At 42.3% G+C, this 144,179-nt stretch overlaps 5 protein-coding genes and 1 long non-coding RNA gene across 12 annotated transcripts; 4 read left to right on the plus strand and 2 right to left on the minus strand.

Moving 5' to 3' along the window:
* The first annotated feature begins 1,527 nt into the window (after positions 1-1,527).
* LOC135526454 (protein transport protein Sec24B-like) lies at positions 1,528-37,653 on the plus strand. Of its 4 annotated transcripts, XM_064954841.1 has the most exons (24): positions 1,528-1,974; positions 2,681-3,352; positions 3,492-3,650; positions 14,371-14,493; positions 16,359-16,442; positions 17,683-17,810; positions 18,344-18,528; positions 18,809-18,911; positions 19,476-19,602; positions 19,708-19,817; positions 19,930-20,042; positions 23,610-23,728; positions 24,032-24,087; positions 24,318-24,524; positions 26,932-27,055; positions 27,193-27,351; positions 29,156-29,329; positions 29,566-29,676; positions 29,809-29,984; positions 32,490-32,627; positions 35,211-35,315; positions 35,608-35,700; positions 36,152-36,255; positions 36,740-37,653. In XM_064954841.1, the coding sequence occupies exons 1-24, from the start codon at positions 1,881-1,883 to the stop codon at positions 36,852-36,854; spliced, it is 3,579 nt and encodes a 1,192-aa protein (XP_064810913.1). In that variant the 5' UTR covers positions 1,528-1,880; the 3' UTR covers positions 36,855-37,653. The 4 variants fall into 4 exon arrangements, with proteins under 4 accessions (XP_064810913.1, XP_064810914.1, XP_064810915.1 ...); XM_064954842.1 differs by lacking the exon at positions 14,371-14,493; XM_064954843.1 differs by lacking the exons at positions 14,371-14,493; positions 16,359-16,442.
* Positions 37,654-48,036: 10,383 nt separating this feature from the next.
* LOC135527072 (uncharacterized) lies at positions 48,037-56,982 on the plus strand. 2 transcript variants are annotated; one of them, XR_010453400.1, is made up of 3 exons: positions 48,037-48,107; positions 55,337-55,479; positions 56,893-56,970. It is a non-coding gene; the product is annotated as an uncharacterized LOC135527072 (long non-coding RNA). The 2 variants fall into 2 exon arrangements; XR_010453401.1 differs by lacking the exons at positions 48,037-48,107; positions 55,337-55,479 and adding exons at positions 54,630-54,981; positions 55,236-55,289 and having other exon boundaries at positions 56,893-56,982.
* Positions 56,983-68,732: 11,750 nt separating this feature from the next.
* On the minus strand, positions 68,733-74,023 carry LOC135526456 (ADP-ribosylation factor-like protein 9). Its single transcript, XM_064954845.1, has 4 exons — positions 73,584-74,023; positions 70,874-71,042; positions 70,449-70,624; positions 68,733-70,130 (listed from the first exon to the last, which is right to left on the minus strand). Exons 1-4 carry the CDS (start codon positions 73,803-73,805, stop codon positions 69,951-69,953), a joined length of 747 nt encoding a protein of 248 aa, XP_064810917.1. The 5' UTR covers positions 73,806-74,023; the 3' UTR covers positions 68,733-69,950.
* Positions 74,024-74,716: 693 nt separating this feature from the next.
* LOC135526457 (signal recognition particle subunit SRP72-like) lies at positions 74,717-81,826 on the minus strand. The gene is made up of 19 exons (XM_064954848.1): positions 81,545-81,826; positions 80,463-80,583; positions 80,190-80,313; positions 79,905-80,048; positions 79,659-79,770; positions 79,496-79,527; positions 79,250-79,374; positions 79,085-79,142; positions 78,814-78,945; positions 78,147-78,275; positions 77,956-78,028; positions 77,472-77,536; positions 77,272-77,367; positions 77,037-77,140; positions 76,837-76,914; positions 76,440-76,577; positions 76,302-76,339; positions 75,984-76,143; positions 74,717-75,801 (listed from the first exon to the last, which is right to left on the minus strand). Exons 1-19 carry the CDS (start codon positions 81,642-81,644, stop codon positions 75,609-75,611), a joined length of 2,022 nt encoding a protein of 673 aa, XP_064810920.1. The 5' UTR covers positions 81,645-81,826; the 3' UTR covers positions 74,717-75,608.
* Positions 81,827-81,871: 45 nt separating this feature from the next.
* LOC135526458 (leptin receptor overlapping transcript-like 1) lies at positions 81,872-85,914 on the plus strand. The gene is made up of 4 exons (XM_064954849.1): positions 81,872-81,995; positions 82,839-82,914; positions 83,064-83,250; positions 83,604-85,914. Exons 1-4 carry the CDS (start codon positions 81,980-81,982, stop codon positions 83,718-83,720), a joined length of 396 nt encoding a protein of 131 aa, XP_064810921.1. The 5' UTR covers positions 81,872-81,979; the 3' UTR covers positions 83,721-85,914.
* Positions 85,915-86,441: 527 nt separating this feature from the next.
* On the plus strand, positions 86,442-91,291 carry LOC135526459 (hyaluronan mediated motility receptor). 3 transcript variants are annotated; one of them, XM_064954851.1, is made up of 7 exons: positions 86,442-87,107; positions 87,517-87,671; positions 88,421-88,614; positions 89,385-89,585; positions 89,681-89,833; positions 90,055-90,157; positions 90,582-90,936. In XM_064954851.1, the coding sequence occupies exons 1-7, from the start codon at positions 87,011-87,013 to the stop codon at positions 90,627-90,629; spliced, it is 951 nt and encodes a 316-aa protein (XP_064810923.1). In that variant the 5' UTR covers positions 86,442-87,010; the 3' UTR covers positions 90,630-90,936. The 3 variants fall into 3 exon arrangements, with proteins under 3 accessions (XP_064810923.1, XP_064810922.1, XP_064810924.1); XM_064954850.1 differs by having other exon boundaries at positions 86,445-87,107; positions 87,514-87,671; XM_064954852.1 differs by lacking the exon at positions 90,582-90,936 and adding an exon at positions 90,943-91,291 and having other exon boundaries at positions 86,449-87,107; positions 87,514-87,671.
* Positions 91,292-144,179: the final 52,888 nt, after the last annotated feature.

Genomic DNA, 144,179 nt, shown 5'->3' on the forward strand with positions numbered 1-144,179 from the left:
ACCATTTCACTCGCACTAGCAGAGCTGGTTAGACTGTTTCATGTTATCTAGAGCGTTGGTGACTAACTGTGCTGCTGGCAACAATTTAATATTTTTTTTTTGCCAACATTTATTGACACCCGTCATATTCAACGGGTGTTGCGCGTTCGTAAATTCATGTTATTCTGCGCTCTGGTACTCTGACGAGAGCGCTCTGAAATAGGAGTAGATAGCCAGAGTGAATTTACGAAAGCACCCTATATCTCTTGCACATCAGCCTACTAACAAGCTGGCGCCGTTATGCCAGCTGTAGCTCGTCACATAGAACATCAGCTTCACACAGGGTGCGTTTGTAAATTTCCTCTGGCTATCTATTCTGATTTCAGTGTTCAAGAGCACATAATAACTGATGAATTGTTGCACGCACAACACCTGTTGAATATGACTGTGTCAGTAAATGTTGGCAAAAATTGTTGCCAGCAGCACAGTTACAGTCACTCACGCTCTATATAACCTGGGAGTGTGGTGCCAGGAAAATAACCTCTCACTCAATGTCAACAAAACAAAGGAGATGATCGTGGACTTCAGGAAACAGCAGAGGGAGCACCCCCCTATCCACACCGATGGGACTGCAGTGGAGAAGGTAGAAAGCTTCAAGTTCCTCTGCATACACATCACTGACAAGCTCAAATGGTCCACCCACACAGACTGTGTGGTGAAGAAGATGCAACACTGCCTCTTCAACCCCGGGAGGCTGAAGAAATGTGGCTTGGCACCTAAAACCCTCACAAACTTTTACAGATGCTCAAATGAGAGCATCCTGTCAGGCTGTATCACCGCCTGGTACGGTAACTGCACCACCCACAATCACAGGTTTCTCCAGAGGGTGGTGTGGTCTTCCCAACAGATCACCGGTGGCAAACTACCTGTCCTCCAGGACACCTACAGCACTCGATGTCACAGGAAGGCCAAAAAGATAATCAAGGACAACACCCACCTGAGCCACTGCCTGTTCACCCCGCTATCATCCAGAAGGTGAGGTCAGCAGCAAAGCTGGGACAGAGAGACTGAGAAAAAAATCAAGGCCATCCTACTTTTAAATAGCCATCACTAGCACATTACAGGCTGATGTCCTATATACATAGAAATGGAAATCACTGGCCACTTTAATAATGGAACACTAGCCACTTTAATAATGTTTACATATTTTGCATTACTTATCTCATATGCATATACTGTATTCTCTCCTATTCTACTGTATCTTAAGTCTATGCCGCTCTGACATTGCTCATCTAAATATGTATATGTTCTTACTTCCATTACTTTATATTTGTGTGTATTGATGTGAAATTGTTAGATATTACGTGTTAGATATTACTGCACGGTTAGAGCTAGAAACACAAGCATTTCGCTACACGTGTATGTGACAAATAAAACTTTGATTAGAAAACAGTTTAACCAACTCTTCTTGGGCGATTAAAATGCTCAGTGAGGTGTTCTCTCATTTGTGTCAGTAAGTAGCCAGCAAGCTAGACAACTTTAGCCAGTTAGCGTGGGTGCTTGATTGCCGTTGTGAGGTCAGAACTCTCGGATCAATCCCAATTCTCCGCAGAGCGTCCAGTGTGCTCTGAAAATACGAACAGACATTTTAACAGCGCACTGAATTTACGCACTCTGACACACTGGAGACAATTTACGAACACGCCCGAAATTGCCTCAATTGGGATGAACCTCATCATAGCTAGACAACAAGCCGAGCAGGAGGTAGCTAAGGCAGGGGGTTCACAAAAACACCAGACGAACACCTAGCTAATGGGAATAGTACTGCTCTTGGTGACAGCCTTTCATGTGTCTTTGTCACCCTGTGCATTTTTGTTGATAAAGGACAGTGGGACCAAGAGATGTCTGCGCCGGGTTATACGAGCCTGAAAACCTCTCTCGGTCACAGCTTGAATTCAACGCCGAATGGTGGAGCAGCACCCCCCTATCAGAATGGTAAAACAGGCCGTGGAGATTAAACTAGCCAGTGGTTGAAATAACTAGCTAACTAATGTGGCTGTGTGAAAGCCTGTTGCTTGGATATTTGTTGCGTTTGGTAATTAGCTTAGCTAGCTAACGTTAGTTGCGTAAATTATGACGTTATTACTAAAACCGACAATTCCGTTTTAATAGAGAAATCGAGAATTTCTACCTAGCTAACGTTAGCTAGTATAAATTCAAGTTTGCCACACTAGCCAGCTATCTTAAACAACCAAGTTTATTTGTGGTACAATTTGTTATGTTCACCAATTGATTTGGTATTCTTTGTTTATTTCACTAATGCAGCCAGGGTAACCCCCAACATTCTCCATTGTGGGAGGAATCTTTGGCTAGTTAGCTACTGTAGCTAGATGGCTTACTTGGGCATTTTAAATCTGTCACTAGCTAGTAACGTTAGGGCGTCATCATTACACCGGCTGGCCAGTCAGATCTAAAGTATTTTACTCTAGGGTTGCTGTTTTGATGACTTTGACATGTTTGATCATTTTTATAGAATATTTATTATGTAACGTTAGCTAGTAATATATATGTAGGTAATACTTTTGATAATAGTTGATCACACTATTTATGATAATCATATATCCTCCTTGTCAATTTTCGGCATCAATGTTTAATTTACCCCAAACCCCTTTCTTCTAACATCAACTCTTATTCTCTTCAGGTCCAGGGGGGCAGACTTACCCATCCACATATCCTTTGACGGGGTACTATGGAGCCGGGCCTCAACAGCAGGGCAACCCAACCATTCCAGGCCAGTGTGCCGCTGCCCCCCAAAAAGCTCAAATCACAAACAATGATCACAGTGCTTACTGCCACCAGCAGCCGCTGCAGCCCACTGCTGCACCTACTGTAGCCCCCTCTGCATACGGAGCAACCCAAGGTTCCCACCCTCCCTCTCTGCCCTATGGCACCCCCACCACTCTTCCCACCTCCGCTGCCCTTCCAAACCCCCAACATGCACCTTCATTCCAACAACCAGCCCCATACGCACAGCCTGGGGCCTACTATGGACAGCAGCAGTACCCTACCTCCCAAACGCAACACCACTCCCAGCAGCCAAACTTGGTTTTGGCACCCCCCACCAGCCCAGGTGCTCCCCTGTATCCCATTGTCTCGTACCCCTCTGTTCCGGGAAGCAGCCAGTACGGTACATTGCGTTCCTCCCAGGCTCCCACCGGCCCAGCAGCTGTTCCCAACCTGATGGGCGCTCCCCTCCACCAGTACGCCCCAGGAAATGACACCAGTCACCCAGCATCTACTGCAGCGGTTCCCCCTGGGTATAGCATGGCTCCACCCGGCCAACCAGCCACAGTCAACGGCCAGGGTAATGCAGGTACAGTCAACTCCTTGGCACTGTTGAGAATGTCCGTACAGAATATGTTTTGAGACACTTGTCAATCCACTTTTCTTGTCAATTTGTGTATTTGATATATTTGCCTCTGCCTTAATTGGTTTCTTCTCCCCGGTCCAAGCCCCAGTCCTCCAGCACTATGACCAAAGTCACCATGCACCCATGACACATGACCACTACAGAGGAGGAGTCACACAAAACACTGGGGGTGCTGACAGGGACATGCCACCTTTAGGAATCCCATCCACTTCAGTTAATTCCTCCCCAGGGCATCAGCAAGGTAAATGGAGAGGCTTTTAACATATTGAATTAGCCTGGATCTCTCTATAGTATCTGTATAGGTTATCTGCATTGACGTCATCAATGGCAGGCCCATGTCGGCCATTTTAATGCAAGTTTTATAGGATCCTGCATCGTTACATTTGTGTGGTTCTCCGTCCTCACCTTGATTTAAATGATTGATGAAGGCATCTTTTCATCTTCATACTCTTTTCCTAGTCTAAATAAGTGAATTGAAGAGGGGCATTTCCATCGGAAATAACCAATGAGCTCCAACTTAAGTTAATAGGTACATAAAAATTGGGTATCAAATGAAAGTTAAGAGTATGTTTTGCAGAAGTGATGGCATAGATTTGTTTTTTAAAACGATTTTCAATCTTAATTGGGCACAAGCAAAGGCTTTGATTTCTGGATAAAAATATGTAAAAGGTATCAGAAATGCATCAAAACACACTAATGTTGATGTAAACACCCCTGCTAACTAATATCAGCAATTATATTTAGTTCTGGAGAAATTGTTTACCATCTGTAAGTTTAAGAAATATTACCTTGGGCCATGTAATCCCATTACCAGAAATCCACAAATGTTAAGATAATTTCAATTTTGTCCCCCATGAGGAGGGAGGATAATAAAAGTTCACAGAAGTAACAAGTAATGATAGACCTACCAATTAGTTATAGTGATTTTAGCCATTGTTTATGCATTATTAAGTGATTAAAACTTGTAGTTCTGTTACGAAATTGGTAACGATGATACCATAGAAAGCAGTAACGGAATTACTGCAATTGAATTGGCTACAATGGGAAATCATAATATTCACAAACCACAGTTGGGTCACCTGCTACTGGCCTCCCTTCCACTGCCATATTGTTATGTTCAGCTCATAACTGTTTTCTGTCTTTGTTGTCTGGTGTTCAAAGCAAGAGTGTTAAAATGGTCTGAGTCTGGACAACCCCTCCCTCTATCTCTTGCTCTCCAGTTAATGTCACCTCTCTCAGCTCTTACTGACGCCTAGCCATGAGAACACTCTTTTTCCATTTACTTTAACCAGCATCCTCACACACTGAGCATCGACCGACACTGGACGTCCATGGACGTTGAAAAGTAGTAGCAATTTGGTCAGTCCACCCCGGCTTTGATGTTAACGTCCATGGACGGACCGTACTGGACCAAATCTGAACCTATCATAGACGTACAGTATCAGTCAAAAGGACACACCAACTCATTCAAGGGTTTTTATTTTTTACTAATTGTAGAATAGTAGTGAAGACATCAAAACTATGAATCATGTAGTTAAAAAAAAAAGTGTTAAACAAATCAAAATATATTTTATATTTGAGATTCTTCAAAGTAGCCAGCTGTGCACACGCTTGGCATTCTCTCAACCAGCTTCATGATGAATGCTTTTTGAAGGGGTTCCCAAATGCTGAGCACTTGTTGGCTGCTTTTCCTTCACTTTGCGGTCCAAGTAGAGCTATATTGGTCACGAAATTTCGTCAGCCGGTGATTGTTAAGCAAATAACTGTCAGTCTCATTGTAGTAGACCGTTAATTAACATAAACACATTTAGCATTTCCTGGCTTCCACGCACAGCCTACAAACCATTTTAAAAAGTTGAATAAATCAATGTGATATAGCCTACACCTTCACAATATATCCATGATTTATTTTAGAATTTAATAGCATACCATCAGTTGTCCATATGTGGATATGCTAAATGGCTGTGGGCTACACTAGTTAGCAGACAAGATTTGCTTATAATTCCGTGACATTATTTTATAGCATGAAGAATACAATTGAACAAAGCTGAATAAAATATAAATATATTCTCCAAACGATTTGAGGGAGTGCCCACATTCTATTCTGTGTTGAGGTTAACAAAGAAATAGGTATTCCTATATGCTTAATTTAGTTATTAACTTTAGTTGTTCTGCAAACGTTGGGCTGTATGTTTTTGATTTTTAATACATTGTAAGGCTGTACTGTGAAAAAAGTTACTTGAAAGGCATGAGCTCCAATTTGTGTTTTTTTTGCACAGGCTGTACACGCTCCAATAGTCTCTCATTCACAATTTGACAAGCACTTGATAATGCCTCGGATTTCATGGCGGCATCCCCTTTGTGTCCGTAATTCACCCTAAACAATCCATGCCTTTTGCAGGCCGGAGTGCTACGTTGTGCCCTTGTCCCTGAGTGTGCTGCGCAATCCGAAGCGCCTCTCACTCACATGGCTCTCCGTCACTTGATCAGGTCTTTCTCACAGGCTACAAGTGAAGACAGACACATCGCACGTCCTTATCCAATTCCGAGGTGCTTATTGAAGATATTGGAAGAACTGTCCACATTTACTTTTCGTCCACCAACAACATGAGTAGGCCTAACGAACAGTAAAAGCACTAGCCTATGTCAATCTACTATCCCCCATAGTACAAAGTTAACCTATTCTGTGCGAGAGAGAAATATTCCAAACATAGTCTGGGACAGTTGTGGGATGTGATAGATCCCAAACTAATACATCCACTAGCATCCCCAAACTTTTTTTAATGCATTATGGCTAACGCAACAGATCAGAACGTTTAGCTTAAAATGTTTATAAACTATTTGGCTATTTCTCCACATTATAAGCACAGAAATGTGCACATAGTAGTAGGCTATAAATGCAAATGTTCCAATAATGGAATACAACGTTATCAAAAGTGACCGCAAATGCAATTTATTATAAAGGTGCATTTTTATGGTGGAAGTGATCTTCCCCAAACTTGAAAGTCAACGCGCTGATTATATATGCCAGTTAAGCTCAACATCCCTTGTAAAGTGGATTAATGTGTTTAACTTGAAGTTATTTGGCCACTTTGTTGTGATCCAAACCTTATTAAAACACATAGGCCTATGGGCTAGGCTACATGAGATGTGCGACTATGATTAGAAAAAGTAGCAAAAAAAAAGTTTTCTTTTCTTATGACGGGCATCATTCACAACTGATAAGTGACAGGCTATTATTGACAGGCTATTATTGTCAGACTATTCTTGATTTTAATATTGTCTTTACATTTACTAAATAATGTGTGAAATTTGTTTTGATTTAGATTGGACCATTATCATGCACCTGTGTCAATTATGCATGTGGGCAGTGGGAAAAATACATTTAATCTACAGTGCCTTGCGAAAGTATTCGGCCCCCTTGAACTTTGCGACCTTTTGCCACATTTCAGGCTTCAAACATAAAGATATAACACTGTATTTTTTTTGTGAAGAATCAACAACAAGTGGGACACAATCATGAAGTGGAACGACATTTATTGGATATTTCAAACTCTTTTAACAAATCAAAAACTGAAAAATTGGGCGTGCAAAATTATTCACCCCCTTTACGTTCAGTGCAGCAAACTCTCTCCAGAAGTTCATTGAGGATCTCTGAATGATCCAATGTTGACCTAAATGACTAATGATGATAAATACAATCCACCTGTGTGTAATCAAGTCTCCGTATAAATGCACCTGCACTGTGATAGTCTCAGAGGTCTGTTAAAAGCGCAGAGAGCATCATGAAGAACAAGGAACACACCAGGCAGGTCCGAGATACTGTTGTGAAGAAGTTTAAAGCCGGATTTGGATACAAAAAGATTTCCCAAGCTTTAAACATCCCAAGGAGCACTTTGCAAGCGATAATATTGAAATGGAAGGAGTATCAGACCACTGCAAATCTACCAAGACCTGGCCGTCCCTCTAAACTTTCAGCTCATACAAGGAGAAGACTGATCAGAGATGCAGCCAAGAGGCCCATGATCACTCTGGATGAACTGCAGAGATCTACAGCTGAGGTGGGAGACTCTGTCCATAGGACAACAATCAGTCGTATATTGCACAAATCTGGCCTTTATGGAAGAGTGGCAAGAAGAAAGCCATTTCTTAAAGATATCCATAAAAAGTGTCGTTTAAAGTTTGCCACAAGCCACCTGGGAGACACACCAAACATGTGGAAGAAGGTGCTCTGGTCAGATGAAACCAAAATTGAACTTTTTGGCAACAATGCAAAACGTTATGTTTGGCGTAAAAGCAACACAGCTCATCACCCTGACCACATCATCCCCACTGTCAAACATGGTGGTGGCAGCATCATGGTTTGGGCCTGCTTTTCTTCAGCAGGGACAAGGAAGATGGTTAAAATTGATGGGAAGATGGATGGAGCCAAATACAGGACCATTCTGGAAGAAAACCTGATGGAGTCTGCAAAAGACCTGAGACTGGGATGGAGATTTGTCTTCCAACAAGACAATGATCCAAAACATAAAGCAAAATCTACAATGGAATGGTTCAAAAATAAACATATCCAGGTGTTAGAATGGCCAAGTCAAAGTCCAGACCTGAATCCAATCGAGAATCTGTGGAAAGAACTGAAAACTGCTGTTCACAAATGCTCTCCATCCAACCTCACTGAGCTCGAGCTGTTTTGCAAGGAGGAATGGGAAAAAAATTCAGTCTCTCGATGTGCAAAACTGATAGACATACCCCAAGCGACTTACAGCTGTAATCGCAGCAAAAGGTGGCGCTACAAAGTATTAATTTAAGGGGGCTGAATAATTTTGCACGTCCAATTTTTCAGTTTTTGATTTGTTAAAAAAGTTTGAAATATCCAATAAATGTCGTTCCACTTCATGATTGTGTCCCAATTGTTGTTGATTCTTCACAAAAAAATACAGTTTTATATATTTTTGTTTGAAGCCTGAAATGTGGCAAAAGGTCACAAAGTTCAAGGGGGCCGAATACTTTCGCAAGGCACTTTATGCACTTAAATGGAAAAAATGGAAGACACTTTTCCCCGTGGTTTATTTTCATGCCAACCAGATTGGCTATACTGCTGTTGTAAATATAAGCAATGTGCCTAATATTAGGAAAGTTGATAATTTAACATAGTAGGTCTAGCCTATAGAACGCTGATGGATCCTCGTCTTTTTATTAGCGGTCATCACTCCGTTTTCTCCCGCAATTGCATAGCCTATATAAATGTTGCGCTACATGAGCTCTCATGAAGTGTTTGATTATATTTGCATTGACTTCAGAGTGATTAGTGACAATAGAGTGCTGAGTACCAGACAGTTAGAAAGTTTGGTAGGCTACTATTGACCATCAGCAGCATCAGAGCTTGGAAAAGCCTAATTAGCGACTAAACAGTCATGTGGAATTTGACTGCTTTATGACTCGTGACTAGAGGTGGAACGATTTAATCGGAAGGGCCGATTTCAAGTTTTCACAACAACCGATTAGGCCATTTAAAAAAAAATATATATATATATATATTTTATTTTTTACAGACCTTTATTTAACTAGGCAGGTCAGTTAAGAACACATTCTTATTTTCAATGATGGCCTAGGAATGGTGGGTTAACTGCCTCGTTCAGGGCCAGAACGACAGATTTTCACCTTGTCAGCTCGGGGGATCCAATCGTGCAACCTTAGTTAACTTGTCCAACGCTATAACCATCTGCCTCTCTTTGCACTCCACAAGGAGACTGCCTGTTACGTGAATGCAGTAAGCAAAGTTAAGTTGCTAGCTAGCATTAAACTGTTTTTTATAAGATAAATCAATCAATCATAATCACTAGTTAACTACACGTGGTTGATGATATTACTAGTTTATCTAGCGTGTCCTGCGTTGCATATAATCTGACTGAGCATAGCAAGTATCTGACTGAGCGGTGGTAGGCAGTAGCAGGCTCGTAAGCATTCATTCAAACAGCACTTTTGTGCGTTTTGCCAGCAGCTCTTCGTTGTACTTCAAGCATTGCGCTGTTTATGACTTCAAGCCGATCAACTCCCGAGATGAGGCTGGTGTAAATGATGTGAAATGGCTAGCTAGTTAGCGTAGTGCGCATTAATGGCGTTTCAAACGTCACTCGCTCTGAGACTTGGAGTGGTTGTTCCCCTTGCTCTGCATGGGTAACGCTGCTTCGAGGGTGGCTGTCGTTGTGTTCCTGGTTCGAGCCCAGGGAGGAGCGAGGAGAGGGACAGAAGCTATACTGTTACACTGGCAATACTAAAGTGCCTATAAGAACATTCAATAGTCAAAGGTTAATGAAATACAAATGGTATAGAGGGAAATAGTCCTATAATTCCTATAATAACTATAACCTAAAACTTCTTACCTGGGAATATTGAAGACTCATGTTAAAAGGAACCACCAGCTTTCATATGTTCTCATCTTCTGAGCAAGGAACTTAAACGTTAGCTTTCTTACATGGTACATATTGCACTTTTACTTTCTTCTCCAAAACTTTGTTTTTGCATTATTTAAACCAAATTGAACATGTTTCATTATTTATTTGAGGCTAAATTGATTTTATTGATGTATTATATTAAGTTAAAATAAGTGTTCATTCAGTATTGTTGTAATTGTCATTATTACAAATACATTTTTAAAAATCCTCCGATTAATCGGTATCGGCTTTTTTTTGGTACTCCAATAATCGGTACCGGCATTAAAAAATCATAATGGGTCGACCTCTACTCGTGACCGCCGATGTGGCGGTGATATGGTGACCGCAACAGTCCTAGGTCCAACTCATCCCAAACTGTCTGTTGGGTCAAATCAAAAACAATTTTATTGGTCACATACACATGGTTGGCAGATGTTAATGCGAGTGTTGCGAAGTGCTTGTGCTTCTAGTTCTGACCGTGCAGCAATATCTAACAAGTAATCTAACAATTCCACAACAACTACCCAATACACACAAGTGTAAAGGAATGAATAAGAATATGTACATATCTAATATTTGGATGAGCGATGGCTGAATGGCATAAGCAACATGTAGTAGATAGTATAGAGTACAGTATATACATATGAGATGAGTAATGTAGGGTATGTAAACATTATATAAAGTGGCATTGTTTGAAGTGACTATTGATACATTTATTACATCCAAATTTTAATTATTAAAGTGGGTAGAGATTTGAGTCTGTATGTTGGCAGCAGCCACTCAATGTTAGTGATGGCTGTTTAACAGTCTGATGGCCTTGAAATAGAAGCTATTTTTCAGTCTCTCGGTCCCAGCTTTGATGCACCTGTACTGATCTCGCCTTTCGGATGATAGCGGGGTGAACAGGCAGTGGCTCGGGTGGTTGTTGTCCTTGATGATCTCTTTGGCCTTCCTGTGACATTGGGTGGTGTAGGTGTCCTGGAGGGCAGGTAGTTTGCCCCCGATGATGTGTTGTGCAGACCTCACTGCCTTCTGGAGAGCCTTACGGTTGTGGGCAGAGAACTTGCCGTACCAGGCGGTGATAGAGCTCTCGATTGTGCATCTGTTAAAGTTTGAGTGTTTTTGGTGACAAGCCAAATTTCTTCAGCCTCCTGAGGTTGAAGAGGTGCTGTTGCGCCTTCTTCACCACGCTGTCTGTGTGGGTGGACCATTTCAGTTTGTCTGTGATGTGTACGCCGAGGAACTTAACTTACTACCCTCTCCACTACTGTTCCGTCGATGTGGATAGGGGGGTGTTCACTCTGCTGTTTCCTGAAGTCCACGATCATCTCCTTTGTTTTGTTGACTTTGAGTGTGAGGTTATTTTCCTGACACCACCCTCTGAGGACCCTCACCTCCTCCCTGTAGGCCGTCTTGTCGTTGTTGGTAATCAAGCCTAACACTGTAGTGTCGTCTGCAAACTTGATGATTGAGTTGGAGGCATGCATGACCACGCAGTCATGGGTGAACAGGGAGTACAGGAGAAGGCTGAGAATGCACCCTTGTGGGGCCCCAGTGTTGAGTATCAGCGGGGTGGAGATGTTGTTTCCTACCCTCTCCACCTGGGGGCAGCCCGTCAGAAAGTCCAGGACCCAGTTGCACAGGGCGGGGTTGAGACCCAGGGTCTCGAGCTTAATGGCTTGTTTGGAGGTTACTGTGGTGGTAAATTCTGAGCTTTAATCGATGAACAGCATTCTTACATAGGTATTCCTCTTGTCCAGATGGATTAGGGCAGTGTGATTGCGTTTGCTTCGTCTGTGGACCTATTGGGGCGGTAAGTAAATTGGGAGTGAGTCTAGGGTGCCAGGTAGGGTGGAGGTGATATGGTCCTTGACTCGTCTCTCAAAGCACTTTGTGATGACGGAAGTGATTGCTACGGGGCGGTAGTCATTTAGCTCAGTTACCTTAGCTTTCTTGGGAACAGGAACAATGGTGGCCCTCTTGAAGCATGTGGGAACATGCAGACTGGGATAGGGATTGATTGAATATGTCCATAAACACACCAGTCATCTGGTCTGCACATGCTCTGAGGACGTGGCTAGAGATGCTGTCTGGCCCGGCAGTCTTGCGAGGGTTAACATGTTTAAATGTTTTACTCACGTTGGCTGCGGTGAAGGAGAGCCCGCAGGTTTTGGTAGCGGGCCGTGTCAGTGGCACTGTATTGTCCACAAAGCAAGTTGAGGTCGGGTGATTGTGGAGGCCAGGTCATCTGATGCAGTACCATCACTCTCCTTCAGCCCTGGAGTTGTTTTGGGTCATTGTCCTGTTGAAAAACAAATGATAGTCCCACTAAGCGCAAACCAGATGGAGTGGCATATCGCTGCAGAATGCTGCTGTAGCCATGCTGGTTAAGTGTGCCTTGAATTCTAAATAAATCACAGTGTCAGCAGCAAAGCACCATCACACGTCCTCCATGCTTCACGGTGGGAACCACACATGCAAAGGTCATCCGTTCACCAACTCTGCATCTCACAAAGACACAGCGGTTGGAACCAAAAATCTCAAATTTGGACTCATCAGATCAAAGGACAGATATTCACCGGTCTAATGACCATTGCTCGTGTTTCTTGGCCCAAGCAAGTCTCTTCTTATCGGTGTCCTTTAGTAGTGGTTTCTTTGCAGCAATTCGACCATGAAGGCCTGAGTCATGCAGTCTCCGCTGAACACTTGATGTTGAGATGTGTCTGTTACTTGAACTCCGTGAAGCATTTATCTGTTCTTCAATTTCTGAGGCTGTTAACTAATAATTAACTTATCCTCTTCAGCAGAGGTAATTCTGGGACTTCCTTTCCTGTGGTGGTCCTCATGAGAGCTAGTTTCATCATAGCGCTTGATGGTTTTTGCGACTGGACTTGAAGAAGCATTCAAAGTTCTTGAAATGTTCCATATTGACAGAACTTCATGTCTTAAATTAATGATGGACTGTTTCTCTTTGCTTATTTGAGCTGTTCTTGCCATAATATGGACTTTGTCTTTTACCAAATATGGCTATCTTCTGTATTCCAACCCTACCTTGTCACAACACAACTGATTGGCTCAAACGCATTAAGATGGAAAGAAATTCCACAAATTAACTTTAACAAGGCACACCTGTTAATTGAAATGCATTCCAGGTGACTACCTCATGAAGCTGGTTGAGAGAATGCCAGTAATGTTCAAAGCTGTCATCAAGGCAAAGGGTGGCTACTTTGAAGAATATAAAATATATTTTCATTTGTTTAACACTTTTGGTTACTACATGATTCCATATGTGTTATTTCATCAGTATTATTCTACAATGTAGTCAGTAGTAAAAAAATAAATAAAAAGCCTTGAATCAGTAGGTGTGTCCAAACTTTTGACAGGTACTGTATGTTTCACAAGTTTGGATAGTGCAATACATACAGTAGAGTACAGTATATCGTACTGTAATCTGCTGTGCTTTATTGTGCTGCTCAGTGCTGAAACCTGAGGAGAATGACATTCATATCCATAATTATTGTATTTGTTTTTGTATTGTACAGATCAGGTACACATGATGAAATTTTGTTACCGTAATTCCGTTACTGGGCGTAAATCTTCAGTTACTATAGTTTAATACCACCCCATTCTTTCTGCAGACGTGTTTGGATCTTAATTTGGAGTAAATATTTGTCCGAGTTTTTAGAAAACATAGTCGCATTAAAACCTGAGGGAGATTTTACAGTTATTCTGCACAGTTCTTCCACTAAACTAGTTTTGGTAAAATGTTCAGTGGAAATTGTTAAAAGTTGTCTTTGTGTATAGTTTGTTCAACTTTGAAATAAATGTATAGTGAACGTGCCTACACTGGTATTGTGTGCTCAAGCCAACAGCTGGCAGATAGTGTTGGTATAGCCTACATGATGAGATTATTCTGGACAAAAGAGCCATTTGTCAAATGGCAGCCAAGCATCGATCATTATGTCACCAGAATAAGACCCTCGATATTTATTGGAAAGGAACATCAAGCCTGTCACGGTTCACTTTCACCACCCTGTGAAGTTCATAATTTGTTTAATCTGTATCCTATTCAACTGCATGTTTTCCAGAGTTGTGTTGTCCTCCCACTACCACATGTCATCGCGTGACTCCAAGTTTAAATCTGATATGATGGTTGTATCAATATTTGTTTATAAGCGTTTCCATCACCATTTCTCGCATTATTACTTTTACTGACACAAAAAGATATTGTCTTGTCTTGTCGACTTTTGGAAAGTTTACTGCCAAATTTGCTGTTTCCATCAGGCCTGTCGTGACACTTTTTTAAACTTGTACTTTACTCGCATAAAAAGCTTGTATGAAAACCTGGTTTGTGTGGTAGAAGCTAGTGAGTAGGGATGTTTTTGCAGGAGAATCGCAACCATCCTCAACAACGTGCCCACCACACAGACTTCCTGGACTCAGTCCTTTGGCTCTGTCCTCTCCCCCTCCTCCCCTCCACATAGTTGATGGTTGTTCTGTTTTGTACCCTCTCCCACCTCCCCACAGGCATGCACTACGGATATTTAGCCAATAGTGGCGCTAGCTCTGCCAACGCCGCCGCCAACGTTGCCCCCTCGTCATCCAGCTCCGATGAGGATGATGATGAGGAGGAGGAGGATGAGGAAGCAGGTCTGCTTATAGCTTTTATTCCCAACCCAACTCCAATAACCATCAACTAACCTTACCCTCACATCAACCCATGCAGCACTTACTTTCCTTTCAACCCCAGGCACTTTGCATTCATACTCATGTCTCAAAGCCACCTCCGCCCATCTCTAGCAGCTTTTCTGCCCCCCTCTACTGCCCACCTGACGGCCTCCACGCATTCAACAGCTATGCCACATCTTCTCCCAGCATTATCACTGTGTTCCCAATAGATATTGGATGTTAGTGATGAGAGCTCATTGTAACTGAAACCACAGTGAAGCATGTCAGTAAGAAAGGTGAAGCTGATCAATTAACCTCTTCTTGATCAAGATCAGCCTTGATTAAGCTTAATTCGATTCATCAGTGAAATCATGTGAGTAGGGTGTAGTGTTTGAGAGCAAATGTTGTTTTAGGATCGGTTTAGTCTTCTTGACATGCAGGCTACGCACTCGTTCTTGTGCTGTCCAATCATGTCCTCTCAGCTCTCGCCCACTAACCATTTAGGAACGATTGCATTTCAATTACAGGCACTGATCCAACTGGTTTCTGAATTAAGAAGCACATTTTTCTTCCCGTTGCAATTTCAGAATTTCATCCTTCTGAAAAACAATTGATTTTGTATGATTGGTTTTGCATTTAGATAAGGGGAAAAAACACACTTTTCTGTAGCTCCCTTTCTGGGCCAGTTACTAGCCAACACTTTGTTTGGAACCTCTAATCTTAGCACCTAATGTTATTATACTACATTTCCCATTTTGGTTATCAGCATGCACTGTACATGCGGTGTTTCAACAAGAAGGTGTTGATGAGTGTCCTAGGGGTGCTGGTGGGTCCAACCTTGGGTTTTGTGTAATTGGCTAGAGGTTAACAGCTTTTTAAATATAGCAGGTCCCTTGTTGCTGTGGGCCAGCAGGCACTGGTCTCCGCCGGGAGAAGGGTAGAGGCCTAGGCATGTCAGCACTAGCTCTCGCTAGCACCTCCTGCTAAAGGTGTGCTCCTCCTCCCCATCTTACACTCCAAACGCTCTCTATCATTCCATCATTTTCATTGTCATTTTCAAGTTGCAGATGTTTGTCCTATTTGATCAGGTCCCTTATCATTCTGTCTCTTTCTGTTGCTTGGCCAACATGTTTTGTTTATGCCTACCCTTTTGCTGTTTTGTGTTATGACATGAATTCATACGAGAACAAGGGCATGGCAATCATATCATCCTTGTGTCCCCAGCCAGCCAGTTTCACTAATATCCAGATCACTTAATCCAGTGGGGTGGCAGTCAGATTTAGCTGCCTGAGATAATTGGAGCTCATCCAATGAGCTCTTGGCCTGTGCAGGCAGTGCTATCTTGGTTCACTGTCACAGCCTTCCATTTGGCCCAATTTGATTAATCAACTCCGATGTGCGTGTGGCTGAGACTTAAAAGCACCATCTCATAGTGCCCCATAGCCCCTCTACCCAATTACTCAAGAGATGGAAGGAAGGCTGTATGTGCACGGCCTAGGGAGATGATGATGATAACTGCTGTCTGTTTCTCTATAAGTAAATAGCTTGGCTTGTGCGCGCCGGAATGGCTCATAGGAGCCGGAGATACCCGTGACAGGAGGCTAGTCTATCTCCTTAATGCTGAGTGCCATGCAAAGACTCATTGAGTTCCATTTTTACCGTTTTTGGTATGACTAGGCCGGAGATCCAACTCCCAATCTCAGTGCGGACACTCTACCCATTTCAGCAGCTTTCATATTTTATTTTTCTCCCGCCAGCATGTTCAAGGCCCTGCAGAGTTGTACTAAACCGTTGAAAGACAACAGCTCCTCACAACTCTTTCGTTCTTCACCTCCCTCCTTTCTCAGGCGGGGATAGTTCCTCAACCACCACTGGCAGTGCGTCCCCGGTGCCCAACAGCTACGACTCCCTGGAAGGCGGCAGCTACCCAGGTACATACTTTACTCAGCTCTTAACATCCAACGCTACATGTACTCTGCATTGTGGAGGCATTTGAAAAATTTGACCCAACCCATCTTGAGGCCAGATCCGTCATCCAATTTAACATTTCTTCTGCCACATTGTGGCGAAATCTGCACGGAGCCTTCACCGTGCACTGCCACTTTAAGAGCACATGAGCAGTAAGGACGGAGGAGATAAAGAGAGCTCATTCAGCTCTTTGGGGAGGGGCTCTTGGCTGGCGCGACAGGTTGATTGTGTGTGCTGTGCTGCAGAATCTTTGTTTGTTTTCAGCGTTTGTAGTTTATAAAGTATTTAACTCAATCATCGGTGTGATCGCTTTAGATCGTGGTTGTTTTTGTTTGGGACCACGCCCGTTATGGATCGCATGGATTAGTAGCAACATTGTTGCGAAGCTTTACCATACAAACCAACAAACCATCGGACAGTCAGACCGTACACCGGCAGGCCTGAAGACCACAGCTAAGATTTCTCTTTTTCTCTCTCTTCCTCTTCCCTCTCGTTCCAGTGCTTTACCCTGCAACAGACTCTATTTTTCAAATGCACTTCCCATTGAAGTTCATTAGAGCTGGACTATTATTGCCCTGCCAGAAGTATTTTGATGGACATTTTAGTTAAAAGGGAGGTTGCTTGCAGGTTGTGTATTGTTATGTGAACTGTATTGAGGTGAGGTGTACTAATGACATGTGGCCGAGAAGACTGTGGACATTTTTAAGGCCTTTGTTGTGTCGATGAACACCCCCCACATTCATACCCTCTGCACTCATCCACTAGAAAATAATACAGATTATTGCAAGTCCTCTGTTGATGACTGGGTTCGTTCTTGTATGAAGATGCTGTTTAATTGCTCTGCCATTATTAGTATTAGTATTATTGTATGAAGTATTATTGTTGGGGTTACCCCTGTGCTGTGATGTGGGTTTTATATGGTGTGTATTCTCTTTTCTCTCCACTGGCTATCTGGTAAACAGGCTACACTCTAGGCAGTCTCTTCTGCTGATGTGTGTGGGTCTGGTAGTGGTACTCTCTCTATTCTACTCTTTTCCTTTCGGCATGGTTAATACCTGCCTGGCGCCCGAACAAAATCTTTCTTTACCCCTCTCTAATAAATACCGCTACAACATATCTCCACTCAACCACAGCCCCAAATGCGCTCAGCGGGCAGCTATCCATTGGTACATGCAACTTTAATCTTTCTCTCTTTATTTCCAGAGTTCTCCAATCCACCGTCTGCTGACATGCCCAATCAGCCAGTCTATCAGCAGAGGCCGGTCTCCAGGACAGACTCCTCCCCTTCACATGGCGGGTACAACCAAACTGGCTATCAGCATTTGCCACAGGTAAGATGTTCTGGTGCAACCCACCTGGTTGTGTATGACTAAAATGATCAAAATACTATATATTCCTCATTCTAATATGGTCCCTCATGAAATACATGAAAAGGAGTTAGCCTACTAAGTCAATACCAGTGGTGTAAATTACTTAAGTAAAAATGCTTTAAAGTACTACTTAAGGGGTGTTTTGGGCTATCTGTACTTTACTATTTATATTTTTCTTCACTGTTTAAAAATATATTATTTACAAATGTAATCTTAAGAAATTTGTGCCGTCTGGTTTTATATTTAAAACCAAATATTTTTAAACTTACTCAAGTAGTATTTTACTGGGTCACTTTTACTTGAGAAATTTTCTAGTCAGGTGTCTACTTTTCTTTAAGTATGACAATTGAATACTTTTTACCCCCACTGGTCAATACATTTCTCATCCGTTCCTTTCTATCATGTTCATCTCTGTTCCACACCGGACCCTTGTGGTAATGATCTACCTGTCTCATTTTACTGTGTGACTAACTGCATCCCATTTGTCCGCACAGCCCTTCCCTAACATGTCCCAGCTGTCTGCGGCCCTCGGGGGACTGAGCGGTGTACCAGAGCTGGAGGTGGAGGCGCTGCGGCCGGTCAACCTGCTGCAGGAGAGGAACCTGCTGCCCCACCAGCCCCTGGATGCCCCAGAACCCAACCTCAGCGCTGACCTAAAAAAGGCCAACTGCAGCCCGGAGTAAGAGGGAGGGAGAGTTTGTGGGTTTGAGAATATGCTGGTATCTAAGCACAAAACTCACTGACAATATGCAGCATAAAATGAAACACTTTGAATGACAGGTCTCCTAAGCTTATTGATAGGATCAAGCAAAACACATATTGGAAACATTGTTGATTTCAAACGTACTTCTCTATCTCCACACTGCATTGTTCATCCATAGTCTCCGCTAACTCAATGAAATATATTAGCTCATGTCTAGCAAGGCAGTGCTAAACCTTCTTCTCTCTGGCCTCCACAGCACGTTCAGGTGTACCCTGACCAACATCCCCCAGACCCAGGCCCTGCTGAATAAAGCCCGGCTTCCCCTAGGCCTGCTCCTGCACCCCTTCAGAGACCTCGCAGTAAGACATCGAACCCGAACACAACCAGGGCCCTGCCCACAAACATCCCCTGGCTCCTAACTCCTGGTGTAGATCTGAGAGGATTGGATAGGTGTAAGGAACTGACATTTCAGGGAGCTATGAACTCGAAAGGGCAATTTGCTACAGAATAAATGTAGTGGAATTGAGTGAATATCCTAGAAAACTTGTCAGTGGCTATTTATATTGACTGGTTTTCAGTGTTGATCTATACTATGCCCCCTAAATAAAACTGTCATTCTGTCATAGATAGTTAAACTGAGAGCAGAAACAGAATAGTAGGAAGCAATGCAGGTTGAGATGGAGGATGAGGAGGTGCAAAAATACATTGTTTTAGGGTCAGTGCAAAGTGGTAAAAGTATAAAAAGCCAGTCGGTGTTGACATAAGGTGTTTACAGAAAGGATTCCACTCTTACAAGATGCATATTGCAGGTGCAGGTTAGATCAAATATGGAGTTTAGACCAAATTTTCAGAAATAACTTTGTAACAAACCACAGATTATTTATTTATTTAATCTTCTTCACATAATCTCTCTCTATCCATAGCAACTCCCAGTGATCACGTCCAACACCATAGTGAGATGTCGCTCCTGTCGCACCTACATTAACCCCTTCGTCTCCTTCTTGGACCAGAGGAGATGGAAATGCAATCTCTGTTACAGGGTCAACGATGGTACGGATCCCTCTATTCAATAGGTGTACAAGGGCAGCACTGTCCAAATGCTGATGTTCAATAACATCTGCTAAATCACCTGAATGTAAATATTCTCCTCCTCAGTTCCTGATGAGTTTATGTATAACCCAGTGACCCGCTCATATGGAGAGCCCCACAAGAGGCCAGAGGTACAGAACTCCACTGTGGAGTTCATAGCCTCTTCAGATTACATGGTTAGTATTCATCCATCCAGAAGCAGTTTGCCCTCAGGTCTCCATCAGAGACACGTCAGACTGCAGATGTGAACTGGTTGAATGTTTTGAGTAAAGCATGTGTTCTCCCCAGCTGCGTCCCCCTCAGCCTGCAGTGTACCTGTTTGTGCTGGATGTGTCTCACAACGCGGTGGAGGGAGGCTACCTGAACGTCTACTGTCACACCCTACTGGAAAACCTGGACAAGTGAGTCGCTTTGCCATAGAGTCCATACATAGTATTTGGCAACCTTTTAGTTCTCAATGTAAGACTCTCTTTTTGTAGTTTAGGCTCCATTTCAAAGAGGGTGGGAAAAAATAAAATGAGAAATGTAAAACATGCCTGCTTGCATTGGCCTGCTTGCAAGTGCGTAAGAACTGGAGGAATATTGAAATTAATCTCTCTGGTGCATTCTGTTTTAGCAGTTAAGTCCATCAGCATGCATACATATAAATATAAATACACCTCTGCTGTTTTTAACCAGAGTCTCAGCGATCACTGCCTCATTGTCTGCGTGCGTAATGGGTCTGCGGTCAAACGACCACCCCTCATCACTGTCAAACGCTCCCTTAAACACTTCAGCGAGCAGGCCTTTCTAATCGACCTGGCCCGGGTATCCTGGAATGATATTGACCTCATCCCGTCAGTAGAGGATGCCTGGTTGCTCTTCAAAAGTGTTTTCCTAACCATCTTAATAAGCATGCCCCATTCCCAAAAAATGTACACAGTCAGTTAGGAAAGCTACGGCTAGCTTTTTCAAACAGAAATTTGCTTCCTGTAGCACGAATTCCAAAAGGTTTTGGGACACTGTAAAGTCCATGGAGAATAAGAGCTCCTCCTCCCAGCTGCCCACTGCACTGAGGATAAGAAACACTGTCACCACCAATAATCTACGATAATTTCAATAAGCATTTTTCTATGGCTGGCCATGCTTTCCACCTGGCTACCCCTACCCCGGCCAACATCACAGCACCCCCTAGAGACTTATATCTCCCTCTCTCATTTTAAGCATCAGCTGTCAGAGCACCTTACCAATCACTGTACCTGTACACAGCCAATCTGCAAATAGCACACCCAACTACCTCATCCCCATATTATTACTTAACCTGTTGCTCTTTTGCACCCCAGTATCTCTACTTGCACATCATCATCTGCACATCTGTCACTCCAGTGTTAATGCTAAATGGTAATTATTTTGCCTATTTATTGCCTACCTCCCTACTCTTCAACATTTGCACACACTATACAATAATTTTTCTATTTTTTTTTCTATTGTGTTATTGACTGTACGTTTATTTGTTTGTTACTCTGTTATTGTTTTTGTCACACTGCTTTGCATTATCTTGACCAGGTCGTAGATGTAAATGAGAACTTGTTCTCAACTGGCCTACCTGGTTAGATAAAGGTGAAATAAAAATAAAATAAGATATGGGGAGCAATAGGATTTTGGCAACCCTGAGGCAAAATCTGCAACAGTTCCACAAGGAGTAGCCGTTTGAAGTTGATACGCTTCAACTATGAAGTAAAGAAAGATGTATACATACATACAGTTGAAGTCGGAAGTTTACATACACTTAGGTTGGAGTCATTAAAACTTGTTTTTCAACCACTCCACACATTTCTTGTTGACAAACTATAGTTTTGGCAAGTTGGTTAGGACATCTACTTTGCATGACACAAGTCATTTTTACAACAATTATTTAGAGACAGATTATTTCACTTAGAATTAATACAACTTACACTTTAGTTGACTGTGCCTTTTTAAACAGCTTGGAAAATTCCAGAGAATTATGTCATGGCTTCTGATTGGCTAATTCACATCATTTGAGTCAATTGGAGGGGTACCTGTGGATGTATTTCAAGGCCTACCTTCAAACTCTGTGCCTCTGCTTGACATCATGGGAAAATCAAAAGAAATCAGCCAAGACCTCAGAAAAAAGAATTGTAGAACTTCACAAGTCTGGTTCATCCTTGGGAGCAATTTTCAAACTCCTGAAGGTACCACGTTCATCTGTACAAACAATAGTACGCAAGTATAAACCGCACGGGCCCACGCAGCTGTCATACCGCTCAGGAAGGAGACGCATTCTGTCTCCTGGAGATGAACGTACTTTGGTGCGAAAAGTGCAAATCAATCCCAGAACAACAGCAAAGGACCCTGTGAAGATGCTGGAGGAGATGGGTACGAAAGTATCTACAGTAAAACGAGTCCGATATCGACAACCTGAAAGGCAGCTCAGCAAGGAAGAAGCCACTGCTCCAAAACCGCCATAAAAAAGCCAGACTATGGTTTGCAACTGCACATGGGGACAAAGATTGTACTTTTTGGAGAAATGTCCTCTTGTCTGATGAAACAAAAATAGAAATGTTTGGCCATAATGACCATAGTTCTGTTTGGAGGAAAAAGGGGGAGGCTTCCAAGCTGAAGAACACCATCCCAACCATGAAGCACGGGGTGGCAGCATCATGTTGTGGTGGTGCTTTGCTGCAGCAGGGACTGGTGCACTTCATCAAAATAGATAGCATCATGAGGTAGGAAAATGATGTGGATATATTGAAGCAACATCTCAAGACTGTCAGGAAGTTAAAGCTTGGTCGCAAATGGGTCTTCCAAATGGACAGTGACCCCAAGCAACCTTCCAAAGTTGTGGCAAATTGTCAAGGTATTGGAGTGGCCATCACAAAGCCCTGACCTCAATTCTATAGAATTGTTTTGGGCAGAACTGAAAAGGCATGTGTGAGCAAGGAGGCCTACAAACCTGACACAGTTAGTTACACCAGCTCTGTCAGGAGGAATGGGCCAAAATTCACCCAACTTATTGTGGGAAGCTTGTGCAAGGCTACCCAAAACATTTGAACAAAGTTAAACAATTTAAAGGCAATGCTACTGAATACTAATTGAGTATACAGTGGGGCAAAAAAGTGTGTGTGAACCTTGTGAAGACTTACAGAAAATGTTTGACCTCTGTCATTGCCAACAAAGGGTATATAACAAAGTATTGAGAAACTTTTGTTATTGACCAAATACTTATTTTCCACCATAATTTGCAAATGAATTCATAAAAAATCCTACAATGTGATTTTCTGGATTTTTTTTTTCTTCTCATTTTGTCTCATAGTTGAAGTGTACCTATGATGAAAATTACAGGCCTCATCTTTTTAAGTGGGAGAACTTGCACAATTTGTGGCTGACTAAATACTGTTTTGCCCCACTGTATGTAAACTTCTGACCCATTGGGAATGTGATGAAAGAAATAAAAACTGAAATAAATAATTCTCTCTTATTCTGACATTTCACATTCTTGAAATAAAGTGGCGATCTTAACTGACCTAAGACGGGGCATTTTTACTTTGATTATATGTCAGGAATTGTGAAAAACTGAGTTTAAATCTATTTGGCTAAGGTGTATGTAAACTTCCGACTTCATCTGTATATCTAGTTTTTCTCGCCAGGAAAAGAGACATGGAATACTTGAACAGGACTGTTATTCCAGATTTTCCCAGGAAATTCAATTATTCTTTGTCGTAACCAAACAAAACTAGCTCTGACAACTGTTCCCTGCTGGTTTCAATGTCTGGAAGATGTCACGTCAACTCCATAATGCCAAATCCATAATCCCACTTTTTGACGTGGAAATGAGTTCACCAGAATTCCAGTACACACACACACACTGGCATTGTCAAAGCTGCGAGAGATTCTGCAATTTCCATTGTCCAGTACTGTTATACGCTGGAGGCTAGGGTGACTCTCTGGGGGTTCTGTCTGTGTTTCAGGATGCCTGGGGACACGCGCACCCGAGTTGGCTTCATCACCTTCAACAGCACCATCCACTTCTACAACCTCCACGAGAGCCTCTCACAGCCCCAGATGTTGGTGGTCTCTGACATCGACGGTGTGTGTTCTTTCAGTCAGCTCCCCTTATCTATCTTCAGGTCCACTCCCTAGAAATGTCAGTCGGTTTGTGCTCTAGCCAACATGTTGTTATCTTGCTAAACAACTCTTGGCAAGGCAACAGTGTAGTGTTGATGACTGCAGACTGACTGCATCCCCCCTCCCTCAAACTGACCTGTCACTTATTTACTGATGGTTGAAATAATGACTTTTTTTTGTTGGTTTTCTCCAAGTTCAATATCTAAGGAAATTGAATTGGAGCTGTGATACATTAAATGATTCCGTCTTGGTTCTGTTTTTGTAGACATCTTCATTCCAACCCACGACAGTCTCCTGGTGAACCTGAAGGAAAGCAGAGCGGTAAAGGTTTTTATTTGAATGAGAATGTGTGCAACTATTTGTGTTTACCGGTGTCATCACAGGCTGGTTTTCTTGACTGGCGTGTGAAGGAGAGTCTTGGTGTGTTTTTGACCATGCATGGTTGCTTTAGTGTGATAGTATTTTTTGATTGTGTGTGCCTTTTTTAGTGATTTTGACTGCTCTCTTTCCCTCCCTCTCTCCTTTCTCCCTCTCCTCCCCCCCTCTCCCAGCTGGTGAGGGTACTGTTGACCTCCCTACACAGCATGTTTAGCCAGACCAGGGAGACCCACAGTGCCCTGGGCCCGGCGCTGCAGGCTGCCTACAAACTCATGTCCCCCACGGGGGGCCGCGTCTCCGTGTTCCAGACCCAGCTACCCACGCTGGGCCCAGGCCTGTTGCAGTCCCGGGAAGACCCCAACCAGAGGTCCAGTACCAAGGTATGAGTGCTGAGTCACACAGGCATGACACACACAAACATAGTACCAGTCAAAAGTTTGGACACCTACTCATTCAAGGGTTTTTCTTTATTTATACTATTTTCTATGTTGTAGAATAATAGTGAAGACATCAAAACTATGAAATAACACGTATGGAATCATGTAGTAACCAAAAAAGTATTCAAATCAAAATACATTTGAGATTCTTCAAAGTAGCCACGCTTGGCAATTCTCTTAGCCAGCTTCACCTGGAATGCTTTTCCAACAGCCTTGAAGTATTTCCCACATATGCTGAGCACTTGTTGGCTGCTTTTCCTTCACTCTGATCCAACTCATCCCAGACCATCTCAATTGGGTTGATGTCGGGTGATTGTGGAGGCCGGGTCATCTGATGCAGCACTCATCACTCTCATTCTTGGTCAAATAGCCTTTACATAGCCTGTAGGTGTGTTGGGTCATTGTCCTGTTGGAAAACGAATGATAGTTCCACTAAGTGCAAACCAGATGGGATGGTGTATCGCTGCAGAATGCTGTGGTAGCCATGCTGGTTAAGTATGCCTTGAATTCTAAATAAATCACTGACGGTGGGTTTTCCTTTCCTGTGGTGGTCCTCATGAGCCAGTTTCTTATTAGCACTTGATGGTTTTCTTGACTTTTTCCGGATTGACTGACCATCATGTCTTAAAGTAATGATGTACTGTCGTTTCTCTTAGCCCTATTTGGTAAAAGACCAAGGCCAAATTATGTGAAGGACGCTCAAATACTAGAAACGACGAAGATATGAAGATCAGTCAATCCCGAGAATTTTGCGCAACAATGAAACTGGCTGTCACGAGGACTGCCACAGGAAAGGAAGACCTCTTCCTCAGAGGATACATTCATTAGAGTTATCAGCCTCAGATTGCAGCCAAAACAATTCTTCACTGAGTTCAAGTAAGACACATCTCAACATCAACTGTAAAGAGGAGACTGCGTCAATAAGGCCTCCATGGTCGAATTGCTGCAAAGAAACCACTACTAAAGAACACCAATAAGAGGAATAGACTTGCTTGGGCCAAGAAACATGAGCAAATTACAATAAAATAGTGGAAATCTGTCCTTTGGTCTGATGAGTCCAAATTGAAGATTTTTGGTTCCAACCGCCGTGTCTTTGTGAGACGCGGTGTAGGTGAACAGATGATCTCTGCATGTGTGGTTCCCACCGTGAAACATGGAGGAGGTGGTGTGGGTGTGCTTTGCTAGTGACACTGTTGGTGATTATTTAGAATTCAAGTAACATTTAACCAGCATGGCTACCACAGCATTCTGCAGCGATACGCCATCCCATCTGGTTTGTTTTTCATATGTGTTATTCATTGTCGTCATTATTCCACAATGTAGAAAATAGTCAAAATAAAGAAAAACCCTTGAATCAGTAGGTGTGTCCAAACTTTTGACTGGTAGTATACACACACAAAATCAAATTAAATTAAATTTTATTGGTCACATACACATGGTTAGCAGATGTTAATGCGAGTGTAGCGAAGTGCTTGTACTTCTAGTTCTGACCGTGTAGCAATATCTAACAAGTAATCTAACAATTCCACAACAACTACCTAATACACACAAATCTAAAGGGAGGGCATAGGAATATGTACATATAAATATATGGATGACCGAGCAGCATAGGCAAGATGCAATAGATGGTATAAAATACAGTATATACATTTGAGATGAGTAATATAAGATTTGTAAACATTATTAAAGTGACTAGTGTTCCATTTATTAAAGTGACCAATGAATCAAGTCTGTATGTAGGCTGCATCCTCTCTATGTTAGTGGTGGCTGTTTAACAGTCTGATGGCCTTGAGATAGAAGCTGCTTTTCAGTCTCTCGGTCCCAGCTTTGATGCACCTGTACTGACCTCACCTTCTGGATGATAGCGGGTGAACAGGCAGTGGCTCAGGTGGTTGTTGTCCTTGATGATCTTTTTGGCCATCCTGTGACATCGGGTGCTGTAGGTGTCCTGGAGGGCAGGTTGGTTGCCCCCGGTGATGCCTCTGGAGAGACTTGCGGTTGAGGGAGGTGCAGTTGCCTTACCAGGTGATGATTCTCAGCCCGACAGGATGCTCTCAATTATGCATCTGTAAAAGTTTGAGGGTTTTTGGTGACAAGCCAAATTTCTTTAGCCTCCTGAGGTTGAGGAGGCGCTATTGCGCCGCCTTCACCATGCTGTCTGTGTGGGTGGACCATTTCAGTTTGTCTGTGATGTGTATGCCGAGGAAATTGAAGCTTTCTACATTTTCCACTGCTGTCCCATCGATGTGGATAGGTGGGTGCGCCCTCTGCTGTTACAGCCTGAGTATGGTTCTGTGACGTAAGGTTCCAGTTGTCTAAGAAGTCTATTGTGCATGTTATGTTGTGACAGGGTGTCCAACACCTGGGCCCAGCCACAGACTTCTACAAGAAGCTGGCCCTGGACTGTTCTGGCCAACAGATAGGAGTGGACCTGTTCCTCCTCAGCTCCCAGTACTCTGACCTGGCCTCACTAGGTAAGACGTGACCGCCCATTCTTTAGCTGAAAAAACCCCAGACAAAATCTTATGATAAAATAGAATATAGCAGTCTTTAGGGTAAACATTGAACATCAGGCTGACCACAGCATCCTCTGTCCCTCTCCTCGGTCCAGCCTGTATGTCTAAGTTCTCAGCGGGCAGTATCTTCTACTACCCCTCGTTGCACCACGTTCACAACCCGGCCCAGCTGGACAAGTTCCAGAAGGATCTGGAGCGCTACCTCACCAGGAAGATCGGCTTCGAGGCCGTTATGAGGATACGCTGCACCAAAGGTAGGTCTCAAAGATGTAGACAAGTATGTCGTTGTTACGATTTTGCAACCGTAAACTACTTCTAGATTTTTTGTTGTTGTGTGTCTTGTCTTTTAGCGGTTTTATTTCCTTTCTGAAAGTTACTGTTGTCACTCGCCAAAATGAACAGTACCATAATTCCTGGACTATTAAGCGCACCTGAATATAAACCGCACCCACTGAATTATTAAAAAATATGTATTTTGTACATAAATAAGCCGCACATGTCTATAAGCCGCAGGTGCCTAACGGTACATTGAAACAAATTAACTTTTACACAGCCTTTAAACGAAACACGGCTTGTAACAAAAATTAAAACAGTAGCCTACCAAGAAAGTCATTGGTCACTATCTTCATCCTCCTGTGCACTGAAATCACTGAAGTCATCTCCTTCGGTGTCGGAGTTGAATAGCCTCAGAATTGCTTCATCCGATGTTGGATCGTTTTCATTGTCGCTCTCGTCGCTTTCATCCGGAGGCAAATTCCCCGGATTTCTCCCCACTTGTCATTCAAGCCTCCCACTGAACACGGAGCGCCACCTTAAATGCACGATTTACACTGATGTCGAGTGGCTGCAAATACTTTGTTGTGCCCCCAGGAATCACAGCTGGAATTGAGTTTGTCCTCTTGATGGCTTCTTTCACAGAATCTTATGTGGGCCCTCATGCTGTCCAACACAAGCAATGCCTTGTTCTTGTGAAAGAATCCTCCCAGTCGCTTGCCGTAACACTGCGTATGCCATTCATGCATTAGGCCTTCCGTCATCCATCCTTTCTTGTTGACTTTCATAACAATTCCGCTCAGGAATTTTTCTTTTGGCATCGTCATGCGTTTAAAAATCAACATTGGTGGAAGCTTTTCTCCCGATGCCGTGCAGCTCAGAACACAGGTGAAGTGTGTTTTTTTACATGCCCAGTTGTTTTCAGCGTGATTCGCCTATCCTGTTGACAGTCCGAGTGAGAGGCAGGTCAAACGTCAGGAACCTCATCCATATTTATGATGTCGTGTGGGCCGATGGAATGCTCCTCTGTCTTTACATCAGTGAATTTGCGGAAGTTTTAAACTTTTTCCTAGTAGTCGGGAGGGAGCTGCTGACACAGACTCGTCCGTACCCTGATGGACAGGCCTTTACGTCTCATAAATTTTAGACACCACGATGGTCCACCTCTAAAATCCTCAAACTTCATTGCGGTGGCGATTGTTTTGGCTTTCAGTCGGATCTGCACAGTTGAAACACCTTGGCCGTCTGCTCTCTGTGTGTTGACCCAGTCTTCAAGCTCATTTTCTAGTTCGTTCCATCTGCTTTTCTTCCCTCTGAAAGCTTTTGTTGTCTTTTTGCACTGAGTCAGTTCCTTACGCTGCTGTTTCCAACGTCTTATCATCGACTCATTAAGACCAAGCTCCCGTGCAGCAGCTCTATTTCCTTTTCCAACAGCCAGATCCATCGCCTTCAACTTGAAAGCTGCATCATATGCATTTCTCCGTGTCTTTGCCATGATGAGGGTGACAAAATGACTCGTAATCAGAATGATGGGAAGTTTGAACGCTCTCGATTTGCATCACATTATGTGATGGTGCTCAGTTTTTTGGCAGCATGAATCTTGTGAAAGCTGGAAAAATCCATAAATTAGCCGCGTCATTGTATAAACCGCGAGGTTCGAAGCGTGGGAAAAAAGTAGCGGCTTATAGGCTGGAAATTACGGTAATACATTTATTGACCATTTCCATATCTATTTAGTGGTTATCATTAGTAAGTATGTCGGTCTCCTCTCTCCTTGGTTGACAGGCTTGTCCATCCACACGTTCCACGGGAACTTCTTTGTGCGCTCGACGGACCTGCTGTCCCTGGCCAACATCAACCCAGACTCGGGCTTCGCCGTGCAGATGTCTATAGAGGAGAGCCTGGCCGACACCTCACTGGCCTGCTTCCAGTCTGCGCTGCTGTACACCTCCAGCAAAGGTACACACATTTGCGCACACACAGTTTAATCTCTTCAACCTTCTCACATTTTAATTAATTGTGGAAATAGTTTGTCAAATATTTGAAATGCTCGTAGAGAAGTCATTCCACTTTTTTACTTTTACCCAAAAAATATTTATTTTTTTCTAGACTGTTATTTTAGTATCATCTAACAAAGACTAATGAGTCTACGCCCTTCTCTAATTCTTTCTGTGACCCTCTCTACGTCCTCTTAGGGAAGAGGCGGATCAGGGTCCATACTCTGTGTCTGCCAGTGGTGAGCCAGCTTAGTGATGTATATGCCGGGGCTGACGTTCAGGCCATCACCTGCCTCCTAGCCAACATGGGTGGGTGTGTGTGTGTGTGTGTGTGTGTGTGTGTGTGTATATATATATCTATATCTCTCTCTCTCACACTCACTCACACACACACACGCTGTATTTGTTCATGGGACCTGATTTTTCAATTTCTATGAACAGCCATTGACCGGTCGATATCGTCAAGCCTGTCAGATGCCCGGGATGCCCTGGTGAATGCGGTGGTGGACTCTCTGAGTGCATACAAGAACACTGTATCTAATATCCATCAGTCTGGTCTTATCGCCCCTGCAGCCCTGTGTCTCTTCCCCCTCTACGTGCTGGCACTACTCAAACAGGTCAGTCTGTGCGCTACACACACAAACACAGTCTGCAGACAGGACTGCACACATAAAAACATCTCGGGTGTGTGTACATATGCCCCAACACACACATACATCTAAGGTCGTCCCGGGGACAATAAAAAAATAGTCTGGATGATAGATCCAAAATTCATACAAACCCCCAAAAAATGATTTAACCAATGAGGCTGATGCAACAGATCTGAACGTTTAGCTTAACATGTTGGTAAACTATTGTTTATTCGCATAACAGGGCTCCACTGACTTTTTCAGTTGGTGGCACCAGCCCATTAAAATCAAATCAAATTTTATTTGTCACATACACATGGTTAGCAGATGTTAATGCGAGTGTAGCGAAATGCTTTGGTCACATCCTAAAATAATTTATTCAATAAATAAGTTATAAAAAAAACAAGTTATTACATTTTAAACAAGTTTATGGTTAAATATTTTTTTAAATTGCGGACTGCCTCTGCTCAGATTGCAAGGTGGGTGATGTGCAACAGGCACTGGCCTTTCTCTTTTGATCTGAACGAACCGTGTCGACAGTCAAGCCTTGAGCCATTAATGTTAATTATCCTACATTGTATTTGTCAAACATGACCGGCGTTTTAGCCTATATTTACAGTGCATTCGGAAAGTATTCAGACCCCTTCCCTTTTTCCACATTTTGTTACGTCAGACTTATTCTAAAATGGATTTAAAAAAATAATAATCACCTTATCAGTCTACACACAATATCCCATATTGACAAAGCAAAAAACAGGTTTGGAGAAATTTTGGCAAATGTATTAAAAATAAAAAACAGATACCTTATGTACATAAGTATTCAGACCCTTTGCTATGAGACAACATTGCGCTCAGGTGCATCCTGTTTCCTTTGATTATCCTTGATGTTTCTACAACTTGATTAGTCAGTCTGTGGTAAATTCAATTGATTGGACATGATGTGGAAAGGCACACACCTGTCTATATAAAGTCAAACAGTTGACAGAGCATGTCATTGCAAAAACTAAGCCATGAGGTCGAAGGAATTGTCCGTAGAGCTCAGAGACAGAATGGTGTCGAGGCACAGTTCTGGGGAATGGTAACCAAATATGTCTGCAGTGTTGAAGGTCCCCAAGAACACAGAGGCCTCCATCATTCTTATATGAAAGAAGTTTGGAACAACCAAGACTCTTCCTATAGCTGGCCAAACTGCGTGATCGGGGGAGAAGGGTCTTGGTCAGGGAGGTGACCAACAATACGATTACTCTGGAGATGGGAGAACCTTCCAGAAAGACAACCATCTTTGCAGCACTCCCCCAATCCGGCCTTTATGGTAAAGTGGGCAGACGGAAGCCACTCCTCAGTAGAAGGCACATGACAGCCCTCTTGGAGTTTGCCAAAAGGCACTGAAAGACTCAGATCATGAAACAAGATTCTCTGGTCTGATGACACCAGGTTTGAACTCTTAGGCCTGAATGCCAAGCATCACTTCTGGAGGAAACCTGACACCTTCCCTACGGTGAAGCATGGTGCTGGCAGCGGCATGCTGTGGAGATTTTTTTCAATGGCAGGGACGGGAGGACTAGTCAGGATCGAGGGAAAGATGAACGGAGCAAAGTACAGAGAGATCCTTGATGAATACCTGCTCCAGAGTGCTCAGACTGGGACGAAGGTTCACATTCTAACAGGACAATGATTCTAAGCACACAGCCAAGACAACGCAGGAGTGGCTTCGGGACAAGTCTCTGAATGTCCTTGAGTGGCCCAGCCAGAGCCCGGACTTGAACCTGATCGAACATCCTCTGGAGAGACATGACAATAGCTGTGCAGCAACGCTCCCCATCCAACCTGACAGCTTGAGAGGAAATGCAGAGAAGAATAGGTAAAACACCCCAAATACAGGTGTGCCAAGCTTGTTGCGTCATACCCAAGAAGACTTGAGGCTGTAATCGCTGCCAAAGGGGCTTCAACAAAGTATTGAGTAAAGGGTCTGAATACTTATGATTTAATATTTCCGTTTTTTTTATTTGTAATACATTTGCAAAAATGTCTAAACCTGTTTTTTGCTTTCTCATTATTGTGTTTAAATTGAAGGTGGGAAAAACTATTTAATACATTTTAGGATAAGGCTGTCACAAATTTTCCAGGGAAAACAGTCCAGTTGACTTTATTATGTAAATGTATGCAAAATAGATTTGAATATTATTCAAATGTTGTTTTTTAGAGGCAAATATTTGAATGCGAATTTGTGACTGAGTTGATCTATTTCAGTAGTCCACATATTAGCCTTTCAAATCACTGTGAATGACCTAGGTCCTAGAGTAGAGCCATGTTGGAATATTACTTTACTTTGTATAACTTTGTATATATTTTTTTTACAAGTGGGCCTATTTTCGTTTGTATGTACTGTTTATCTCAGTCACTAGTTAAGTTAGAAGGAAGCTGTCAATGCCACCCCTTCTCATGAGTCTGTGTTCCCTCTTCTCCTATTTCCTCTTCCTCTCCACCGAACAGAAAGCACTGCGCATGGGGACCAGCACCAAGCTTGACGAGCGTGTCTTCGCCATGTGTGAGTTCAAGAGTCAGCCGCTACAACAGATCATGCGTGCGGTCCACCCCGACCTCTACCGCCTGGACACCATGTCAGACCAGGTGAGAGATCACACAACACTCTGATTTTAACAACTGATCCAAAATCAGCTCTCCACTGACCCCTAGTGTTATGATCTACACAGGTGGGAAATAACTTTTTGGTTCACCTTTAGATGAGGTAAAACCTACCAGCCACTCAGATTTTTTTTTTCCCAGCCAAAATACTTACTCATTCAAGGGTTTTTCTTTTGTTTTTACTATTGTCTACATTGTAGAATAATAGTGAAGACATCAAAACTATGAAATAACACATGGAATCATGTAGTAACCAAAAATTTGTTCCAGCAAATCAAAATATATATATTGTTTGAGATTCTTCAAAGTAGCCACCCTTTGCCTTGATGACAGCTGCACACTCTTGGCATTCTCTCAACCAGCTTCATGAGGTAGTCACCTGGAATGCATTTCAATTAACAGGTGTGCCTTGTTAAAAGTTAATTTGTGGAAATTCTTTCCTCAATGCGTTTCAGCAAGTCAGTTGTGTTGTGACAGGGTAGGGGGGTATACAGAAGATAGCCCTATTTGGTAAAATGCCAAGTCCATATTAAAGCAAGAACAGCTCAAATAAGTATAGAGAAACTACAGTCTTATCATTACTTTAAGACATGAAGGTCCATCAATACGGAACATTTCAAGAACTTTAAAAGTTCATTTGCAGTCGCAAAAACCATCAAGCGCTATGATGCAACTGGCTGTCATGAGGATCGCCGCAGGGAAGGAAAGCCCAGAGTTACCTCTGCTGCAGAGGATAAGATTATTAGCTACCAGCCTCAGAAATTGCAGCCCAAATAAATGCTTCAGAGTTAAAGTAACAGACACATCTCAGGACTGTGTGAATCAGGCCTTCATGGTCGAATTGCTGCAAAGAAACCACTACTAAAGGACACCAATAAGAAGAGACTTGCTTGGGCCAAGAATCACGAGCAATGGACATTAGACCTGCAGCGATATGCCATCCCATCTGATTTTGGCTTAGTCCCACTATCATTTGTTTTTCAACAGGACAATGACCTAACACACCTCTAGGCTGTGTAAGGGCTATTTTACCAAGAAGGAGAGTGATGGAGTGCTGAATCAGATGACCTGTCCTCTACAATCCCCCCGACCTCAACCAAATTGAGATGGTTTGGGATGAGTCTGACTGCGGAGTAAAGGAAAATCAGCCAACAAATGCTCAGCATATGTAGGAACTCCAAGACTGTTGGAAAAGCATTCCAGGTGAAGCTGGTTGAGAGAATGCCAAGAGGGTGCAAAGCTGTCAAGGCAAAGGGTTGCTATTTGAATCTGTTTTGTTTAACAGATTTGTTTAACACTCTTTTGGTTACTACATGATTCCATATGTGTTATTTCATAGTTTTGATGTCTTCACTATAATTCTACAATATAGTAAAACTAATGAAAAACCCTTGAATGAGTAGGTGTTCTAAAACTTTTGACCGGAAGTGTATTTTTCGCCATTATTACACCAAAAATCACAAATAATGGATGTGCGTTCTTTGTTATGTTTCTAAAATAGGGAATGTATTACTAGTTAGAAGTAATGTGGTAGGGATGTTGTAATAATTTAGATACAATTGTATGAACAGTTCCACAACTGAACATCAACACAGTGCCTACCCTGCCACAAAATGCTGTGATACGGCTAATTTATTATTCAAGTTCAGGCCTCTACGCTGATATTTTTACAAAGAGCACATAAGTTGAAATTTAGGAGCACACTGAGCACAATTGACCTACACACTGAAGCAGGCCGCCAAGCCGAAACATCTGTGTACTCTATACCTGCTGCAGTGAAAATAATGAAGAAAACATTTGAAGTAAGCCTTATGCGACACCTTTTGGGGTGCGGACCAATCACACTTTTGCTTATCTAAATTTACAGGTTTTACGAGCAACCAAACTTCTGGTTCCCTTTTTTGAAAGGTGTTTTAATGATAAGAAATTACTAAGTTCATTAATTTACATTTTTTGGGGAGCGCTTCATGCTCAAACAAGCACTATGTACCCGCAAATATTTGAGTCATTAGATGCACTTTTTTTCAGTTACCTCTAAAGGGTGGGCCGTTAACATGATAAGGGGACACTCCATGTCTGTCAGAGAGGAGAGTCTCTGCTCTCCGCTTGCAGCAGACAGTTGCAGAAAACGCAAACTAATATCGAAAAGCAATCTAGCATCTGAATAAAACTATGTAACTAGCCAAGAAGCACAAGGACAAAGTCACACTTCAGTAGCCTTTCGGGTCAATTCGACCAACTTCTACATTTGAGTTTTGGATTGAAAGCATACTTTTCTCAAATGTTCTGTGGCCAACGTGGCTGGTGAAATAGTCATTCTTACCTGCCAATGCCAAAATCGACCTGAGGGTGGCAGGTGTTCATTTCCCATCCTGCATATAGCAAATGAGTGAAAACAGTTCTTGGTTCAGTTCTTAGACACAGTGATTCTATAATGGTGGACTGATACTCATTTGTTATGTATTTGCAGCCTTAGACTGGTTCACAGCTGGAAACATTGGTTTTGTTTACCTGGGATGGTGACAAGTATACTAATTATGGATACTGCATTACCCTTTCTGTCCACAGGGGGCTCTCCACCTGAACGACTGCATAGTGCCCCAGCCTCATTTGCTGCACCTCACGGCTGAGAAGCTGACCAGAGAAGGAGCGTTCCTCATGGACTGTGGCAGCGTGAGTCTTGCTGTGCTCTCACTCATATGACCAAAGTCCCTGTAAAACGTACCTGTCTCTGTTTGAAGACTTTAGCAATGCACTCCTCCATCCGTTATGCCATGATAATAACAGATCTGACGAGGTTGCATAGGTGAAGGCAGTACTGGTTGTAACTCCACTTTCACGTATCCAGTCACGTATAGATCAGTGATTACGTCAGAGAAGGGACTGGAGGAAAGAATCTTGTGTTTGTGACGAAAGATCCTGTTCTGATATGCACTACATTGGCTGCCTTTGTTCTCTTCTCCAGGTCTTTTACTTGTGGATTGGGAAATGCTGTAATGATGTGTTCATTCGGGACGTGTTGGGATGCCCAAACCATGCTTCTATACCCCCTAGCATGGTTAGTGAGGCACAGACCTTCATTAGACACAATGTGACATACCTACCGCTGTGTGTAACTAAAGTGTTTTATCTCCAGCTGGTGCTTCACAACAAGTGAGTACTGTACTCAGTTAGTTCAGCTCGGGAGTCATTAACTATTCAATCATTTGTTTATGTTTGGTTCTACTTTTTGATGAATGGCCGTGGCTACCTCCAAATAATGTGTCATACCACACAACGGGGGTGTTGCAACAACCACCACGTACGAACCTCACTTTCCAAACCACACATACCTATTTCACTAAACCACACACACACACACACACACACACATGAGACGTGAAGATCTGGCATTGAAACCAACCACTAGGTCTCTGGAGTCTGTACGCACACAGTCTTTGAGGGTGCAGCAGTAGTAAAAACAATGGTGTGGCTCTTTTTTCACCCTGCTTCTCTTTTATGAATACCAGGCCCAAATTCCTGAGCTGGAAACCCCTCTGTCTGAACGACTGCGTGCACTCCTCGCCTGGCTACAGGACTCGAGACCCTTCAGCTCAACTCTTCACGTCGTGAAGTAAGTCAAGTGCCCCTGGTCTAATTAATTGGTGTGTGCGTTGCAAATGAAGTACCTTGGTCCATGTCATGTAGCAAACCATCAGTTTTTTCATGTGGTAAAAAAGGTACTGTATGTTCAATGTGAACGTGCAGCCACTGCGAGGGTCAGTGATGGACGGCTAGGATGGAGGGCCCCCTATAGTGAGCTTTGTTTTAGTTCATTCTAACGTCATGCCGGTGTGTTGTTGCACTATGACAGGCTGCTGTGAGGATCTGTTTCCTACCAATGTCTAAGGACCATAGGACATTTCTTCACACCAAAAGGAAGTCTTATGAACTCGAAGAGGCCGTTTTTGAGAATTGTTTTATTCCCGAAAGAAAATCTTACAAATTCAAAGAAGCTTTTAGAGCATCAAAGGAATTTCAATAGACTGTACATTTATTCAGACTATGCTCTCATTCCTATTTCACATGCTCATCCATTTCATTACTTCTCCCTATAGGGACGATGCTACAGCGAAGACCAGCTTTTTCCAGCACTTGGTAGAGGACCGGTCGGAGTCGGCCCTCTCCTACTACGAGTTCCTGCTCCACATTCAGCAACAGATGTCCAAGTAGGACACATTGAGCAGAAGGTCCCTTGAATGTGGCACATGACAAACTGAAAGCTCCCTCAGACTGACTGTAGTGAGGTAGTAGGACCACCGATGGACAACGCCCCAACCCCACCGAACCCCTAGCTCTCTGGTCAACTGCGGCCTATGACTGTGGGAGGGGGAGGTTGGTGGAATGACCAAAGTGAAGATGACTTCCGGAGTTGAAGTGAAGGAATTGGCGTTTTAGACTCACAGAGCAAGTTGTGCACTCTGAACAAGCTGCTGCTTCAACCAGCTCGATGGCTTGAACCATTTCTCCTATCGTCTCTCAGCCGCTTTCGTAGCTCCACGTGGCATCTCTCTCCAAGAGAAAGCAAAGGAGAGGCTGCTACTTCATCTGATTAAGTTGACTCTTCTCTGACACTCCCCCGCACGTTTTGGTATCATAGTTTATCATACATCTTCCCCATCCTTGTTCCATTTTCTCTTATTTTCAAACACATTGACATACGAGTAGAGCATCCCCTCTCCTTGTTTTCAATGTGTGGTTTGGAGCCGCATCTTTCACCATTGTGTTTGCTGCTGCTAGTCAGGTGATTGGCTACCCTCTGCTTAACAGGATGCTAGTCAAGTGTTTGAAGATCCTGCCCCCACCCCCTGCTGTTCAAACCCTGTGTTGTCTAGATTAAACTGAAACTCCTGAACTTCCCCCTTCTTGTTTTTTGAGCCGCTACCAGAAGTTGCTGTCCACTTTGTAACTATTGAAAATAATATTTTATGTGTGATAATTTATGATGAGCTTATTAAATAAAATGAAACAGTATTTGACTTGATGATTATTTTTTCCTCTTATAACAGTGGGATATTTATATGTTTTGCAGATGTTGTCTGTTCTGGTATTGCACTACAGGATTTCTCAAACTCGGTCCTAGGTACCCCAGGGGGTGCTTGTTTAGTTTTTTTTTCCCCTAGCACCACACAGCCGATTCATATAATCAACTAAACAAGCTTTGATCATTTGAATCCGCTGTAGTTTTAGGGCAAAAACCAAAACGTGCACCAATTGGGGTCCCCGGGACCGAGTTTGGGGAAACGTTGGACTAAAGGATGTTTATCTGCTAAAATATATTTAATTCATGGTGTGTGTGGAGAATATTAATAGTTGTATCATGTGACCAAAACGTTTTTGCTTTGGTTGAGGGGACACGACTATGGTCAAGTGATTGGCAGGAACTTTGCATTTCTTTTCATCTTGGCTAAACACATCTATGTTTTCTACTGATTTCTTTAAGATGCCTATCACAGAGAACTGAAAGGCATATCAAAGTTATGTTTTATAAAGGAAATGGAAGGACTGTTTCCTAAATGAAAAGGATAGGAATACAAGATCTTTTACATACTCAATGAACCACTTCGCTAATGACTATAATCATCTGCACTGTATACTTAAAAAAGCATTTAGTATAGCTGGGAACTTGCTAACATGTCTCAATGTCAATCGTATAAAACTCGAGGAATCATTTAGCTTCATCCCTGAAAAGGAAACTGAATTAACATCCATCACTTTCTGTTCTCTGTAATTAGACCAATGTTTTGGAAGACATTCTGCCATTTTACTCACCATATCTCCTCTAGTAAACACATTTTCTAAGATTTGGTTGACTAACTTGAAAAGGGGGCATACCTCACATGTACTCGTTTAAAAATATTCTGTAGATATATGGATAATAAATTAACCGTCCTGACTCCCTGCTCCATTTGCAAACATCTGTGGTTCCCACATGGTGAACTTGTTATTTACAAGGGAAATTGCTTTGAACCTCAAATATTTCATCCAATCATGCTTTTAATGTCCGCCAAGAAGGACTATGTCAAGTAGGGAATATGTTGTAGACTACTCAGAGATTTATTTACTCTTTCTACTTTTGGGTTAGATACATACTTTGATACAGTCTGGACTAGCAAGCCATAACAGTGCAAGGTATACTGTTTCTTTATCCCCATCCAACTGGAAATAAACGTGTTTTCTTTTAACTTTTGAGACGAGCCACAAATCATTTCACATAGAACCTACTTGTTACTTTTCACACAATGGAAATATGGCCAAAAGTAATTAGATCATTGACTCAGTACACAGATGTTTCTTCCCTGCAGTGTTACACACACACACACACACACATGCAGGCCTTGAAACAGCAATTCAAGTCGAAGGGTATTTCCTTTACTTTTAAACTCTACCCTGACTGTACGCAGTGAGGTGTTGCAGCACAACTCATGTGCCCCTCACCAACAAACAACATGATATTCAAACACCCATTTTATTGGCCAGCCCCCACGCACACTTCAACATCCCCTTTCAATTACCAGCACCCCCCCCCCTTTGTGTGTGTGTGATATCTTCATGGGGCATGATGTCAGTTTCCCATTCAGCCTTGCAACATGACTTAGTTTTCCCATCTTGAAAACCAGAAAAAGGGTTTATAATTTTCTATACCTGTTGTGTATACTGCTGCAAATGTACATCTTATTTGAGACAAGTTTAAAGATTTTCTCCCCTCCACTCTTCAACTGAACTTATTACACACACACAGGCCTCTCGTCTCATGTGGTAGGACTATCTTCTAGTGATATGCTGTTTGTAGTTTTTGGGTGTAGTCTTCAACAAAAGGTATTTTCTGTGCTTGTCTTGTAAGCGTACAATGGAGTTTTGTTTGACAGGATGCACTGCAGATAGTAGCGGTTAGTCAAAATAAAGATTTTTTTCTTTGTAATCCAGTGAAAAAGTGTGGTTGAACAGTGGAAAATATCCAGAAGTCTCCTTTTTATCCCTATGGTAAAATAAACCTTTCCTCTTCTGCAGCTAAAAGTATCTAACGAGCCATATTTATTTTAACATTTAGCGTATTATGAAAAAAACATTTTTTTAACGATAGTAATAGTTTCATGGTAGGAAACATTCTGCCTCCACATCTGCATGTTAGCTATACACAAACAAACAGTGGTGTAAAGTACTTAAGTAAAAATGATTTAAAGTACTAGTTAAGTCGTTTTTGTTGGGGTATCTGTACTCACTATTTATATATTTGCCAACTTTTTTACTTTTACTTCACTACATTCGTAAAGAAAAAAATGTCATTTTTACTCCATACATTTTCCCTGACGTCCAAAAGTACTTGTTAAATTTTGACAGGAAAATGGTCCAATTCACACACTCATCCCTACTGCCTCTGATCCGGCGAATTCACTGACCACAAATGCTTTTTTGTAAATGATGTCTGAGTGTTGGAGTGTGCCCCTGGCTATCTGTCAAACCGTCTGGTTTGCTTAATATAAGGAATTTAAAATGATTTACATTACTGTTCAAAAGATTGGGGTCACTTAGACATTTTTTTGTTTTTGAAAGAAAAGCACATTTTTGTCCATTAAAATAACATCAAATTGATCAGAAATACAGTGTAGACATTGTTAATGTTGTGAATGACTACTGTAGCTGGAAACAGCTGATTTTTATGGAATGTCTACATAGGGGTACAGAGGCCCATTATCAACAATCATCACTCTTGTGTTCCAATTGCACGTTGTTTGCTAATCCAAGTTTATAATTTTAAAAGGCTAATTGATTGTTATAAAACCCTTTTGCAATTGTTAGCACAGCTGAAAACTGTTGTTCTGATTAAAGAAGCAATAAAACTTTTTTAGACTAGTTGAGTAACTGAGCAACAGGACAAGTACATTAGAAGGACTAGTTTGAGAAACAGACGCCTCACAAGTCCTCAAATGGCAGCTTCATTAAATCGTACCCGCAAAACACCAGTCTCAACGTCAACAGTGAAGAGGCGACTCTGGGATGCTGGCCTTCTAGGCAGAGTTGCAATGAAAAGTCATATCTGACTGGCCAATAAAAAGAAAATATTAAGATGGGCAAAAAAACACAGACACTGGACAGAGGAACTCTGTTTTGCGGGTTTGATTTAATGAAGCTGCCATTTGAGGACTTGTGAGGCGTCTGTTTCTCAAACTAGACCTTCTAATTTACTTGTCCTCTTGCTCAGTTGTGCACCGGAGCCTCCCACTACTCTTTATATTCTGGTTAGAGCCAGTTTGCGCTGTTCTGTGAAGGGAGTAGTACACAGCGTTGTACGAGATATTCAGTTTAGCTAACACATGCCGTTGGAACACAGGAGTAATGGTTGCTGATAATGGGCCTCTGTACACCAATGTAGATATTCCATACAAAATCTGCCGTTTCCAGCTACAATAGTCATTTACAACATTACCAATGTCTACACTGTATTTCTGATCAATTTGATGTTATTTTAATTGACGGAAAATGTGCCTGCCTTTGAAAAACAACAATTTTCTATGATGGCATCTTTACTTTTACTCAAGTATGGCAATTGAGTTATTTTTCCACCGCTGCAAACAAACTTCTTTACAACACTCTTTTAATTCAGAAATGTATCTTTGCAACACTCAATGTTTGCATTGCCGTGAACAAAGGAAATGGTGTTCTCTTATAGAGGTCATCAGACGCACATTTTGCAAGTCATATCTGCTCCATCTCTATGGTTTTATGGGCAGAATTAACAGCAGTGTTTGTTCAGCTTTCCAATAGCTTAACAGAACACACAAACGAACTAGCTAACAACTAGCCCCTCCCTCAAACTCTCCAACTGTCAGAGAGAGAAAGAGAGAGTCTGCTGCGAGTTTATTTTGATGAGCATTCCTTCTTGAACAGGCCTGACTTATGAACTTGAATCATATGCAGAATGACTTGTGAGAGACTCCCATAGAGACATGGGGCCCCACAGTTTATGAAGTCTGTTGCTTACTCAGTCAATACAATATTTCCCTCACAAAAGGCAGCTTGGGTAAATCAAATTGGGTTTAATTGTTGGAATAGATAGCCTATCAAGAATATTTGAATTTCAAAGCCATTTCATTGTGCTAAAACACCACATTGTTTCTTTGTTTTGGAAATACAGCAAAGGAATGATAGTGGTTCCATCTGTGTGACTGTAGCTATTGTTGGACTTGGCCAGCAAAGTTAGTAATAGTAAAAGACTCAACTCGGTCCCTTCCCGTAGCCTATAGTGGCCCCCAGCTTGATGTCACAATTAATAAATCTGCCCAATTACGTAAGACATCCTGACTTCACACTGTATATATATATATATATATATATATATATATATTTTAAAAAGCTACTCTACCCTTTTCCACATCCTCTTCATTGGCCAGCGTACTGAGCTCACAGGAAGTTGCTTCCTGCCATTTGCACAAAGTCTTGGCTTCCCTCCTTGCCGATTTATTAGAGCCTTCTTTAGTGCTTCCTCTATGAGGGAGCTGAGTGTGACACCGCCGAGAGCCGGCCAAACGGGCAAGCTCCGATGCTTTTCTCTCTGTCCCCAACCCAACACTAATCCATAACCCAGCAGCTTCATTTCCTCCTCCAGGTACAGGCGAATTTGATTCTTAATTTCCAGATGTTTCTGTAGGGGGACGGCAGGAGGGGAGTTGGAGGGGAGGACCAGACTGTCATGTAACGCCCATGTGATATGGTCCGGCCTCTTTAAATAACTGACCTGTGCAGGAGCTCCTTTCACGGCGACTCCGAGGCTGTTATAGGTGCTCTCTAATGGAAACAAGACGTTTGGATCCTGTGGAAATCAGCGAGTTAAAGCCAGGGGGAGACAAGCAGGAATCTGTTTTTTTCAACCTCCCAGAGGACTTAGAGATTTAGTAGTGGTATGGCCTACTACATATCAGTTCATATATAGATTTATTTTGCATACTGTACAACCACATTTCCTTTTCTGGAAATGGATTTGGGTGTTTGTTTTAGGTTTCCTTTTATTCTATTAAAAACACGGGGGGGGGATACTTAGGTGACTCAAGAGACCTGTCAAAACCATTGGGCTGTCATAACAGTAGAATAATGCAAACCATCTCTGGAGTGAATTGTGACAGGCCTACTATAACTGTCATAAAACTGTTATGAGAATAAATCATTGGATCATGCACTCATTAACAGGAACTCTTGGAACAGGAACTCAGCTGGTAGTAATTGTCTTGGAATGTAATGACACAAGCATTGTTTTTCTAACCACAGCATATTGCGTACATCATGTCAGAGTCGAACCGTATAGCGTGTTCCAAACATGGTGACTTAGTTGTGTCTTGTGACATCACCCTCTCATTCATTCACTAGTAAATACCCATATCCTCTATATATACAAAGTATGTGGACACCCCTTCAAATTTGTGGATTCGGCTATTTCAGCCACACCCTTTCCTGACAAGTGTATAAAATCGAGCGCACAGGCATACAATCTCCATAGACAAACATTGGCAGTAGAATGGCCTCACTGAAGAGCTCAGTGCCAACTTTCCAACAAGTCAGTTTGTAAAATTACTGCCCTGCTAGAGCTGACCTGGTCAACTTTAACTGCTGTTATTCTGATGTGGAAACGTCTAAGAGCAACAACGTCTCAGCCGCAAAGTGGTAGGCCACACAAGCTCACAGAACAGAACCTCTTCGGATGCAACACTCACTCCCGAGTTCCAAACTGCCTCTGGAAGCAACATCAGCACAAGAACTGTTTGTCGGGAGCTTCATGACATGGGTTTCCATGGCCAAGCAGCTGCACACAAGCCTAAGATCACCATGGGCAATGCCAAGCGTTGGCTCGAGTGGTGTAAAGCTCAATGCCATTGGACTCTGGAGGAGTGGAAATGCAGTTGGATCGCAGTGGAAATGCGTTCTCTGGCATCTGGCAGTCCGACGAACAAATCTGGGTTTGGCGGGTGCCAGGAGGACACTACTTGCCCCAATGTATAGTTACAACCTTAATTTTTGGTGGAGGAGGAATAATGCATATAATGACATTCTAGACGATTCTGTGCTAACAACTTTGTGGCAACAGTTTGGGGAAGGCCCTTTCCTATTTATGCATGACAATGCCCCCATGCACAAAGCAAGGTCCACACAGGAATGGTTTGTCAAGATTGATGTGGAAGAACTTGACTAGCCTGCACAGAGTCCTGACCTCAACCTCATCAAACACCTTTGGGATGAATTGGAACACCGACTGCGAGCCAGGTCTAAATGCCCAACATCAGTGCCCGACCTCACTAATGCCCTTGTGCCTGAATGGAAGCAAGTCCCTGCAGCAATGTTCCAACATCTAGTAGATAGCCTTCCCAGAAGAGTGGAAGCTGTTATAGCAGCGAAGGGGGGACCAACTCCATATTAATGCCTATGATATTGGAATGAGATTTTTGACGAGCAAGTGTCCAAATTCTTTTGGTCATGTAGTGTAAATACTAAAACATTCTCCTGTCTGTCATAATTCCATGGTCCCAGTGATGGGTGATTATCTTAGGAATTTGCCACCCAATATATAATGATGATGTGTCAACAAAACACCTTACCTCTGACCTACATGTAGCAATAGTCTCATTCCGAGCCATAAGTATATGACTCTTGTCCCAGTAAAAGTATTTTTGTATTTCATTAGTTGCTGCTAAAGCAGCAACTAATCTTCCTGGAGTCGACACAAAACATGACATAATACAGAACATTAATAGACAAGAACAGGACAGAACTACTTACATTTAAAATATGACATACACTTTCACTGCTTAGTTCCCTTGATGTGAACAGAGCCGCATACAGTGAGTGTACAATACATTAAGAAGACCTTCCTAATATGGAAGTTTACTCTGCCTTTTTTCCCTCAGAATATCCTCAATTCATCAGGGCTTGGACTCTACAAGGTGTCCAAAGTGTTCCACAGGGATGCTGGCCCATGTTGACAATGCTTCCCACAGTTGTATCAAGTTGGCTGGATGTCCTTTGGGTGTTGGACCATTCTTGATACACAAGGGAAACTGTTGAGCATGAAAAACCCAGCAACATTGCAGTTCTAGACACAAACCGGTGCGCCTGGCACCTACTACCATACCCTGTTCAAAGGCACTTAAATATTTTGTCTTGCCCATTCACCCTTTGAATGGCACACATACACAATCCATGTCTCAATTGTCCCTAGGCTTAAAAATCCTTCTTTAACCTGTCTCCTCCCCCTTTATCTGAACTTATTGAAGTGGATTTAACAGGTGACATCAATAAGGGATCATAGCTTTTACCTGGATTCACCTGGTCACTATATCCCATGGAAAGAGCAGGTGTTTGTCATGTTTTATCCACTCAGTGTAGGTCCTAAATTCCTATAGCTGTCATGTCTATAGGGGGCACAGGGGCATGTGCCCCAATCAGATTTCTACTGGAAATCTGTTTTTTTCTCTGTAATACTACTAGCCATTTAGCCAGACCAGATAGGCTCCCAATCTCATAACCAGCTACCAAGAAGCCATTTCAGGCTATCAATTGCTTGCATTTCTAAAGTCTACCAACCTTGTCGCGGCATGCCAACTAAGACAATTACACAAGCTAGGTACTCTAACTTGATTGATAGCCTGAAATGGCTTATTGGTAGCTGGTTATGATGTTGGGAGATTGTGAACCTATCTGGGCTAGCTAAAGCCAAACTCATAAAACTCAATGTACGGAATAAGACACATTCCTTTAAATGTTTTACCAAAATTTTAGTAGAGATGCATACTTGTTTAATTTAAAAAATAACTCCCAGTCAGGAGGATAGAGAGATCAGAGGTATGCTTAGATATGTAGACAAATAGACATATATTTTATTTGACATAGAATTAAGCATAATGATTATGGCTCTATATTGCAAGAAAAATCATACGGTAAGTTCTGCCGACGAACGAGTAATTACACATGTAAAAGATGGTAATGAGTGGTGATGAGTCACTCAGCCTCTCTCTGTATGTGTACTAAGCACAACCGGAGGGTCAATACAATGTTATTCCTTTGATTTGATTAATTTGGTCTCAGTGAATAATTGTCGTTATGATACAATATCATTTAATAGTTGAATGTAATTGGACTTGAGAAAACAGAGGGCATTGTCCCATAGGTCAGAAACGGATATGCTGAGTAGTCACATGCACACAACTCATTCTCCTGGCTGGGTGGGGTCCTGACCAAAGATACATTTAGGCAGGCCTCACGTTCATTTTGAACTCAAAAGCACTCACCACATCTTTGCATATCTACAGTAGGCCTGGCGCCTATATGAGGTAAGGCTGAAGTGGACATACTGTTTGTTCGGCTGGGTACATTGGTGTTCCTGAATTCAACAATGCTGCATTTAATATGGTTGCCTTTCAAAACAGATAGTGGTTATTTCTATTTGAATTGTTCATGTTGTTAATAAACAAAAAGTCTATTCATAATCAGTGCACAATGTTTTAGACACCTGGAAAGAGATGCATCTGTTATCAGTTGCTATTAGCTGAACTTTGGATTGACCGATAAGGTTACTACAAATTTTATCAGGGATTGTGGTTTGTACAACCTGTCAAACAGGCTTTTATGTAAATACAAATCCCATTCAACTCTATTTTGTATTACTTGTGGTATAATGATCATAAATTGACAGGTTGATGTCTTTATAACATTTATCCCAGTAATAAAATATGTCTGTTAACCAATCAAAAATGCTGCTCATAGGTTTATCAGTAATAACTTTTTAATGCATTTTACTTACACTATAGAACAAGGTTTAACAGGTGCAGAGTATTGCAGACACTAAAGTCATGGGCAACATAATGCATTAATTTAGTACCTAAACAGAAGCAAGGCTGAGGTTTTGGCCATCTTATCCAGCTGTTCAGTGAGAGTAACTTATAATTGTGGGCCAAATCTGAGTCTAAGAATAGCATGAAAAGGAACCTTCTGTTGAAACTGGTGAACGTTTGTGTGCAAGTATTTGCTGTTTATCCCAGAGAAGATCAACACCATAAGGTAATTTCCATTGTAATAGCAAGTATAGCCAAGTCACCACTACTAAGGGAAACATGGGAAAGAATAAATAAATAAATCCTCCAGTGTCAACCAAATTCACATAGAAATGTGAGTTATAGATCTGTCATTATCATTGAACGCAAGACTAAGTAGTGGTATATCTGTTCTATATGCACTATTTCGATGTTTCCCTTCTTAAGTTTAAGTTTTGCTCTTTTACTCTTGGTTTTGTACATCGGCTTCAAACAGCTGAAAATACAATATGTTTGGCTATGGTGACAATATTTTACAGAGGTTTAGATGGTGCAATGGTTCTCTACACCATACTTGCTTGTTTTGTCACATAAACTGAAATTTGGTGAAATATTAGAATTTTAGCAATCAGGAAATGGCAGAGACATTTCTGCATAGTGCACCTTTAATGGTTTGTTACAATTTCCTCTTGGTTTATGGCATCCTAAGACTCTAGGCTAATACCTCCCTAAATGGCAATGAATGATCGATTACATTACATGTTCCAAGTAAGTAAATGACAAGTAATTACATGTTTATTACAGTTATAGAAATAAGTTGAGGGGGAAAACTCCAAAACGGTACGATTATTTTACACATTATTTCAAAGCATGTAGCGAATTTCATGGAACGATACTATTTGGTTGAAATAGAATAACCTGATCTGGCAGGTTGCAGGTATAGCTGGGGCAGGGGCTGGAGCGCACAGCCTCGTGCATTCCTGACGTCACCAGGCATATGTTACATACTGTGAAGAGACCAGAATTGTCAGCAGTTGAGTGGAAGAAGTTGAAGCACTATAGGTATGTTTTGGAAATATTTAAACTTTTCTAGTAGACCTACTGTATTCATATATTAATGTGTATGTCACTTTAAAACGTGCTCATATTTTGTTGCTTCAAACTTCAATTACATTTCACATAAAAGGGGAGTGTTCGGTGAAACTTGCTCTGGGATAACCACTGTTGACAGTAGTAGCGTTTACACGGTCCACATTCTCAGTCAGTGTGACATGCTTTTAGGTTGTTAGTTTCGCAGGGGCTGTACTTGTAAAACGATTTCTGTTTGTTCTTATCTCCAGCATTTCCTAGTTGCCACTGGTGTTTACTGGCAAACGGACGTCATTTGCATTGGAACTTCAAACACTGAGTGTTCTAATTTAGTGCCTAGGCTACGTTATAAAAACGACTTCTGTGGCCGAGAGCTCTTTTTGGAGGGAACATGGCTTCAAATGGGTTAGAAAGTATGCAGTTAGGGGAGGATCAGATCAAAATTCTGGAGGAGAATTTCAACAGAGTCAGCAAGCATCCGGATGAGTCGACACTCATGTTAATCGCAGCTGAAAGCGGACTAACCGAGGAAGAGACAGCGGTGAGTGTTCACTGTTCAATTATGTTCTCGATGTTGTTTTAGGCCTAATGATAAGGTTACGCTCTCTAGGAACATGTACTTTTTCTATGAAGGATACAATGTTGCGAGGAAAGAAACTTTGCTGAGGATGGATAGGCTGGAAACGCTCTATAATGATTAACACCACACACAATTGCCAAAACTCTAATTTCAGTTAATATTGCAAATTGAAAATCAACAACAATGTCGACAATCAAATGGCTACCTTATTTATCTTGGAACAGAAAAAGCAATTCAGAGAGTTACACATATTTGGGAACCTATAGGCTATAATGTTTTTGCAGTGTGCTTTCCAATGAGTTTTTTCTTCTTTTTTTCCGCGCACCATTGAACAAATAGGCTGCTATGTAGCAAGCCAATTTTCCAGAGACAATTGGTATTTCACTGAATAGGCGTAATGGGCCGCAGATGAGAGTGGTCAGCAGAATGATCGTTGTTTTGATGAGATATTATCGACCTCTATTATGCTACCGAAATATCTAGCCTTTATTTTTTGTATTCAGTGGGAACAATGTAAACAGAGAATAGCGTGATACGGACAGCGCTGACTCTGCGCGCGTCCACGCCTCTTTGCGCGCCTCATTCGGGTCGTATGCCATGCCAGTGCCACTGTCCCCGAAATAACACGATGATGACATTTTTAAATAGAGCATTTACCCATCATCACAGGAATTCCAAACATTCTAATAATAAATACGAACACCAGTGGTCCTAATAAAATTGGCTTACATAACAATGTTGCCAGTTGGATCAGCTTTGGATTCAGTCAAAACATAAATTGTCAATATTTGTTGTTTGACCTTACTCTTGATCATGTAATAACCAAGCCATTGAGTAATTCTACGGCATGACAGAAACGGATATAAAGTGTCATGGTGGGGCCTATCCTTTGTTTGAAGTTATACAGACATCTCTATCTAATAGAATTCCTCTTATGTAGAGGATAGTTATTCTAATTCAGTATTTAAGCTGTTTTATATCCTTGTTGTAATGTGTTGTTTATTGTCCTTTTTACAATATGTTCCGTTTCAGGATTCACAGTTACTGCCCTACCAAGCAAAAAGGCAGTAACTGCTCATAGCGTGGAACTGACAAAAAGGCAGTAACTGCTCATAGCGTGGAACTGACAAAAAGGCAGTAACTGCTCATAGCGTGGAACTGACAAAAAGGCAGTAACTGCTCATAGCGTGGAACTGACAAAAAGGCAGTAACTGCTCATAGCGTGGAACTGACAAAAGGCTTTTATTTACCTTGGTTTCACAGTAACTTTATGCAATTACTGCTAGCATAACCCACATGTTCTCCAGAACACAATACAATAGAGGCAGGATACTTGTCCACATGATTAAGTATGTATTTAATGTAGCAAAAATGACATAACTCATTTTCAACCAAATGAGCAGTTACTGCCTTTTTGCTTGGTAGGGCAGAATACACCTTTGGAGTTGTTTTGGAGGAAGATATGTGAGCTGGGTTCATTTTATAGGGAAATTGTGAGTAGGTACTGTGAGCAGATTTTGTCCCACATATTATTTGCATTAACAAATTGAGGATTATAAAGTACAGGTCATGGCAGCCAGTATGACACATGTTTCTCAAAAGGTTCTCCCTCTCTCCTCTGCAAACCGTTTTGGCATGCTCACCCCACTGCTGTTGTGACTGCATGTTTCCGTTGTGAGTGCACAAAGATGGGAGCTACCCAGTCAACTTGACTGGACAAATGTGGTTCTGGGTGTACTTGGCCCTCTGACTTCATTTACTTCTGATGCTTTTAACCATCTACTGTTGGAACATGAATTGGAACAAGGCGCTGGCTGCTTAATAGTCATTACAGTACCTTAAGGGAAGGGCACACCCTGTTACCACTCCCTCACCTGCATAAAGAGCATTTACAACATGTTTCTACCTCTTTACAAAGTGTTTTATACCAGTGGTTCCTGTCCCAACCTTTGTTTAACCGTGGCACATCTTGATGGGACATACTATTCTGCAGCACACCTAAAATGTCCCTGTTCATTTATTAAGTGGTATAATTACCTCTATCTCATCTGATCGATACTGCAAATCATCTATTTTCTGTAACAAATGCTTTTTTAAATAGATTAAATAGGGTTAATTCGAAATATTTTCCTTACTCATGATGGCTAATTTGTAGGTACCCCTTTACGAGCATCCTGCGAATCTGTGCCAGAAAGTTGTTCCAAAATAGTTGTTTAGTTTTGAACAGTTTGGGCTATAGTCCAGCGGTTTTCTGCATTGTAAAGGTGTAAACACGGACACAAAGCCATGCTCCGTTTGTTTCTTCAGCAGAGGTTGTGGTATAGCTCAGCCCAAAACCATATATTAATAAATAAAAGTATCTGGCTAAACCTAATCAGACTTGCCTGTGCTAATAGTTTTCACAGACCAAATAAAATGCTACAAATGATTTTGGTCATGATGCGCGCCCATCAAATGATACAAATGTATCAACAGCCTGAGTGCACTGGACTTCAAACAAAGATACAGATGTAACCATGGATGCAACTTTCACTAGGGATGGGGACGAGACGGGACGGACATGCGCCCACATTCTGAAATTGCATGTTTGTCCTCCCCAGTTTTATTATTGGAATGTGATACAGAATCTGTTCCGTGTGCTTTAGGATCATGTAGAGCGGTTGGGTAGGCTGTTTGGAGTGTTTATACGTCTCAATAAAAAATACAAATAATAATATATATATATATATATACAGTGGGGCAAAAAAAGTATTTAGTCAGCCATCAATTGTGCAAGTTCTCCCACTTAAAAAGATGAGAGAGGCCTGTAATTTTCATCATAGGTACACTTCAACTATGACAGACAAAATTAGAAAAGAAATCCAGAAAATCACATTGTAGGATTTTTAATGAATATATTTGCAAATTAGGGTGGAAAATAAGTATTTGGTCACCTACAAACAAGCAAGATTTCTGGCTCTCACAGACCTGTAACTTCTTCTTTTAGAGGCTCCTCTGTCTTTCACTCGTTACCTGTATTAATGGCACCTGTTTGAACTTGTTATCAGTATAAAAGACACCTGTCCACAATCTCAAACAGTCACACTCCAAACTCCACTATGTCCAAGACCAAAGAGCTGTCAGGACACCAGAAACAAAATTGTAGACCTGCACCAGGCTGGGAAGACTGAATCTGCAAAAGGTAAGCAGCTTGGTTTGAAGAAATCAACTGTGGGAGCAATTATTAGGAAATGGAAGACATACAAGACCACTAATAATCTCCCTCGATCTGGGGCTCCACGCAAGATCTCACCCCGTGGGGTCAAAATGATCACAAGAACGGTGAGCAAAAATCCCAGAACCACACGGGGGGACCTAGTGAATGACCTGCAGAGAGCTGGGACCAAAGTAACAAAGCCTACCATTAGTAACACACTACGCCGCCAGGGACTCAAATCCTGCAGTGCCAGATGTGTCCCCCTGCTTAAGCCAGTACATGTCCAGGCCCGTCTGAAGTTTGCTAGAGAGCATTTGGATGATCCAGAAGAAGATTGGGAGAATGTCATATGGTCAGATGAAACCAAAATATAACTTTTTGGTAAAAACTCAACTCGTCGCGTTTGGAGGACGAAGAATGCTGAGTTGCATCCAAAGAACACCATACCTACTGTGAAGCATGGGGGTGGAAACATCATGCTTTGGGGCTGTTTTTTGGCAAAGGGACCAGGACGACTGATCCATGTAAAGGAAAGAATGAATGGGGCCATGTATCGTGAGATTTTGAGTGAAAACCTCCTTCCATCAGCAAGGGCATTGAAGATGAAACGTGGCTGGGTCTTTCAGCATGACAATGATCCCAAACACACCGCCTGGGCAATGAAGGAGTGGCTTCGTAAGAAGCATTTCAAGGTCCTGGAGTGGCCTAGCCAGTCTCCAGATCTCAACCCCATAGAAAATCTTTGGAGGGAGTTGAAAGTCTGTGTTGCCCAGCAACAGCCCCAAAACATCACTGCTCTAGAGGAGATCTGCATGGAGGAATGGGCCAAAATACCAGCAACAGTGTGTGAAAACCTTGTGAAGACTTACAGAAAATGTTTGACCTCTGTCATTGCCAACAAAGGGTATATAACAAAGTATTGAGATAAACTTTTGTTATTGACCAAATACTTATTTTCCACCATCATTTGCAAATACATTCATAAAAAATCTTACAATGTGATTTTCTGGATTTTTTTTCTCATTTTGTCTGTCATAGTGGAAGTGTACCTATGATGAAAATTACAGGCCTCTCTCATCTTTTTAAGTGGGAGAACTTACACAATTGGTGACTGACTAAATACTTTTTTGCCCCACTGTATATAAAAGAATAATTAGGACCCCCCTCCCCACACTGCTAAAACATAAGTTGTACCCCTGGATGTAACCATGTGCCATTTAATATATTATCTGACCGGCACAAGTGCTCCCAAGTCAAAATGCTATGTGCACTCCACAGGTCACGTTTATAAATTAGTGCCCCAAAAAATGATAAAGATTAGGAAAAGTTCCGCGGCACACCTGACGGGTTTCCACCACTTCCGAATTTGCCCTCATTCATTTTCAACAGGAGCATGCGGAGCAATGCACAGGGGATTGTGGGAAGATGTGCAGAGCGAACCCTGATAGTGGAGAGAAAAAGTTTAGCTCTGGTCTACTTTATGCAAATTGCACACTGCTGTTAACCAATCAGGTGAGGAGCAAATGTTTGCTTGAAAATCTTCCATTCATGAAACATAGTTCCACCTGTCATTAGTTCCGGGCAACACAACCAAAAAACATGGAGCTAACAGCAATTGAAGAGGGTGAAAGGATTTCCTACTCCAGCTGTCAGAAAAGGGAGTAGGTGTACTAATTAGAAAGGACAGGTTGTCGGATGACATTATGAAAATATTCCCCCTGAAGAGGAAAACTATCAAGACAGGCCGAGAGATAAAAGCTATCTAATTAATAAAATGATGCCTGTTTCTTTGTGGTCTGGGGAGCTGCGAATGCCTGTCTGCAGATGAAGAGGTCCCAGTGAATGTCCCAAGAGAGACTGCTGGCACATCCTTGTATGCCACGGGTTGTATGTGTACTTATGTTAGCAAATGTTGTATCCAACAATACAGTTCAAAATCACACACAATGTAGGATACAAACCCATTACAACTGGAGCAGGTCAATCCTTCTCCTGAAGGTGTGCTGGGTGTTCAGGCTTCTGTCCCAGCCCAGCACTAACACATCTGATTCAACTTATAAAACCTAAGAAGTTGACAATAATGAGTATTATTGCTGGGCAGGAATAGAAGTCTGCTCATCCAGTAGAGTAGGGAGTGGAGCAAGGTTGGCCACCTCTGGTATGTTTATTCACCCGAAATGATGCTTTAGTAATAATAGCCTACTTACTAAAATGTCTAACATTTACAAACAAATTAGATTATTTATAATAAATATATATATATATATATTTTCAATGTTGATTCATTGAAGTGAAGTGTTAAAAACATTATACAAGATGAACTAGGGTCGATGTTCATTCATCACAGATCACAATTCTGAAATAAAAAGGTGTGAAAGGAATCTGTCTCTAATTTGCCTCAGGATATAAGGCCATGTGAACCCATTTTGCAGCTTATCATAATGGGATGCATCACCAATGCAGCCATAGGCCTTCAGTATGATGGCATAACTGGCCTAATGGGCATGTGCAATTAATGTGCCCCTTGTCAATGTACATATGAAGCAGAGAATAGCTAAACTCACACATCATTTGCATATCGATGAGTTAGCTATATATTCTCAATTTAAAATGATAGACGTACAGTTGAAGTCGGACATTTACATACACTTTAGCCAAATACATTTAAACTCGGTTTTTCACAATTCCTGACATTTAATCCTAGTAAAAATTCCCTGTCTTAGGTCAGTTAGGATAACCACTTTATTTTAAGAATTTGAAATGTCAGAATAATAGTAGAGAGAATGATTTATTTCAGCTTTTATTTATTTCATCACATTCCCAGTGGGAATGTTTACATACACTCAATTAGTATTTGTTAGCATTGATTTTAAATTGTTTAACTTGATCAAACGTTTCGGGTAGCCTTCCACAAGCTTCCCACAAAAAATGGAGTGAATTTTGGCCCATTTCTTCTGACAGAGCTGGTGTAACTGAGTCAGGTTTGTAGGCCTCCTTGCTCGCACAAGCTTTTTCAGTTCTGCCCACAGTTCTGCTCCTGTTGAAAATGAATGAGGGCAAATTCGGAAGTGGTGGAAACCCGTCAGGTGTGCCGCGGAACTTTTCCTAATCTTGATCATTTTTTGGGACACTAATTTATAAACGTGACCTGTGGAGTGCACATAGCATTTTGACTTGGGAGCACTTGTGCCGGTCAGATAATACATTAAATGGCACATGGTTACATCCAGGGGCACAACTTATGTTTTAGCAGTGGGGGGGGGGGTCCTAATTATTATTTTATATACAGTGGGGCAATATCGGATTGAGGTCACGGCTTTGTGATGGCCACTCCAATACCTTGACTTTGTTGTCCTTACGACCATTTTGCCACAACTTTGGAAGTATGCTTGGGGTCACTGTCCATTTGGAAGACCCATTTGCAACCAAGCTTTATCTTCCTGACTGATGTCTTCATATGTTGCTTCAATATAACCACATCATTTTCCTGCCTCGTGGTGCCATCTATTTTGTGAAGTGCACCAGTCCCTCCTGCAGCAAAGCACCTGCACAACATGATGCTGCCACCTCCGTGCTTCACGGTTAGGATGGTGTTCTTCGGCTTGCAAGCATCCCCTTTAACCTCCAAACATAACGATGGTTAGTATGGCCAAACAATTTTATTTTTGTTTCATTAGACCAGAGGACATTTCTCCAAAAGTACGATCTTTGTCACCATGTGCAGTTGCAAACCGTAGTCTGGCTTTTTTATGCCGATTTTGGAGCAATGGCTTCTTCCTTCCCGGTTTTACTGTGGATATAGATACTTTTGTACCTGTTTCCTCCAGCATCTTCACAAGGTCCTTTGCTGTTGTTCTGGGATTGATTTGCACTTTTCGTACGTTCATCTCTAGGACACAGAACATGTCTCCTTCCTGAGTGGTATGACGGCTACCTGGTCCCATTGTGTAAATACAATTTTTATAATAATACTTGCGTATTGTTGTTTGTACAGATGAACGTGGTACCTTCAGGCTTTTGGAAATTGCTTCCAAGGATGAACCAGACTTGTGGAGGTCTACAATTATTTTGTTGAGGTCTTGGCTGATTTCTTTTGATATTCCCATGATGTCAAGCAAAGAGGCACTGAGTTTGAAGGTAGGCCTTGAAATACATCCACGGGTACACCTCCAATTGACTCAAATGATGTCAATTAGCCTATCAGAAGCTTCTAAAGCCATGACATCATTTTATGGAATTTTCCAAGCTGTTTAAATGCAGGCAACTTAGTGTATGTAATCTTCTGACCCACTGGAATTGTGATACAGTGAATTGTAAGTGAAATAATCTGTCTGGAAACAATTTTTGGAAAAATGACTTGTGTAATGCACAAAGTAGATGTCCTAACCGACTTGCCAAAACTATAGCTTGTTAACAAGAAATTTGTGGAGTGGTTGAAAAACGAGTTTTAAATGACTCCAACCTAAGTGTATGTAAACTTCCGACTTCAACTGTATATAGAGCCCTTTTGCATGGAACTTCCTTCCATCTCACATTGCTCAAATAAACAGCAAACCTTTGTTTCAAACAAACAGATAAAGCAACATCTCGTGGCACAATGCCTCTCCCCTATTTGACCTAGATAGTTTGTGTGCATGCATTGATATGTATCAATGTATTATGTTTCATGTTCTGTGTGGACCCCAGGAAGAGTAGCTGCTGCTTTTGCTTCAGCTAATGGGGATCCTAATAAAATAACAAAATAACAAATACTGTGAGACGACTATTTTGTGTAAAAAAAAAGCAACAAATGATTTATGCACATCAACTATTTATAGTTATTTATTTATAGTTTATTTGTTTACATTTATAGTAATACATAGCATAATAAAGTCTGGGTGTGAAACAAGGCAAAACAGTCAAATCCAGACATTAAATGCTTTAGAAAATAAACAAAAGAACAAAATTGAAAGCTGAAAAAAAGGTGTGTTTTAATGTCTACTGAAAGGTAGAAATTACGTTGCCTCGAGCAGCACCGCAGCTATTGTGAGATGCAAGACTATGCTCGCACACATGGCACGGGTTGTATCCACGCTGTTACAACGTGGCAGCAGCGGGACAGCAGCGGGACCTTCGCTCTTCAACTCTCCTAGTCGTTGCGAAAATTGACCCACTATGCTGTTTACTTTGTGCGTCTACATCATATTGCTGAGTCTACCTTTAAGGTTGGGGTTGGGTTTAAAATCAGATTGTATGACTTTCTGGCTGTGCCATCTAGTGACTACCCTGCAGATCTTTCTTTCTGTACATGAGTAATCTCAATAAATGCCAATCTGCCCTGCATAACGGAAAACACCTAGGGGAAATTGCTTAGGAATCTTAATGTCATTATGAGTTTGTTCAGTGTATAACCTACCATTACCTCTCCCAGGTCAGTTTACAGATTCTGTGACTAACGCTCCAATAATAATGCTATTTGGAACTAATACCTGGTGGAGCAATAGCAACAGTGCCGTGGTGTGACGTCACCTGTCTCTGACACCTATCTTGGGCTCTTTTTGTTTGTTCCAGAAATGGTTCAGGCTACGCAATGCACGGTGGAGACAGGCGGAGGGCCTTCCAGCTCAACTGGGATCAGTGAAAGACTGAAATTGGAGTGGTGAAGGAAACCCCCCCCTCACCCCGTTGCTTCTGACTGATTTGCCACGCCATTACTGACCAACTCCCAGGACACATCAACCACTCATACCTTCCTTCCATCATTCTCTCTCCTTTGTATCTAAGCTATTTTCATTTAGTGAATGTGTGAAGTGTAATGCGAGTCAATGTTTTTTTGCCAATATAATTGGCATGTTTACATATAATAATAAATAAACAAACATATATTATAAATGACGTAGACTGCTTTCATGCTGCATGTTATCAGTATGAGGGGCCACCTGAACTTAATAAGGAAGTACTGTAGGGTACAATGGCGGAAAGGTTTGGAGGGGGGGACTTTGTTGTAAGCCTTTGTTTTGTGCATCTCTCAGCAGGGAGCGGGATAACATTGGGCTTTCATGGGACTATAAAACATGTAAGGCAGCGCTCATGTTATGGCACATTCAACAGGAATCAGCTGGCCCTGTAACAGGGACTTGGGGTCGATGGCTAATTTGAAGGGAAAGGCTTTAGACGTAAGCTGGGATCAGAGCAACCAACTGCCAGCAGGTGATGCCACCTACCTGTCGGTTCAGTTGTCCCTGTTTCTAGGATGTCAGACATCCTTTCTAAATATCTGTCTAGGGAAAACAACAGGCAAAGGAAAGAGAGGGAGACAGAAACCACTGGGCACACACTGGCTGAATCAACGTTGTTTCAACGTCATGTCAATAAAATGACGTTGAATTGACGTCTGTGCCCAGTGGGAAGGGAGTGATATCCTGCCACAGAACCTAGGGTAATGGTGGACTGATCGTGGGAACTGCCTACATAACAGGCCTGATACCAACTCATCAGGTACCTACTTCTGGTCCTAATACAACTTATCCCTATCTGACAGTCTGTCTGTTTTACTGTTTGTCGTGACAGATAGCTATTTGGCCTGTCTGGCACACACTGCACACATACACACTGTTTTTGTTCAGCTGACTGTGAAAAAAAGAGTCCCACCCACAGAGGAAAAACAAGTGTGTTTATTTAGAGTTGAACACACCAAATGCAGAATATCATCAAGATTTATTAGTTGTATGTACGGGTTACACATGGTATACACCGTCCAACTAAATGTTTACTTGTAGGTTCCTTCTCGACAATGCAACAACAATAAGAAATCATAAAATATAAAAATACGAACATAAAGTAAATAAAGTAAGTATAATACAGGAAGCACAATTTATAGTCCAATATTTACATATGTTTTGTGGAAGGGGCAATTGTTTAAATTGTGCAGTATTTCAGAATCATAATTAGAATCTGGTAGCAGCAGTTGTAATGTATGAATGTATACTGACCAAAAATATAAACACATGCAACAATTTCAAAGATTCTATTGAGTTACAGTTCATATAAGACGTGGATGTCGATTATGGCAGCCCCCCGCACCTCTCTGATTCAGAAGGGGTTGGGTTAAATGCGGAAGACACATTTCAGTTGAATGCATTCAGTTGTACAACTGACTAGGAAATCAGTCAATTTAAATTAATTAATTAGATTAATTAATTAATTAGACTCTAATCTCTGGATTTCACATGAATGGGAATACAGATATGCTTCTGTTGGTCACAGATACCTTTATAAAAAAGGTAGGGGCGTGGATCAGAAAATTAGTCCGTATCTGGTTTTACCACCACTTGCCTCATGCAGCGCTATACATCTCCTTCGCATAGAGTTGATCAGGCTGTTGATTGTGGTCAGTGGAATGTTGTCCCACTCCTCCTCAATGGCTGTGGGAAGTTGCTGGATATTGGCGGGAACTGAAACAGGCTTACATGTTGTACATGTCGATCCAGTGCATCCCAAACATAGTCAATGGCTGACGTTTCTGGTGAGTATGCAGGCCATGGAAGAACTGGTACATTTTCCAGGAATTGTGTACAGATCCTTGTGACATGGGGCCAGTGCATTATCATGCTGAAACATGAAGTGATGGCTGCAGATGAATGGCATGACAATGAGCCTCAGGATCTTGTCACAGTATATCTGTGCATTCAAATTGCCGTCAATAAAATGCAATTGTGTTCATTGTCAATAGCTTATGCCTGCCCATACCATAAACCCACCATGTGGCACTCTGTTCACAACGTTGAGATCAGCAACCTGCTCGCCCACATCACTCCATACACTTGGTCTGCGGTTGTGAGGCCGGTTGGAGGTAGTGCCAAATTCTTTAAAACAACATTGGAGGTGGCTTATGGTAGAGAAATTAGCATTCATATCTCTGGCAACAGCTCTGGTGGACATTCCTGCAGTCAGCATACCAATTGCACGCTCCCTCAAATCATGAGACATCTGTGGCATTGTGTTGTGTGACAAAACTGCACATTTTAGAGTGATATTTTATTGTCCCCAGCACAAGGTGCACCTGTGTAATTATCATGCTGTTTAATCAGTTTCTTGACATGCCACACCTATCAGGTGGATGGATTATCTTGGCAAAGGAGAAATGCTCACTAACAGGGATGTAAACACATTTCTGCACAACATTTAAGATAAATAAGCTTTTTGTGTGTATAGAACATTTCTGGGATTTTTTATTTCAGTTCATGAAACATGGGACCAACACTTTACATGTTGCATTTATATTGTTGTTCAGTGTATATGTGTGTGTGTGCGTGAGTGAGTGCATGTGTGATAAGGTGTGGAGAATCAGAGCAGGTCTCAGTCCAGTTCAAGTGTTCAGCAGTCCAATGGCTTGTAGATAGAAACTGTTTCTGAGCCTGTTGGTATCAGATCTCATGCTCCGATACCGTCTGCCCAACGATAAGGGAGTGAACAGCTCGTAGATGGGGTGTGTGGTCTCCTTGATGATGCTGTGGGTCTTCCTCAGGCACCGTTTCGAGTAGATGTCCTGGAGGGCCTTGGGGTCGTGGATTGGGTAATTCCCGTACCAGGCCATGATACAACCGGTCAGGATGCTCTCAATGGTGCAGTGGTAGTATTTGGAGAGGACCCGGCATTGCATGCCTAATTTATTCAGTCTCCTTAGGAAATATAGATGCTGTTGCGCCCTCTTGACAAGAGTGGTGAGAGTTTTTGGTCCATGTCCATGTCAAGTCCTCGTGATGTGGCTGCCAAGAAACTTAAAACTGCTGACACTCTCTACTGCAGTCTCGTTGATGTGGATTGGGGCATGTTCCTTCCTTTGCTTCCTGAATTCAACAATCAACTCCTTTGTTTTGCTGACGTTAAGGGAGAGGTTGATGTCCTGGTGTATCGGAACATAAGTTGGTCATAGTCATGTGATGAAGTAGCCACGCCTGTTTCTGCCCTCGGCCCAAGAGGGAATTTCCTCTTGGTCTCATGGTCTAAGAAGTTGGTTGCTACCGTAGGAGACCCGGGTTCACAATGCCAGTTCACTGTACCTCCTCCCTATAGGCTGACTCGTTATTGTTGAACCACACCAGCAAACATGATGGAGTTGGTGTCATGCAAAGCCACGCAGTTGTGGGAGTACAGCATAGGGCTGACGACACACCCCTAGGGAGCCCCTATGTTAAGAGTCAGTGTGGAGGAGGTGTTGTTGCATTCCTCACAGCCTGTGGTCTGCCCATTAGGAAGCTCCAGCTGAAAGCATACATTGCCCCTTCTTGCACGTCACTATTAAATCATATGATTTGTGTTGCAGCTGAAAAAAACATTAGCAAAACCATGAAGAAATGGACAATTGAAAAAAATGATACCTCACCGCTCCTTTATTGATATGTACCGGTATCAGAAAGATAATGCTATATTGCTTTTGACGTCATTTCCGAACGACAATTCAATGGAATGAAAGGCTTGCTGGAGTGGTTGTTAGCATGCTATAAGAGGTCCATGAGGTGTGTGTGGAAGTTGAATGGGCCCTGGTATTGTCTGTTGCTAAGGAGACTTAGCAGGCCTGCGTGGAATCTGTCACCCCAGGACTGGTGAACGTCAGAGCCGGGAAGATTCACTGGTCCAGCTGATCCCAGGAACTGACTCCAGAACTTTCCAAACCGCACTTTCCAGGACTCGAGAAGCTGCTAGACGAATACGGTTCACATGTGCATCAATGTATGAGCGAAGATAGTTCTCACAAGGACTTTTGTTGTTGATATTCACTTGACTTGAAATTCAACAAAAGATGCAATTGAGGACGTCTTGGTTTGTTCTTATTGCTAGATTAAGAGGAAATGTGCGTTGAGGATGCAGCACATATTTTGCCAACACACTATAAAAAAGGTTAACAACTCGCAGTGCAACATGAATACTGCCCTTGTCACAGACATTATGTTGAGAGCATGGGTTTTTGCATGCAGCTTTGAATAGTCAAGGGTGATATGACAACATCTTATCTAAGGCCGATAAGACACAGATTGGAGCATGGAATTTGTTTGCATACTTAGCAATTGAGGCAATGAGTTGATAGGAAAAATATTTGTGTAGACTGAACTTCATAAAGGATTAATCGGCAAGTTGTTAAAGTAGCTAGTTTCACTCAATAGTGATCTTCATTCATGTGTTTATAATGTGATATATTTACACACACAACTGTTCATTACCAATGACTAAATCAGTAATGAAATGCCTATAAACTACCCATGCACTGTTTATAAAACCTTTATAAACGTGTTGCCTAATGCGTAGCTTAAAATAGTGTTGCAGTTATCTGCCAAAACCAGATCAGTCGCACTAATACTCTGCAAGCGTAAGCATCCCATCTAGCCGGCGGGATCCAGACTGAGACAGCCTCCCCACTCACAGCCTATCAGTGTCAGAGCCGGCTGCCACAAACAGACAGATAACGAGCAGCAAAGTTCAGAGCTCCTCTCTAGGCACAGGTGCACCATAGGAACTGAGTCAACTAGCGGGAGCCACCGACAGAGAGATTACACACCCCTCCTTTCTCCTTTGCCTCCTCCACCTTCCACTAACCCTCTTTACCCTACAGTCCCAGGTCACGATCATTGGTGGCTTATCCCAGATTAGGTCCCAGTTGGACGCTTGGATCTGCTTTGAAGTCTAGCCTCTGAGATCTGTATGCCTTTCCACTGGGGCTCTACACCGGTGGCGGCTACACCAACCCTCCCGCACCGTTCTAAATCCACATGACCCTTTTGAAAGCCATTGTGTCCACCTTTACATAATGCTCACATGCGCCTGTAGTTGAACCAGGATTACGGTGGATTTCAAAGCGAGCTCACGGCACCCTTTGTAAAGGATACAGTGGTCATACAGCGAGGGTTGGCTGCGACGCTGACTCTTTAGAAGGAATTTGAAGCTCCTGGGGCGAAAATGTTATTTTTGAATCAATGTATGTGATTTCACTTTCTCAAGGAAAACACATGAGGAATCTTTACAACATGTGGTTATGATATAAACAGAGAATCCAAAATGATTGAAATGTAGAAACACATGTGGATCCTTTTATCATACCTTTGCTCTCATTTCAAAAGACGATAACACATTATTTTGGAACGGGGGCTACTTGATCATGGAACTAGCAAAGTAAAGAAAACAACCCCAATGGACAGAAAGGAGACAGTTTGGTTTGGCCATTTGCTAAAGACAATGAAATGTAATGCTTTGATTTCGTTCGAAAGAGCTCCAAGCACACGTCTCATTGCACATGATTGCAAAACCAGTGGGGGACAAAGAGGGGCCAGTTTTACCATCTCAACCCTGGCGCCAAACAGATTTTAAAAAGCAGAGACCCCTTGAGTCTGTACCCATTTATTTTGCTTTTCGCAGGTGCCATTTTCCCTTGTCCGTTGTGCACCAACATGGACCTTGACGGAGAAGCAAGCACATAAAGATGGCAGGTCTCTCAGAAGAATGTAGTCCTTATTAAGTCCCTTAGGAGCTGATAGAGTTTGAAGGCGTGAGGTCGCTGTAGCCTGCCGGCCTCCCCTTGACACCTGTTGAGAATGCATGTTTCAGATAGTCCTTTCCAAGGATCTAGAAAACTTCTATGAAAGCATACCAGTTTTTTTACGTAGCATCTTTCCCCAAATGATCGAGAAGATGAACAATATTGAGGCAATGTTACACGTTGCTGGGAAGCATCGTTCTAGGTCTAGGAGCTGAACTGTTTCCCAGCATGTTGGGTGGGTGTCAGTAAAGGCGATGTACTCACTGGCCAAATGGAGTTTTCTGGACATTTGACTGTCCCTCAACTTGGTTAGCAAGAGGAAATGTATGTCTCCACTTTCTTAAACAAGAAAAGGGTACAGCCGAAGAACCCTTTTAGGTTCTAGATAGCACCTTGTTTTCTAAGAGTGTACCTTTCATTCTAGGCACTTACTGTACCTCTGTTGCTTTTGAAGTTGAGGTGGTTCCCTTTGAGATTAGCTAGCTGTAGTAGATGTGGAGTGGTCTCAGCAGTGTTCACTCTGGGGTCTATGTGCCAGATAGGACAGATGTACTCATACCACAACGTGTGAGGAGGCCTGTGGAACCACAGAGATTCTAATATTCCTATTTCTACATGCAGGATCAACGTTAAACATTATGAAGCATCAGGAACAACACAAACACCTCAACATTGCCCTCCACACTGACCTCAAACATCTCCTCTTTTACGGCCATGCCCATTGGAGAGTGTGACACAGAATTATGAAAACAAACAGGCATATTGTTTTTCATATTTGATCTGGTGTGCAGGCTTGAGAATCTTTTCTAGGAGGCTTGAGCCCAAATATGTGCTGTTGCGCTTCAAGAATTATAAAAATACTTATGTGGCTGTCTGTGAATGTCCCAGGGGCCTGAGCTTTGGACAATAACCCCTATTGTCTCACCATCGTTTCCTCACTCCCAGAGCCACAGCTCGCTACTGAAATAACATGTCAAAATATTGGTTTCCTAGTCCAAGAAGGAGGCTAATTTTAGATCTGGGCCAAGTGGCATGCTTGCGTATACTCATGTATACTCATGTTTTGATCACATTTTCCACTTTACTCAATTTCCTGGAAGCTTCGGGACCTGGTCTTTGGTGTTGCCAGGCGGACAATGCACTCATACTGGGCGGTCTTGGAGGAAGGACGTAGTGTCTTCTTGGAGGAGCTCATCACCCCCTCTTTCCTGCAGGAAAATATGAGCACTTACTGTCCATTTCTTTGGGCTAAAGGATGTCTCATCATGCCAGAGTGATAATACATAACCTCCTCTTTCAATTGACAAATGGAAGGGTTAAATGCATCACTAATGATGCAAGTGTTTTAGAGGGGTGAATAGACAGATCTGACTCTGTTGACCCTGATCAACATGTCAGTAAAGAGTTTTATTGTTTATCGAGATATGGATTATGACACATTGTGAGGGTGACATGCCCACCTCTCTTGCCTACAGTCATCACCCAGGGAACTAAATTAACTTTTTCTGTAATCTCATTTAGACTAAATAGTTTAGTCATAAACTGCACATTTGAAGAATATCAAATATTTGTCTCCAATTATCTAGTAGGTTTATGTGGTAGTCTGACGACTCACACTAAATTATTCCACTGCTCTGTCGTTCTGGCTACATACTTTAGTTTGAGACTGCCATCATTGAAGTCATATGTGGTGACGAGGGGCACGAGGGGCGTTGTACGAAAACAAAGTCATCAGCGATTGGACCAATCACAATTAACTGACATGTCTAGCCAAACCCATTGGTTTCTGGACCAATCAGATGGTCACAAATGTGTTTGCATTTTGTGAAGGATCGGGGAGGTACTCAGATCCAGACTCATTGCAGAGATGAAACGAACGTCCATGGGCGTAGTGTAGCGTTTGTCCGGAGCAAGGAGTCTGGATAGCCAGGCAATGTAATGTGGTGCAACTACAACCACTTGGAACACTTGAGAATAGTTTTTTTCTGCAGCACATTAAGACATGAATTCAATGAGCACAGAAACAATGATATCAGCTTGCCTGTGGCCACACTGGCCATTCAATCTCACTTACTGGCAATTGTTGCCTTTTCAATTCAATGAATGGCTTATTTAACAAGGCAGGGCTTCCTGAAAATAACTTTGGTTGGATTATTGGTCTAATGTTCCTTACAGATTTAGCTTGATAGCTGAGAAACAAAAAAGTAAGTAGGTAATCTAATACAGTGTCACGTTCTGACCTTTATTTCCTTTGTTTTGTCATTATTTAGTATGGTCAGGGCGTGAGTTGGGGTGGGCAGTCTATGTTTGTTTTTCTATGATTTGGGTATTTCTATGTTTCGGCCTAGTATGGTTCTCAATCAGAGGCAGGTGTCATTAGTTGTCTCTGATTGAGAATCATACTTAGGTAGCCTGGGTTTCACTGTGTGTTTGTGGGTGATTGTTCCTGTCTCTGTGTTTGCACCAGATAGGGCTGTTTTTTTTTTTTTTTTCCACATTTCTCGTTTTGTTACTTTATTCATGTATAGTGTCTATATTAAAGAACCATGAATAACCACCACGCTGCGTTTTGGTCCGCCTCTCCTTCAAGTAAAGAAAACCGTTACACACAGGTTCTGAACCTGACCAACAGATATCTCCTTAATTCGAATGGATGTACTGTATCTGGAGCAGTCACCTCCAATGAGGATGCAGGAAATTGGCAAATAGCCTGAACATCATTTTCAAGTTTCATGTTTTTTTAGTTGTATGTACTGGATACACATGGTATACAACATCCAACGAAATGATTACTTGCAGGTTCCTTCTGGACAATGCAGCAACAATAAGAAATAATCAATGATAAGAATACAAACATAAAGTAAATTGCTCAGTAGAATAGAACAAACATTTTTGCATAAGTATAATACAGGAAGGCACAATTTATAGTCCAGAATCTACACTTGTTTCGTCGAAGGGGGATTGGGGGGGCAAGTGTTTAAATTGTGCAGTATTTCTCAATCCTAACAGGAGTCTGGTAGCAGCAGTTGTAATGTGTGGTACCATGAATGTGTGTGTGTGTGGATGTGTGTATGTCACTTCATTTGGGAGGAGTATTTCCTGCACTTGATAGGAGCTCAGAGCCATATCTCCTGTATCTGATGCAAGCTTTTAGGACAGACCAATATTTAGACTTAGCAGACATTTTCACAATTGTGTAGTGACACTGCACAATCATATGGTAATGTATGGAGCACTTAAATGCTTTTCTTCTTACAACAGTTGGCTCATACTTTTGATGGAGACATCAATAATGTTCAGCCTGGGTGTAATTAGTATACAATTCCCTTAGGTTTTTCTCCCATGCTGAGAAGTCTCTTGTGCTGAGCATGGCTTATTTCTGCTGGAACTGCTTTCAGCGCTGGGTAAGACAGGGGCTCGACTCCTGGTTGCCCTGAGTAAGCATTGGATTAGATCAATGAGAAAATAGACTTTCAAGGTGTGAAATTCAATAGGGAAAATGACTCAAAAATGTTCACTATGAATGTTGATGTAACAAAATAGTATTTGGTTGAACTTTTTTCCACTGATAGTTTTATAAAAATACAATTTACAAGTCTATATCTAATGTCATGAGAATAAAAATATCTGCAAATACTGATACTCAAAAGTAGCCTACTTACCAAGGTGTTGTGACCCCCAGTGTTTTGGATTCTTTGTGTTGTGCCAGTTCCAGGATCCTACAAGAATGTTTCAGTTCATTATCACCTGTTCCAATTTATCCTCACAATACAAAGAAAATCAATAACAACGTAGTAGTTATTGTACCTTGCTTTCAGTTTCATCAGTTGAATTCATAAAGAATTCCCTGATGGACGAGATCGCTATTAAAATCCTACAAAAGAGAAAAGTGCTTGGAGAATACTATTAATTTGGGTTTATGCCCTTATGATTAAAAGAAAGGGAAATTCTCCATAACATAATGATCAACATGCGCATTTGGACAACATGCCTCGTCAAACGTAGCTGTTTTTCCAGATACCTTGTTTGCCTGATGGAAAGGCTTTATAATTCACCAGGTTGAGTTCAACTGCTGGGTCACAATGGTCTGTGTTGTTGATATGACATTAGAAGTCACATGGCAGGACTGAAGTACAGTTGAAGTCAGAAGTTTACATACACCTTAGCCAAATATATTTAAACTCAGTTTTTCACAATTCCTGACATTTAATCGTAGTAAAAATTCCCTGTGTTCGGTCAGTTAGGATTACCACTTTATTTTATGAACATGAAATGTCAGAATAATAGTAGAGAATAATTTATTTCAGCATTTCTTTCTTTCATTACATTCCCAGTAGGTGAGAAGTTTACATACACTCAATTAGTATTTGGTAGCATTGCCTTTAAATTGTTTAACTTGGGTCAAACGTTTCAGGTAGCCTTCCACAAGCTTTCCACAATAAGTTGGGTGAATTTTGGCACATTCTTCCTGACAGAGCTGGTGTAACTGAGTCAGGCTTTTAGGCCTCCTTGCCCGCACATGCTTTTTCAGTTCTGCCCACAAATTTTCTATAGGATTGAGGTCAGGTCTTTGTGATGGCCACTCCAATACCTTGACTTTGTTGTCCTTAAGCCAATTTGCCACAACTTTGGAAGTATGCATGGGGTCATTGTCCATTTGGAAGAACAATTTGTGACCTAGCTTTAACTTCCTGACTGATGTCTGGAGATGGTGCTTCAATATATTCACATACTTTTCCTGCCTCATGATTCCATCTATTTTGTGAAGTGCACCAGTCCACCGTGCTTCACGGTTGGGATGGTGTTCTTCGACTTGCAAGCCTCCCCCTTTTTTCTCCAAACATAATGATGGTCATTATGGCCAAACAGTTCAATTTTTGTTTAATCAGACCAGAGGACATTGCTCCAAAAGAACGATCTTTGTCCCCATGTGCAGTCGCAAACCATAGTCTGGCTTTTTTATGTCGGTTTTGGAGCAGTGGCTTCTTCCTTGCTGATCAGCCTTTCAGGTTATGTCGATATAGGAGTCGTTTTACTGTGGATATAGATGCTTTTGTACCCATTTCCTCCAGTGTCTTCACGAGGTCCATTGCTGTTGTTCTGGGATTGAGTTACACTTTTGCACCAAAGTACGTTCATCTCTAGGAGACAGAACGCGTCTCCATCCTGAGCGGTATGATGACTGCGTGGTCCCACGGTGTTTATACTTGCGTACCATTGTTTGTATAGATGAACATGGTATCTATCTTCAGGCGTTTGGAAATTGCTCCCAAGGATTAATCAGACTTGTGGAGGACTACATTTTTTTGGGGCGGATTTCATTTGATTTTCCCATGATGTCAAGCAAAGAGGCACTGGGTTTGAAGGTAGGCCTTGAAATACATCCACAGGTACACCTCCAATTGACTCAAATTATGTTAATTAGCCTATCAGAAGCTTCTAAAGCATTTTTCTGGAATTTTCCAAGCTTTTTAAAAGGCAGTCAATTTAGTGTATGCAGTGTGATACAGTGAATTCTAAGTGAAATAATCTGTCTGTAAACAATTGTTGGTAAAATTACTTGTGTAATGCACATAGATGTCCTAACCGACTTGCCAAAACTATAGTTTGTTAAAAAAAAAAATTGTGGAGTGGTTGAATAACTAGTTTTAATGACTCCAACCTAAGTGTATGGAAACTTCCGACTTCAACTGTACTTAAGTGTGGAGGGTTGAAACAGGAGTGAGTCTATCTTTTTTCTCAAGACTTCCAATAAAGGATGTCAAATTCAAAGTGATATGAGGTCAAAGAATGACTGAAGTGTTTATGGTTAGCTGTATTTTAACTCCAAAAATAAGTTATATGTCACTGTAAGCCTATATACAAAACTTTGAGCCACACAGACATTTACAACAAGGGTTTTTATTTACATCACCAGGTGTGACAAAACAGAAAAATAGTTGCAAAAAATGAGTTTTTTGATGCTTAAATGACAGAAATGGTTTGGAGGTCTGTTGTAGTCATGGCATACAAATTAATTGTTCAGTAGTGCACTTCAAACCTGCTTATTACTCAAGATTATACCAGTAGTTTTACCAGTGTTAAACATGAAAACGAGAAGCACTTTTTGTGCTTATATGTGGAGTTATTCCTGTAAAAGTTTCAATTAAGTCCAAGGCAAAACATTGTTAGCCAAATAAACATGCCTAGACACATGAAAAATTGTACTTTGGCATTTTTAAAATGCTTCAAATAAATATGTGGATGGATTGCTTTGGTTACACAACAATCAAATTGGTTTTAAGAAAATATAACTATGTAGCAAGTTCCCCTTCAAGACGATATAGTCAATACTTAACTTTTATTATGCAAAATAACAAAAATAATTATATGTACCTTGAAAGAGTCTTCAACATACTACCTAGCAGCACTGACTCTAAACATGTAACCTACATTGTGCTCTACAGTTGTAGATAGCACTAAGAGAAGATCTTTGATGACCACAAAGCATTATCAATTAAATCCCTATAGGTAAGGATGTTGAGACCATCCTTGAAATATTGTGTCTGAATGTGAAAAACAAGTAAATGATCATCAATTAATGAATGAATGTAATTGCCAGTAAATGAGTTTGACCATAAGCACGTTGTCAGCTTTTGGCTTCTCTGGAATCATCATCATTCTACAGATGTGAATGAGGCCTTTCACTATCATGGTGTCTGTCAATAGAGCTTTAACTAGTGCTATCAAAACAAATGATGGTAAGCCAGAACAGGGGTAAAATTAAAGTAAGATATCCCCTCTCAGCCAGTGGGTCATTCATACAGATGTAGAATCTTAATTTGAGCCAGTTTGCTACAGCAAGAAAATAATCCTGCAGCAACAGGAAATATGAATTATTATGTGGATTATATTTCTAAATTTTTATAGGAAGTTGATATCTTTTTCATTAGGGCAAATCAAGTCAAACATTTCAAGTGGAAATTACCAACTTTATAAGCCTTTTTAAAATGCAAATGCACTACAAATTTGCATTTCCTGCTCTGCAGGAAGATTCTCAGCAACAAAATAGTGATCAAATTAAGATCCTACATCTGTATCTGATGACTAGATGCTGAGTCTATCTACCATCCTGCACCATTTGAATGATCAGGTCCCGTGCGTCCTGCACAGCAGAGTTCACCTCCGTGTCCCCCTTCCTGACATGGGTGCCAATGAGGAAGAGCTTGCGCTGGTCCCCCACTTCCTCCAGGGACAGGGCTTCATGGAGCGTTGTGATACTGCAGGCCCCTTGGTTATCCTGGAGATGGAGGAATAACCGGAACAAACCAGAGGTAAGACACTGGAGCAGGTGCAGTATCTCATAGGGATGGAAAAAAAAGAGGCGACGAGGAAAGGAAATGCCCACAAGACTATTGAGATGCAACCCGTTGCCCTTTCTCAATTGTCTTCCCTCGATTCCTCATGTCGTTTCTGCTTATCTCGTTCTTAATATGCATTGAAGAAGAAGTTCTAGGGTTACGCCCCTTTGCGTTTTCAATGCGTTTTGAGGAGGCCAGGAGAGGACGTGATGAATCAAGGAAAGACACTTGAGATGGGAGTCTTATGTCAGTCTCACCTGCTTGTTGGCTAGTACCACTAAGGGAAGGTCAAGGTCGTTTTCGAGTAGCTCGTGGAGATGCTTCTTAGCCAAAGGGAACTGGGTGGCGTCTGAGGAGTCCACCACAAACACCAGCACCATAGCCTTGCACATGTACCTCTTCCAATAGGGCTGCAGGTTCTCTGTGCCGCCAACTGCAAAATATGCCATGTTTTTTTATTTAATTTCTTCACCACAAGGTATCATAGAAGTCATTTTTGTACATTTGTGAAACAAGAAAATACTATGAATGCATATTGAGTGATGAACTCATTTGACATTTTTCATATTTAACAGTTTGAATTAAGGTCTCCACCAATGAGACCCATTTCTTCTTATCATGGTCATCCAGATAATTAACAGTTTCTGTACTCTCATCATTGTTATGTGCAGGTTGCATTCACTTTCTAGGAACTCGATCTGCAGGTCCTCCCTATTGATGGACACAGCGTTAAAGCCCTGTGTTGGGGTCACATCCTGCTCCAGACTCCCCGTGGCAAAGCAGTGCAGCAGGCTGGTCTTCCCTGACCCTTCAAGGCCGAGCACCAGGACTTGCTTTCCTGTGGGCTTCACCTAGGAGGACACGTAATAACAAAGAGACATCAGATGTAACCATCCAGATGTATAGAGATCACAATGTTGTATCTGTCCCATTATGGCATCAATGAGAGCATGAGAAGTGCCATTGAGTGCCATCTCCATTTTGAAGTAGTCGATTTTCTTCTTATTCTACTACTTCTATAAGTTGGTAAACAAACTGAAAGGGTGCACACTGCCACCTGGAGTGTGTTGTTTGAACAGGTATAAAGCCAAGGTTGGCAATTTACTGCCACCATACTTGCTCACAAGTATAATTGAGTTATTCCTTCCTTAAGCCATTGGAAGTCCCACCAAGTTGACTACTTCAAAACAGCGAAATTCCTCAGTGGCGATGTCCATACTAAAACATGCTTTTGGGCACTAGAATCATCTATACATCTCTATGGCTGCTAACCCATAAGCAAAGATAAAGTATATAAAGGCAAAAATGTCACTCATGTGGAAGTATTATCTGCAAGTGCTGATCCAGAGTAATGAGTTAATGTTAATTAAAACCATGATACTGGGACATTCTAGAATCTTACAAATGTCTACCCACACACTCACACATACTACACTGACACTAACACACACAGATGCTACCCTGTTTATTATATATCCTGATTGCCTAGTCACTTTTACCCCTACCTACATCCACATACTGTATTACCTCAACTACCTCGTACCCCTGCACATTGACTCGGTACTGGTACACTTTGTATATAGCCTCGTTATTGTTTACATTGTGTTACTTTTTCCTTCAGCAAATATTTGTCTTACTTTTTAACTCTGCACTGTTGGGAATGTCATAAATAAGCATTTCACTGTAAAGTCTACACCTGTTGTATTTGGCACATGTGACCAATCAAATTTGATTTGATTGTGAATAGTGGAATCATTTAGGCCAAAAACAATCATGTTTCTTGCTTTATCTTTAATTCAGCCTTTTATAGCATAGGCCTACAGAAGTCAATGAGACTGAACTGAACTGTCACATCATGTGGTCAGTACAAGCTGACCCACTGCCTGAGAATAGACTATAGGGCCAGGTTACCACTGTATGATGATACAGTCTGGCAACATTATTATAATGTCAAGCTGACCCACTGCCTGAGAATAGACTATAGGGCCAGGTTACCACTGTATGATGATACAGTCTGGCAACATTATTATAATGTCAAGCTGACCAAGTGACAATAGTCGTTTCAGCCACTCCAGTGACTAATCTGTCACAGAAAAGAAGCTACATCGGAGTGCTTACTTACTACATATTTATAAACATTACGACAGACATATGACACTAGTTTCACAATAGAAATTGTAAAGTTCTTTCAAATCTAGGGTGAGTGCAATTCTCGGGACATTTGGGATGTCGCTACCTTAAATCCTAACCTTAAGTCCTATTTTTTTTTTTATTAACAACAAATCAATACAGGAAGTACATGGGAGGAACACAAGTATATATGAATAATACACAAAGAACATTTGGGCTAGGGGCGTGGCTAAGGGGTACAATATCACATTACACACGGACCATAAGGGACATACATACACTTAGAATTATAACAGATTTTTTGTTAGTAGAGTAATTAATTGTCTTAAAATATAGTTCAATTTGTTTTTGTAAGGTAAGAAAATGTGTTTTGTTTGGAAATGTACATTTGTGATAATGAAATTTCCCCAAAAGAATAATGAAATGAATTACATAAAATTGTTTCAACTTATTTCTATCATAGGTAAAGAATCCAAGCAGTACATTTCGCCACAAATAGTGTAAGATCTTCATAAATGTGTTCAATTATAAATCTCCTGATGTCTTGCCACAGTTTCCTTACACGAATACAATGCCAAAAATGATGCCACACCGTTTCTGGGTGGTCATTACAAAAGGCACAATTTGAGTTTGTTTTTCTTAAACTTCTTCATATAGTGGTTGGCAGGATAATATTTATGAATAATTTTAAAGGAAACTTCCTTTAGGTAAGTGTTTGGCAACATCCAAACTTTTTTCCAACAGATATTATCAATTAAAACCGTTCCAATAAGGCATAACATAAGGTACAGGATACAACATCCTCCTAAAACAAGGTTCGTATCGCTCTATTGTTGAATGGACCAAAAGAGATATACAAATCTTTCATACTGATGAGTCAACAGGGTTAATGGAAGGTCGTTTCCAAGGGTCAGGTCTCGACACGTTCCTGAATAATAAAGCAACACCTGAGGGAATGGCATCTTAAAACAATTGCAAAATCTTTAGGTGTTACGGGGATCTTGTAATGAGATAATAATTCATTATAACTAAGTAAAAAGCCCTCTGAACCTTAACGTTGAACGTTTCAACTTCAAATGGGCTAACGTCAGAATTGGGACGTCCCAAGAATCCCATTTAGACTTAACCAAAATCGAGGCAATTTGCGGTGAGGTTATTTCCACTAGCAACCACAAACATCCGTCCTGTAGGCGTGCCTCATAATCCCCGAGGTATCAAAAGTAAATATTTTACAAGCACAAGATGAACAAAAAGTAGCCTACCTCTGTTACTACGACTGTTGGTGTTTGTTTTGCGCGTTCTGGTACTTTTTGTGCAGTTTCATTTCTAGTGTCCTTTTCTATTTTCTCTGGTTCTTGCTCTGGCTTTGGCTTCGCCTTCTTTGCCTTTACCCCCGAAGACACAAAAGTCCAGATGACATACCCAACTCCTCCGGTTACTGCGAGAGCAAAACCTACGACCGCAGCTTCTCTGACACCAGGCATGTTAGAAACAATTTAGCGAAATCTTGAAATACCTGCTTCACATGTCTTTATACATCGTGATAATGGTTATTATCTGGACGTTTGCATCCCCGGTCACAGCCTGGTTCTAATGTCTTTGGTTATCGTTACAACAAGTGGATTAGTCAAACTACCTCAATGCGATAGGGGATATCCGGGCGTTTAGGAGCACACAGGAAGGAAGTACCAGACAAGAAAATATGATAGCAGGATCTAGAATATATGGAGATATACTAATATATATATAACACATTTTAAAAAATCTAATATTCAACAATTTAGCCAGTTTTTGCTACATTACACACAAACTTGCTATCCTGTCCGCGGTGACTTAATCCCTTCATATACAGTCAAAGTTTAATCCTCTCATTTCGGCTCATCAATTTGATTGACATGTAGAGAAACCACCCTTACATACTTTGCGCATAACATTGTCATGGCTAGATGGGATACAGCTCATCTCAAATTTCCGTCAAAAAATGGTTAGGTTTGGCTGAAATTCACACAATCCTTTTCCTAAATGTAACCTAATTCTCATAACCTGCTACGAAAAGTCAATTCTGACAAACTGTATACTATCGAGTCAAAACTATTTAACATGTCTTGGCTGAGGAGTGGGGGAATGTAGCGTCACAATTTCAAATGTAAGACTGAAAAACGACTTCAATGACAGAATGGAAAGGAACAGAAAATGTGCAACACCAATGATGCATAATTGCATCCGAATTATCGATTCTGCTTTGCATTTCCATAGTAAATCCAGCAGGCGGCGCTTGATATTAAAGAGGGCACACCGCATACAATGCTGATGAGATGTTCCATGACCATAAATCCAGATAAATTTCGCTTTGGAAAGTCTGTCAAGTTAAAAAAAAAAACACAAGAAAGCAACATCAGTTTGTCAGTTGTTAAGGAAGCCTATTTATTAAGACATCAATGGGACACACATTTTGGCAAAAATAGTTTGCTTCCATCATTGTAAACAGTTCCTAAAACAATGTCCTAATTATGTACGGCTGGCCAATAATTAAAAAGGTAGACTCAGCAAAATTACATTGCCACGAGCAGCACCACCGATAGAGATGAGCAAGATGCAACACTTCGCTCTCACACAGTATCTGTGCACGGGTTCACTTCACGCTGTTACAGTGTGGTAGGTAAGAGACCAAAACAGCAGAGAAGTTGAGCAACGTGCTTCAACGCTCTTAGTTGTTGCAGAAATTGACCCACTTTGCTGTGTACTTTCTGCATCATATCGCTGAGTCTACGTTTCAAAACAGACTTTTTACTCTAAGCCGAAAACGATGCAGGGATTTAAAAATAAATATACTTTAACTTTGACATACACAGCTTGCCTCTTAGGTTGAAAATAAGGTCAAGTGATTGAAATTGAGTGGGCAAGTCAAGGAAATTAGTTCACGGTCAAGGAACCGTGTTCAAATACTCAGGCTCAGGGAGAATAGAAAAAAGTCAATTTTTTCTGCACAGAATATATGCATTACAAACTAGTAAGACCCCCCCCCCCCTTGCCTACAACACAAACAAGGTCTCTTAGTTCACAGACATTTGTTTTTGCATCTTAAAAGAAAACCGTGAACAAAGCATTGGGGCCTTTTACTAAATGTATTGCAACTTATTCAACAACCAGAAATTGGATACCATTATTTGTTTGGTAAAAAATGTTATAAGTTGGTAAAAAAATTACAAAGCTCATGATTCTGTGAGTTCTGGGCCATGTGGTGGTGGTCACCAATGTGTTGCTCAATATCTGCAATGTTCTCCAGGCTACCAGCCACCCTTGCCTCCCTTTTTCTTCTTCTGAGGGGCCTTCTTGCGGGCCCCTGGCCCTGCAGTGGCAGGCTTCTGCTGTCGCGGAGGGACAACGTTGCTGGCAGCGGGGGCCGAGGTGGAGGCAGAGACTTGGGCTGACCCTGGCCGGGGGGAGGTGGGGGGACTGTTGGCTGTCTTACTGGCATCCCTGGAAACACAGCAAAATGAAGTGATTACCAGCCAAATGCAACACACTGCATGAAAAAGGGTGCCAACTGAATGAATCTGGAGTCAGACAGATGTATTAAATGTTTAACTATTAGATTTATATACCTTTTTAGAGCTAATGAAAGTGACAAATGATAAGAGAGACAAGGATGCGTTACTCACAGGTCGGACGCGGCTCCTGACGTGGCCCCCTGCGTGCCTTTACCCACTTGTTCCTTCTTCTTGCCCTTCTTCCTGCCCCGGTAGTAGGTGCGCTCTCTCATGGGCAGCCATCTCTCCTGGTCAGGGTTCGATGTTTGGTCGTAGCTCTTGGGCAATTTTCCTAAACAGAGGCGAGAGAAAAATAGCAATTCCCCAAATCAGAGATGTTGACTTTATAAACCTCTTAAGGATCTGCCCCTTTGCCCCCCAATTTTCACCGATCCCATGGACGTTGATAAGATATTCACATATGTTGCAAGTTGTGTTGTGAGGACATACCCTTCTTTTTCTTCCTCTTCTTTTTAATACCCCCCTGGCTGTGGAGAGATAATATTGACAGTGAAAGCCTATGTATAAAACAGGTATTACGCAGGTTAATTAACACAGCCTTTAATTAAAAGCATTAGGTCTCCTTACCCTTGTTCTTTGGGAAGATTGTCTCCCGGTACTTTAGCGGCCTTCTTTCTGACGTAGTTGGCACCATGAGAGTTCTCCAGCTCATCTACGTCCACGTTAAATGACATGCTTTCAAGGGAAGGGAGGTGCTTGCTGAGGCTGGGACAAAGGACTAAGGACATAATAAAATATGCTTTTCCATTCACTAAACAGTTCTAGGCACTTTATGATATCCCTGGTAAAATCACCTTGACTGTGAATGAGAACTGGACCAAATCAGAGGTAGCACAACTTTCAGAACTGCAATGTCTATAATAGTGGCAACGGCATGGACTGCTGGATCAATTGCAAGCATTCGTTCCAAATAAAGGTATTATTTATGTGTAGTTTCAAATACAGAGAGGGAAAAAAAGGATACGACTTGGCTTTATCTTGATCGACCAAAGAATAGGCAGAGATGAGTTGTGCCAAAGTGTGGATGTCATTGGTGTTTTGCCTGTGGAGCAAGGGGATGGGCGAGTTGTTACACTGAATACCACACGTAGAGCAGGACATACACCAGCATCACCACTACAGAACAACAGTAGAAACAGAACAATCGTTAAGAGCATCACTCACTTCCACAGTTGTTCCAGGTCACTGATGGCTTCCTTTTTCCGTCCATACTTCAGCTTGAAATCGGCGGCCTCTCGTACGAGTGCCAGGTGAATAGAGGAACCAGGCTGGGATGGAGGAAGACAAAGTGGAATAGTGGACAATGCAGTGTTACTATAGAAACAAAGAGCAACACACACACTCCAGTATTTAAAAAAAGTTACATTGACTTCTTTATAATGTGCTCGTTGACGAATACCTGTTCAGATTGGTAGTGCTGAATAGCTTGGCTGAAGACATCAATTGCGCTGTCGATGTCCTCTTCGTGGTTGTACATCGTTACCAGAGCTGAGATCTGTGAAACAATTTCAATTTGTTAGGAGTGTTATGATGTAATATTCATTCAGAACATTTTTAATCTATGATTAGATGTAGAATAATAGAAGTGTAACAACTAACCATCCCTTGTTTGTTCTTGAAATCGTCGATCGACCTCAAGATGTCACATGCTTTGGTAACGTGACCTTTGGAGAAGACACCAATGAAGGTTTATTTACAACTCGGTCAGGTGCTCAAACACCTGAATTCTGACAGAACAGGAGTCACTTGTTCATCAAATGACATGGCATAGCACTAGGTATCAATGAGTAAATATACCGTTAAGCACTAATCTAATGTATCATCTTCAATAGGCGGCAGGTAGCCTAGTGGTTAGAGCGTTGGGCCAGTAACCAAAAGGTTGCTGGATCAAATCCCCGAGCTGACAAGGTAAAAATCTGCCGTTCTGCCCATGAACAGTTGTTCCCTGTTGGCCATCATTGTAAATAAGAATTTGTTCTTAACTGACTTGCCTAGTTCAATTTAAAAAATATAGGCCTATTTTCTGCTTGCGAGCGAGCGAGCAAAAAAAAAAAAAAATTGGGATAGGGAAAGACGACCTTACCTTGAGTCAAATAGAGTTGTGCCATTGTTAATTTGATACCAGATGCACTCTCTGGGTGCTGGTCTGCGAAACACTTTAAAACAGAAACACACACATCTAGCATTATACATAGAAGAGCTTTCAATGGCTATTTATGTATTTATACATCAACTACACGTATCTCAAGTTAGGCTCTGGTCAACAGGAAGTACCTGAAGCAGCTCCATGGCCTTGGAGTGTTGCTTCTCTCTGCACAGCTGAGCCACCTGGATCAGAACGGGCCGCGGGTGGCCTGGGTTCTGGGCCTGGAGGCCTGACGACAGCTTTCTGCACTGGTCCGCCTGTGGGGTGCACGTTGTTACAATGACCGTTGAGATTCCCAGTCTAACCTGTTCACCATTCTCCCTGGTCTGGGACCAAAAGGCTCCTGAACGGCTTCAACCCCAAAGCCATAAGACTGCTGAACAGTTCATTAAACGGCTACCCGGACATTCTGCTTTTCACCCCCTACCTATATGTACTTCAATCAATCACCTAACCAAATCTATATGTACATATTACCTCAATCACTCGAACTACCTCGTACCCCAGTACAATGACTCAGTACTCCTTGTATATAGCCGTGTTATTTTATTTAGTTACTATTTTCTTTTGAAATATTTGTCAATTTTCGTACTTTTTAACTGCATTGTTGGGAAGGTGCTCGTAAGTAAGCATGTCATGGTAAAGTCTACACTTGTTGTATTTAGCGCATGTGACAAATAACATTTGATTTGATTTTGATTTGACATCAGTATGTAGTGAAATTGTCAAAATAAAGCTGTGAATAAAGAGTGGAGGATAATTTTAACAATGAGTTAATGCATTCAAATCCGATACCTGGTTAGTGTACATAGCCAACAGGGCTTTGTTGAATTCGATGGCTTGCAGCTGTTTCTTGGCCAGCTTGTACTCGACACCATCAGCATTTGTCAGTTTCACCTTCTTCTTAGAGTCAAACACGTTTTGGTCCTGCAGGAGAAAAAGCATATGAGTAACAGCGTCAGCCCACATGGCTTCAACAATAAGAGAACACAGTCAATAACAGCTTAGCCTGTTTCAATGTTTAGTAGTTCCTAGCAGTACGGCGAAGGTTCATGCGTGTATCTACCTTGTTTATTGTAATGATGTTGTTAGCAGTCACAGCTAGAAGTCCCACATCCGATGGCCTAGGATTCAACAAAACGGATTCCACTACTCTCTCGTCCTGTGCCTACAATAGCACATACAATTGAATGTAATGGCTCAATTGATTCCACTTTGGAGTAACACTCACTTGAGCTTGATGACTTGGTTATAGAGCTGCAGCGCCACTTCTGTCCGACCCTGTAACTGCATAACGTAGGCCATCTGGGAGTGGATGACGGCCAGCTCTGACTCAATGTCCTCCTCAGTTATATCCTGCACAAACCAGACAAGTAAATTATGATTCACAATTTGGAAGAAAAAAAAGAAGACATTTTTAAACCTGTAAGCTCAGCCATGACATTGTGAACTTATTTCACAGGCATAGAGCACTCACCAAATCCTCAGACAAGGAAACACGACAAAGCTCTGAAAAGAATGACGCAAACAAAAATTGTCAACATTAACCATGAAAGGGCTGGACAAAATCTATCGCACAGCATTTCGAATTAAGGCCATGTCTGTAGAATGCAGAATTGCAATTGTCTGTGACTCCTAACCTTCTGCTTCCTGTAGTTTGTTCATAGCCTCCGTGAGTTGGCCTTGACCAATTAGAGTACAGGCAGCGTTGTAGCTCAGCTCATATGTAGTCTCTGACAGGCCAAGATCATCCTGCAAAAACAGGATGGAATTAAATGTATTATTCAGTGTTAAATTGAGACTCAGGGAAGATGGCTTCAATAACCAAGTGTCTCAGAAGATCAGTACGAATAGAAGTCTGTTCTAATTGGGTGCAGAAAACCCACCGGAGAAGCCTTCTCCCATGTGCTCATAGCAGCCACCACGGCTGAGAGGTTTGTCTTCCTCTCCTCTTCGTATTCATCCTGGGAGTTCCTGATCAGGTCCGTGTAGACAGCCTTGCACTCGTCATAGCGCTCCATACGGTACAGCTATGGTGAGAACAAAGGAGAGGTCAGGGATCAGTACATTGGGCCAGTTTACTGTGGCTGGCAGGATCATCCACTGAAGGGTAGACAGGCAAGCAGTGCAAACAACATCTAACGTCATTTCTTATTTTCATAAAGTCTTACCACTTGACCATAGAGTTCTTTGAGCTTGTCTGTTTGTTCTGAAACACCTTCAATGGTCTTCAGAGCACTTTCAACTCTGTTCAACCGGTACTCACAGTAGGCCTTTTCAAACACAATGAGTTCACTGAGGTAGCACAAAGAAAGTGTTAAACATTGACCTAAGGGTACAGCCAGGAGTTTCTCAAACCAGACCAAGAATTTATAGATTTTGCATTACTACAAGATTATCACTATATAACATTATGTTAAAGTCACAAGTCATATTCAACATACCTGCCAAGTATTTTTGAATATGTGTTCATGACATTCAGTGCCTCTTTGAAGCTACCATTTTGCAGCAGGCATACTATTTTACAGTGAAGGGCTGTCACATCTTCCTTGACTTCATGCAAAACTGTGGAAGAAATGAATAATTGAGGTTAAAAGGGGCAAACTGCAGTTAACAGTAACAAAGCATACACTCCACCACTGTTTTAGTAGAGTTTAATGATGGGGCTGGAGAAATGTAACCTGTCAAATTCATAGACAGAGCTACAAATGCTAAGACTCACCATCCATGAGATAAAAATGATCATTTCAACCATGTTGAGGTTATATACTGTACAATGTTGGTTTACAATTACATTGTTGACAAACATTGGAGTAAAACAAGCTTATATTGTGGGTTCTGATGATGTATGACAGTTGAGCTGAGTTCGTAGTTTGAGGCATGTATACGTTCTATTCAAGAATTACTGAGTGTATATAATTAATCTAAAAGTATTTATAAAAAATAAAAAGTAATGTAGCAATCGCAGATTGGCCCTTAGTGTAATTACATGCAAAAGTATAATTTTCCTTCAGGTCAGTCACCACCAACGATAACTGAATCAAATCTCAATTTACGGTGTGCAATAGAGAACTCAATAATGTTCCAATGGAGGTGCAAATCTGTGAATCACACTTCCCAGCAGAGACAAGGCTGCTAGCTACAGGATAGCTAGAGTAAAACAGTGTAGTTGCTAGCTAGCCAGCTAACTAGCCAGCCAGCTAATTGGGACACGTCACTGTGTTTACAACTCAGATGTGACTGACAATTTTGAAATATTATCCCTAAGAGTAAAAACATGCTATTACTGTTCTCAATAAAAATCTACACTATGTTCCGATCATTGGGGGGAAAATTCTAATTTAACAAAAGCTACCTAATTAGTGATTAGCTTGATTACAGCTGCATATTTATTTTTTTAGCTAAGAGTTGTAACTTAACGTTAGCTCGCTAGCCAGCTGGATAGTAATCATTCAGCCCTCAAACAACACAGATCATCTATTCAGATTTGACAGCTACAAACATGTGAACAAGAGTAAAACCCTACTTTTGTTGACAGCTTTGATGGCCCGAGTAAAATCTCCATTCTGTCCACAACGATTCACTTCTGTCCACAGCGAAGCAACTGTGCCTCCACCACTCGCCATCTTTCACTCCATGCAGACTGCCAGCGGAGGCAAATTATGTTTCTTCCGGATTGATAGAATCACAAAAACGGCTAAATAAAAAAAGTGAAGAACCCGCATGCATTTAAAAAGACAAACATCATAATTAGCAAAGGTATTTGGGTTTCAGCATACACATTGATTAGTCAGATGATCTATTTTATATGTTCTTCTGACTGATGGGATTCCGCGCATGCGTGTTGCTAAATACAGACACAGCTCTGTGGGTGAAATCGAATTCACGGACTGTTTGATGCAGTACTAGTTAAGGGTGTATTGTTGTCGTGGACTGTGTGACGAGTTTATGTCCTGCAGAAATGGCCGGGATTAAAGGTGAGGAAGTTGCTGTCTTACTTTTAAATAATACATTAATTGGATTACAACAAATGTAGTCAATCAAACATAGCGAGCCAACTAGCTATGCTTTGACATGGTGTGCTGCTACCCAACTCCCTTAGCTAGCCAACTAATTTGATGTCGGTTTATTATCTGCTAGCTATGTAACGTTAGATAAATAACTAGCTAATTATATAACGTCAACTAGCAAGGACGTTAACTAGGCACGGTAGCTAGCTAGCTAATAACTTGATTGGTGTTCTAGTTAGTAACGCTTTAGCTAGCTACAGTTAACATTAGGTAGCTAGATTAGCACCTGGCTAGTTGTGGTATTGATGATGGGCCTTTTAACTAGCTCATGATGCAATTACGAATCGATAAAATACACGTTAGAAACTAGCCTTGTCCTGCCAAACCTAATGTTGTATTGTTATGGCTAGGCAATTATGACAAGCTAAATTAGCTAACGTTAGACCTCGCTAACAAGTGCGTTGTCTCAAACCTCCTTTATCCAGTTAACCATCTAGCTAGCTAAGTCATCATGACATGCAGAAGTTTACAAATCAATGTTCTAACTAGTTAAATGAATACACTTTAATACTAGCAGCTAGCAACTTTCTAAAAAAAACATCTATGATAGCTGAAAATACTCTGCATTCCCTCAATCCATCCCAGCCAGGCCCTGAATGTGAAATCATCTGATTTGTCACATGATTATTTCCTCGTTGGAGCTACAGCTAATGCTGTAGGGTCATGGTCAGATGATCAATTATGACCTAAGGAATTAGTATTACATGAACACACACACAGTTGCTTAGTTTATTTCCCTCTCCTTTCTAGCTCTGATCAGCCTGTCCTTTGGTGGGGCTATTGGCCTCATGTTCCTGATGCTAGGATGTGCTCTTCCAGTGTATGAGTAAGTATCTCCATCATATTCATGTTTCATGCGTTAATGTCAAGTGCACAAGTACTGTATAATGCCTTTCTTGCAAGGTTTTATAATATGATGCTGCCCACATCAAGTATTTTCCAAGTCATAACTGACGGGAACTTCTCTCTTCACAGTAAATACTGGCCCTTGTTCCTCCTCTTCTTCTACATCCTCGCCCCAATCCCTTACTGCATCTCCCGGAGAATTGTTGACGACACAGACTCGGCCAGCAACGCCTGCAAAGAGCTGGCATTATTTCTCACAACGGGCATAGTGGTTTCAGCCTTTGGCCTGCCCATCATTTTCGCAAGAGCTGATGTTGTAAGTATACATCTTGGTGATTTTACTTGTGTAGGCTAAGGGGTGTTCGACAACACTTTGTCCTCATACCTGTGCAGTAACAACATTGCGTTAGCTTTGTTGTTACAAGTAATTGCTTTCTAAATTGCATACATTTTTGGTGTTACACAAATGGAATAAGGACCATTCCTAATAGGACTGTTGGGCTACATCTTATAGGCTACCATTTGTGTAATAACAAGAAATGCTCAAATCCGTTACTAAACAACACTTAAAAAAGGGCTGTGATTTGCTCAGTCCAAACAGATTGAAAGCATGCAATGCAGAATTTTGTAACATATGTTGACTGAATTATTTATGTTTGTTGTTTACAGATTGCCTGGGGAGCATGTGCGCTTGTGTTAACAGGCAATGTAGTCATCTTCGCAACCATTCTGGGATTCTTTTTGGTCTTCGGCACAAACGACGACTTTAGTTGGCAGCAGTGGTAAAATTGGGGTGTGGGGGGGGCTAAGTCAGAATTGTTTATTACTAGCATTGTTATTATTATTGTTATGATTGCAATTATTGTTTGTTGTTATTTATGACTGCCCGTCCATAGACACACGAAACCAGTGCAATAATCTGTTTTAACTGTCATGCGGAATGTCAGACTGACTTCAGGTGGATGTGCTGACTTTCATTTTGACTTTTATTTTTTGCTCCATGTTTGTGAGTCTTCTCCCTTCATGTACTGTACAGGCTTATTTTTTGAGTGTTGCGATAAAATATTGTTGAGATCATAAATGCCCATCTAATCTGTGCAAATGCAAAAATGTCCGCCTGGACTCAGATTGACCTTTGGAAGGGGTCTTTGGCCATCGGTTTGAGATTTTTTTTCCATTGTCTGAAGGTTAGAAGCTTTTTTTTCCTGTGACAAAGATATCTTACTGATAAAAGATATGTAACTTTGGGAGTGTGGGTGTATAGTAGTGTGCTGGTCAGTTTCGAGAGGATAGTCTCCCCCTCCAAGTGCTGACATGAAGCTGAAGCACTGGATATTTTGCATGGAGTAAAGGTTGTTTTTTGAAAAGCACATTGAAAGCTGAACGCCTGTGAGTTTCTCTCAGCTTGAAACCATTCAATATGAAGGTAGATACAGCATATATTGATATAATGCATTATCCAATGCACTGTCCCCCATTGCAGTGATCAAATTCGAATGACTAAGCTATTCACCGACATTCATTTGATACAGGCCTCTTGTGTTTGGTTGTTTAGCGTAGCGTAGCATATTCTACCCCTTTTGAAAATTGTCTAGAAGTCATTGTAACCCTGTGTCATCTTTTCTCTTTGGAATAGAGTCATCAAAAACCTTGGTCAGACAGCCCAGGATTAAGGTTACCCGGCGTGAAATGTGGCCAACTTAAGATCTAAGCTACTTATAACCCGGGTCACTAATACCGCTAGCCTTAGATTTACCAGGTATCCAAGAGACCAATTGGTTTCAATACCAGTAATTGGAAACCAAGCCTGCACTGTAGTTATATTTCACAAATAAATGTGGATGAACCCTCGTTTTTACCAAGGCATATCATGTTTTGTTCTATATTTAGTACATCTGCACTAAGATGTTCTCCCGTACTCTCCCCGAAGGAAATTAATTTGCCGTATAGGTCTAAACTACTTTTAATGTGGTCATTGTATACTTGCATTGGGTGTGCTGATATCATACATTCACTCAGTGTAGTTTGCTGTTACTTAAAGGTGTCAGAGAACTGTGTCCTGAGCTTTGAATTGTGCTGTTACATTTAACGGAACTAGTTGTAGCTAAGCAAGGTATTAAGCATCTGTCACCCTGTGTGCACTGGCCTGTTTAGCTGGGTGGAAAGGTTGCGTGTTTTAAGATAACTGCTCCATCTGCAAAATAAAAACAAAGATATCTTTGAAAAGTGGTCTCTGGAAGAGGCCCAAAAAAAAAGACTGAAATCCATCTAAAAAAATTCCAGAAGTAATCGGAAGCACCGATTTTCATCCGGTATCTCTTTCTGTCCCACTCAGATTGTGAGTAAGTTTGTCAACTTCTTATTTCCAGTCTTCCAGAGACCACAACCTCCATGAAGATGGTGATCATAATGAAAACCCTTTGGCACCTTTTGTGAGTTTAGCTGAACTTTTTAAATAATCATTGTTACCTTGATTATCAAAGGTAATGTTACAACAAATGGCCTTTGGTGTTTTTGTTATCCTTTTATGTATGGAAAGTTTAAACTTTACTTATATCAAAACAAATGATAAAATATACATTTGTGCCTACAGCAATGCACTGATGGCATATCTATAGTTTTTGGACATCCAGGTTAGGCTATTTATAGCATTTTGAGCCACAATTGAAGTATTATAGACTGAGTATTGCTTAGTGAAAGTTTGGGAAATGTACAAAGACTTTCAATACCATTCTATCAAACAAATGAACACACACAAACTGCATAATCAGGTCATTCCAGTCATGGGATGGGTTTGTCACTGATCTCTTTTGTGAAAGATGTGTTGTTTCACACAACGGGAAGAATATTTTATTTATTGGTATTAGAGGACGCTTTGTGTAGATGACCAATTGCCACTTTCTATCTACAACTGTTGTTTTTGAAGGCAGAGGTCAGCATGGGGGTTTTCTTTTCTAAATAAAAGCCTTTTTTGAACATCCTCTCATTGAATGAATTATGCATAAAATTCCTACAATATCAACACGTCCTAGTTGCATTTGGTATGAGCTGTTTGAAGAGACTAAATTATTGGGTTCTAACTTGACTACGAAACCTTCAGATCTCGCATCAGGATCAAACCATTGATTCTATCCAGTTGCTTTGATACGTTCTGCACTGGTGTGTGTATAAAGTAGAGAATGACATGTTCATTAACCTTCACACATGGAAGCGGGTAGTCAAGCACTAACAGGAGGAATAGCTGTGTTTTGTCTCCCCCACCTGGCAAGGAACTGATGTGAAACAAGGCCGTGCATAAGCTGTGACTTCTTAATTAAAGGCCCCAGACTCAGTGCAGTGATGTCCCCATTGTTGTGCTCAAATTAGCATCAGAACTGTAAATGGATCAATGGTTGTTCAGATGGGTAAAACCTCACCGCCTACCCCCCCCCCCCCCAACATGTCACTAGATAATTATACAGCAAGTTCAGTTATGGTACAAATGCAAAGCTGAGGAAATGATCTGCAGAGGAAATACTTCCTCTTTAGGAACGTTTATGGATTTTACTCCCCTGATATAAGATCCAAAATATAAATGTCAAGTAAAGAGTAAGGTACCTGTTTTAATGTTGTTTACCAGAAGGTTAGTTATGTAAGTGTGTATATAGCTCCAGGGTGTAGTTTAGATATGCATCCAAAGGTGCCTGCTAGCTACAACTTGTCCGATTGCCATGTTAGATTTCATAACATTCACAGCCTGAGGGGCACCATTTAGGTAGATTTGCATATAACTTTGGATCCTGTACAAACTAGGCCCTGAAAGGTTAAAATCGTCAATTAAATCCTTAGTATATCCAGTGACATGCACTTTTTGGGATTTTTCCAATTCCGTCTCAATGTTAAAAGTGACATAGAAATAGCAATAACACCGATAAAGGTCTAACGCTGACATGAAAACGGGAGGAGTTTCTCTCTGTCTTTAGGGTGCCACGCAACTAGAAGAAGCTAGTAAATCAGTGGCTTGTTCCTTTGCATCTGACAGTCATGGAAGCTGAACGATACAGGTGAATCACAGTAAAGGAACGAGGGAAACGGGAATGAGGAGATTTTTCAGAGCGCATAGCTACAGCGATGAAGACAACAGTCAGATCCAGTACCTGACGGCGAAGTGTAACCGCCTGACTCATGAAAAAGGTAGGTATTGGTAGTTATTGGGTCATTATGGGACTGGGAGGACTTATAGATCAACTACTTTGGATTATTTGTCTGTTGGCTATTCACTCAAAGAAGAATGCCTGTCATTGAGCAATGTACTGTACACATGTCACCATAATCAATTGCAAAATGGATAAAGTGTAGTTCTACAAGAAAAACAGCAATACACTAACAGAGTTAGCTATTCTCAGTGAGAATGATGTCATGATTTCACTGTTTCTAGTTAAGCCATATAACAGGCACCAAGGATTTTACACGTTTCAAAGTCCAAACCTACTGTACAGTGACTGAGAGAATCATTTGAATAGGTAAGGGAAAGTTGTCCTCTGATTTGGGGACAATATAGCAATTCCAGTCACAGGGCCGTTGTCTTCTTTTGGTACAGTAGTGCTGGAGAGGGAATGCATGGGGGCCAGGGAGAGAGAGAGGAGCCTGCAGAATGAGCTGGAGGCTCTGTCCACACAGCTCTGCCAACAGGAGCAGGTCAACATAGATTTGATGTTCAAACATGATCAAATGCTCGGCAGGGTCCATCATGAACAGGTACTGACGTCTTGTTTCCATCTTTTCACTGGTCAACCACAGATGGCTCTTGTCACTCTGTGAAGCTGTGTCCCTACAGTATAATTACAGTGTACGTGCTAATGTAATGTTGTGTAATGGCATGGATTAGATGTCATGCAATTTTCTACATCTTTCTAATATTCTACTTTCAATTGGCAGAATGTAGAATCTCAATGCAAAAAAACTCAATACATTCCAATGCTAGTGAAGCTAAGCAAAATTGCCTTGACACATTCCTTGTCTAAGCCTAATTCTGTTCTCACGTGTGGGCTTGCTAGCCACATTTATCTACACAGTGCCTTGCGAAAGTATTCATCCCCCTTGGCATTTTTCCTATTTTGCTGCATTAAAACCTGTAATTTAAATGTATTTGTATTTCATGTAATGGACATACACAACATAGTCCAAATTGGTGAAGTGAAATTTAAAAAATATGGGGGGGGGGGTTGTAAAGGCAACAAAATAGAAAAAATGTCAAAGGGGGTGAATACTTTCGCAAGCCACTGTAGGTGTTATTGGAAAAGACGTGTAAAATCTCCAGAGTTCGTCAACTGGATGACATGAATACTAACAGTATAATAGAAGAAATGTCATGAATATTCCTCCCATTTTTGAGGAAAGTCTTACAATAGCATGTGCTGAATACATACAGCATCTGTGTCCTTGTGTTTACCCATGTGTTTGTGTGGACTGTGGCCCTCACCAAGGATCTGGTTGTGTTCTTGCAGCAACGGGTGCATCTTGTGGTGGAGGAAAGCTTCAGAGATGCTGCACTGCTGGGCCTACAGCTGGAACAGGTCAACTCGGAGCTACTGCACCTGCAAAGTTCTGAGGTACAGCTGGAAGGCCTGGTGGAAGAGCTGCACACGGAGGACCTGCAGAGAGCTGCATTGACAGAGGACCTTCGTGTGCAGCTGCACAGGTAAGTCTACTGCCCTGCACTGTGGGAAGGAGAAAGTAAATGGTACTATTGTGTGTGTGTGTACCCAAAGACACCCTTAATGTTTAAAACATAAGACATACTTTTTTTTAAAAGGCAGCGGTATTTAGCTATGGTTTATCCAGCTGTACAAATGGACATACTGTAAAAGTAAAGTCACTCCAGATAAGGGCGTGCACTAAGCAAATAAACATTCAAATTAATGAAACTCCTAACTTTTGATTACCATCTCCTACAAACATGAGCCAAGTGAAGCCGTCCCAACTGTTTTAAAAACACGTTGAACAGATCTCCAAATAGTCAGGTTGTCACACGTCAAATAAACGTTTGGATTTGTGATTTTTAAGTCTGCAAAAACACACGTGCCCTTAAGCATGCTGTGCTATAACTTGCTGACTTTGAATCTCCAGTTTGGAAAATTGGCTGACAGTCAGAATACGTTATCACATCGTGATTTCAGGGGTAGCATTGCACAAGGGGTATGATAAAGGGGAGTTTAACATGAGCTCAGCTCAAACCCTCAAGCTGAAATTCATCGTTTGCCTGTGAAAGATAAACTGGGGAATCATGGAGAAGTACTTTTTTCATGATTGCTTGTACACAAAAATGACCAGGAGGTTACATGTTGGTTAGATATATTGGCTGTTCATTCAACATTCAGGAGGGATGATGCATAATAGATTTTTTTAAGACCACAAATTAGAAACATTTCTAAGCAAGTTTAGGGTCTCTTATGTGTCTTCGGCTGACAGTAAGGTATTGGAGTTGGAAGAGCTTCAGTGCGGCTACGCTGCCAACACCCAGGAGCTGGAGGAGCTGCGTAGCGCCAACCAGAGGAAGGTGCAGGGACTGCAGCTGGAGAACGAGTGCAGCCTGAAGAAGCTCCAGGAGACGGCCGAGCAGTTTGAGTGGCTGTGTGAACAGCAGCGCTACTGGATGTGCTGCGTCAAGAGGTAGCTATGCTCTACCATCACTCTGTTGTCATTGGTTATTTAGCACAGACAAATGGTGGATAACACCAGATTTAATCTCTGAATGAAACCTCCAGATTCAAAGACTGCCTGTCAGAGGAGAAGGACTCTCTGGTGCAGCAGGTGAAACGGTTGGAGAAGGAGGTAGCAGAGCTGAGGAAGAGCTCAGAGAGCACCACCCAGATGCTGCCCCGCCCCCTAGAGGACACAGTCAGCCAGCACTGTGACAGGTAACAGCAATTTGTCCTCAGTGACCTGAGGCCTCTACCTATAACAACTTGTCTCAGATCAGTTTTTCTTCCTCAGTCAGTTATGTGTGCCACAGCAAAACAGGCCCCATAACAGTTCTCAAACATAGCTAATGTGATTGGTAACAACGGTTACAGACACAGGGTTTTCTCAATCCCACATGTCCATGAGAACGTATTCCCTTCCCTTTCCGATTCTGCAGAATGCCCTCTTGGGAATCCGGTAAGATGGCTGACCTGCAAACCCAGGTAGACAAATGGAGAAAGCTGTATGAGGACCTCTTCAGCCAGTTCACACCCCACCAAGTAAGCATAGCCTACACTAACTTTGACCAAACCAATGGCCACGAGTTGCACATCTCTAGTCTTCAGGGGCTGCGTCTTGCTGTGTGTTGCCAATCAGTGAGTTTGTTTGCTTGCTGGATTTAGACTGACTACAGACGGGAGTTGTGCTTCACTGGTCTAAATGGACATGGCAATAGTAATATGACTGCCTAGGATCTGGAGAATCGTATGAACCTTCATTTCTCGGGCATGGATTTCTGTCTGGTTTTCTCAGTCAGTCTGTGCTATGCATGGCTGGGTTCCAGGCAACGGGGTGCTCTTCCAAACCAAGGGAATGAGATGACTAATGACTGGAGGAGGTGTTTCCCAGTGGTCTCTGTGCTTTGTTCCCTTTTGACTAGCTCTGGAGTGCACATTTTGAGATAATTATTCTGATTGAGTGCAGATGATGCAGGCTGCAGTCTCCAGTGAGCCTGAGAGAAGAGGAAGTTAGCCGAAGCAATAGGGAGCAATAGGGACTGCCGGAGGAGACGTATAAGGACATGAGACAAGTGACCATGCTAAAATGCATTACCGTTTTATGAATTATATGGTTGATTCACACACCAGAGAACAGACTTGTGTTATGACTCTTACATTTGAGGGAGATAAAAACATCATACTGTTCCTTACATGAAGGTTTGGGGAGGGAGCAGATGTTGAATTTTCCAGAATATTCTCACTGTAAATTGTGTAGGCCATGTGTGTGTGGTTTATGTTCATTGCCTTTTGGCCGGACTCACCTATAGTTTACTTTGTATTCTCAGGGGGGGCACGTTGTCGACGGATACCAAAAACCTCCTTGAGGTCAGAAGACCATGAAATCCATCTATTTTTCTTCAACCCAGTGGAGGCACTCCTAACTTTTGGCTGTTTGTCTCGCTACTCAACTGTTGCTGAGAACCATACAACCTCACCGTTCTATTGTTGTCATTGTTTAAATGTCTTGAAACCACTGCATGACCATGACTGTACTGGAGTGTGATATGCCACTTTGCTACAGTCTATTGTCTATATTTTGGTATGAGTATTAGTGTTCTCCTATTTGGACACTTTCCTGTCATTGTCTATTTTCAGACACACTGGTGGAACATAGTAAATCAACAAGTAAAAACACCTGAGAATGTCTGTTTTGTTGTTGCTCTGCCAATCCGGATGATGACTCTAGCTGATGAGCAGAGAACCACAACACATGCTAATGTTTTGTCCTGGTGAACATTCCTGACCTTAACTCCCATTTACAATTAACCAGATGTGGGATTAAAAACACAACTCATGTAAAATATACTCTCTGTAAAATGTACATAGGTTCAGAACTTTTGTGAAACGGCACAGTTAAAAAATATATGGCAAAAAGGAAATCAAACTGGATGCGCTTTAGCGATAGATGGTAGCTGAAGGATGGGATTAAAAACAAACAAGGGAACTATTGTAAAATACGTTGTCTGTAAAGTGTGTGTGTAGAAGCCTAAGTGGTCTTGTCCATTAGTTTACTCCAATTAGAAGGCATGGTAGGTTTAGGGGTAAAATAATAAAGGAACATATATTTTAAAAAGATGTATATATAGTAGCAGTCAAAAGTTTGGACACCTACTCATTACATTTACATTTAAGTCATTTGGCAGACGCTCTTATCCAGAGCGACTTACAAATTGGTGAATTCACCTTATGACATCCAGTAGAACAGCCACTTTACAATAGTGCATCTAAATCATTTAAGGGGGGGGGTGAGAAGGATTACTTTATCCTATCCTAGGTATTCCTTAAAGAGGTGGGGTTTCAGGTGTCTCCGGAAGGTGGTGATTGACTCCGCTGTCCTGGCGTCGTGAGGGAGTTTGTTCCACCATTGGGGGGCCAGAGCAGCGAACAGTTTTGACTGGGCTGAGCGGGAACTGTACTTCCTCAGTGGTAGGGAGGCGAGCAGGCCAGAGGTGGATGAACGCAGTGCCCTTGTCAAGGGTTTTTATTTTTACTATTTTCTACATTGTAGAATAACATTGAAGACAAACTATGAAATAACGCATATGGAATCATGTAGTAACCTAAGTGTTAAACAAATCATAATATATTTTAGATTCTTCAAAGTAGCCACCGTTTACCTTTATAAAAGCTTTGCACACTCTTGGCATTCTCTCAACCAGCTTCACCTGGAATGCTTTTCCAACAGTCTTGAAGGAGTTCCCACATATGCTGGGCACTTGTTGGCTGCTTGTCCTTCACTCTGTGGTCCAACTCATCCCAAACCATCTCAATTGGGTTGAGGTCGGGTGATTGTGGAGGCCATGTAAACTGATACAGCAATCCATCACTCTCCTTGGTTAAATAGCCCTTACACAGCCTAGAGGTGTGTTGGGTCATTGTCCTGTTGAAAACAAGTGATTGTCCCACAAAGTGCAAAGCAGATGGGATGGTGTATCACTGCAGAATGCTGTGGTAGCCATGCTGGTTAAGTGTGCCTATCTGCAATATTAAAGCTGAACCCCCTAAACATTTTTATGTTGAAAGATGTCTGATTCATTTCTATATCAACCACAACAGGATTCAACGGCTGCCATGTGTGAAGTCAGATGACCTGAAGGTGTTCTGGAAGGTGAAGGTGTAGCCAAGGATGAACTATGTGTGCTGGAAACTAGTTGAATTTGCACATAATAAATAGTTAAGAACCCAACCATGCAGAATCCAACCTGGGTTTATTAATGGTACCATTACAGGTATTACCAGAATAGCATATTTACGTTTGACCTTGGTCACAACCAGGGAAAACACATTATATACATTCAACACCAGGATATATCCATTAAGAATGAGAATTTTGTTATGTGTGAAATGAATGTTTGTCTACTGACCTGCTTGTCTAAATATTAACTCCTCACCTAGGGGTTATAAATAGAAATGGCTGAGTCTGGGAGTTGTTCGATTCTTGTAAAAAGGCCACTTTATAGGTACACAGGGTCCATGTAAGGAATGCCTCTACGTGCCTCAGAAAACACTCGTTCCTGAACTCTGGGTCTAACAAGCCACAGACATACGGCTTCTCACAGAGGTTTCTTGCTTACGAAAGAGAAAACATTGCCAAAATGTTGAGTCCTGTTTGATTCTGCACCATCTTACAGATGAGGTTTCACCCTACCCGAGGTGAAGGTTGTTTACTGAAAGTCCATCCATGTTCTCATGTTTGGTTAGACCAGATTGATTACTATGGATGTTTGGGGGAATTTGCTGTTGCTCTCAGAGGAAAAGAGGAACTTGTCGTTTGCTTGTTAATGCAAAACAGAGTGGAATTATGTGGTTGTTTGACACCGTGTTTAGAAGGATATGTAAATGTTTAACGCTGACGTGAGTAAACACACACAAGGGGTTAGGTGTCAGGGTTTGGAGAGGGGCTGCACGGCCAGACTGACGCCCACGCTCACTACGCTTCTATGAACAGGAAAATCTCCGCGACACAACACTACCAAAACAAGATGTTATTCTAAATCTAAAACTCACAAGGACATTGCACGAAGTGACAACAGATTCTCTGGAAAAACAAGTGGCTCAGTCATTTGAGGATAGTTCTAGTGTTGATGTCGAGTGTGCTAGAAGAAGTAGTCCTCCACAGCCCCTAACCCTCAGCAGCTCCCTTTGTCCAGCTTCAATGAGCGCTCTCCAAAGGAAGAGGACAGGGGCTCCTTCAGAGCTTCGGGGTGCAAAGGGAGAATGGGTTCGGGTTGGGGGGACTCGTGGCTCGATGGAGGATTATTGACACACCGTTGACCCCTTGTTGGCGAGTGACAGCAGCTTATTTTACAGCCAACGGGGTGACCAGGGGGTCCAGACGCCCGCTATGGGTCAGGCAGCCAGGCCACAGGGTGCAAAGGTGAAGTGACAGAGCTGGTTATTACAACCATCAGCTGGTGGGGAGGAAAGTCTCCCTTTACTGCTGTACAAGATGTATGTTAGCACACCTCCAACTCTTCTAGTGTGTCTGGAAGACAGATGTGCTTTCTACGTTTCACGCAGATTACCGTAGGCCTACTTTTAGCACAATTGGGTATTTACCCTGGCAAGAAGTAGTGCGTGATATTACAGCTAACATGTTTCATTGTTATAAATTGCCAATCTCGCATATGGTCAGTAAATCACAAGAGAATGTGGTGTTTTTTTCGAACTTTAAGATGCCTAACAAAAAGTCTCAGAGGTTATAACCATAGTATAATAGTAGGTTACCATAGTCTGCAATTTAGCGGGAATGTATGATACATTCCCTTACTTCTGGATTTCTAGTCCTCTAACTTTAGGTTGTTTTAATCCTTTTGGATTCACTATGGAGTTGTACCCATCCCTCCATATTCCATTCCAGGCGTTGAGTAACATATACCTCTATGAGACACGTTTGGAACCATGTCTACTACTGTTATGTGCTATGATTTCAACTTGCATTTGAATGTGAAAACAGCAAGGTATCATTCCATCTGTCTGGCACCCATAGAGGATACAAGGTGCACCAGGCTTGAGACATTTCCCCCTGCAACTTTAGGAGCCATCTGTAATCTATTTTCTCACAGGGCCTAAATACCTTAGTGCCAGGCAGCTTCTGAGGCATCATTTCTGCTCAGCTGTGTTTCTTTTCTTTTTATCTTCCCTAGCCTCCCACTCCTGATACCCAACTGGGATTTTTTTCTCAACCATAAAAGGAGGAATGAAGGGAAAGGCTGCTAAGTATCCTGGGAAAAAAGCTGAAGTTTCTGTCTTATCTCTCCTCTCCTTTTCCTTTTCTTCCTCCCTCTCCCTCCGCTTGTCCATTAAAACAAGTTGAGCTACCTCTCCTACCACCTGTCCTGTCTTTAGGAAAATCTATCATGGCGGTAGTAAGGCCTCTTCTCAGGGCCCGTTAAATCAAGATGGTAGTCCACCAACCTGTGGAGCATTGATGAAAGCAGGAGGATACTGGGTATCAACGCTTCACTGGGATGACACAGAGCATTCACAAGCATTGAATACCTTTTTTTGAACACTGTGCTGTTACACATGCCAAATGTAATGTTGACATAATGTGTACAGTAGTAAACAAGCCTAAAGTTGTTGGTATACTTACGCCTCTGTCTGCCATAGGGCATGAACATTCATTTATGGGTTACTACTTGTAGAAGAGAGCCCGAGAGAATAGCTGTGATAATGACAATATGGTCAGCCAGGTCAGCCAGCCTCAAAAGGACTTCATTTGATTGGCATGTATGTGGCATAAACTCCATCTGGCTAGCAGGAAAGACATCTGTACAACAACAATACGAGGGGCTGTTCCAAAAATGGTCATGCCAGTAGAGGTCTCTCTTGCACCGGTGTTGCTGTCTGTGGAGCTCTTTGGCAGCCGTTGAGACATCTCTCAAATGTGTCTTCAATTATAGAGCTCTGCTCCACACCATCCACTGAATCGGAATGCCAGTTGAATTCAAGATAACCCAGGATAAGATTTTATTTGATCTACCTCATAAATATCCAAAAGGTGCAAATTCTATTTGGACATCTTGATACATTTTGTTAAGCATATTCAAACTTATGAAGGCACTATTAAAAACCCTTTTCTCTTTAGCTTACTGATGATGTATGAGAAAACAAAGGAGTTGTTGACAGAACATAATATACTTATTTACCCTGTGCACACCAGCTGCCTGATAACCACTTAGTGAAGTTGAAGAGAAAATTAACTTTGTGCTCTGAGTGAGATTCTTCAGCAACAGGGTGCTCAGATGAAAGGAGGACACACACACACACACACACACACACACACACACACACCTCTCAAACCCCCATCTGCAATGTTATCACAACATATCCCACCTGTCTACCCCTGTCAGCTGGGTTGTCTGTTTCTCTATGGACTGACACCTTCTCAGTCTGCTATGCTCATCTTTTCAACACACACAGTAGTCTACTCCCCAGCAGTAGAGGGGGCCTTGACTGGCCTGATGACCGTATCTTCCATCACAAGAATGAGGCCTCCCCTTTCGCCCCAAAATGAGGTATGACAACAAACCTTAAAACATTTGCAAAACAATTTGAAAACTTGAGCCTCCCTGAGTCCCTGCATACTTGCACAATGCAGCCCACCCTCTCCCAGAAAGGCATTCAAGAGAAGGCAAGGGAACGCATTTCCTTTATTGGTCTCCAGAAAACGGGATTCAACAAACTTACTTCCATGCCTTCACACGGTTTCCAAGAAGTATGTTTTGAATAAATCAAATTAGTGGCACAAAATACTGTGCGTGACACAATGACCATATTAACAATGTGAAACTATGCATGTCATTACAGGGGCGGAGAGGTGGGGGCAGTGGGTGTGAATTCTCCTCCTGTTGCCCCTCACTGCCACGCAGACGGGGGACTTGAGAATTGAACCATCTGTGTCTTTCTGTCTGTCGGCCTGTCGTTAAGCAGTCTGTAACTCAGCCCAGCTGTCAAAAATGGAAAAGATGCTCTAAACCGATTGGCAAGAGAGGTACAGAAGAAGAAAGAAAGAGTAAGAAAAAGAAAAAAAACATGAGACAAGGCAGATGCAGATGTTACTTTCTCTAAGCCATGTTAACTCTGGCTGGATCTCTTCCATCATTCACGTCTGGTACGCGCTGCGTTGACCCAAACAAACCTCTGTAGCAGATGTCAAAATCCTGATCCTTGCTCGGACAAGACAGGAGAGTGTTCAGTTTTGCGGCGGGTAGCCTAGTGGTTAGAGCATTGGGCCAGTAACCGAAAGATTGCTGGATCGAATCCCCGAGCTGACAAGGTAAAAAACCTGTTGTTCTGATCCCTGAGCAAGGCAGTCACTGTTCCCCAGAGGGGTTGGATTAAATGTGGAATAAACATTTCAATTGAATGCATTCAGTTGTACAACTGACTAGGTATCCCCCTTTCCCTTTCTGTCTTAGACATGTTGACACTAACCAGGTCATCAATAGCTGAGAACATTAAAAAAAATAAAACCCTCACCCCATTTACTTCTGAACAGTGTTTTGTATCAGGGACTTGGCTAGCCAGTAGTAGAGGTCTTCTCGGGTCCAAAACGTGAGACCCGGACCCGAGGACAATCAGACCCGGGCCCGAGAATAATGAGCCCGAACCCGAATAGACCCGACAACAGCAAGACCTAGACCTGACGGGCCCTGACGGGTCGGGGTCTAGACCCGAGTGACAGAAAAAATAATGTTTGTCAGCCAAGTTGCTCTTCTGGTTAACAAATACGTCTTTATCAGGGCCGGACTACTGCATTTGAGACCCTGGGGCACCGGCTTACTTCCTGCATGTCAAGACACAGTGCAGAGAGAAAAAAAGAATCACTGCTCTTTCAACCATTTGAAACCACAGCAAAATTCTAAATGGAAATACAATGTCCGATGATATCACTGTGCAGTCATCGAATAGCAGAACCACATGACCTGGATTGCAGTTGAGATTACATTAAAAGTACATGGTGCAAGTGATCAATAGCATTTGAGATTCTGAGCAAATCATTGCAGCAATTGTGAATATCTCCGCAGATCTGCGATGACCTATGCATGCTACTGTATCTTGAACACGCACACTTTATATGATTACATAAGAAGACATTTATTGTTAAAGTAACCTCAAAATGTGGCCATGGATGTGTTACTAATTTTAAGGTTGAATGTTATGTTAGTTTGTAAGATAGCCTTAATGTTTAGACATTTCCTGTATTACAAAAGTAGTGTTGAATTGTTTGGTTGACAACACAACCAAATATCAACATTTAAGGAGATGCATCTACTGCTTGGATAGTTCCATAATCACATTATTTAACTTTTATTTTTGGTTGAGTTGGAGACGTGAATCCTACATATAATTTGTTGACAAGTTCAAAGGCTATTTATTGTATTTCAAAAGTGATATTGAATTTTGTTTGGTTTTCAACACAACCAATATCAACATTTGAGGGAGATGTATCTTCTGCTTGGATAGTTCCATCCATGCCAGTGTAGATAGGGTAGCTGTAGATAGATACACTGGCTTTATTCCAATTGATCTAAAAAGTATTAATTGATGGGCATCTCAACCAAAAATGTAAGAATATGACTAAAATAGGACTAAAATTGAGATTCATTCCTATTCTTTAACTTGGTTAAGATGGAGACATGAATCCAACAATAAATTATAAATCTGTAGACAAACTGGAAATAAATCCAGACTAAGTCAGTTGCAGAGATGGAACTATCCAATCAGAAGATATATCTCCTTCAAATGTTGATATTTGGCTGCTTTGACAACCAAACACAATTACATATCAAATCAAATGTTATTGGTCACGTACACGTGTTTAGCAGATGTTATTGGGGTGTAGCGAAATGCTTGTGTTTCTAGCTCCGACAGTGCAGTAGTATCTAACAAGTATATCTAACAATTTCACAAAATATACACAATACACACCAATCTAAGTAAAGGAATTAACAATATATAAATATACAGAGCGGCATAGACTAAGATACAGTAGAATAGAATATAATACAGTACATACATATGAGATGAGTAATGCAAAATATGTAAACATGATTAAAGACACTTGTGTTCCATTTATTAAAGTGGCCAGTGATATTAAGTCTATGTATATAGGCAGCAGCCTCTAAAGTGTTAGTGATGGCTATTTAACAGTCTGATGGCCTTCAGATAGAAGTTGCTTTTCAGTCTCTCGGTCCCAGCTTTGATGCACCTGTACTGACCTCGCCTTCTGGAGGATAGCGGGTGAACAGGCAGTGAATCAGGTGGTTGTTGTCCTTGATTATCTTTTTTGCCTTCATGTGACATTGGGTGCTGTTGGTGTCCTGGAGGGCAGTGTTGCGTTGGACAGACTGCACCACCCTCTGGATAGCCCTGCGGTTGTGGGCGGTGCAGTTGACGTACCAGGTGGTGATACAGCCCAACAGGATGCTCTCAATTGTGCATCTGTAAAAGTTTGTGAGGGTTTTAGGTGCCAAGCCACATTTCTTCAAGATTTAAGAGCCGCTGTTACGCCTTCTTTGCCACTCTGTCTGTGTGGGTGGAACGTTTCAGTTTGTCAGTGATGTGTACGCAGAGGAACTTAAAGCTTTCCACCTTCTCCACTCTGCAGTCCTGTTGATGTGGATAGGGGGGTGCTCCCTCTGCTGTTTCCTGAAGTCCATGCAACATATTTTGTTGATGTTGAGTGAGAAGGTATTTTCCTAGCACCACACTCCCAGAGCCCTCACCTCCACCCTGTAGGCTGTCTCGTCATTGTTGGTAATCAAGCCCACTACTGTTGTGTCGTCTGCAAACTTACCGATTGAGTTGGAGGCGTGCATAGCCATGCAGTCATGGGTGAACAGGGAGCACAGGAGGTGGCTGAGCTTGAGCCCCTGTGTCTGAATCACGCCCTGTGCAACTGGGTCCTGGACTTCCTGACGGGCCGCTCCCAGTGTTGAGGATCAGCAAAGTGGAGGTGTTGTTTCCTACCTTCACCACCTGGGGGCGGCCTGTCAGGAAGTCCAGGACCCAGTTGCACAGGGCGTGATTCAGACACAGGGGCTCAAGCTTAATGATGAGCTTGAAGGGTTCTATGGTGTTGAATGCTGAGCAATAGTCAATGAACAGCAGTCTTACATAGGTATCCTCTTGTACAGTTGGGATAGGGGAGTGTGCAATGCGATGGCGATTGCATCGTTGTTGGGGCGGTAAGCAAATTGAAATGGGTCTATGTGACAGATAAGGTAGAGGTGATATGATCCTTGAGTAGTCTCTCAAAGCACTTCATGATGACAGAAGTGAGTGCTATGGGGCCATAGTCATTTAGTTTAGTTACCTATGCTTTCTTGAGTACAGGAACAATGGTGTCCATCTTGAAGCATGTGGGGACAGCAGACTGGGCTAGGGAGAGATTGAATATGTCTGTAAACACACACGCCTGCCGGTCTGCGCATACTCTGATGGATGTTGTCTGGGCCGGCAGCCTTGCGAGGGTTAACAAGCTTAAATGTCTTACTCACGTCGGCCATGGAGAAGGACAGCCCACAGTCCTTGGTAGAGGGCCATGTCGGTGGCACTGTGTTATCCTCAAAGCGGGCGAAGAAAAGGTGTTGGTGTCCACGATGTGACTGGTTATCCTTTTGTAGTCTGTGATTGTCTATAGACCCTGCCACACACGCCTCATGTCTGAGCCGTTGAATTGCGACCACCTTGTCTCTATACTAATGATTTACCTGTTTGATATCCTTGCAGAGGAAATAACTACACTGTTTGTATTCTGCTGTATTCCCAGTCACCTTGCCACAGTTAAATGCATTGCTTCGCGCTTTCAGTCTTGCGTGAATGCTGCCATCTATCCACTGTTTCTGGTTAGGGTAGGTTTTAATAGTTACAATGGGTACAACATCTCCTATACACTTCCTGATAAACTCAGTCACCGTATCAGTTTATTCGTCAATGTTATTATCGGAGGCTACCCGGAACATATCTGAGTCCGCAAGATCAAAACAATCTTGAAGTGCGGATTCCAATTGGTCAGACCAGAGTTGAATAGTCCTTAATTAACATGGGTACTTCCTGATACAGTTTCTGCCTTTAGGAAGGGAGGAGGAAAATGGAGTAGTGGTCAGATTTGTCGAAAGGAGGGCGGGGGAGGTGTCACGGATCCCACCGGTACTAATGCTCAATCTGTTCCAGAAGTCTACGTCACCGCCTTTCTAGCCTTAACTGAATGAGATTCCTTATCATGAACCCCGGACTGTCTTGTCTGATTACACACACCTGGTTCCCATTTCCCCTGATAAGTATGTTATAAAAAAAGAAAAGTCCTCTCACTGTCAACTGAGTTTATTTTCAGCAAACTTAACATGCGTAAATAATTGTATGAACATAACAAGATTCAGCAACTGAGACATAAACTGAACAAGTTCCACAGACATGTGACTAGCAGAAATGGAATAATGTTTCCCTGAACAAATAGGGGATCAAAATGAAAAGTAACAGTCAGTATCTGGTATGGCCACCAGTTGCATTAAGTACTGCAGTGCATCTCCTCCGCATGGACTGCACCAGCTTTGCCAGTTCCTGCTGTGAGATGTTACCCCACTCTCCCACCAAGGCACCTGCAAATTCCCGGACATTTCTGGGGTGGAAAATGGCCCTAGCCCTCACCCTCCAATCCAACAGGTCCCAGACGTGCTCAATGGGATTGAGATCCGGGCTCTTCGCTGGCCATGGTAGAACACTGACATTCCTTTCTTGCAGGAAATCCCGCACAGAACGAGTAGTATGGTTGGTGGCATTGCCATGCTGGAGGGTCATGTCAGGATGAGCCTGCAAACATGGGAAACAGTGTTTAAACCCTTTACAATGAAGATCCATTGATCGTGTGAGTACCTATGCGTTGGTGCAGCTGTTTTGCTGCATGCTTTATATACTGTGTATTACGGATATTGTCTTGTGTCGTTCAGTGAGATTTACCCTCGCTCTTTTGTTTGGGTACAGCCCAGTGTCTTTGTATACGTGCTTGTTTTGGGTGTATTAAAAACCCCTATTGTGTATTCCTGCGCCTGTCTCCAAATCCTTTATACCAGCGTGACAGAATAATTGACCCGCAAAATGGAGACAAGGCTGAACTGGCGACCATCGTAGGGACAGTACAGCACCACGAGGACTGTCTTTCCAGTCTCGGAATCACCATGGACAATGTGCTGGCAACCATCCTGCACTTGGAGGTGAGTGTGCAGTCCCTCCAGTCTCCAGCACCGATCCCGGTAGCAGCTCCCACACCATGACCTACCTCCGTTCCATCGGAGCCGGTCTGTAGAATACCCCTGTCCCTCCCAGAGCGCTTTGAATGCACACCAGCAAGATGCAAGGGGTTCCTTCTACATTGCGATTTGTCCCTCGCTCGCTACACCGGGGCTGTTTCCAGATGAAACGGGGTTGCCACCATCATCTCGGCACTGACGGGCTCTGGACTGGGGCGCCACTGTCTATGAGACGGGCGGACCCGAGGTCGAGTGCTACGAGCGCTTCACCCTTCTCTTCTCCTTGGTGTTTGATCATCCTGTGGAGGGCCGAAAGGAGGGTGAGCATTTACTCCGACTACGCCAGGGATCTAGGACCACCTTGGAGTTCACCCTGGAGTTCCCGACCATCCACCGGATGGAACGAGTTGGCTCTGGCCACCATTTTCCGCAGCGGACTGCGGGAGAAGGTACATCTGGAGATTGCCTGCTGTGATGACAACCTGTCATTCGACCAGCTCATCAGCATGACGATCCGGTTGGACAACCTCCTGCGGTTCCGAAGAAGACCTGCGTGGAATTCCGAGCCTATGGCTACCCTTGCTCTGTGGCCAGAGCCGATGGAGGTGGGCTCGGCACGTTTTCCCAAGGCATGAGAAGGAGGAATCTGGGCATCTGCTTCTATTGTGGAGAAAGGGGTCATTTCTCCCCGACCTGCTCTCTATCCACTAGGAGGAGAGCAGGTGACAAGCCAGGGAATTCTCCTGCGCCAACCCAGGTAGGAGGCAAGGTCTCCTCTCCTTGTCTGTCAAATCAACCAGTGTGTTTTCCTGTTAAATTCCCTAGCCCTTCACTTCCGTTAGCTCTGATTGATTCCGGAGCTGCCGGGAATCTCTTAGATAGCGCACTGGCCACTGCATTATGCATTCCTTTGGTTTCCCTACAGTCACCCATTCCAGTTGGAGTCCTGGATAATCATCCAATAGGGACAGGGCTCATACATCACATTACTGTTCCTGTTTCTTTGTTGACTCATGACACTCATTCAGAACAGATCCCTCTCTTGATTATAGACACCCCAACACACCCCATTCTTTAAGGTCTCCCCTGGTGGAGTTTGCATAACCTGGTTATTTCCTGGTCCGAGAAGAGACTGCTGGTTTGGTTGCATGAGTGTCAGGGCAGGTGTCTCGCGGTGTTTGTCAACACCACTACGGTGGAAAGTCCGGACTGTGCTCCTCAAGTGGATTTTCCGGAGGAGTACCAGGATCTGCACTGGGTTTTCTCAAAGACCCAGGCTACGCATCTGGCCCGTCGCCCCTGGGACGGTGCCAAATCAAATCAAATCAAATTAGATTTTTCACATACACATGGTTAGCAGATGTTAATGCGAGTGTAGCGAAATGCTTGTGCTTCTAGTTCCGACAATGCAGTAATAACCAACGAGTAATCTAACCTAACAATTCCACAACTACTACCTTATACACACAAGTGTAAGGGGATAAAGAATATGTACATAAAGATATATGAATGAGTGATGGTACAGAACGGCATAGGCAAGATGCAGTGGATGGTATCGAGTACAGTATATACATATGAGATGAGTAATGTAGGGTATGTAAACAAAGTTGCATAGTTTAAAGTGGCTAGTGATACATGTATTACATAAAGATGCAGTAGATGATAGAGTACAGTATATACATATACATATGAGATGAGTAATGTAGGGTATGTAAACATTATATTATATTAAGTGACATTGTTTAAAGTGCTAGTGATACATTTTTACATCAATTTCCATTATTAAAGTGGCTTGAGTTGAGTCATTATGTTGGCAGCAGCCACTCAATGTTAGTGGTGGCTGTTTAACAGTCTGACGGCCTTGAGATAGAAGTTGTTTTTCAGTCTCTCGGTCCCTGCTTTGATGCACCTGTACTGACCTCGCCTTCTGGATGATAGCGGTGGTGAACAGGCAGTGGCTCGGTGGTTGTTGTCCTTGATGATCTTTTTGGCCTTCCTGTGACATCGGGTGCTGTAGGTGTCCTGGAGGGCAGGTAGGTTGCCCCCGGTGATGCGTTGTGCATTACGGTTGTGGGCGGAGCAGTCACCGTACCAGCCGATGATACAGCCCGACAGTGTGCTCTCGATTGTGCATCTGTAGAAGTTTGTGAGTGCTTTTGGTGACATGCCCAATTTCTTCAGCCTCCTGAGGGTGAAGAGGCGCTGCTGCACCTTCTTCACAACGCTGTCTGTGTGGGTGGACCAATTCAGTTTGTCTGTGATGTGTATGCCGAGGAACTTAAAACTTACTACCCTCTCCACCACTGTCCCGTCTATGTGGATAGGGGGTTGCTCCCTTTGCTGTTTCCTGAAGTCCACAATCAACTCCTTTGTTTTGTTGACTTTGAGTGTGAGCTTATTTTCCTGACACCACACTCCGAGGGCCCTCACCTCCTCCCTGTAGGCCGTCTCGTCGTTGTTGGTAATCAAGCCTACCACTGTAGTGTCGTCCTCAAATTTGATGATTGAGTTGGAGGCGTGCATGGTCACGCAATTGTGGGTGAACAGGGAGTACAGAAGAGGGCTCAGAATGTACCCTTGTGGGGCCCCAGTGTTGAGGATCAGCGGGGTGGAGATGTTGTTACCTACCCTCACCACCTGGGGGCGGCCCGTCAGGAAGTCCAGTACCCAGTTGCACAGGGCGGGGTCGAGACCCAGGGTCTCGAGCTTGATGACGAGTTTGGAGGGTAATATGGTGTTAAATGCTGAGGTGTAGTCGATGAACAGCATTCTCACATAGGTATTCCTCTTGTCCAGATCGGTTAGGGTTGTGTGCAGTGTGGTTGCGATTGCGTCGTCTGTGGACCTATTGGGGCGGCAAGCAAATTGGAGTGGGTCTAAGGTGTCAGGTAGGGTGGAGGTGATATGGTCCTTGACTAGTCTCTCAAAGCACTTTGTGATGACGGAAGTGAGTGCTACGGGGCGGTAGTCGTTTAGCTCAGTTACCTTAGCTTTCTTGGGAACAGGAACAATGGTGGCCCTCTTGAAGCATGTGGGAACAGCAGACTGGGATAAGGATTGATTGAATACGTCCGTAAACACACCAGCCGGCTGGTCTGCTCATGCTCTGAGGACGCGGCTGGGGATGCCGTCTGGGCCTGCAGCCCTGCGAGGGTTAACACGTTTAAATGTTTTACTCACGTCGGCTGCAGTGAAGGAGAGTCATCTTGTGTCTGAGCCATTGAATTGTGACTCTACTTTGTCTCTATACTGACGCTTAGCTTGTTTGATTGCCTTATATTCGGTCATGTTTCCTGTCACCATGCCCTGGTTAAAAGCAGTGGTTCGCACCTTCAGTTTCGTGCGAATGCTGCCATCAATCCATGGTTTCTGGTTTGGGAATGTTTTAATCGTTGCTGTGGGTATAACATTGTCAATGCACTTTCTAATGAACTCGCTCACCGAATCAGCGTATTCGTCAATGTTGTTGTTGGACGCAATGCGGAACATATCCCAATCCACGTGATCGAAGCAGATTGGTCGGACCAGCTTTGAACAGACCTGAGCGCGGGAGCTTCTTGTTTTAGTCTCTGTCTGTAGGCTGGTCAGCTTTTCCGAAAGGAGGGCGGGGGAGGGCCTTATTTGTGTCACAGAAGTTAGAATAACAATGATCCAGGGTTTTACCAGCCCTGGTTGCGCAATCGATATGCTGATAGAATTTAGGGAGTCTTGTTTTCAGATTAGCCTTTTAAAATCCCCAGCTACAATGAATGCAGCCTCAGGATACGTGGTTTCCAGTTTACATAGAGTCAAATAAAGTTCGTTCAGGGTCATCTATGTGTCTGCTAGGGGGGGAATATATACGGCTGTGATTATAATCGAAGAGAATTCCCTTGGTAGATAATGCGGTCAACATTTGATTGTGAGGAATTCTAAGTCAGGTGAACAGAAGGACTTGAGTTCCTGTATGTTGTTATGATCACACCACGTCTCGTTAATCATAAGGCATACCCCCCCGCCCCTCTTCTTACCAGAAAGATGCTTGTTTCTGTCGACACGATGCGTGAAGAAACCGGCTGGCTGCACCGACTCCTATAAGGTCTCTCGAGTGAGCCATGTTTCCATGAAGCAAAGAACGTTACAGTCTCTGTCTCTCTGGAATCCTTGCTCGGCTTTCATCAACCTTGACTGGTGAGTAGTATGCTAGGGAGTGGTGCGCGATGTGCCCGTCTCCGGAGCCTGACCAGAAGAGCACTTCGTATGCCCCTTTTAGGACGTCGTTGTTTTGGGTCGCCAGCTGGGATCCAATTCATTGTCCTGGGTGGAAGGCAGAACACAGGATCCACTTCGGGAAAGTCATATTCCTGGTCGTAATGATGGTGAGTTGACTTTGCTCTTATATTCAAACTATTTCCGGAGTTTCATCCGGGGCTTCAGCACGGTGGTCACGCCTCTTACCTCCCCGCTGAGAGGAGCTGCCCAACTGTTTCATTGGACGGCGGAGGCGGAGAGGGCGTTTGAGACCCTGAAGGCACGTTTCATTGCTGCTCCCGTGTTGTCACATCCCCGCCACTCATTCCCCTTCATCATCGGGGTGGATGCCTACAAAGTAAGAGTCGGGGGAGTGCTGTCCCAGCGTATCGGAACCCCTCCAAAGCTGCGGTCCTGCGCTTTCTTCTCTTAGCAGCTGAGCCCCGCCCAGAGGAACCACGATGTAGAGGAACGGGAACTCTTGGCATTCAAGAAGGCTCTAAAGGCCTGTAGGCACTGGCTGGAGGGATCCAAATACCCTTTCCTGGTGTGGACGGAGGAGAGTTAGGGAGAGGAGACCCCCATCATCTCTCCGTTCCGCATCATCGCGCCAGTGGTATGGACACCGACATACGGCATGCCCTGCGTATGGAACCCGCACCTGCACAGTGCCCGGAGCACCCTGCCTACGTGCCCACAGGTGTGTGGGACCACGTCCTTTCCTGGGCACACATGGTGGCTGTGTCGGGGAATCCTGGGATAGGCCGTACCATCGCCTGCCTAACAGAGAAGTACTGGTGTCTCACCTTGGCCAGGTACGTCCGTGTTTATGTCTCTTCCTGCTCCAACAGTGCTCAGTCAAAGACATCCAGATACCTCCATTATGGAAAGCTCCTTCCCCTGCAGGTTCCACAATGACCCTGGTCTCTCGATGGACTTTGTCACTGACCTTCTCCCCTCCCAGGGGAACACCACCATTCTCGTCATTGTGAACCGATTTCCCAAAGCTTCTCACCTCCTTCCTCTGCCTGGGCTTCCGTCAGCCATGCAAACCGCGGAGGCTCTTTTTACGCACGTCTTCCGGCACTATGGGATCCCGGAGGATATTGTGTCACCTTACGGGTATGGAAGGCGTTCATGGAACACCTGGGGGTCATGGTCAGTCTCACCTCCGGGTATCGGGCTCAAGCAAATGGGCCGTTTGGAGAGGGTCAACCAGGAGTTGGGTTGGTTCCTGCGGTGTTACTGTCAGGATCGGCCGGGGCAGGGGGCAGATTTTCTACCTTGGGCGGAGTATGCGCAGAATTCCCTCCGCCACTTCTCCACTAACCTCACTCCTTTCCAGTGTGTGTTGGGGTATCATCTGGCCCTTACACCTTGACATCCGAGCCAGTCCGAGGCTCCTGTTGTGGACGAGTGGTTTCGGCATGCTGAGGAAATCTGGAACCATTTCATTTGAAATCAACCAGAGTTTGACATCCTATGCCTATATGTTTTGTTTATTTTTAGTTGAACCTTGTGTTGAATTTTAGCAATAGCTGTTGATGACTTCCTAAATTCAATATAGGCCTAAATAGTAGCATTGATGATATGAGTGATAAAGTATGGTTACATTTAATTTGCTCTGTTGAACCTACCCTTTGGAAATCTTTTGATAGCAACAGTGAATCTATTTATTTATCAACTATTTATATATCAACTCTTCAGTAGGAGGTTTTTTTGATAGTAACAATGAAAATCTGACATTGTTTTAAAGGTACAAATTCATTGTATTTTATAGGTTTGTCTATGTTGACATTTTGTTACCATGATGACATAATCATGTGGTAGAAATTTGACTTTCAAAACAACAGTTTACATTTATGACTTTTTAAAAATCCAATGTGATTTTCACGTCTATTCCGTGTCACAATACCCTGACAAATTACATTTAAACAACGTTGATTCAACCAGTTTTAGCACAGTGGGTGGACACTAAAAGCGGATTCCCTTGCTACAGTAAATCCTATATGGTTCTGTCACAGAGCCAAGGCCCAACTCGGCAAAGCCCACAAGCTTCCCATACATCTGTGCATAAAGAATATCTATTCAACTGAAGGCCAGTGTATTTTCTTTGTGGCATACCATGGTTTTAAAATTCTCCATGTTAGGCTTAAATTTAGATTCATAAAAGGGTGTTTTCTTTCCAGGTATTTTTGTTGTCAATTAACCTTAATGGATTGGAGTCAAGGGGTTGCGTTTGATGTTAGCCACCCCCTGAGTAGCAGACATGGAGGAGACTTTCAGGCAGTTAAACAGATCCACTGGATGCTGAACAGAGAGATGTGGTGGGATTTGAACTCCATATTATGCAAAGGTCCCACCATGGTGGCTTCAAACCTTCAGCTTCTATACACACTGAGAAATTGGGTTTGCTGCTGTTGAGGGTCAACACTAGCAAATCTATCAGAACAATACTTTCCACAAGAAGACTGGTGTAACAAATTGAAGGCGATTAAAGTTAACGACCACAAGAGGGTGTGTCTAGGGTGCATAGCTATTGTATGTCAATCTGGTTAGATCATATGACGTCACACCGTTCCAATCCAAATCTGAGCACAGTATCCATTTGAAGAAAACAGTCACTCCTTATTGTTTATTGGCACCATGCATATCAAAAATTATTTAGCAGTTTCCAAAGAAACAAGTGTTTTCCAAAATAACAGTCACACTCCCAAAAAACGAATTCGTGACTATGGAAACAATCACTGATGGTTTGCATGAGTGACAGAATGTAACATATTGAGAGCTGGTTAAGGATGGAGGACATGCTTTGAAGTTACATGTATTGGAATGGACTGAGGTGGCTGCATTCCCACTGTAAGCCGTGACCTCTGTGAAGGTCCCTGGTTCAGGCGGATCCAGAGATCTCACAGTGCTCCACTCTCTGTGTGTCTGTCCTCCCACCGTCTGTCTGTCTGTCTTCCATGTGGGGGGTAGTGGACCCCTCACTCACAAGAACCCAATTTTACCCAATCTCTGTCAAGTATCCTGCTGAGAATGTGGTTTGACATGACAGGAAACTCAATTCTCTATCAAATACACACACACACACACACACACACACACACACGCTCTGACAACACACAATGCCCCATCATAATTACATACACACTTGGCCGGTGAAACATCTCTGGACAATCTGGAGTGTGCATTTCGAAATCCTTTTTCAGTGACCTAATCAAAAAGCCTGGTAATAAAAGTCTCCCTGAACAAGGAGTGTGGAAACAATGAAATGATCACACAGAAGGCTGTAATGAGAAAAACAGAGTTATAATAACACCAAGCAGGGGTTGAAACTGGTTCAAGGAACAGAGACGAAAACTGGAAAATAATGGCATTTTTTGAGGAACAGAATCAGAACTGGAAAATAAAGGGATCAATACTGTTCCGGAAAATAACCTTTATTATAAAAACATGGGAACCGGTTAATAAATGTATTTTACTTTCCGGGTATTTTTTTAAGTCACACAAAAAAACGCAACAAAACGTCTATGCAAAGCCCTTACTCTGTCACTCAGAAACCTATTCCAGTGTCTGCCTGTGAGCAGAAAATCTTTGCCTGTGTGTGTGTGTGTGCCTAGGCAGCCTGCCCCTCCCCCTCCGAAGCTTGGGCTACTATAGCCTACTGACATTACAATTCAGAAATTAGGGAGAGATTTTTTATTAGAGAAGAATGGATTTACTTTTTCAATGCTAGTTATGGATACTATAGTATACTATCACGTTTCACATTGGATTTTTTAAACTACAAAAAGGTAAGACGTGTTTTTAATTCTGGTGCCGCTTTGCACACACAAGCTTGTTAGCTAGTTAGCTAGCTCTTGTCCAATGTAAGACAATTCTCAGAAGTTCCAAATTCCTCCATCGAAGCCGCTCCTACGTAGGTATAATTATGTAGGTCTAATTCAGATATTGCATGTAATAACAAGATGCCCAGTGCTTCAAGCAAAGCCGACGTGCACCCTCTCTTGTTCTCTCCCCACCCCCACATTTTTTGTCGCATCTCGCGCAAACACTTGTGTGTCCATTGTGCATGTATACAACTATAGCACACACACTATCTGCCGCCTAGGCTAAAACAACTATAGCTTGCCCACTCCATAGCAAGCTGCTCTATCAGCACTGATTGATGAAGTAATTTAATGTTGTGCTAATGTAGAAAATATATTTGTATTTATTTTGCAGGTCTGAACAGTGGAATGGAACGGAGCGGAAAACTTATGGTTTAGTTCAAAATGAAATGATTGGAAAATAATTTTGTTTCCAAACCGTCACCAATTGAGTTCTGCTGTAAACCTGTATTGAGCAATCGGCATCCTGTGATATTGGACGGAAAGCATCAACCCGGACACCAGATAAGGTGAGAGGTGTGTATACGAACCCCGGGTGGACCTTTCACCTCTTCAACTTTTCCATCGGAGACAACATGTGAAAGCAAGGGGAAAGTCTCCCATCTTTCTATCACTTGGAACACTTTGGGTACAGATTCATTTCAGTGTTAATATGCCACTCGATTCAGGAAACTAGGCAAATGTCGCGCCTCACTACTTCACAGGAGGCATTTTAACCTCTTGAAACTCCCCATCCCGGATCCGGGATTGTGACTAAGCCTCAGGCTCATTAGCATAACGCAACGTTAACGATTTCTGAAAATCGCAAATAAAATTAAAATAATGCGTTTGCTCTCAAGCTTAGCCTTTTCTTAACAACACTGTCATCTCAGATTTTCAAAATATGCTTTTGAACCATAGAAATTGACTAATTTGTGTAAGAGTATGCAAAGCTAGCATAGCATTTTGTGTAGCATGTAGCACGCAACATTTTCACAAAAGCCAGATAACCAAATAAATAAAATCATTTACCTTTGAAGAGCTTCTGATGTTTTCAATGAGGAGACTCCCAGCCACATACCAAATGCGCAGTGTTTCCTGAAAGCGTCTGTGTGTAGGAGAAATCGTTCCGTTTTCTACATTGCGCCTGGCTACCGAAACGAACCGAAAATGCAGTCACCTACAACGTGAAACTTTTTCCGGATTAACTACATAATATCGACCGAAACATGGCAAACGTTGTTTGGAATCAATCCTCAAGGTGTTTTTTCACATATCTCTTCATTGACATGCAGTTCGTGGAAGCTTGCTTTCTCTCTGTGCCCCATGGAAAAATACTGGCAGGTGACTTTTGCGCACCAATTTCGGCGCAGGACACCGGGCGGACACGTGGTAAATGTGGTCTCTTATGGTCAATCTTCCAACGATCTGCCTACAAATACGTCACAATGCTGCAGACACCTTGGGGAAACGACAGAAAGGGCAGACTCATTCCTCTTGCGTTCACAGCCATATAAGGAGATCATGAAAGACAGAGCCTCAAAAATCCTTGTCATTTCCTGGATGCCAAGTCATCTTGGTTTTGCCTGAAGCTCACGTTAAAGGGCACGCACAGAGAAGATATTTGTATTTCTGGACACGTCAGAGTGTTTTCTTTCGAACAGTAGCAACTATATGCATAGTCGAGCATCTTTTTGTGACAAAATATCTTGTTTAAAACGGGAACGTTTTTCTTCCAAAAATGAAATAGCGCCACCATAAGTGTAAGAGGTTAATGTAAACTATTTTTTAAATCAAAATCCGTTTTTTTTGTCAGAATTGCCTTCTGGAACATGTGAACTTTCACGTGCCTTAATAACAAACTTGTAAGCCATCTGTAAATAGGAATACAATTATTAAATTACAAACCTAGTTGGTTTAGAAACACGGCAAAAGCCAGGACCCTTCCCTCTAGCAATAATTGGCTGAGATAATGGATGGGCTGGCAAAGCATCAATACAGAACTAAGATTGAATCATACTACACCGACTCTGATGCTCGTCGGATGTGGCAGGGCTTGCAAACTATTACGGGCTACAAAGGGAAACCCAGCCGTGAGTTTCCCAATGACACGAGTCTACCAGAGGGGTTAAATGCCTTTTATTTTTGCTTGAGGCAGGCAACACTGAAGCATGCATGAAAGTGTTTTCACTGACATTTTCAACCTCTCCTAACCCGAGTCTGCAAAACCTACATGTTTCAAGCAGACCACCACTGTCCCTGTGCCCAAGAAAGCCTAAATGACTACCTCCCAGTAGCACTCACGTCTGTAGCCATGAAGTTATTTGAAAGGCGAGTCATGGCTCACATCAACAGCATCCTCCTGGATACCCTAGACCCACTCCAATTCGCATACTGCCCCAACATATCCACAGATGACGCAATCTCAATCGCACTCCACAGTGCCCTTAACCACCTGGACAAAAGGAACACCTATGTGAGAATGATGTTTATTGACTACAGCTCAGCATTCAACACCATAGTGCCCACAAAGCTCATGACTAAGCTAAGGACCCTGGGATTAAACACCTCCCTCTGCAACTGGATCCTGGACTTCCTGACGGGCCTCCCCCAGGTGGAAAGGGTAGGTAACAACACATCTACCACGCTGATCCTCAACACTGGGGCCCCTCAGGGGTGTGTTCTTAGTCCCCTCCTGTACTCCCTGTTCACCCACAACCTCGTTGACCAAACACGACTCCAGCACCATCATTAAGTTTGCTTACGATACAACAGTGGTAGGCTTGATCACCGATAATGATGAGACAGCCTATAGTCTTAATTCATTCCTACTTAGATCTGTATGTATTGGGTATATGTTGTGTAATTTGTTAGATATTACTTGTTAGATATTACTGCACTGTCGGAGCTAGAAGCCCAAGCATTTCACTACACCAACAATAACATCTGCTAATCAAGTGTATGTGACCAATATTATTTTATTTTATTTGATTAGTAGAAATGCAAAAGTGTTGCTCTCCATTTGAAATCAGTGAAATGCCCGGTGGAATAACAGTACGATAGCTAAGGAGATGGAGAAAATTCTGGCATTTTATTTATTTAACCTTGATTTAACCAGGCAAGTCAGATAAAAAAAATAATATTTTTTACAGTGATGGTCTAGGAACAGTGGGTTAACTGCCTTGTTCAGGGGCAGAACAACTGCAAATCTGATTGATTGCAAATCTGAAGAGGGAGTCGAAAAGAGAACACGCAGAAGGCTGTTGTAAAAAAAACAGATTACATCTTCAAACTAAGGGCAACCATGGCATCCGTGACAGAGAGAGAGAAGCGTCCATCCATGCATACGGGTAAGATAGTCTGGCTAGCTACATTTTTAGATATTACACATTTCTCATTTTGTCAGAAAGAACATTTCATTTCAAGCTGGCTCGCTAGCTAACGTTACGTGTGCGATCTGTGTAGTAACATTATTCCTATCTCAAAGCCATTTGCATTGCTAGATATAGCCTAATGTTAGCTAGCTAACATTGAACCTGGTTGGATAGCTACCTGCAGATTCCTGCAGGGTAGTAAAATGATGAGTTGGGAATATGGTACATTATTTAGCCAACTAGCTATATGTCGAAAGAAGACTCCACTATGCAAGTAACCATTTCACTACACCATCTTTATCCTGTGCATGTGACAAATAAACTTTGATTTTATTTGATTTAGTACGTGTTTACCAGAGATGGTAATGTGAAGAACATTACCTGCACCAAAGTCAAATTATGATATAACATTGGGCCTGGTCCCACTCTCCCTCTCTGGCGCATGAGGGCGCCAGGCTGCCCTTTATTACGCACACCTGTCGCCATCATTACGCGCTCCTTCTCGTCTCCAGCATCGATCCTCACAGAATGCTGACACCACTAAAGGAAGCATCAGTGAGTTTTGTTTTTTTGTTTCGATTGGTGACGTCTGGTCTGGGTGCCGTCGCCGATGGAACCAGGGGTGCCTCAGCAAGCTTGTTGGGCTTCCACACCTTAGCTGGCTCGAGAGGTCTTTTGTCCTCGGTTGGTTCGGTTGGCGCCCACCCTACGTCATGCTTCAGCCGGCCCATCAGGCTCCCACGCCTCAGCCTGGTCGTCAGGCTCCTACTCCTCAGCGGGATCGTCAGGCTTTCATGCCTCAGCCCAATCATCAGGCTCCCATGCCTCAGCTGACTCGCCAGGCTCCCACGCCTCTGCCGGCTCGTCGGGCTTCTACGCCTCAGCCAACTTGTCCAGCGCCCATGCCTCGGCCGGCCCATCAGGCTCACTCAGGTGGGACGTGAGTCCCTGTTCCTGTTCTGTTTCATGTCCGTGTTTCATTAAATGTTCACTCCCTGTACCTGCCTCTCATCTTCAGCATCGATCCTCACAGTCACACTCACAACTGTAAGCTATTTTCTGTCATTTGTAAATAATGATCTTGTTGTGAGTTTATTTTCCTGTAATTTGAAGACAAATTAGGTAAAGTGAAGACGTTGTCAGCTATAGTATATGATATGGTCATTATTTGAACTGGCTAGCCAGCTAACTATATTGTGCCGTAAGTTCCAAACAAAGAAAGACAAACAATACTCCATCAGTAGGTTTGAGTAAAAATAGAAACAGAAACCTGGACATGGACCACCTTGGAGGCAAATGGCTTTATTTGTACACTGGAGCTGATTGATACTGGAAACCAAAGTTTGTTTCGTAGGGTTCTTGGCGCACAGGCACTTTGGGAAGATATCTAAATGGTGGAAGTCCACAGCAGAGTAGCAATCTTAATGTGAGAGCAAACACCATTGGCTGTGCTACTGCTGGCTTAGCCAAGGTGGTTGAAGGGGAAGAACAACATGGCTGTAATAATGTGCATACACTTTCCCCACACAACCTATGTTTCTCTGACATCAACCTTGCCTCACCCTTATAGTCTTAAACCATTATGGCAGCGGAATCTGAATTCGGACCAACAGCTGCTGTTTTCTTACAAGGAATACATTTCTCGAGCTTCTAAAGCAATAAACAACAGCTAAATATTAACCAGAAGTGTCAAGAATATGGAAATAGCTATTGCAGACAAAGGAGGAAAGTACTGGTAATATAATGTATGTCTATACTCTTGATGCCATATTGGGCTTTCAGTTTGAACAATACACGTATCTAATCCAATTTAACACAATGCACAAAGCCAGTAGGCCCGGCCCAGTCCGTGCTCTTCAAACAAGCAAGGCCTTTTTTCTCCTAATAAGGTAAGATCAGAAGATCAGGTTGGATCAGAACTGGCTCTCTGTTAAACACATCTGTGCTACAGAATCTCCAAGATAGATTGATGCCACACCTTGAAGCCTTTGTCAAACAGTGTACAGCATATTAGAATCAGGTCTCTTCGAGTTCAGACTTAGACACTTGGTCATTGAGGAAAGGTCTTTGGACACATTAAGAGATGGAAAAAGTGAATGGTCTCTCGTTTCATACATGTGTCTCTGCTCTGGACTATGAAACATTGAATTCACTGTCCAAGAACTTGGTGTAAATGAGGCAGAACATTCATACAAATGGTAATGCTGCCAATTAGTTGAATTGGTACATTTCTGCTTTTCCAAGGTTTATTAATGAGAGCCTATGTAGACCCCTTTACTCTGAATTGTCCAAAACCAACTGGACTATTTTTACCCTCTCTTGAGGAGTGAGGACCCCCAGAAAAATACATAATTGAGCAATTGAAAAACATAATTGAGCAATGTTTCTTGCCAGCCATGTTTCTCAGGATTGCTCTTCTACATTTATTTAGTTTGACTGAACCCTGTGGTTGTAAACCAAGGTCCTGTAATCTTTCCATTTCTAAGGGAGCTTCCTCCCAAAATACACAGCATGGTGGGTCTTCCTGTGTTCCCCTCACCAGACTGAGACTAACTTAAACAGAGAGGGCCCATGTCACCTCACCGTTGACCTGATTTCAGACACAGACAGTTCTCAAATTTCACCGAGACAGGTCTTAGTATGTTACCTCATCCTTTTCATTGCCCAGTTACACGTTTATGTATTCTAAGCCACTGCAGAGACATAGACCTGGACGGTATTTTGGGTGCGCCAGACAAAAGACAAAACGAGTTTAACCCTCTAATAGAGAATTAGTACTAAAAACAACAAACAGACCTAAATACACAGGAGGAAGACAAAATAAGCAACACATGGCAGACACTCGTTAGCTGACAGAAGGGGTTGGATTGACCTGTATTGGGCAAGAGAAACAGCTCCTAATGGGTAAAAAAAATGTAACTGGTGAAACTGTCTCTCCATAGCTCTCATTATTAAACCACATTTGGAAAATCAGATCAATATGTTTACAATGATTGTTTTGAAATGGACACCCTCATAGCGTTGACCTGGAGATGGTGTCAGATGCTTATCTTTTCTAAACAGGACTATCACAAAGGGCTCTGTCTTCAAGGCTTACCAGATTTCATCAGATTCAATTATCAGCTGTTAATCAGTACTTCCAAAAAGAAAAAAAAGTCCAATCAACACCTCTCATTTTGGATGACTCGTGAGAACTGAAAGAATAAGGAAGAATAGGCGTTCTCTCATACATGTACTTTTGTAGGTAGGCCATTCAGAGAACAAAAAGTTGCCAGGGGATTTGGGCTTGGAAAACCGATTCGGATATGCCTCCCACAGTAGTATGATGTGGATTTGTTTAATGGGTGGTTTGGGAGTCTGTATGGTGGAGGCCACCTAACATAAAATAAACAGTAGCTCAATAAAAAGGCAAAAGTCCTCTGTTTTCTTGTTAGAAGCTGCTTTGTGGTTGCATAAGAAACACATTGTCTTGTTCCGTTTCCAAAACAGGTTTTGAACACCAACAACCATCATTACCCCTGGCACCTATTATTAAGCATAAGTACTCCTTTTAAAAAACTGTTGTGTGTGTACATTTTCACATTAGCTGAAAGCAAGCTATTTTCACTATATCGTTGTGTCGTCTCTATGTCAACAGGCAACAGTGTACCCGGGCAGGAAAAGGGCCATGGCTGAGTTATAGCTTTGGAACTTCAGTAGGTCCAATTCAGCGCAGCTTTCAAAAACAAATAACTGAAGTCCCATGCTCTTTGAACCGGACTGCTCCGCAGACCTCCAAGGGTAACCCCACTCTTACTTTGGTGTATAGTTTAACATTTGTCATTTTTATACAGCCTTTTGCTATCGAGGTTATGAGGGGTCATGTCACTCTGTTATTAATTACAGTCAAATAGACATTTACTTTCACACTCGTGTGTTCATTTGAAATTGTAATGATCCATGGACTCTTGCATGTTATGGATGGTCTTCTATTTGAGACAAAAGCGCTACTATACTTCAATACAATACAAAAAATGTAGACCAATTAAGTTATTTCAAGTCCTCAACTACGGTGGGCTTGAATGACTGTATGTGTACTCATTACTAGTCTGTTACAGGATAATTACACTGGTTATTACACTGGTATAAGGCCTATATTATGTAAAGTGTGTCCCTTTTCCATGTCATAACCCCAGCAAATACAATCCTCATTTACAACATTTTGTGACTGCTTTCTGACATCATTAATGCCATTAATGCCATAGTGTACAGACTTGTAAAAATACTGCAGGCTCTAGTGTTGTGTATAGGAGAGCAGTAGTCCATGGAAAAAGGGTGAGTCATGAATTTATGTGAAATATTTAGAGGAGAAGTTGAACCACAGCGACGTGTTAGAGTACGTGAGGAAATATATGCTCCGAGGAGGCTTCCTAATAGTGGTTGGTGAAGTCATTATACCGCTGCTTGCTATCAACACTGATATACTACTCTTGGATTGGAAAGTTATTAGGGAGACATCTTGGCTTTCTCAAAGCACGAGATAGCATAGTACAGCATGGGGAATTTTTGGTGGGAAACTGCTCTTAGGTATAACAAATAGCTCAATAACTTTGAACATTAGCTTTTTGGTGAACCAGTACAGCTGCGGTCAGGAAACTGGGGTTATTATCGTGGGGCCAGTTAATGGCCACTCAATCTTGCCATCATTTGTTATGAGGATGCAATGCAGGTGCTCTTCCATCAGTGCAATAAAGAACCTATCCGAGGGACTTGAACCAACTCAAGAGGTCCAGAGGGACCTGAAGCTGCAGAGGGTCATTTTCTTGCTACAGTGCATGTGCATCCTGTCTGACTATAGATATAAAATTATTGCTAATAACAGATTGATAAATGATTGATAATAACTGATTGATACATTTTTGATAACAACTGATTAATAAATGATTGATAATAACTGATTGATAAATGATTGATAATAACTGATTGATAAATGATTGATACAGCAATAACGGTAATAATAATAACTGCAACGATGATGTACACTATGATTATGAAAGACACATTTTGACCTTTGAACCCCAGCGGAAGTTTACATCTGACCTCAGTCGCCTCAAAGCGATCCTGTTTTCTGCTCCTGTTGTGTGGGCTCAGAAAACCGTGAAAGGGCTGGTCTGGATAAGAGGGAAGCTGTGGTACCAGCAAAATCCATCCCATATGGCAAAGACATGAGGGCGGGAGGATTATTGTAATAATTGAGGGCCAAGACTTTCTAGCCATTCTGTCTGGTTACAATGAAGTGTAGTGGACTTTGCCTGATGCTACCAAAAGGTTATCACAAGTCATCCTGTGAGGACTTTTAACCGCCAGAGCAATTGGTATTGTGCATTTAAAACAACAGTTTAGTCTTCTCTACAAGGCTTAAGAGTGAGGTTATTCTCTGGAGAGTGATGGCATACACGCTTGGGTAAAATTGCCAGGGATCTTCTTCCTGTTTCCCTGGTTCATGTCCTGTTTGAATGGAGGCAGGCAAGGAAACCCACAAGGTGCTCGTATCAGCAAACTCCTCTGAGGCAATAAAACAAGAAGAATAAGGGTCTGCTTATAGCAGTGAGGAGGGTTACTCTGATCCGTTGCAGCTGGGCTTATCCCATGCTTTTTCTCTTGCTTCACGGAGGAGCACAAATGTCCCTCGTGCTTTGGGAAGAATTATTCTCTCAGACGATACATTTTGACTGGAAATTGTTTGTAAAAAGAGGTAAATGAGCCATAGGGCAAGTATTGGCATAATTACTTAATTCACACATGGCCTCCCCAGCTCTGTTGAGATTGACCAGTGACTGTACTGTGCGTTTGTGATGTGTACAGCTGTTAATGACTGCCTCTAGGCCTGATATCCACAAGCGGAGAGGCTTTTGGCACTGCAACAATTCAAGTTGGTGTGGGACAGAGCCCAGGGACGACAGAGAGAAAATGTATCCATGTGATGATCGTCCATTAAGTCCAGACTTCATCTCTTGGTCTTCAGGTATTGCTCTCCAGATTGCTCCTTTGGAATAACATTCAAAATATTGTTGCGTTTACACATAGTAAAGGCCAGTTGAGTGAAAACTTTGGACTGTGAGATACAGTATTCACCATTATTTACATTATGTGAACATCCCGTTTCCCTTAGTTTAGGAATAAGGCAGTATCACATTATTGTTGTACCAGATAATGGCTAGGTTGGGACAGAAAAACCCTTTCCTAAGCACTGGCTGTGGATCACTTGGAGCGAGGGTGAAATCCCTGTTCTGCAAACAGGACATAGTCCAACCAGACCAGCTCTTCACCCTTAATGGACACCCCCTTTTAATATCCTCTCCAATTGTCTGGTCTGGCCCTCCGACTGCAATTACACCCCAATAAAACCACCTTCCTTGCATCTCTCTGGAATCATCAGACGTCCAGAACATGTTCATAATAACGACCTGGCATAATGATGGATGGAGGTCGAGACCAGAGTGTTGGCATGGTGTCTGTTTGAATTGGATCGCCTCTCTAAGTCTGTGCACACAGATTCTACCTCCTAGCACGTTAGCTTCCGCTCTCTCTTTGATCGTTTTCATCTACGGCCACAAATCTATCGGAAAGAAGGAAATACTGTGGTTGAAAGTGCTAAATTTGACAAATATAGCAGGGAGAATGTTTTTGCATCAAGGTAACACGAAACTGGAGTATTTCTTTAGATTTGTGGTTTTGATATGACAAGGCTTGACAATTAAATCACAAGATAAATGAAAACCTCACAAAGAAGGTTTAATATTTGAACTTCATACATTTTTATACATTGCTATTGTGGTAAAAGGGGGAAAGTGAGAGCTATCGAGCACCAATGAGTATTAGAAGCAATCAAGAAAGTTGAACTTTGATATTGGATATTTAAATGCCATTTGTGATGTTGATAGGGGTTGGTTGTCTCACGGGTTGGTTGTCACAGTGTTTATTGCTCAAAATTGAGTGGGGCCTCCATGTGGTCATTTCAGGTCAGGTTCACAAAACATTGAGGTGAGAGGAATATTTGAATTGTTCATGGGTGAAATTAAATATGAATATGCTTGTTATTTCTGTAATAAATAGTTGTATGATGGCAGTAGCCATAAACAAATACTTGTATTACAAAAACAAAATGGAGAGCTTAATTTCAAGCCTATCTGTGAGTTCCATAGATCAAGCCATGTGGTAACAAGCGTCTTAATTAGCATTGGGGATGGTTGTCACGTAAATTTTGTTGTTGCTTGTCACAATCTGACAACCATCCCCATGTACCCAGTAAGCTAAATGATGTTGAAAAGACGCATAGAATACTTATTTTCCGGACATTGAAAAGACTTCTATGTTTCACAAGTTTGGACAATACAGTACAGCACAGTCCAGTCCAGTATTGTGTAATTGAGCAGAGTACAGCACAGTGCCGTAGAGTACGCAAACAATTTGCAAACATTTTGGGATTTTCAACACATTAATGTTTCTTATAAAAAGAAGAATGCAGTCAGTCTCTCCTCAACTCTTAGCCAACAGAGACTTGCATACATAGTATTTATATCAGCCCTCTGATTACAATTAAGAGCAAAACGTGGCACTCTGTTCTGGGCCAGCTGCAGCTTAACTAGGTCTTTCCTTGTAGCACTGGACCACACGACTGGATCAAGATTAGACAAAACTAGAGCCTGCAGAACTTGCTTTTTGGAGTGTGGTGTCAAAAAAGCAGAGCATCTCTTTATTATAGTACAGTACAGTTGAGTTTAATTCAGTAGAGTACAGTAGGATAAAATGCAGTACATTATACTGTACTCTACCCTACTGTGCTGTACTGTACTGAATACACTCTACTTTTATTTACTATATTGTATTGTTCTCCACTGTAGACTGTGCTGTCCAAACCTGTGAAACAAAGACGTCTATGATTGGTTCAGATTTGGTCCGGACCTGCTTGTCAAAACTGTGTCACGCGACTCCCGACTGAGATTCTGCAGAATCCTTGGTATCCACATCACCAACAAACTAGAATGGTCCAAACACACCAAGACAGTCGTGAAGAGGGCACGACAAAGCCTATTCCCCCTCAGGAAACTAAAAAGATTTGGCATGGGTCCTGAGATCCTCAAAAGGTTCTACAGCTGCAACATCGAGAGCTCCTGACTGGTTGCATCACTGCCTGCTACAGCAATTGCTCGGCCTCCGACCTCAAGGCACTACAGAGGGTAGTGCGTACGGCCCAGCACATCACTGGGGCTAAGCTGCCTGCCATCCAGGACCTCAATACCAGGCGGTGTCAGAGGAAGGCCCTAAAAAGTGTCAAAGACCCCAGCCACCCCAGTCATAGACTGTTTTCTCTACTACCGCATGGCAAGCGGTACACAATGCAAATAGCTCCTGTTTCTGCTACAACTGGTAGCAGTGGGGACACACTTTGGAAGGCAGAAACAGGAATTGTGAATAAAAAATGCTATTTGTGGTAAAATTACAGTAGTAGGGATTTTGCATCAGATACACATGTAAGGCGTATGGTCTCCTTGGAGCAGGGCTTCTCAGCACAGCACGAGCCAATGTGTTCTTTATACAGCTGCCAAGCCTAATCAAAGAACCAAAGCTCTGGTGTGATCTGGCATTTATTTATGGCTGCATTCAGAGCCAGAACATATCATCCTTCATTCAAAAATTCAAAAAGCATGGTCTTGTCCCTCAATGCTATTGCATGGCTACAATCATCCTGCTACTTTGGACACAACTTAAACATGTGAGCTCATCACAACTGTGGATCTAGTCACGTATGTGGTGATTGCATTTACTGGCTTAGAGCTCCACCACCATGAAATGACCTTGTGAATGCCAAATACTGGCGCTAATACCATTGACACTAGGGGAGTTAAGCGTTTTATCCCCTATTGTCCAAGTCAAGTTGGGAATCTGATACTTTCGGTAATAAAGAAATGTTCAAACATGGTGAGGCCCAAAACTCCCAAATGACCTTCAAATTTAAGTTTAGTCTTAAATATGATGATGGCATATATGATATTCATTTCATGGCTCTTCTAAAATCGATACCATTAGGCGGCCAATTTGAGGATAAACTTTACTACTATAATTTGCATGCACTGAATGTGCAGCCCTTCACTCTAACCCCATTATAAGCTGTCTCCACAAAAACAGATCTGTAGATAACATTGTTGATGAGATGCTAGTTTAGGGGGGATGAGTTTAGCTTACTAGTTCAGCAGCTTTGTACTTTATAAACGTAAGACTTGGAACAATAGCAACTACACCCTCATTCTGCCATGTTTTGCATGATTGGTGAGGTTTGATGCCAAAAAGGAAGTATTGCTGTAACAAGGCATGTGGGCAATGGAAATTAAATTACTACCTCGCACCTAAACTTCATCACACAACCTGCAAAGCAAAACAAACCAGTCTACTTTTGCTGTAGAGGGAATGTTTTTTTCTCCATAAAGTTGTTTCAAACAATTGCTCCCACTAGGATAATGTCTGGACAGGTCTTACCAAGACATAGTCCCATTTTGGATTTCCTGTTGTGGTTTACCAGATTGGGCACGACTTTGCTCCTACTTGACTTCTCAGTCTGTATCCATATTGTATAACAGTACACAAACACTCTAGGAAGAGTGTTATAAATAGACATTAAAACAATAAATACATATTATTAGCAGCTGAAGAAGGAGATGAGGAGTTGTTGTTGGAACGATCTCATTTCACAGAAATTGAACTCGGGGACAAAACTTCTGCTTTTGGGAATGTTCCTCCTTACCATAATATGACAATACCTCAAAGAGTAAAATGGAAAAATATATTCATCCTCTGACTGACGTCTCACCCATGCTTGCCAGAATTGTAATGTTAACTAGTCTTTGATGCTAAATTCAGCACATTTGACCACTAAAATATAATTCCATGTCATAAGCCCCAATGTAGCCAATGAAACGCCTGAAAGCAGCCTTTTATTTTGTGAAATCTGTTAAAACATTTGATAATTAATAGCAAATTAATTAGCAGACACACATCTGTTAATTCTTAGTGTGTGTAATATGATATGACCATCTGTTATACCGTAATCTTAATCATCTGTTGATAACCTCTGCTGGCTTTTTCAATACCCCCAAGCTTATGTGCTTTCTGTAAGTAATTAAGAATAATTTACTCTCTGACTTTATGTAAACCATGTTGATATTCTTCCCTGTTTCCTCTGGAGAAGCGTGCTGGGGAAAAACATGGACTTAAATGTTGTAAACATGAAGAGGAGCCCGTTAGAAGATAATTACAATCATTACGATGATTCATCCATTGTGAAGTATGCAGATCGTATCCATGAACTCAACAACAAAATAATGATACTGATTGATGTGAAGGAATGTTAAGCATCTTTAATTAATCACATAGACTATAGTAAGGCTAACTGTGTCAAAGTATACGCTGTGGGAGCCGGAGGTAACCAAGCTTCCAATGATGAAAGGACACGTCCCCCTTACTTATGTGGTGCTTACAAAGGCATGACCTCAATATCACATCACTGTGGCACATTCATCTTGTGATCTCAAGAGTATCATTCCGTCAAAGATGCGACCGAGTGCGGTTTGGGATAACAAGATGGTTACTGTGCCATCATAAGTCTGAGGAAGTGCATCTGACTGTAAAGGACTAGTGTCTCACCACACCACATAGTAACCTGCCTTTGCTTCCCCCGATGTGGGGCTAACCCGGGTCTGTGGCTTCAGGGGTTGTCGTCCTCCCTTTAAAAACGTCATAACTAAGCCGTTCATGTCTGTGCTGTGTCAGGACTTGAAGCCACGTTTCCCATCCCGTGGACCAGGGGCCATGGCATCTTGGCCTAGAGCTGCCTGCTCCCCTCCACAGCGCGTCTTTGTTCTTTCAAGGCCGCGTCGGGCCTGCTAATGCAATCAGCGTGAAGCTGAATGTAAAATATAATAGGAAAAGGAGCAGGAAGAGTTATAGGGCTGGGACGAATAGTTTCCCCTTTGAGTTAGTTCCGTCTTCATTCAATTTATTGCCCTCAGCCAGCTCCTGACCAGAGAGTTCTCTGTTTCTGTTTCTGCTCTGAGCCGAAGGGTCCACTTAGTTTGTATCACGGTGAACACATCTGTTTAACTAGACCCATTTTCTACCTGTCCTCCCCCGCCACTGATGTGACTTAGTAGAATCCATTTAATCATAAACACTTCTACATGTTGTCATTTAATGGCCTTACTGTAGATGAATGTACGTCTAAAGGTGTTTCGCTCCATGTTTTGTACTACATTCAATAACATATGAATTTTGAGATTTCTTCAATGTTTGGATACATTGTTCCAATTCATGGGAAAACAATTTCCTGCAACTCGTCCTGTCCAGTTGCCTTCCTTTAGATTGTAATATAAATGTGCCATTGATGCAATAATGCATGCTGGTACATATGGACTTCTGCTGTCTGAGCTATTCCTCACCCACGGATACATAATTCGATGTAATTTGTTGACAAATCCAAACAAACTGGAAACTTAGCTTGTTTATACAGCCAGTACTAGCCCACGACTGTACATTCCAGTTGGCATGACAGCGCTGCAATATATGAACATTTTTAACTGCTAAATGTATTGACTCATACTTAAGAACATTAATAAGCATTACCGGTGTTGCTTTGGAACTCTTCATTATGGAACCATGGGAGGTGTTGCTGTGGTGTGCTTAACTGTATTTTTCATTTACTTTATAGTTCTCACGGAAGGTGATAATTCTGACTAAAACTACAGAATAAAACCGCCAGTTAAAATCAAGGAACAGTTGTGCTCGTGGTTACTGAAGGGAGCTACAGTGAGAACTCAATGCTCTTCACGAGCAAGAGAGAAAGAAGAATCTCATCCAGCTGTAAAACGTCTACAAGATTCCCAAATCCTGGTAGACCCTGTCATCTGCCAGATAAGAGTTTGCACCTACCTGCAAACTAAGAAGAAAATCTCCACATAAGGAAGCATCGTGAGGCAACATAAGGTCAAGACTAACAGGAAAGTCAGACACGCAAGTACAAGTCAAGGTGTTTGAAGGTGGTCCTAGCCTTGTGAACAGCTAATAAGAGACTTTAAGATTACAAGTCGTAAGGACTGGAGATAGTTGTGTATTTCAAGACGCTGGTATTATGCATTTGCTCTTTCTATCTTAATGTATCGTTGGTATGTGTATTACTGGAAAAATAATATTTGATACTTACTAAAATATATATATATAGTGTAATTGTTTGGTAAGGTGTTTGTTCAAGCCTTTGTTACAAGCATTATACATGTTTATACCACGTACTAAGGTTTAAATTACAGTGAATTAGAATATAAATTGCCTACTCACTTATCCAAACCTTAGCAAGAATAGATTTGACTTGATTTAGAATGTCAGCAAGAGGTAGTTTCACTAAAGGTGATAGAGATGGGGTGGGTCAAGTTGAGCAGCTGCAGCAACACCTCGCAAACTTCGAGCCTTCATCAGAACAAACAGAACAGCAGGAAGAGGCCCAGACTGGTGTGGAGTCACTTCGGGCAGTGAATGATGATACAGAGGCTGCTAATGAGATAGCACAATAAGAGCCACGAAAAGGTGAGAGGGTCCGCAGGTTAACTGAAAAGGTCAGAGAACTGCGCAACGAAAGGTGGAGACAGCTCGAACATCGTTTCAGGTTCAGCTATTAGAAGTGGAAGGCTCTGGTAAAGGAAGCAAAACTGTCACTGACAGGCTGTTGCTCTGAAGACCTACTAGAAGACCTCTTAAACAAGATTAGCCATACCTCTACAGAGCTAAACCTTGTCTATGTAAATTTGCGTCAAATCGACATTCCCGACAACGATATACGAGTTGATACTTGTGAAGCAGTTACAATGTCTATTATCAAGACTGTAAGGTGTCATTTAAAAGGCAGGGAAGAAGGTAAAAGTAACCAGATAGAGTTGCACTGGAAGGACAGCAATTCCTTTTGCCTGTCCTGAACTCTCACATAAGTCAAGTCTCAACTATCAGCCCTCAAGTGCTTCCTCCCAGTCTCAAAGCAACTCAAAGGTCAACTCCAGACGCTCAAGCGTGTCATCTGTCAAGAGACAAGAGGCTGCGGAGGAAGTTGCTGCTAACCAATCAGCTTTAGAAGTAATGGTTAAGCAAGAACGCCAACTAGAAGAGCTTCAGAGACTCGAAGATGAAGATAAGAAGAGGACAGCGGAGCAAGAAGCTGAGGCTGTGAAACGCAGCTTAGAAGAAGCTAGGCTGCGAGTCAAGTTAAAGGTAGAAAATGCTGCCAGACGAAGGAAGCTAGAAGACAAGCGTAGAGTTAGAGCGCCTAGAAGTGCTCAAGAAACTAAATGCTGCCAAGGCGCGAATGCAAGTGTATGAGCAAGATGAAAACTCAGAGGACAAGAAGAGAGAACTACTCTCTAACTGCAAATCTGTGAAAGAAGTCATGCACAGAAGTGGCTCATTTCACATTCTCTCACCACAACATGTTGTGACAAGCACACAACAAGAAGATGGCACCAAGACCATGTTCAGGTTACTAGCGGAATCAATCAGTGAAAGCCGCCTCCCCATACCAGAACCAGTAACATTCAATGGAGAACCACTCTCGTTCACTGACTGGAAGGTCTCTTTTCAGACTCTGATAGACATGAAGATCATACCAGCAACTGAGAAGATATATTACTTGAGAAAATATATTGGTGGGCCTGCCAAGAAAGCCATCGAAAGTTACTTTATGTTAGGAACAGAGTCAGCCTACTATGCTGCATGGACCATTCTTGAAGAAAGGTACGGAAACAAATTCCTCATCGCCAAGTCCTTCAGAGATAAGCTCAATGCATGGCCTAAGATAGGATCCAAGGACAGTCTTGAACTTAGAGCCCTTGTAGACTTTATTCGCAGCTGTGAGGCTGCTATGTCTCAGAATAAGGGCCTGGAGGTGCTTAATGTGTGGAGGTTAAATATTTCTAAGAATATTTTTGCATTCTGTGCGCCACGGTTTGAGTTGAGCGGGGGGGGGGGGGGGGGGTGTGGTACCCCTTGGGGAACCTGTAGCGTGAACACAGTTAACACTGTAATGAAAACCAAAAGATCCTCGCTAAACTTCCAGATTGGCTAACTTCAAGATGGAATAGAAAGGTCATAGACATCTTAGAAGAAACAGATCTTTCCAAGCTTCAGTCAGTTTGTGAAGTTTCTCATGAGAGAAGTAAAGATTGCTTGCAATCCTGTGACATCAGTTCATGCTTTGAAACCAAGCGAAGATGGAAAACCTAAGACGCCAAGGATTCAAAGCCCCGGAGCAAGGGTATTAGCAACTAACTCTGATGGGAAAGATACTGTTACTAATTGTGTCTTCTGTGAGAGGTCAGGTCACAGTCTCCACAAATGCTGGAAGTTCATGGATAAGCCCACCGCAGAGCGACAGAAGTTTGTTCAAGAGAATAAATTGTGCTTTGGCTGTTTAACGACATCACCCTACAGGTGCCCCTAGGTGAACCACGCCCCCCCACTCAACTCAAACTGTGGCGCACAGAATGCAAAAATATTCTTAGAAATATTTAACCTCCACACATTAACAAGTCCAATAGCTCAAATGAAAGATAAACACCTTGTTCATCTACCCAGCGAGTCAGATATCTAAAATGTTTTACGGCGAAAACATAGCACATATGTATATCAAACCACCACAAAGTCACAGACGATATGTAGCCATTTTGTCAAACAAAAGACGCAATCACAAACGCAGGATTAAAAGAAAAATAATTCACTAACCTTTTGAAAATCTTAATCAGATGACAGTAATAGGACATGTTACACAGTACATTTGTTTTTTTCAATCATATGCAATTTATATCCATAAATCTCCGTTTTCATTGACGCCATGTTCAAAAAATGATACAAAAATTATAGATAGCTCCGCCAGATAACAGCAATACATATCATAAACTTTGACTAAATATACATGTTCTACATATAGTTAGAAAGATACACTGCTTCTTAATGCAATCGCTTTGTCACATTTCTTTTTAACGTTACAGAAATTGTTCATTATTCAATAATCTGAGACGGCGCTCAGACATGAGCAATATTCCTCCGCTATGTTGGAGTCAACAGAAACACAAAATTACAACATAAATATTCCCTTACCTTTGATGGTCTATCAGAATGTAGTGGAAGAAGTCATACTTACCCAAAACATTGTTTGGTTTCAATTCGTGTGTCTTTGTTTTAGCATATGCTGCAAGTTCCAGCTGAAATGCTACCAAAAATTACTTCTGGTCACGAACAGTTGCGCATCAAAACTTCAAAATTACATATTATATGTCGCCTAAACTGGTCAAACTAAGTGCAGAATCAAGTTTTAGGATGTTCTAAGCGTACAAAACAATTATCTAATCTATTGGACATTCTTGCTTGCGCTCATGCATTCTGGAACAAAAGGACCTCTCTCCAAATTCCGCGCTCTCCTGACTTGGTATCTTCTCGCGACACTCAGTCTTTTCCCTCCCAAAGGGTCAAAACCCACGGGATTTGCACAATTAAATGCTGTACTGAATGAGGACATCTAGTGGAAGACATAGAAAGTGTCTCCAGATCCATAGCTGGTTGGGAAGTGTGGGGGCGATGACATCAAATTTGAGATGAGAGATGAGAGAGAGAGTTTGGGAGAATGGCTGCCCTGTGAGTTCTGCTTTACATACAGACATAATTCTAACGGTTTTAGAAGCTTTAGAGTGTTTTCTATTCAATAATAATTATTATATGCATATATTAGCAATTTTGGACAGATTTTCCTGTTTACTATGGGCACGCAATTCCTCCAAAGGGGGCAGTATTGTCCTGAGCCTTAACAGGTTTTAAGGCCTGGGCATCGCTCGAAAGATTGTGATAACAGGAACACCTGCGACACGTGTCAGAGGAGGCATCCATCCTGCCTGCACGAAGATCGTACTAAAGAAAGGTTAAGGGATAGGAAGACCCCACAAGATAAGGGGACAAGAGCGTCAAGTGAGGCCATATCTAACAGAGTCGTAAGGGACATTAACAACATTCACACCTCCACAATCATTCCAGTATGGGTGTCAACCACAAGTGAGCCAGATAGTGAAGTTCTTGTGTATGCACTTCTTGACACTCAATACAAGGAAGGAGCCAGTCCAACTGAAACTCTCTACAATGGCTTCAAGGAATACCATTGTGCCCTGCCAGAAGCTGTCTGGTTTGCAGGTTAGAGGGCTTTACTTGGAGAAGAAAATCCCTCTGCCAACGACCTACTCGAGAGAGTTTATTCCTGCAAACAGAGATCATATTCCTACTCCAGAGAGTTTATTCCTGCAAACAGAGATCATATTCCTACTCCAGAGACTGCAAGAGCATGGTCTCATCTTGAACACATTGCAGAGGAGATTGCTCCTCAACAGAGCTATGATGTCGGTCTCTTAATTGGCTACAACTGCTCCCAGGCTCTCCTTCCAAGAGAAATTGTGTCTGGTAAGGGAAATCAGCCTTTTGCTCAGAGAACAGATCTTGGCTGGAGCATAGTCAGCTATGGAAATCCATGTATCGACTATGGCGACCCTATTGGAGTGAGTCATCGGGTTATCATTGGACAGGTGATGCCAAGCCTTCAATCTTCTTCCAATCTCACAAATCAAGTACACTATGTTTGTAGAACACGTGTAAGAGAGGTAATCACAACACTGGACATTATCAAGACGCTTGAATCTGACTTCAACGAGAGAGCTGCAGAAGAGGACCTCATATCTCAAGAGGATATCCGGTTCCTGACAAAAATGAAAGAGGGCATCAGACGCAAGGACAATGGACATTATGAGATGCCGCTGCCGTTTAAGGAAGAAAGACCCAATCTGCCGAACAATAAAACATGTGCAGTTCACCGACTCAAGTGCCTGGAAAGGAGGCTAAGGAGAGACAAGCAGTACTACAAGGACTACACAGCATTTATGGAAGAGACCATAGCTTGTGGAGATGCTGAGAAGGTCTCTAAAGAGGAAATTAACAAGCATCCAGCATGGTACATCCCGCACCATGGGGTTTATCACCCACAAAATCCTGGGAAGATACGAGTTGTCTTTGACTGCTCAGCTAAGTTTCGAGAGACGTCCTCGAATGATCATCTCCTTACCGGTCCAGAGTTGACAAACACATTGCTGGGCGTCCTTTGTCGTTTTCGTAAGGGTCCAGTTGCAATCATGTGTGACGTAGAGCGCATGTTCCACCAGTTTCATGTGAAAGCAGAAGACCAAGATTATCTATGGTTCCTTTGGTGGGAGAACGGAGATCTAGAGTCTCAACCCTCAGTGTATCGTATGAAGGTCCACTTGTTCGGCACAGCTTCATCTCCTGGTTGCGGCAACTATGGTCTCAAACATCATGCTGCCAAAGGACGAGGAAGCTTCAGCGAGAAGTCTATCCAGTTCATAGAAAGGAACTTTTTTGTTGATGATGGGTTGACGAGCGTATCATCTGAAGCTGAAGCGGCCCAGCTGGTGAAAGAAGCAAGAGAGCTTTGCAGCATCGGCAAACTTCGGTTGCACAAGTTTATCTCTAACAGCAAGGAAGTTATAGCCACAATTCCCAAGGAAGAATGTGCCAAAGACCTGGATATGGCTCTGGGTGAACCACACATGGAGAGAACGCTTGGTGTACTGTGGTGTGTCGCATCAGACGAGTTCCAGTTTAGAGTAGTTGTCAAGGAACGCGCACTCACAAGAAGAGGAGTGTTGTCTACAGTAGCCTCTGTATATGATCAGCTTGGGTTTGTGGCACCCTTTTCCTGGCAGGGAAGCAGATCTTGCAGCGGATGTGTCGTGACAAAATCGACTGGGATGACCCCCTTCCAGATGACCTACTTTCCCAGTGGGAATTCTGGCTCCAAGGTCTACAAAACTTGTCCGAAGTAAGGATCCAACGAAGCTACTTGCCATCAAGTTTCAAGGAGGTGCAGAGTTATGAGCTCCATTCCTTCTCCGACGCTAGTACCTCAGGTTATGAAGAGTGCTCATACCTCAGAACAATCAGCACAGCAGGAGAAGTTCACATCAGAACAGCTCATGGCTTCCAACTGGTTCAAAGCTCCAGACTTTCTTTGGCATGAAGAACTTCCCAAAGGACAAGTCAATGGGGAAGCGTACTCAGACAATGATCCAGAGCTGCAGAAATCCCTGGTCCATGATACCCAAGCAAAGGAAGAAAGATCATTACTAGATCACCTTCATAAGTGCTCAGACTGGGCAAGAGTGGTAAAAGCTATTGCCAGGCTCAAACGACGTGTCAAGGAAGCCATAGGCTTAAAATGGAGGTCCAGTGAAGCTACAAGCATAGACGAAAGGAGAGAGGCAGAGCTCACCATTATAAAGATGGTTCAAGAAGCAGCCTTCTCCCATGAGATACACAACCTTAGGCACCAGAAAGACATCAAGACCAAAGATAAAGCAAGCAAGTTTGAGTCCATTTCTGGATGAGCAAGGTATCCTCAGGGTGGGAGGTCGCTTGGCTCATGCAACCCTTCATTCCCATGTGAAGCATCCTGCAATCCTGCCAAGAGATAACCACTTGTCAGTGCTGCTCGTCAAGCACTATCATGAAAGAGTACGACACCAAGGACGTAGAATGACGATCAATGAGCTGCGATCCAATGGTACATGGATCCTAGGATGCAGCAATGCAGTTTCCTCTCACATCTACAAATGTGTGAAATGCAGGAAATTCAGAAGATGTACAGAAGGGCAAAGGATGGCAGATCTTCCGAAGGAACGCATGGAGACCGCGCCTCCCTTCACATACTGCGGGATGGACTGCTTTGGACCTTTCTATGCCAAGGACGGAAGAAGAGAGTTAAAGAGTTATGGGCTCCTACTCACTTGCATGGGCTCCTGAGCAGTTCACATTGAAATGCTTGATGACTTAACCACTGACGCTTTTATCAATTCCCTGCGTTCATTCATTGCCATACGTGGTAATGTTCGTCAAATCAGATGTGATCAAGGCAGCAACTTCATTGGCGCAAGACGCGAGTTTGTGGACGCCCTGAAATAAATGGATCAAACACGACTGAAGGAACTTGGATGCGAGTTTATCATGAACACCCCAGCTTCAAGTCACATGGGTGGTGTTTGGGAAAGGCAAATCCGCACGATATGAAGTGTCTTAACATCCACTCTTGATCAGTCAGACGACATCGCTTCTCTGCTTACCTTTCTCTATGAAGTCATGGCGATTTTAAATAGTAGGCCCCTAACTACGGAATATCTGAATGATCCCTTAGGTCCAGAACCTCTCACGCCAAATCACATCTTAACAATGAAGTCCACAGTTATCTTACCGCCACCTGGACAGTTCATCAAGGAAGATCTTTATCTCCGCAAGAGATGGCGCAGAGTACAATTCTTAGCCAATGAATTATGGACAAGGTGGAAGAAAGAGTACCTCCGAAACCGCCAACACAGACAGAAATGGAGTAAAGACAGAAGAAACGCAAGGATTAATGACATTGTCATCTTGCAAGATACTGTACCACGCAACCAGTGGAAATTGGCAAAGGTTACAGAAGTGTACCCGGGACAGGATGGCCGGGTGAGAAGATTCAAGTTACTGATCAGCGACTCAACCCTAGATGGAGAGAGGTAAACGCATCACCAAACCCACCTATCTGGAGAGGCCCATCCATAAGACAGTCACCCTCCTGGAAGCCGATCAAGAAACCTGCAGACCCCTTTCACAGAAATCACCGGTGATTGGTGGGAGTGTAACTGACAGTTAGACTTACAGGTTATGTCGTTGTCTTTTGTTTGAATTGTTTACGTGTCCGCTGTGTGGGGGAAATGATAATACAAGCGGAACTACGTAGCTAATACTGTTGTAACGGGGATCCTTATTGTAGCAACACACTTTTGGAGGGAAGGCAATCCTGCGCTGCGTTAGCTAAGTTTTTATGTCATCGGGTGTAGTTCATAAAAGTTGAAGAGTGTATGTTAGGATGAAGTGTGAATTCATGCCAGGAATAATAAGTGTGAAGTTTGATTTCCTCCCTTCTGTAATAAGCAGCCAATGAGGTCTTTTTTCCTTTATTCATGTGTTTAATCTGAACCCGTTATAACGCCGGTTAAACTTATGTAGGTAAGCACTTCAGAGTTATACCAAGCTGTGATAAAATGCGTCTCGGTGAGAGGTGTAGGAGTGAGGCAGGAGAGCAGGGATGTCTGAGAAGCGTGTTTAATAATATAGTCCACAAATACAAAAACGGCACAGACAAAAATCCCAAAAATACACTCTCGAATACTCAGAAACTCGTGCAAACGCACTGAGGAACAAACACAGTTCCGACACTTTACATACACGTGCGTAATAGTGAAAAACAACAAACATCAAATACAATCGAGCGCAATACACACAAGTCTAATCCTGCACGAATTAAGGCTGGTAACAGGTGCCCTATATACACACAGAAATAAACGCAATTGAAACCAGGTGTGAAAAGGAACACAGACAAAACAACTAGAAAAGGAAAAATGGATCGGTAGCGGCTAGTAAGCCGGCAACGCCGAGCGCCGCCCGATCAGGGAGAGGGGTTACCATCGGTAGAAGTCGTGACACAAGCTAATAAGTCACTCGTAAGATAAGGTTGTAAGAGTGTGCTTAACTGTATTTTTTCATTTACTTTATAGTTCTCACGGAAGATGATAATTCTGACTAAAACTACAGAATAAAGCCGCCAGTTAAAATCAAGGAACGGTTGTGCTCGTGGTTACTGAAGGGAGCTACATTTGGTACTGAGAAGGTGTAATAATCATTTGTCCATACGTAAATTATCATTGGCATAAAATGCATCCAGAAATCCACTTTTGAGCTGAATGCAGTTAAACAACATATTCTGGCAGAACAGTTAAGTGTGTGATTATGTGCTGGAAAAAAGCGACTGCATCGTTTGGCCTCCTCAGGATATAGACATTGTTTGGATGAGGGCCAACTGGAAGGGGTCACACAGTGACAAATTACCTCAATTGGCTCAGTTAAGCTAACTCAACACATATGCTGATAAAAAAAATCCTATTATAAATATGACTGTTTGATGTCCATTGTGAGATGTGTTTAGGTGTGAAAACATTACTCACCTCTTAATGTCCCAAAACTGCAAAATATCGTCTTCGGACTTCCGAAACCTACTGGCACTCACTCTCTCTCCGGACCTAATTGGCATAGATGAAGAATGACATCATTAGAACACAAGGGTGCCTTTTGGAATAGGATTCTCTGGTTCCAATCTCTGTGAAACAGAATGCTTTCCATTGAGTCATATAGGCCTAGCCATATTTGAGTGCTGACATAGCCTAGATGTTGCTTTCCATAACTTCACCAGTTGGCTAGTTAGTTCATTGTTTCAATAGAAGTTACACTCTTGTGTTACTAGCAAGCTTGCTAGTTGTAGTTGGCTTGCTAGCAAACAGTCAAGCCATCACCTTGTAATAACATCCCTTAGCTGTGATGCATCACAAGCTCTTAGAACACTATATCACAGGCTCTTAGAACACTATATCACAGGCTCTTAGAACACTATATCACAGGCTCTGTCACGGGATTCTTCCGTTGAAGGAGAGGTGGACCAAAACGCAGCGTGGTTATTTTGATACATCTTTAATAAAGATGACAATAGAACAATATACAAAAACAAGAAACGTGGAAAACCAAAAACAGCCCTATCTGGTGTAACAAACACAAAGACAGGAACAATCACCCACAAAACACCAATCAGGCTACCTAAATATGGTTCCCAATCAGAGACAATGACTAACACCTGCCTCTGATTGAGAACCATATCAGGCCCAAACACAGAAACAGACAAACAAGACATCCAACATAGAATTCCCACTCAGATCACACAGGCTCTGTGACAGGCTCTTAGAACACTATATCACAGGCTCTTAGAACACTCTTAGAACACTTAGAACACATCCCACTATATCACAGGCTCTTAGAACACTATATCAGATTCTCTTAGAACACTATATCACAGCCTCTTAGAACCCAATCACAGGCTCATACAACACTACATCACAGCCTCTAAGAACACTATATCACAGGCTCTTAGAACAGAATATCACAGCCTCTTGGAACCCAATCACAGGCTCATACAACACTACATCGCAGCCTCTAAGAACACTATATCACAGGCTGTTAGAACAGAATATCACAGCCTTTTGGAACCCAATCACAGGCTCTTAGAACCCTATCACAGGTTCTTAGAACACTATATCACAGGCCCTTAGAGCACTATAACACAGGCTCTTAGAACACTATATCACAGGCTCTTAGAACACTCTTAGAACACTTAGAACACATCCCACTATATCACAGGCTCTTAGAATACTATATCAGAGTCTCTTAGAACACTATATCACAGCCTCTTAGAACCCAATCACAGGCTCTTACAACACTACATCACAGCCTCTTAGAACACTATATCACAGGCTCTTAGAACACTATCACAGCCTCTTAGAACACTCCCAAGCTCTTAGAACCCTATCACATGCTCTTAGAACACTATATTTAAAAATATATACATTTTACCTTTATTTCACTCGGCAAGTCAGTTAAGAACAAATTCTTATTTTCAATGACAGCCTAGGAACAGTGGGTTAACTGCCTTGTTCAGGGGCAGAACGACAGGCTCTTGAACACTATATCACAGCCTCTTAGAACACTATCACAGGCTATTGTGACTTATTGCTTTAATAGTACACTTGAAATTAAGGATACATCCCAAATGGCACCCTATTCCCTACATAGTGCCAATAAGGCTCTGGTCAAAATGTATGCACCATATAGGGAAAAGGGTGCCATTTGGGATGCACACTACTTTTTAAATTCCTGTTAACTGCTGTCTTAGTTTTATGCTTTGTTCATTTTTTTTTGGGGGGGGGGGGGGTTCTGCATCACTGGCATTTGCACTTTTAACAAAGTTAGTGAAATGTACATACAAGCTTTCTTCCCTTTTTGTTTTCATTTATCATAGCAGCAGATTATTTACAATAATCACGTAATAGGTTTTAGTCAATGTGCCTGTTTCAACTCACAAAAACCTTTTGGAACTGCCTTACATTCTGTTCTGGCTTTCATCACATTGCCCACTCATTCTCTCACTTCCACTCTAATGGTGGATTCATGTAATCTTTTCAGGAGTCTCGCATCAATGCACTTGGACAGGATTCTCAAGGATTGCGATGTGGAGACACTAACCTGTGCACATAGATTCAGTCCAACACTATTCCATATGTTAATTATGTAAACATAGGTCTGCTCTTACACTTCCTTAACAAAAATATAAATGTCACCATTTGGTAATCATTGAGAGTTGAAATCTTACTTGACGTACTGCACATGCATGTTTAATTTAACTTTCAAAGCAAATTTCCCATTGACATCAATGCATGCAAAGCTCAGGTTCCTCACAAACATCTTGAGTTTGGATTCAGCCCTGAATGGATAACAGTTTGAGGTGCAATTGCCTTCTAAAAAGAAAAGTCTTGACAGTGTTTCCCATTCCAGATTATAAATAGGAAACACTCTTTGTTTGGCTGCTGCTGAAGGCAGTCAATTTACAATGTTATTCCCTTGGTGTAACTTTCACCGATAACACCCTTGGTGTTTCTCGCTCTAATAATGAAGTAACACCACAGGTTACTGAACACACTGCTAAGGGCAGCCAGATGTTTTCCAATAACCTAGTAGACATGCTGTTTTTGTAAGAATGAATGTGTCTACTGGTGACCTCTGGTAGTCGACATCCTCTGGACCATCACTGGGAGCTTATTCGGGAATATCATTGGACACCCTAACAGACTGTAGATTAACATGAATCTACAGGCCACATCTGTCCTGCACTGAAGCTCATTTACCAGCAGATAAATTAGGCTGACAAAAGGCCATGAGAGTTGGTGGGATGTGTGTGGTGGTTGGGGTCCACAGTCCCCCACTTTTAATAGTCCTCTGTGTCTCAGGCTAAGGGCTAAGTGCTGAGGGCTCACTTTGGGGAAGAGGGCTCTGTGTGCTGGGGGGGGAGTGGATGCATTCCAATGGGGCCACAACCTCCGGAGCTGATTTGGAGTGTGAGCCGTGATGTAACTGAACCAGGGGAGCAGTCGAGAGCAGACGCGTGATCCAGAGCCAGATCGCTGACAAGAGTGCCAGGCAGCAGGCAATTTGTCTTCTAATACCTGAAAACAACCCTGTATCTTGAAGAGGGAGGGCCTTTCAGTCCCCTGTGTAGTTGTTAAACATGCTGTTGTCTTAACATCATGCAAAATATTATATATATAATATATTTCTCGACGGGGCTACGCTGCTCTTTGTTGCATGAGAGTAGTGTTCCCAAAGCATTTTTGGTTAGCGTTTAGAAGGGCAGTGATGATGTCAAAACACTGGCGCCATGGATTCATAAAAGCACAAACTGGTTGCCATCGTATTCATGGACTTAAATGAAAAATCATTCTTCCAGAGAAAGCTCGTACGGGGTCATTAGAAGTATTACAGGGATTATTTCAATGGTCATGGCCTTCCAAGTTCTGTGCTCTGGTCTAAATCGAAACTGAGAAGCACCAGTGAGGGGGGCTCTAAATTACATGACATTTTGGCCAAACTAGGGAGGAGAACACAGCTGCAGACAGGAGCTCACACCATCTCTGCAGGCTCAGGGCAAAAAGTCGAAGAGGACACCAAAAGCCTTTATGTCCTGACTTCTCTGAAGACTTTAAAGAGCCAGAGACTTTGACGTTGACTCTGGCAAGTGATATCGGATTGAATACAGATCTTAATTCTTCCCTGGCTATATGAGGAATGTTTATGATACCAGTGCACAAACTGTCCTCAGAGAGTCAGTATACAGTAAAGACATACTCGCAGCAACTTTCCATGGCCCCAGATGCTTGTGTCCCAAAAATATTTTATTAATTTCTTATAAAAAAACTTCCATTGTCCAACAAGTCCCCTTAGATGTGAAGGAGAGGGAATGGGGGTTCGAAAGGTTCCAAGGATATGATTTGGTGCACTGCTAACCATCTAGCTTATTCATGTCATGAATTCTCAGAACTCTAACCTCAAATAGCGTGTCAGTATTACAGCAGTATTATGTGGGTTTTGTGAGGGAGGGTTTATGAGGTTTCAAATGAAGCGTTGTCAATAATGTTACCTCTGAACTTTCTCTGACTTATCGGAGTCTTTTGGTACAAGTGCTATTATTATCTTACACAGTAGTATCAGCATGACCATCCAATGGCCAATCTGAAGCTATTCTCTCCCACAACTCTTTGAAAAGACAACTGCATTATCAGACACATGCCAGTGAACAGTCACAACAGATAAGCACAGTCTTGAGGCACCCAAAAATGGCAAGCAGAAACAAGTCTCTGTAGGTCTTTGAATATGCAAACTCCTTTTGTAACTAGACCAAAAAAAGTAGATTGATGCAGATACATGAAACAGAGTGAGATCAAGACCTATACCTCCCCTTTAATCAGTTACAGTGGACTTTTCTCATGGACAAACCATTGACAGAACCATGAGATCCCATGGACACACAGAACAACAGAGGTTCAACGGGTTTCCATTTACAGCAAACCAATTTCATGGTGGCTGCAGACCGGCAGTGCGAGGGAAACATAGCAACGGGTAAACACACAGCATTCGCCACAGCACATACAGCACATTACTCCCATTATTCCTCACCCACACCTTTTGATAAAAGGGACCCAAACCTTTGATAGATAGCTAAATCAATTTACTAAACAGAGAAGTATTGTTGTTGTTTTTTTACCCCAATTTCATGGTATCCAATTGTTGTAGTAGCTACTATCTTGTCTCATCGCTACAACTCCCTTACGGGCTCGGGAGAGACAAAGGTTGAAAGTCATGTGTCCTCCGATACACAACCCAAGTCGCACTGCTTCTTAACACAGGCGCATCCAACCCGGAAGCCAGCTGCACCAGTGTGTCAGAGGAAACACAGTGCACCTGGCAACCTTGGTTAGCGCGCACTGCACCTGGCACACCACAGGAGTCGCTGGTGCGCGATGAGACAAGGATATCCCTACCGGCCAACCCCTCCCTAACAACGCTAGGCCAATTGTGCATCGCCCCACGGACCTCCCGGTCACGGCCGGTTACGACAGAGCCTGGGCGCAAACCCAGAGTCTCTGGTGGCACAGCTGGCACTGCAGTAGAGCGCCCTTAACCACTGCGCCACCCGGGAGGCAGAGAAGTTTATTTTTTTAAACGTACTTAGTCTACTTTGAAGACCAGCATAGCGTAGCCTAGTGGTTAGAGCGTTGGACTAGTAACTGGAAGATTGCAAGTTCAAACCCCTGAGCTAACAAGGTACAAATCTGTCGTTCTGCCCCTGAACAGGCAGTTAACCCACTGTTCCTAGGCCGTCATTGAAAATAAGAATTTGTTCTTAACTGACTTGCCTAGTTAAATAAAGGTAAAATAAAAATCTCAAATGGTTATGTACACATTTTCTGACACAACAGTAGATGAGAAGTATTTACTCTCATGGGCAACAAAGGCACTCCAACAAGAACAACAATGGCAATGGCACTGTAAACCTCTTCAACTTCCCTTTAAAATATTTGCTGGTTTGGCAAATCCTAATTAGGGGTAATATGAGTCGATTAGTTACAATAAACATACAATAGGTGGAACAGGAGACAGTTTAGCTGATAAGGATCAATTACTTCCTGGTCGAGAAACAGACAGTAACACTTTAGAAACATCACAACACAGTTGAAAAATATATAGAGAATAGAAGTCAAAACTGGATGGTCTTCAGAGATGGGAGGGGTTGAGGGTAACTGAAGGATGGGATTAAAAACAAACAAAAGATAACTAATGTAAAATGTGCTGTGGCTATAAAATGTATATAGTAAATATAAGCTGGAAGTAGAAGCCTAAGTGTTATTGTCCATTAGTTTACTCCAATTATGGGAGGGGTGGTAGGGTTAGGGGAAAATAATAAAGGAAAATATATTTAAAAAATATATATATTTAAAATAACATATTTATGAAAACTTTACAGGAAAAGACAAAGACAATTATATTGATGGAAGCCACAATCTACATGCAATATTAAAGCTGATCGACCCCCTAAATGAAAATAGATAAATAAAATAACACTGAAACCTTTAATGAGGTTCATAAACCCTAAATAACACTAGCATAAAATAACATGACATGTGTCACAAATAGCCATAACAGTTGATAGTTGCATTTATGACACTTGATTTCACACAATCTATAATGACATACAGAAACATAGTTCTTTACACTGTATTCATAGAGCAGAACAAAATCTAACCAAACTGCTCAAAATGGTTTTCTTAAAAAAAGAGAGTAAGCATCGTCTGCATAGCATACGCTTCTTTGTTGACATAATCGCTAGTATAAATCTGCTTTTCATATGTTGATAAATATCCTCTAGTGGCCAACATTGAGTACACTAAACAGCCTCTTCACCTCCTGGCTTTTTCAAGGAGAAGAATGTATATCTGATACAGTGACAAAATTGCACACTGTTGCAGCAATGGAATAGCAGTAACCCAGGGCTAATTGTCCATATGCAGCCTCACCAGCAAGTCATGCACTGTGCTTCGTGTTCTGCTATCAGTGCTCGTCCAAATAATGCTTTTGTGGTCTGTTGACGTCTTACGGCACAGTTTAATATAAACATGAATAGCTCATTCAGAGTGAATGAATATATATACACTAGCATTAGAAAATAATACAGTATATAGCAGTCTATGGAAATACTACTGTCAGGTAAAATACAATCCAATCTAGACATACAGTATCCAGCAATTAGACATGGACATTTAGGACCCATGAAGAACCACAGTGTCTGGAAAATACGGTTCCCTTACACCATCGCAACAATGGAGACTTTCATTGAGCTTTGATTCAGCATTTTACTCCCAGACGAAATTGAAATCCTAATCCTGAATGACCTGAACTGCTGTGTGTCTTTTAGGAGAGTGAAAGTGTTGTTTCATTTGGCATGGTCAAGATCGTTTAGTCTGACTTAAACGGATGACGAGGGTACCTTGTCAAGGGTTTCTCAGGCCAGAAGACTATTGGTCTCCAAAATTACTTTCATAAGCGCTCCGACGAGAGGCGTTCAAATATGCACCCTTGATACACTTCACCACTAACTGCACTCCTTAAAGCCTTTTTTCAATTTGCGCCACCGATGATCTCACCTCTCCACGTTGACTACTCAATTCGTCACCCCAGAAAATGTGATGATAATGATGATGATGAAACATGGCCTTTGACAAAATAAAGTAGAATTAAACATGCCTTGAGGTGAGTTCAGGAACAGCCAAGGGAGGACTCCATTATTTGATTGGTCGGAAGATCTGACAGATGAAACAGTGTTGGTCTTGCTGGTTGTTTATAGAAGAGAGGTGCCGTGTCAGAATGGGCAACACCTTCTCAGTCTGTGTTCTTCTAACATCCAATTCCTCACTGTCTGGGTGGATGTGGACCAGCACGTGTGCTCATGCATTGTGAATGTAAGTGGCAACAGCTCAGAGTGAGAGTCTTGCTTGGAAAAAGGCAAACAACTGACTTACTGTAACTTGCATGTTGACCATTTGCATGAAGCTATTTATTTACCATTTGTGGCAGTCGGTATTGTCCTTAGGACATTGGTTCACCATCATATGTAACAGTGATGGAAAAATGTAGTGAGTTTGTCACAAAACATTGGATATACTTTGCAAGTGGTTTCCATCTGCATTGTAAAAGTCCTGTCTAAAACACATGAGCGAAGCTTTAAGAGGCTCTGAGTAAGGGGGTTCTTTCCCTTTTATTTCATTTCCAGTACTGCGTTGTCTTACATTTTCAATCCCAGATTGCCCTTTTAACTACAGTAGTCACCCCATCACTTGTTTTGGTAAATAGCTGAGGTCAGGGGCTTGAAAATGTAACTACTCTCAAGTGCTGTCTAGAACCTAACGGGAGAACCCTTTGGAGATCCATTTTGAGTTCCAGTGTCACGACTTCCACCGAAGGTGGTTCCTCTCCCTGTTCGGGCGGTGCTCAGCGTTCGGTGTCGCCGACATACTAGCCTTCACCGATCCATTTTTCCTTTTCCGTTAGTTTTGTCTTTGGTTCTTTCACACCTGGTTTCATTTGCTTTAATTTCTGTGTGTATAATTAACCCCTGTTGCCTGCTTAGGTTTGTGCAGGAGTATTCATGTCATGTTGTTCGTTGAGGTTGTGCCTCAGTTATTTTCAGGTATTATACAGAGTGTGTATACGTTTAAGGAGCGTTGTTTTTCCTCCTTCTGTGAGTAACTGTGTTCTCTTTTGTCGTGGGCGTTTATTTGGTATTGTACCTGACCCTATTGTTGTGGACTTGCCTATTAAAATACGCTACTTGGACATCTCTGCTCTCCTGTGCTTGACTCCTTCACCTACCTCTAAATACAATATCGCAACATCCAGGTAGAACCCTTTGGGTTCCAGGTAGAACCCTTTCCATACCGAGAACCAAAGAGTTCTCCTATGGTGTCAGCCAAAGAATCATTTTGGAACTCTTTTTACTTAGAGTGTAGGCAGAGCTATAGATGCATGGACCTACTGACCATCCATTTACAGAACATGTCAAACAATCTAACTGAGGCAAAGCTTTGATAGTGTTAATCCTCCACTCACTAGCCCTCTCCTCTCCTCTCCTTTGTCTCTCTTCTCTCTCTCTCCTCTCTGTCTCCTATCTCTCTTCTCTTCTCTCTCTCCTCCCCTCTCTCTCTGTTTCCCTTACTGTTTCTCTCGCTCTTTCTCTCTCCCTCCCTCTCCCGCTATCCTCTCTCACTTCTCTCTCCCTCTCTCCTCTCTCACTTCTCTCTCACTCAATGTTTCTCTCTCCCTCTCACACACAAACACCCCCCACCACTCCAGAGGAAATAAAAGGCATGGTGTCAGGACTGTATGTACACAGTGTAGAGGTGTGAAAAAGACCAGGATAGGAACATTAGTGTTTGTGTGTTCTTGCATTCACAGATGAATGCATGCATGTGTATGTTTTGTGTGTGTGTGTGCATACTGTATATTTTCATCTCTGTCACATGTAACCACTCACAATGTGCATACTGTGTACCTTTCTTACCCATATCTCATTCAAACTACCATTATAGCAGCTAGTCTACGGTCTTAAACATAGTAAGCAGTGCAGTGTACCTAAGAGAATCCTACTGTATTTCTCACAGATCCATCTGTATTGATAGGAACAATCATAGCCCCACCATTCTCCTGTCTGATGATCCTTGCCACCATCAGGCTGTCCTCACCACCATCAGGCTGTCCACTTCTCCATCAGGCTGTCCACCCCTCCATCAGGCTATCCACCCCTCCATCAGGCTGTCCACTCCTCCATCAGGCTGTCCACTCCTCCATCAGGCTGTCCACCCCTCCATCAGGTTATCCACCCCTCCATCAGGCTGTCCACTCCTCCATCAGGCTGTCCACCCCTCCATCAGGCTGTCCACTCCTCCATCAGGCTGTCCACCCCTCCATCAGGCTATCCACCCCTCCATCAGGCTGTCCACTCCTCCATCATGCTGTCCACCCCTCCATCAGGCTGTCCACTCCTCCATCAGGCTGCCCACTCCTCCATCAGGCTGTCCACCCCTCCATCAGGCTATCCACCCCTCCATCAGGCTGTCCACTCCTCCATCAGGCTGTCCACTCCTCCATCAGGCTG

This window comes from Oncorhynchus masou, chromosome 32, assembly GCF_036934945.1.
Source record: "Oncorhynchus masou masou isolate Uvic2021 chromosome 32, UVic_Omas_1.1, whole genome shotgun sequence".
Taxonomy (NCBI): domain Eukaryota; kingdom Metazoa; phylum Chordata; class Actinopteri; order Salmoniformes; family Salmonidae; genus Oncorhynchus; species Oncorhynchus masou.

What these genes read in the sequence shown, in the direction of transcription:
- LOC135526454 (XM_064954841.1), top strand. Translation starts at nt 1,881, where the DNA reads ATGTCTGCGCCGGGTTATACGAGCCTGAAAACCTCTCTCGGTCACAGC. An exon ending in AGCACCCCCCTATCAGAATG is followed by an intron (nt 1,975 to 2,680) that starts GTAAAACAGGCC and finishes TATTCTCTTCAG; the next exon opens with GTCCAGGGGGGCAGACTTAC. An exon ending in TAGCCTCTTCAGATTACATG is followed by an intron (nt 19,818 to 19,929) that starts GTTAGTATTCAT and finishes TGTTCTCCCCAG; the next exon opens with CTGCGTCCCCCTCAGCCTGC.
- LOC135526456 (XM_064954845.1), bottom strand. Translation starts at nt 73,805, where the DNA reads ATGCCTGGTGTCAGAGAAGCTGCGGTCGTAGGTTTTGCTCTCGCAGTA. An exon ending in GCAGATCGAGTTCCTAGAAA is followed by an intron (nt 70,625 to 70,873) that starts GTGAATGCAACC and finishes CATATTTTGCAG; the next exon opens with TTGGCGGCACAGAGAACCTG. An exon ending in TGGTACTAGCCAACAAGCAG is followed by an intron (nt 70,131 to 70,448) that starts GTGAGACTGACA and finishes CTCCATCTCCAG; the next exon opens with GATAACCAAGGGGCCTGCAG.
- LOC135526459 (XM_064954850.1), top strand. Translation starts at nt 87,011, where the DNA reads ATGAGGAGATTTTTCAGAGCGCATAGCTACAGCGATGAAGACAACAGT. An exon ending in CTTCGTGTGCAGCTGCACAG is followed by an intron (nt 88,615 to 89,384) that starts GTAAGTCTACTG and finishes TTCGGCTGACAG; the next exon opens with TAAGGTATTGGAGTTGGAAG. An exon ending in GTCAGCCAGCACTGTGACAG is followed by an intron (nt 89,834 to 90,054) that starts GTAACAGCAATT and finishes CCGATTCTGCAG; the next exon opens with AATGCCCTCTTGGGAATCCG.
- LOC135526457 (XM_064954848.1), bottom strand. Translation starts at nt 81,644, where the DNA reads ATGGCGAGTGGTGGAGGCACAGTTGCTTCGCTGTGGACAGAAGTGAAT. An exon ending in ACATCATTACAATAAACAAG is followed by an intron (nt 78,946 to 79,084) that starts GTAGATACACGC and finishes TTTCTCCTGCAG; the next exon opens with GACCAAAACGTGTTTGACTC. An exon ending in GATCAAGATAAAGCCAAGTC is followed by an intron (nt 76,578 to 76,836) that starts GTATCCTTTTTT and finishes CCTTTGTCCCAG; the next exon opens with CCTCAGCAAGCACCTCCCTT.
- LOC135526458 (XM_064954849.1), top strand. An exon ending in TGTGCTCTTCCAGTGTATGA is followed by an intron (nt 82,915 to 83,063) that starts GTAAGTATCTCC and finishes CTCTCTTCACAG; the next exon opens with TAAATACTGGCCCTTGTTCC. An exon ending in TTTTCGCAAGAGCTGATGTT is followed by an intron (nt 83,251 to 83,603) that starts GTAAGTATACAT and finishes TGTTGTTTACAG; the next exon opens with ATTGCCTGGGGAGCATGTGC.